Source organism: Oncorhynchus gorbuscha, linkage group LG14 (genome assembly GCF_021184085.1).
Source record: "Oncorhynchus gorbuscha isolate QuinsamMale2020 ecotype Even-year linkage group LG14, OgorEven_v1.0, whole genome shotgun sequence".
NCBI lineage: Eukaryota > Metazoa > Chordata > Actinopteri > Salmoniformes > Salmonidae > Oncorhynchus > Oncorhynchus gorbuscha.
Genome location: NC_060186.1, coordinates 20463316 through 20607494, shown reverse-complemented (window position 1 = coordinate 20607494; position 144179 = coordinate 20463316). Strand labels below are relative to the sequence as shown.

Sequence of the window (144179 nt, the reverse complement as noted above, 5' to 3'; positions counted from 1 at the left end):
AATCCCACCTCTCCTATCGACTCGATTGGTTTTTATCAGCCTACTAACCCATGTGGGTGTCACGCCCTGGTCGAAGTATGTATGTTTTCTTCATTTATTTGGTCAGGCCAGGGGGTGACATGGGTTATTGTGGTGCGTTTTTGTCACTGGGTTTTTGTGGGGTGTCTAGCATAGTCTATGGCTGCCTGAGGCGGTTCTCAATCAGAGTCAGGTGATTATCGTCTCTGATTGGGAACCATATTTAGGCAGCCATATTCTTTGAGTTGTCGTGGGTGATTGTTCCTGTCTTTGTGTTAGTGTTCACCAGATAGGCTGTATAGGTTTTCACATTCCGTTTGTTGTCTTTGTATTGTTCGTTTTTTCCTTCATTAAAGATGTATCGAACTAACCACGCTGCATTTTGGTCCGCTTCTCCTTCGACGGAAGAAAGCCGTTACAGTGAGTGATTGAAAGATGAACAAGATCCACACTCCAGTCCAGTTGGTGGCGGTAATGCAACTAAAGTTGGTTTCCAACCGTCATATATAATCCACAGAAGGAGAAGGAGAAAACTAATTTAAAACTAACTAGGTTTCCCCTTTTATGTGTCTTAATTGTCGGAGTAGAGAACACACGATTTTGTATGACTCAAAATGGTTAAAAATTCTACAAAGATCCAGCATAAAAAGGACCATATGCATTTCAGGTACAATAACAACCCAATGTTATCTCCCAGGACAAATTATCTTTCAAAAACTATAGGTGGTATTCTGCCTTCTCCCTAAAGTTTTCAGCAGTTCGCTTCGCCCACGACTGCCTCATGTGAACTACAATCCCGTCTCTGTGTTTTAACATTTAGAAATGTCGATAACCATTGCTTGCAATACGGCTTTCTAAACATAAATGGATTGCCCCTATCTGTCTGTTTTCCGTAAACAAGCTCTGTAACATGGAGATATGGCTGTATGGGAACACTAACCCTTTAAAGATGTGAATCAATTTAACCTTTTGTTTTTAGACAATTATTTCTTGCTGATATGAAAGATAAGATCCAACAGGTCCCAAACCTGCTCAATGGAATTGAGATCCGGGCTCTTCACTGGTCATGGCAGGACACTGACATTCCTGTCTTGCAGGAAATCACGCACAGATGAGCAGTATGGCTGGTGGCATTGTCATGCTGGAGGGTCATGTCAGGATGAGCCTGCAGGAAGGGTACCACATGAGGGAGGAGGATGTCTTCCCTGTAATGCACAGCATTGAGATTGCCTGCAATGACAAAAAGCTCAGTCCGATGATTCTGTGACACACCGCCCCAGACCATGAAGGATCCTCCAAATCCAAAACGATCCCGCTCCAGAGTACAGGCCTTGGTGTAACGCTCATTCCTTCGGCGATAAACGCAAATCCGACCATCACCCCCAGTGAGACAAAACCGTGACTCATCAGAGAAGAGCTCTTTTTGCCAGTCCTGTCTGATCCAGAGGCAGTGGGTTTGTGCCCATAGGCGATGTTGTTGCCGGTGATGTCTGGTGAGGACCTGCCTTACAATAGGCCTACAAGCCCGCAGTCCAGCCTCTCTCAGCCTATTGCGGACAATCTGAGCACTGATGGAGGGATTGTGTGTTCCTGGTGTAACTTGGGCAGTTGTTGTTGCCATCCTATACCTGTCCCGCAGGTGTGATATTCGGATGTACCGATCCTGTGCAGGTGTTGTTACATGTGGTCTGCCACTGCGAGGACGCTCAGCTGTCCGTCCTGTCTCCCTGTAGCACTGTCTTAGGCATCTCGCAGTACGGACATTGCCATTTATTGCCCTTGCCACATCTGCAGTCCTCATGCCTCCTTGCCTAAGGCATGTTCACGCAGATGAGCAGGAACCCTGGGCATCTTTCTTTTGGTGTTTTTCAGAGTCCGTAGAAAGGCCTCTTTAGTGTCCTAAGTTTTCATAACTGTGACCTTAATTGCCTATCGTCTGTAAGCTGTTAGTGTCATAACGACCGTTCCACGGGTGCATGTTCATTAATTGTTCATGGTTCTTTGAACAATCATGGGAAACCGTGTTTACACCCTTTAAAAATAAAAATAAACTGTGAATGAAGATCTGTGAAGTTATTTGTATTTTGCGCATTATCTTTGAAAGACAGGGTCGTGAAAAAGGGACATTTCTTTGTTAGCTGAGTTTATATATATATATGTGTGTATATATATATGACTGTGATTGACTAAATTGCTTCCAATCTAATCTATCATACACACTAATAACAAATGGTTCTATATAGTGCAAAATAGAGTTCGTCCTTTAGCGTCTCTTTTCATGGTGCTATGAAGAACCCTTTCCAAAGTTGCTTTAAAGAACCATTTAAAAAAAAGGTTAGCGCATCAAACAGGGTTCTGCTATCGTTGCAACCTTTTTTGGTGCCACAGAGAACCATTTTTTCATCTTTATAGATCCTTAATGGAGAATGGTTCTATTAAGAACCTTTCTCAACATAAAAGGTTCTTCAAATAACCGTTTGAAGAACCATGGACTCTTACAGGGGCTCTTATTCTGGTTCGCCAAACAGTAAAAAACAGAAGTTACTGGCAGCCCTTTATAAATAAAAAAAGTTCAGTATGTTTCGATACATTTCAAAGAAACTTTGGTTTAACAGTAGATTACTGTAAAGAAGTGCTGTCTCCCCGGAACAATTGTTTATTTATTTTTTAAATGTCCAAGAGAATCCAACATCCTCCCCAGACCTAGTGCTTTTGCTCTAGGTCTGGGATTTCCGAGACTACAAACTATCACTAGTAACAGGGAAGAAGTACAACCTACAACACATAAATGTCTCCTAGCCTCCCATGCATAGGCAACTTTCTGCCCCTACACTGTAGAATGTACAATAACTTACTGGTAGCAATTAGCCAGTAAATAACAGTAATGTATTTTACAGTACAGCTACTGTAATCCATTTTATGGTAATCCATTTTATTGCACACATATTTTTACTGTAATCAAATGTATGGTATATTATTGGAATTACTGAATGTAGTGACATATTACCCAGTGTTCTTTGCTAGTTTTCATTTTTGGTCATTTAGTGAGCACTCTTGTCCTTAGCAATTTAAAGGCAGGGCGTTCAACCAAGGTTAATTCAAGAATATATCCCAGTCATAGCAAGAAAAATATTTCTGTAACTGTTGTTCTAGTTAAGGATACATTGGTCAACAAAATAATTGTATTTACAACAAGATATCTTATTATATCTCTTAATATCTCTGGATAGTGCCAATACAATCAACAAAGTTTTTTTTAAATCAACGTCTTTCGGCTGCATGGCCTTCATCAGGGAGTACAACCCTGACGAAGGCCATGCAGCAGAGAGACGTTGGTTTCTAAAAAAACATTGTTTCTATTGAACATGCCATACTAATAAAGGCATTTTAATTAATTATATGGAGATTGCCTTGGTCCTCCTTTCTTTTTGATGACCAATTTACAGATTTGACCAAAGAGCACCTTCTATCTACCAAAATGTACTATTGTGTATATTAGTAGCGCTTCCCTTCCTCCTCTTTCTACTAGTGCCAATACAATACTGAGATATTCATGGTAACTTGATACCAGAGCAATGAAACACAGTACAATACAGTAAAAGTGTAAACATTTAAAAAAAACAAATATATATATATATATACAGGATTTTACTGCAATTACAACTGATTAAAGCAAACAGGTTGGTATTTGCATTTTACAAAATATTAATAATTACTATGTGTTTTCTATCACTTGCACTTCTCGAGGCCTAAATAAAGGCTTCCAAACTGGCCATGATTACAGGGCAAAACATATTGAATGGATATGGGTAAATATCCAACCATTAAAAGGTGTAAGACCCTCTACCAATCTGATCTTTGCCCTATATATACACTGTACTGAACAAAAATATAAACACAACATCTAAAGTGTTGGTCCCAGAGCTGAAATAAAAGATTGCAGAAATGTTCCATATGCACAAAAATGTTATTTCTCTCGATTTATGTGTAGAATTTTCTTTACATTCCAGTTGGTGAGAATTTCTCCTTTGCCAAGATAATTCATCAACCTGACAGGTGTGGCATATCAAGAAGCTTATTAAACAGCATGATCATTACACAGGTTCACCTGGAGACAATAAAAGGGCACTCTAAAATGTGCAGATTTATCACACAACAAAAATAGCACAGATGTCTCAAGTTTTGAAGGAGTGTGCAATTGGCATGCTGACTGCAGGAGTATTGCCAATACAATACTGTCCAACAGTATTCTATTTTTCATATACAAGACCCACTGGTTGATGCTTATTCATAAAACACTCTTAGGCCTCACTTCTCCCTATCTACTGCAGCCTTTAATCCTCCACATACAACACCCCGTTCTGCCAATCACATTTTGTTAAAGGTCCCCAAAGCATACACATCCCTGGGTTGCTCATCTTTTCAGTTTGCAGCAGCTAGCGAGTGGAACGAGCTGCAACAAACACTCAAACTGGACAGTTTTATCTCAATCTCTTCATTCGAAGACCCAATCAAATCAAATGCTATTTGTCACATGCGCCGAATACCACAGGTGTAGACCTTACAGTGAAATGCTTACTTACAAGCCCTTAAGCAAAAATGCAGTTGAATAAAATACCAACAAAAAAAGTAAGAGATAAGAAAAATAAACGATTAAAGAGCAGCAGTAAATAACAATAGCGGGGCTGTATACAGGGGGTACCACTACAGAGTCAATGTGTGGGGGCACCTGTGTCGAGGTAATTGAGGTAATTATGTACATGCAGGTAGGGTTATTAAAGTGGCCATGCATCGACGATAACAGGGAGTAGCAGCAGCGTGTGTGTGTGTGCGGGGGGGAGTCTTATGGCTTGGGGGTAGAAGCTGTGTAGAAGCCTCTTGGACCTAGACTTGGCGCTCCGGTACCGCTTGCCGTGCGATAGCAGAGAGAACAGTCTTTGAAGGAGTGTGCAATTGGCATGCTGACTGCAGGAGTATTGCCAATACAATACTGTCCAACAGAGCTGTTGCCAGGGAATTTAATGTTTCTGCCTATCATATGCCGCCTCCAACGTCATTTTAGAGAATTTTTGGTAGTACGTCCAACCGGCCTCACAACTGCAGACCACGTGTAACCATGCCATCCCGGGACCTATACACCCAGTTTCTTCACCTGCGGGATAGTCTGAGGAAGGGGGGGTGTTCTGAGGAGTATTTATATATGGAATAAGCCATTTTGTGGGGAGAAACTCATTCTGATTGGCTGGACCTGGCTCCCCAGTTGGTGGGCCACTGCCCACCCATGGCTGCACCCCTGCACAGTCATGTGAAATCCATAGATTAGGGCCTACTGAATTTATTACTGGCAGCAATTTGCTGTAGAGTTACAGGGCAAGATTTGTAGAATTCCTAAAATACAGTATATTACCGTATTCTGTGGGGGAACATCATTCTCACTCACGGGTGCAACAAATATAGCCTCTTGTCACGAACCGGCTCAAAGCCCATAACAAAAAGGGAGACAACATGGAGATAAGGAATAACAAACAAAAAATATATTAACTGAGGTAACCTATATACAAATAAACAAGGGTGTGTGTAATCAGTAGTGTAAGTGAGTGGTTGCATGTAGATATGTGATAATGAGGAGTGTTGAAAGATGCCAAAGCAAACAAACAAACAAACCGTCCACAAAAAATGCTACATCCAAAATCAAACAATGTGTCTGCATGGAGAGAGTCTCAATGAATGGGGAAAAGGTATATTTATCCCGGGACACACCCGGGCCCAGGTGTGTCCCATTTTGCTGACAACTCTCCCAGCTCGGTCCACCGACATCCTAATAAGGAAAATAACAGCAAAGAGAGAGAATTTGGCAGACAGAGTGTGAGGGTCGTCACACTCTTACAAGGCACACCTTACAATATTTGAATACTAATATTTGAGTATTGTTGATTAATACTGTAAAACACATTTACAGTATTTTACTGTGCATTCTACAGTGTTTTACTGCTAAAATGACAGAAAGGTCTTACAGTGTGCTGTAAAACAAATATATGGTATTTTACTTTGCATTCTACGGTAATATACTGTATTCAGTTTTAACAGTATCATACTGTTGATTAATACAGTAAGTTACTGATAAAATAAAAAAAATGGCTAACAGAGTAACTAACATTAAAACTGAAACTAAATAATACAAAAACAAAATAGGAATATTTTTATCAAACTAAAACTGAATGAAAAAAGAGTAAATCAAGTCAGAAAACGAACTGAAACTAAAATGAAATTCAATGAAAAATCTAAAAACAAATAGAAATAAAAACTTGATATAAAATAACAACTATAATAATCTTGGATAATTGTACTTTAATATTCAAAATATTGGATAAAGAAATGACCATTATGCAAGGGACCCTATTCAATCTGAAGCTGTGAAGGAACACAGCCTTTAAATTCCAATCACGCTGTAATGCTGACCTTCTGAGATATATTTTGAATAGAGCCCTAGCTTATCCGCACATCTACCCTAAAAGATAACGAATAATACAATCTGAGATATGTGTACCTCTGAATGTGCATTATGTATGTGTATTTCAATCTTTTTGTACCCCCGGGAGCAATACTGTATGCTAACCACACCCTTTTTTCTGAGAGTGTATGTTATGTGTCTTATATGTACCAAACAGTCACCACATATGAAGTTAACTCTTAGGAAATAAAAGTGATTTATATTGAATCACATAGTGCTCACCACCTCCTAATAATTTATCAGCATATGACTACTTATTGAGATTCATTTCATCATAGGAGTTTAACCATAGGAGTTGGCAAGACAGCACAAACAGATCTGGGACCACTAGCCCATGCTACAGTAGGCAGGCCTATAGGCATTACACTCAAATACTTGTGATTTATTATTTTGAACCAGAGCTGTTTACAGAACTCTCAAGGAGCACATAGATGTGGTAAAGAGGTCAATGGAACTCGACCCAAACAATGGAAAGGGCCATGGAAACTCGTGGGGGAAAGATGCCATGGGGGAAAGATCCTGAATATCCCCATTACCCACCAGCAAAACTAGACTACATTTAGGCTATTGTTTATTTGTGTATTTCATACTATGTTGAGGTATATTATAAAAAAGGATCAACTGCATTACAGTTAAAAATGACTTTGACTAACACCACCGATTTCTCTAAGCTAGCTAAGCTACGTATTTAATCGAATGGGAGTTAGCATTTAGGAGTCACTTCTAAACATGAAAAGGGACTATGTCTAAATGTAATGCATCGAAAACAGCCAAATATATCAAAATGGGACTGTAGTAACCACATTGGGCCTGTTACAATACATCAATCATGACAGGTTTGACAAATATTCTTTGTTAGATCAGATTTGATTCCCTGACTCTTCTACATGTTGGCCTATCTTTACGACGCCAGATTCAGAGGGGTAAAGCATGATATGCAGAACAGTATTCGTAGCTTTTCAAAGTGCACTGCTGTGCTTTAAGTAGGGATCCCTAGAGAGGGATTTGAGCAGAGATTAAACCAGCCAGGCCTCCTTCTTCTACAATACACTGGAGGAATGACTTTCTCTCAGCCAGCCGCCATACAGAAGAAAGCTAATTCCCCACCCTCCTCTGCTCCTCTCTATGCTTTCACTCAACCTTGAGTCATTGTCTCCTACTGACAACACTACTATTTGTGGGGTATTTACTGTAACTGATTGCTGAAATCCAACAGGGATTTTTGATTTATTCTGTAGTGTAATTTGTCTCCCAGAGATATAGCTTATTCTTCATCCCTTGCAGACAAAACCAAAATATTAGACAGGTACAGGTTTTGGCACATACTGACTGAATACAAACTCTATGTTATGTGAACCACCCCGATCAAGCTGCGCATTGTCATTTTGTGGCCAAATACTCCCCATTCACCAGACTTGTGTCCAATAGATAAATCAAGTGCACCTCAAGTATTTGAAATTAATTGTATTTGACCATGTTCTATTTTTCATATACAAGACCCACTGGTTGATGCTTATTCATAAAACACTCTTAGGCCTCACTTCTCCCTATCTACTGCAGCCTTTAATCCTCCACATACAACACCCCGTTCTGCCAATCACATTTTGTTAAAGGTCCCCAAAGCATACACATCCCTGGGTTGCTCATCTTTTCAGTTTGCAGCAGCTAGCGAGTGGAACGAGCTGCAACAAACACTCAAACTGGACAGTTTTATCTCAATCTCTTCATTCGAAGACCCAATCAAATCAAATGCTATTTGTCACATGCGCCGAATACCACAGGTGTAGACCTTACAGTGAAATGCTTACTTACAAGCCCTTAAGCAAAAATGCAGTTGAATAAAATACCAACAAAAAAAGTAAGAGATAAGAAAAATAAACGATTAAAGAGCAGCAGTAAATAACAATAGCGGGGCTGTATACAGGGGGTACCACTACAGAGTCAATGTGTGGGGGCACCTGTGTCGAGGTAATTGAGGTAATTATGTACATGCAGGTAGGGTTATTAAAGTGGCCATGCATCGACGATAACAGGGAGTAGCAGCAGCGTGTGTGTGTGTGGGGGGGGGGGGGGGAGTCTTATGGCTTGGGGGTAGAAGCTGTGTAGAAGCCTCTTGGACCTAGACTTGGCGCTCCGGTACCGCTTGCCGTGCGATAGCAGAGAGAACAGTCTATGACTAGGGTAGCTGGAGTCTTTAAGAATTCTTAGGGCCTTCCTCTGACACCCCCTAGTATAGAGGTCCTGGATGGCAGAAAGCTTGGTCCGGTTATGTACTTGGCTGTATGCACTACCCTCTGTGGTGCCTTGCGGTCGGAGGACGAGCAGTTGCCATACCAGGCAGTGATGCAACCCGTCAGGATGCTCTTGATGATGCAGCTGTATAACTTTTTGAGGATCTGAGGACCCATGCCAAATCATTTCAGTCTCCTGGGGGGGGATAGGTTTTGTCGTGCCCTCTTCACAACTTTATTGGTGTGCTTGGACCGTGTTAGTTTGTTGGTGATATGGATGCCAAGTAGCTTAACTGCCCCACTACAGCCATGTTGATGAGAATGGGGGGGTGCTCGGTGCTCCTTTTCCTGTAGTCCACAATCATCCCCTTTGTCTTGATCAGAATGAGGGAGAGGTTGTTGTCCTTGCACCACACGGTCAAGTCTCTGACCTTCTCCCTATAGGCTGTCTCATCATTGTCAGAGTTGGGCCTGGCCATGCAGTCATGAGTAAACAGGAAGGGACTGAACACGCACCCCTGAGGATGTGTTGAGGATCAGCATAGCGTATGTGTTGTTACCTACCCTTACCACCTTGGGGCGGCCCGTCAGGAAGTTTAGAATCCAGTTGCAGGAAGTGTTTAGTCCCAGTGTCCTTATCTTAGTTTTGAGCTTTGAGGGCACTATGGTGTTGAATGCTGAGCTGTTGTCTATGAACAGCATTCTCACATAGGTGTTCCTTTTGTCCAGTTGGGAAAGGGCAGTGTGGAGTGCAATAGAGATTGCATCATCTGTGGATCTATTGGTGAGGTATGCAAATTGGAGTGGGTCTAGGGTTTCTGGAATGATGGTGATGATGTGAGCCATGACCAGCATTTCAAAGCATTTCATGGCTACAGAGGTGATTGCTACAGGTATGTAGTAATTTAGGTAGGTTACCTTAATGTTCTTGGGCACAGGTTCTATGGTGGTCTGCTTGAAACATGTTGGTAATACAGACTCAGACAGGGAGAGGTTGAAAATGTCAGTGAAGACACTTGCCAGTTGGTCTTTGCATGTTCGCAGTACAGGTCCTGATAATCCGTCTGGCCCAGCGGCGTTGTGAATGTTGACCAGTTTAAAGGTCTTACTCACATTGGCTGCGGAGAGTGTGATCACACAGTCATTTACATTTACATTTAAGTCATTTAGCAGACGCTCTTATCCAGAGCGACTTACAAATTGGTGCATTCACCTTATGACATCCAGTGGAACAGTCACTTTACAATAGTGCATCTAAATCTTAAAGGGGGGGGGTGAGAGGGATTACTTATCCTATCCTAGGTATTCCTTAAAGAGGTGGGGTTTCAGGTGTCTCCGGAAGGTGGTGATTGACTCCGCTGTCCTGGCGTCGTGAGGGAGTTTGTTCCACCATTGGGGGGCTAGAGCAGCGAACAGTTTTGACTGGGCTGAGCGGGAACTGTACTTCCTCAGTGGTAGGGAGGCGAGCAGGCCAGAGGTGGATGAACGCAGTGCCCTTGTTTGGGTGTAGGGCCTGATCAGAGCCTGGAGGTACTGAGGTGCCGTTCCATTCACAGCTCCGTAGCAAGCACCATGGTCTTGTAGCGGATGCGAGCTTCAACTGGAAGCCAGTGGAGAGAGCGGAGGAGCGGGGTGACGTGAGAGAACTTGGGAAGGTTGAACACCAGACGGGCTGTGGCGTTCTGGATGAGTTGTATGGGGTTTAATGGCACAGGCAGGGAGCCCAGCCAACAGCGAGTTGCAGTAATCCAGACGGGAGATGACAAGTGCCTGGATTAGGACCTGCGCCGCTTCCTGTGTGAGGCAGGGTCGTACTCTGCGGATGTTGTAGAGCATGAACCTACAGGAACGGGCAACCGCCTTGATGTTAGTTGAGAACGACAGGGTGTTGTCCAGGATCACGCCAAGGTTCTTAGCACTCTGGTAGGAGGACACAATGGAGTTGTCAACCGTGATGGCGAGATCATGGAACGGGCAGTCCTTCCCCGGGAGGAAGAGCAGCTCCGTCTTGCCGAGGTTCAGCTTGAGGTGGTGATCCGTCATCCACACTGATATGTCTGCCAGACATGCAGAGATGCGATTCGCCACCTGGTCATCAGAAGGGGGAAAGGAGAAGATTAATTGTGTGTCGTCTGCATAGCAATGATAGGAGAGACCATGTGAGGTTATGACAGAGCCAAGTGACTTGGTGTATAGCGAGAATAGGAGAGGGCCTAGAACAGAGCCCTGGGGGACACCAGTGGTGAGAGCGCGTGGTGAGGAGACAGATTCTCGCCACGCCACCTGGTAGGAGCGACCTGTCAGGTAGGACGCAATCCAAGCGTGGGCCGCGCCGGAGATGCCCAACTCGGAGAGGGTGGAGAGGAGGATCAGTCATCCGGAACAGCTGATGCGCTCATGCATGTTTCAGTGTTACGTGCCTCGAAGCGAGCATAGAAGTTCTTTAGCTCGTCTGGTAGGCTCGTGTCACTGCGCAGCTCTCTGCTGTGCTTCTCTTTGACAACCATCAGAGCTGCCTGTTTGCCTGTTTGATGGTTCATCGGTGGGTATAGCAGGATTTCTTGTAAGCTTCCGGGTTAGAGTCCCGCTCCTTGATAGCGGCAGCTCTACCCTTTAGCTCAGTGCAAATGTTGCCTGTAATCCATGGCTTTTGGTTGGTGTATGGACGTACAATCACTGTGAGGACGATGTTCTTGATGCTCTTATTTATAAACCCAGTGACTGATGTGGTGTACTCCTCAATGCCATCCGAAGAATCCTGGAACATATTCCAGTCTGTGCTAGCAAACAGTCCTGTAGTTTAGCATCTGCTTCATCTGACCAATTTTTTTATAGACCGAGTCACTGGTGCTACCTGCTTTAATGTTTGCTTGTAAGCACAAATCAGGAGGATCCTGATCCTGATCCTTATGGTCAGATTTGCCGAATGGAGGGTGAGGGAGAGCTTTGTATGCGTCTCTGTGTGTGGAGTAAAGGTGGTCTAGAATTTTTTTCCCTCTGGTTGCACATTTAACATGCTGATATAAATTTGGTATAACTCATTTAAGTTTGCCTGCATTAATGTCAACGGCCACTAGGAGTGCCACCTTTTGGATGAGCGTTTTTCTGTTTGCTTATGGCGGAATACAGCTCATTGAGTGTGGTTTAGTGCCAACCTCACTCTGCGGGGGTATGTATGTATACAGCTACAAAAAATACAGATAAAAACTCTCTAGGTACTGTAGATAGTGTGGTCTACAGCTTATCATGAGATACTCTACCTCAGGCAAGCAACATTTTGAGACTTCCTTAGATTTCGTGCACCAGCGGTTGTTTACATAAATGCATAGGCCCCACCCCGTGTCTTACCAGAGGCTTCTGTTCTGTCTTGCCGATAGAGTGTATAACCCGCTGTATGTTCTTAATGTCGTCGTTCAGCCACGACTCAGTGAAACATAAGATATTACAGTTTTTAATGTCCCGTTGGTAGGATGTACTTGCTTTCAGTTCGTCCCATTTATTTTCCAGCAATTGAACATTAGTTGTATTGTTGTCTCTACCTTCTTGCCTTTTGTTCTGTTGTCTGTGCCCAATAATGTTTGTGCCATGTTTTGTGCTTCTACCATGTTGTGCTGCTGCCATTTTGTGTTGCTACCATGTTGTTGTCATGTGTTGCTGCCTTGCTATGTTATTGTCTTAGGTCTCTCTTTATGTAGTTTGTGTTGTGTCTCTTGTCGTGAGGTGTGTTTGTCCTACATAATTTTTTAGATTTTAGCCGAATACCTATTTGACCCAGGTCTGCTCTGTATCTGGGTCAGCCAACACTTACAGTACAGTACTCAGTAAAATTAGGATTACAGCTTCTGAGTGATGTCATAGATAACAGAATGACCAAAGAACAGATCAGTGATGCCCGTCCTATCACATGTAGTGTGTCACCATGACCACTGGCTCTCTATGTTCTGTATGTTTGAAAGGATGACACTAATATTGACATAAACATACTGTACATGGTTAGAATAGAGTGCACCCTCCTACCCCTGTCTTCAAAAAGACATATTTTTATCCTCTTGTAGTTGGAGATTTGTTGGGGGGTGAAGGGGAGGAGTGGCAAAGAGGGGAGTCCATTTATGTGTTTAATGCTGTTTTTATGTGAGAGCTCTGGTGAGTCATTTTTACATGTCCAATGTATCTATGGCATAAACTCAGCAAAAAAAGAAACATCCCTTTTTCAGGACAATGTCTTTCATAGATAATTCGTAAAAATCCAAATAACTTCACAGATCTTCATTGTAAAGGGTTTAAACACTGTTTCCCATGTTTGTTCAATGAACCACAAACAGTTCATGAACATGCACCTGTGGAACGGTCATTAAGACACTAACAGGTTACAGATGATAAGCAATTAAGGTCACAGTTATGAATACTTAGAAAATTAAAGAGGTCTTTCTATGGACTCCAAAAGAAAAACACCAAAAGAAAGATGCCCATGGTGTCACGCCTTGGTCATTGTATCTTGTGTTTTTGTTATATGTTTGGGTAGGCCAGGGTGTGACATGGGTTTATATGTTGTTATTTCGTATTGGGTTTGTATTAATTGGGAGTGTGTATTATTAGGGGTGTGTCTAGTTAGGCTTGGCTGCCTGAGGCGATTCCTAATTGGAGTCAGCTGATTCTAGTTGTCTCGGATTGGGAACCGTATTTAGGTAGCTTGTGTGCGCGTTGTATTTCGTGGGTGATTGTACCTGTCTTTGTGTTAGTCACCAGATAGGCTGTAATTTGTTTCACTTGTTTGTTGTTTTTGTATTTTCAATTATTTCATGTACCGCTTTATCTTTATTAAAGGTCATGAGTAACCTACACGCTGCATTTCGGTCTGCCTCTCTTCTAACAGCAGAGGAAGATCATTACACATGGTCCTTGCTCATCTGCGTGAATGTGCCTTAGGCATGGTGTGATGCAGCATGAGGACTGCAGACGTGGCCAGGACAATAACTTGCAATGTCCGTACTGTGAGACACCTAAGACAGCGCTACAGGGAGACAGGACGGAGAGCTGATCGTCCTCACAGTGGCAGACCACTTGTAACAACACCTGCACAGGATCGGTACATTCAAACATCACACCTGCGGGACACCTGAGCACATCTGGGACCTGTTGGATCGGAGGGTGAGGGCTAGGGCCATTCCCCCTAGAAATGTCTGGGAACTTGCAGGTGCCTTGGTGGAAGAGTGGGGTAACATCTCACAGCAAGAACTGGCAAATCTGGTGCAGTCCATGCACTGCAGTACTTAATGCAGCTGGTGGCCACACCAGATGCTGACTGTTACTTTAGATTTTGTACCCCCCTTTGTTCAGGGACACATTATTCCATTTCTGTTAGCCACATGTCTGTGGAACTTGTTCAGTTTATGTCTCAGTTGTTGAATTTTATGTTCATACAAATATTTACATGTTAAGTTTTCTGAAAATGAACGCAGTTGACAGTTAGTTTATTCTTTTGCTGAGTTAATATGGGAAATCAAGTTGAACCTTGAACCGGGGTAAGAATTTTTTATTTGTTATTTAACTAGGTAAGTCAGTTAAGAACAAATTCTTATTTCAATGACGGCCTACCCCGGCCAAACCCGGGGACGATTGTGCACCAGCCTATGGGACTCCCATTTCCAGCCTGATGTGATGCTGGATTTGAACCAGGTACTGCAGTGACACTTCTTGCACTGAAATTATGAGAATGATGAGCAGGAGCAGTGAGTTTCATGGATTACAGGATTGGAGTAATTGGTTAAATGGTTTTAGGTTGGTATGTTTTTGCGTGCGTGCTTGCATGCTCAGGGAGATCGTTCAAGATTGACGTCGAAATTGGACGGCTATCCATGTTCTGAGGACGTTGGGAAATGCCTTCAAAACCACCCAACTAGGCGCACCACTGGCACCCCTGACTGGCAATGCACAAACATTACTTAAGAAAATAGAAACAATATAATTATAGAGAGAATACCAACATGTGAGAAATACTGTACTTTATTAATGTTTCAATGGAACCCACCAAAATCATACAATTATTTAATACAAAATACATTTCACCAAAATCAAGGATTCATAATTATTGGCACTCCTCAATTAGTACTTAGTGCAATGACCTCTGGCAAGAATAACACCATGGAGTCTTTTCATGTAATGTTTGACAAGGTTAAGGAACACATTTGGAGGGATTTTGGACCATTCCTCTATGCAGATCCCCTTCACGTTCTTGAGTTTGCGCTTATCAACTGGCCTCTTCAACTCAGCCCACAGGTTTTTGATTGGATTGAGGTCCAGGGACTGAGATGGCCATAGCAGAACACTGCTTTTGTTGTCACAGAACCATTTCTGTGTGGATCTTCAGGTATGTTTTGGGTCATTGTCTTGTTGGAAAATCCACATACGGCCAAGTCCCAGCCTTCTGGCAGAGGCAACCAGATTGTCAGCCAAAATTGCCTGATACTTGGTGGAATTCATTATACCATCAATCATAACCAGTTCCCCTGGACCTCTGGAATTAAAACAGACCCAAACATCATTGACCCACCACCATATTTCACAGTGGTTATGAGGTGCCTCTTCTTATATGCATCGCTGTTTCGACGCAAAACATGTTTATGCTGTATATTATTATTATTATTTATCTGACCAACATGTTCAATTTTGGTCTCTGCTGACCAGAGCACTTTCTTCAAGTCATGATTTAAATTATGTTTGGAAAACTCCAAGCGCTTGCGTCTGTGTCTTGGGGTCAGAAAGGGCTTTCTTTTGGCAACCCTTCCAAAGAGCCTGTGGTTGTGGAGGTGGTGTCTGATGGTGCTTTTTGAAACCTGGTGACCCCAAGACGCCACCAAGGCCTGCAATTCTTTCACAGTGATTCTTGGGGATTTTGTTGCTTCTCTCACCATCCTCCTCCCTATCCTGGGGGGTAAAATGCATTTGCGTCCTCTACCCGTGAAGTTTTCATCTGTTCCATATCATTTTTTTATTTTTATAATTGCCCTGACAGTGCTCAGTCGTTCAATCGTTTGTGGATCTTCTTGTAGCCTTTACCAGATTTATGAAGGTCTACAATCATCTGTCTCTTTTGAACTGCCAGTTCTTTTGTTTTCTTCATGGTGTTGGATGACAAAGGGATATTGCATGTGTGTTACCTCACTTCTAGTGAAACAGCAAGTGATGTAATGGCTCAATATAGTTCCTTAGATAAACTTAAATAAGTAGAATTTAATTCCTAGTTTAATGTTGGTAGATGTTATTTCCAATAATCTTTAAGGGTGCCATTAATTGTGAAACCTTGATTTGGAGGCCATTGATTTTTATTTAAATCAATAAATTATTTTGGTGGGTTCCACTGAAACATTAATAAAGTACAGTATTTCTCACATGTTGGTATTTTGAGTTTATCTCTATAATTATTTTGTTAATATTTTTATTTTTATTTATTTAATTTTTAATTTGTACCCCTTTTTCTCCCCAATTGTTAGTAGCTACTATCTTGTCTTATCGCTACAACTCCCGTACGGGCTCGGGAGAGACGAAAGTCATACGTCCTCCGATACACAATTCAACCAAGCCGCACTGCTTCTTTACACAGTGCGCATCCAACCCGGAAGCCAGCCGCACCAATGTTTCGGAGGAAACACCTGGCAACCTTGGTTAGCGTGCACAGCCCCCGGCCCGCCACAGGAGTCGCTGGTGCGCGATGAGACAAGGATGTCCCTACCGGTCAAACCCTCCCTAACCCGGATGACGCTAGGCCAAATGTGCGTCGCCGTTACGACTGAGCCTGGGCGCACAGCTGGCGCCAGCTGGTGGCACAGCTGGCGCTGCAGTACAGGGCCCTCAACCACTGCGCCACACGGGAGGCCCCTGTTCATCTTTTTTAAAGTATTGTTTGTGCATTGCCAGTGGCAGTAATTTTGGAGCCCACTGTATGTGATCTTGTGACTGATGCTCCCCTCTCTCGGTCTCTCTACATCTCTCGCCGTCTCCAGGCCCATTCCCATGGTCATTAACAGTATTTTTGTTAGATCTCGAGAGGGGAACAGATTAGAGCAGAGGATGAAGGGAGGAACACAAGTTATCCGAGAGCTTGTGAGAGTGGGGGAAGAGATAAGGGAACGAGAGCAGAGGGCTTGAGAGTGAGAGGGAAAGGGGGGAGGGAGAGTGAGAAAGAGAAAGACAGAGAGAATACGAGAGGGCAGGGAGAGTAGACCAGAGAGAGAGAGAGAGAGAGAGAAGAGAGGTAGAGCGAGAGTGGTAGACAGAGTCATATGATGTCTCACTGCAGACTAAATTTGATTGTCAGACACAGCTTTCATTATTCCTCGTTCTTCAAGGATAATTAAATTATAATTAAAGAAGCTAATCTTAGGTCAGTTTTGCTCCCCCCCTAATGGTTAGGGTTAGGATTTGGGGATTGTAAACAGATCCTAGATCTGTGCCAGCTGCCAAAGGGCTTTAACTATCCTCAGGGAAGTCCTCCAGTGGGTGTCAGGAAGAGCAGCACAGCCAGTAACATGTCTTGGTAATTACCTTTTAGTTACCAAAGTAATTACAGAGCAATTACAGTACAGGTCATAAGTTTGGACACATCTACTCATTCCAGGGTTTTTCTTTATTTTGACTATTTTCTACATTGTTGAATAATAGTGAAGACATCAAACTATGAAATAACACATATGGAATCATGTAGTAACAAAAAAAGTGTTAAACAAATCAAAATATATAAGTAGACACCCTTTGTCTTGAGCTTTGCACGCTCTTGGCATTCTCTAAACCAGTTTCATGAGGTAGTCACCTGGAATGCATTCCAATTAACAGGTGTGCCTTGTTAAAAGTTAATTTGTGGAATTTCTTTCCTTCTGAATGCCTTTGAGCCAATCAGTTGTGTTGTGACAAGGTAGGGTTGGTATACAGAAGATAGCCCTGTTTGGTAAAAGACCAAGTTCATATTATGGCAAGGATAGCTCAAAAAAGCAAAGAGAAATGACAGTCCATCATTACTTTAAGACATGAAGGTCAGTCAATCCTGAAAATGTCAAGAACTTTAAAAGTTTCTTCAAGTGCAGTCGCAAAAATCATCATGCGCTATGATGAAACTGGCTCTCATGAGGACCGCCACAGGAAAGGAAGACCCAGAGTCATTAGAGTTAGCAGCCTCAGAAATTGCAGCCCAAATAAATGCTTTACAGAGTTCAAGTAACAGACACATCTCAACATCAGCTGTTTAGAGGAGACTGCGTGAATCAGGCCTTCATGGTCGAATTGCTGCAAAGAAACCACTACTAAAGGACAAATAAATGAAGAAGACTTGCTTGGGCCAAGAAACACAAGCAATGGACATTAGACTGGTGGAAATCTGTCCTTTGGTCTGATGAGTCCAAATGTGAGATTTTTGGTTCCAAAAGTCGTGTGTTTGTGAGACGCAGAGTAGGTGAACGGATGATCTCCGCATGTGTGGTTCCCACCGTCATGCAAGGAAGAGGAGGTGTGATGGTGTGGGGGTGCTTTCTGGTGACACTGTCAGTGATTTACTTAGAATTCAAGGCATACTTAAGCAGCATGGCTACCACAGCATTCTGCAGCGATACACCATCCCATCTGGTTTGCGCTTAGTGGGACTATCATTTGTTTTTCAACAAGACAATGACCCAACACATCTCCAGGCTGTGTAAGGGCTATTTGACCAAGCAGAAGAGTGATGGAGTGCTGCATCAGATAATCTGGCCCCCACAATCACCCGACCTCAACTCAGTTGAAATGGTTTGGGATGAGTTTGACTGCAGAGTGAAGTAAAAGCTGCCAACAAGTGCTCAACATATGTGGGAACTCCTTCAAGACTGTTGGTAAAGCATTCCAGGTGAAGCTGGTTGAGAGAATGCCAAGAGTGTACAAAGCTGTCATCAAGGTAAAGGGTGGCTACTTTGAAACATCTAAAATATATTTGGACTTTTTTGGTTACTAAATGATTCCATATGTGCTATGTCATAGTTTTGATGTCTTCACTATTATTCTACAATGTAGAAAATAGTAAAAATAAAGAAAAACCCTGGAATGAGTAGGTATGTCCAAACTTTTGACTGGTACTGTACATATGAGGGTAACTTGGTGTTAAGTGCTGCCTCAATCCCTTTGTATCGAAACAACACAACAGCCTTAAGAACTGCCAGATCAATATTATTTTAGATTAGTGAATGAGGAAGTGAAGGGGTTACAGGTCAGGGTTCAACCCATGGCTGGCTGATCTCTATGGTGGAAGTGAGACTTGTAGATGTTAATTACCTGCACCTCCACATAGCTCAGGTCTCAGGACCAAAAGACAGAGGCCAGTGTGTTCGGCTGACCTGGGTTCAAATGATGTCTGTTCTCTTTCAAATACATTAGCTGAGTTTGATTTTGAGCTTGCGTGACGCAATAGAGCCAATGAAATAGTCTCAAAAGTGCAAACCCACCCACGTGGCATCTCGCACTCCAGGCACACTCAATCTAACGCTCAAAAACAGTACTTGACAGAAAAACAATACTGTTGGAACCTAGGTAGGTCTGGTGGATGGTGGCTAATCTGGTATAGAAACAGTGTTAAATCCCAGCTGTCAGAGTATAAAGCTATGCTTTAAAACAAATCCTCAACTAATGAGTTATAATCTCGTAACATAGCCATATTTTTTCTCTCTTTTAATCCCCCCATACTGACACGTCACTACTGTTAACATCTCAGTAACATCAGGGTTGGAAAAGAGTGGGATCTTTCTAGTATGCTATGATGTTACCTAGTCGACTGTGACTGTTGGCTTATCGGGGAGGCATAAATTGAATAAAATATTGAACGTATCAGTAACCTTGAGGACGTACCTGAGAAGTTGAAATGCATTTACATACCTCATGTTGACGTAGTTATATGAAATTGAAAATGAGGATGAGGAAAATAAATGCAAGTCGAGGCAAAGAGAACAAACATACGATTACCACAGCATTTAACTCATGTTATTCAGTATTCACATTACAACATCCACATTGTTCAGCTAGTGACAATTTTCTAACAATCTCAATATACTGTATATTTACTTTTTAATACATTATACCAAGAGGCACTTTCAGTAATTCTGGCCAAAAAGGAGCTACAGTATTGTGTCTAAATTACAAAAACAGTAAAAAATAAATAAAGTTTATCTAAAAGACTTTTGTTGTCGTTTTAATTTGTTATATCTGTACAGCATATATTTTGTACAAAATGGAACAATAAACTAGTAATAAAATGAAATACTTCACAAATACTGGTGAATCACACGTCTGTTTTCCCCATCCTATAGGTATTGCTACATGTGTTAAGTGCAAGATACAAGAGAGAAGAAAGAGTAATAATTATTCAGTTTGTGAAGTTCCGGCTATAGATAAATACATAAAACAAGTCTCATATGTCTCGTTTAAGAACGTGTAAAGCTTGTTTGGTTCTCGTTGTGGCTAACGTGATCAAACATATGCCCACAAACAGAGAGACATATTGTTCATTCCCAATGGCACCCAATTCGCTATACTGTATAGTGCACTACTTTTGACCAGAGCCATTTGGGACCTGGTCAATAGGAAGTCATTTAGGACGCAGACAGAATGAATGGCACAGAACTGGCAATAGCCTAAAAAAACATCACACAGGACAGAGTTAAAACATGAAGCAAAGTCTGAGGAAGGATGTTGGGCTTCAAACTGTGCCTGTTGTTGTTTAAACCACGGGAGCGCAATGCTTTCAATGCCCTATTGTCCATGTTTGGTTCCTATTGTAGAGTTGCTGCTGCCCACTGATTGGGTGGAATTATGGCAATAGTAGTACTCTGAAAGAAATGTGTCAACAAGAGCATGTGACCACTATCACGTCCTTGTCAAATACTAAATGCCAAGATGTTATTCTTAATCTAAGGTTCTGTTCTGAATAGGATGTATTATGACACACTTTGGAATTGCGTGCAAGTGAGCTTCCACTAGACAATTGCACATGACTTTGTAATTGCACGAGGCAGTCTACAGTTGATGTGTGTGTGTGTGTGTATGTGTGTATGCGCGTATGAGCTTCCCCCAGCTCAGGCAGATGGAATAGGAGCAAACAGAGCTAACCTCTCATCTGATTGGTAGTCACATGAATAACTGTGTTCTCACATGCATATAGCCGCGACACATACTGTATAATCTCCCTCACATACCAGTTACATAGCTGACCTTTGCATGTTATGAATGAACATCCCCACATAACTAACCTTTACGGAAATGTGATCTAAACAACTGGATGAAAACATACGTTTAAAATATAAATCCTGGGTGTGTTTTGAACAAGATGAATGTAGAAATGGAGGGATGACAAAAAGAGAGATGAAGAAGGATGAGATGTTCTGGAGGACAAACATTTGAAGGGTTTTTCTCTTTAGGCGCTCAGAGGACTGTCAGACCACACACACACACACACACACACACACACACACACACACACACACACACACACACACACACACACACACACACACACACACACACACACACACACACACACACACACACACACACACACACACACACACACACACACACACACACACAGGGTGCCATTTGAGACACAGCGAGTGTCACTTAAAGACAAACCAATTATCCGGTATGACACACAACATCCCTCTTTCTTCTGCTGCTGTTCCTCCCTCCCCTCTCCCGCTGCCTCCCTACACTGTATCCATGTGTCAGGGACGCACAGTGCTGTTGCCAAGGGTCATATTAATCCTGTATTTACCGATACAGAGAGAAGCTAGCATTGGAACACCTATGTGAGAATGCTATTCATTGACTACAGCTCAGCGTTCAACACCATAGTGCCCTCAAAGCTCATCACTAAGCTAAGGACCCAGGGACTAAACACCTCCCTCTGCAACTAGATCCTGGACTTCCTGACGGGCCGCCCCCAGGTGGTAACAACACATCCGCCACGCTGATCCTCAACACAGGGGCCCCTCAGTCCCCTCCTGTACTCCCTGTTCACTCATGACTGCAGGGCCAGGCAAGACTCCAACACCATCATTAAGTTTGCTGACGATACAACAGTGGTAGGCCTGATCACCGGCAAGGATGAGACAGCCTATAGGGAAGAGGAGGTCAGAGACCTGACCGTGTGGTGCAAGGACAACAACCTCTCCCTCAGCCTGATCAAGACGAAGGAGATAATTGTGGACGACAGGAGAAGGAGAAACGGATGTTTGTAGAAATCCACGTTGAACTATAACACTCCAAAAGCTATCTGAAGTCCCCGTAGGTGACGGAACTCATTGGTTAGGTGTCAGACGTGAACAGATACAGTGGGAAGTGTAGTCACATCCAGGAATTAGAGATGGACGACTCAATACATATTAGGAAAGGCAAATAGAGTGCTGTCCTACCGTAGTAGCTTATTAATGTTGGCCACCAAATCACATTCACAATACCCCTTGAACAAATGCTACCGCAGAACACATACGCAACCACGCATGCACACAGGTCATCAAAGGCTGTGAATATTGCTTTTGCATTCCCTCCATTGGGTCTGTTACTGTGCAGTTCACCCTAGGCCACACTGACATTGTGAAAGGCCTTATTCAGATGAGGCAGTGACTCAGCAGATGTATAGGTTCAGGGGTTGACTAGCAATGTCTGCTTCCTCTCCTCTGTATCGTTTAATATGGGCCAATAACTATTATAACGGTTCACGCAACCACCTGGCCCCTAGCCTATCACAAGATGTTATGTCAGCTGCAACACTAAATGCCACTGTTAGATAATGACCCATAACAGATCACACAACGAGAGAGAGAGAGGGGCAGGTAAGGGAGTGTAGGGGAGTGAAATAGGGTCAGTTAGTGCAGATAGAGAGAGAGGCACATGATTTGGATAAAATTCAAGAATTTGGTACATAAACTCCCTTGACTTTGCAGGTCACGAAGTGCAACTCAAACGCTCCAGATACAGAATAAGTGTCAGTATTGCTTTAAAAACATTGTCATCCTACAAATACATTTTCCTGATAATGTTAACGTTTCACAACAAGCTGTCAAGGGTAAAATCTTCAAGCAGAACCGGACAGGCAGATGGACGGACGGACAGACATTTTAATTGGCTCCTCATTCAAAGTGACGTTTTCACAGAGACCATCAGTGAACAAAAAGGAGACTGACCAACCTCAGAAAACCCCCACACGCTTCTCTTCCTCCCTTCTCTTCCATCTCCCTTCCTCTGTCATCCCATTCCTTCTCCTATATCATTCTTTCTGATCCGCTTCTATCTCTCATATCCTCTTCCCTCTCCCGTTTCCTCTACCTTTCCCTCTCATCCTTCTGTCACCACCAATTGGTCTCTCTCTCTGGACATCAAATGGACCTATGGGGCTATGGACAGCCACGGGGAGCCCAGCACTGGTCCATGTGTTGACTGCAGCATGCTGCCTGGCTCAGGCTGGCTGGCTAGTCCACCTGGGCTGTGTCCCAAATAGCACCCCCCCCCGCACTACTTTTGACCAGGGTCCATAGGGCTATGGTCAAAAGTAGTGCACTATTTAGGGAGTAGGGTGCCATTTGGGATGTACACATGCTTTGGCCTGATCTGCCTGCTCATGTCATGGGAGCTGCCCTGGGCTAGGAGCTGAATGGATAGGGAGAGATGGGATAGCTGCAGGTAGATGTATCATGTGGTAGCTACAATGGGGTAGCTACAGTTCAACGAGTTGGACCTATGGCTGAAATGCTGAAACTATCAGGAAGTTAATAAATACATCACTTCTTTGAGGGAGTCAGCAAACACACACTAAGAAGACATGTCTTTCTTGGCATGGATATTTTTTACTGCATCATCTTTCGTCATACTTTTGTTTTGCATTCAGCCCCATTGCGTGATTCACCATGTTCTATAGAGCAGCACAGTCTGAGTGTATGTGGAGTATAACTGTCACCTTGTTCTCTTGGTTGAACCTCTGGGCTCCTCCACATCTCCTTCAAGGCTTTCCAAGGCTCACTCGGAAACTTTATTTGATCACTTGACTCGCTGAAAGCTATTGGAGCCCAAGGTCTGTTATCTGTTATCATTTCAGCCTATTGGAGAAATAGATGATTTCCCAGAGTTAAATAGAAAATGCCTGGTTACGACTAACTTTGGTTCTCTGAGGGAACTGAGTGCGGCACTATGGGGAATAATGGGGAATCATGCTCGCTCAAGAGACTGAAAGAGAATCTATGTACTTTTGACATTGGCTCTCTTGGCTGAACTTCCTGTCAGGGTATTGGGTGGTAGATCCCACTGTGAGAGAGGACTGAAACACAGGCTAGAGGTCAGTGTACCGTCAAAAGAGTTATACGAGAGAGTTTATCAATGAAGATGGCTGTCGAGAATCTTTCAAAAAGGTGAATCGCTTTTTCAGTGTCATGGTCAGATTGACATCCACAGACGAATCCTAATGTGAATGCTTCTTCTCTACCGAGGTGGTACATGCATACATCTACTGGGTCAAAAGCTACGAAGAGAGACATATTGCACTTAGAAAAAGCATCTTACATTGGAATAGTTAACTAGGCGTCTGACTAAAAGGAAGCTCTAACTCTATAAGAAACCGTGCGATTCCGATTCAAAGTGATTCCCTTTGTAGTGAGCAGATCATCAGGAGACAGGGTACGTAAAATAAGAAAGGCCCACACCATATTTACCAAACACAAACGCCACAGAGAGAAAATATTACAGCTGATGTTGGGAAAAAAAAATAAGAAAGTATAACCACAAACCAATAACACAAAGGAAAGAACAATCACTTGTGTTGGTTGACATAACAATGACAAAGGGTACAAGGTTGAGGGGTCTGTGTTGTGTCCCATTGGGCAGATGTCAATTCAATGCCAATTTCACTGTGGTTCAACGTAATTTCATTGAAACGAAGTGGAAACAACATTGATTCAACCAGTGTGTGCCCAGTGGGGTGTGTCTGTGTTCCTGAGTCCTGTGGAACCGTGTAGGAGTGAGAGGGGGGAAAAAGAGCCTGAATGACCGACACAAAAGTGGAGTGAGTGAAAGAAAGAAAGAAAGAAAGAAAGAGAGAAAACATGGTATATTTGGAACAATTAGAGAGATGAAGAATGTGAAGAAACACTGCTCTGGATTTTCTTCCTCGAGTGAATACAAAAGCTTTTTCAGAGCTACATGGTTCTATGTTAGACTTCCCATTCCCTCTTCCTGGGGTAGCTAGCAAATCTTCTGATGGGTTTGTGTGTGTGTGAGCACACTCTGTATCAACACTGACCCTCCTCTCCCCAGTCCTCAGTCCTCTCCTCGCTCCCTGAGCACCAACACAGAGCGGACACAGCTTTTACCCGCTTTCTCATCTCACTGTCCTCAGGAGCTAGCGTTTGTACTGTCTATTTAGCACAGTCCACTTTGTACACCTTGGCTCTGTGGGAGAGGACAGGTGGATGCAGACCACTAGTATGGCCGGCTATGTCTTGAGGCTGGCAGTGGGGTCAGTGTTCTGTGGGTCCGTATTGCGGTGTGGGAACCTCGTCAGGGAGAGGGCTTCTGCAATGGAAACCTGATCCAATATAATATGTGTGTAAAACAAATCCCACCCCTCCCTCATCCTCCTCCTCAGCGTGCCCTCCCTCACTCCACCCTGTTTTCTTTAGGCACATGTTACTCCAAACTTCTACAGTGTTGTGTCTAAGTGATTTGCTGGCAACCAAATATCAGGGGCTGCGTCTCAAACAACACCCCAATCCCTGTATAGCGCACTATATTTGGCCAGCTAGTGCACTACATGGGGAATAGGGTATCATTTCTGACATGAGTCAGAAAGTCTAGTTGGGAGAGGGTATGAGTTTGGATAAATGTTCCGTTTCCTGATCTTCAAGCGTCAAAGATAATCCTCTCACTCCAGCTCCTCCTCCTTTTTCTCCGCAGTCTCTGATTGCTCGACCACTTCCTCTGCAAGCCCCGTCTCTTCCCCTTCCGTCTCCTCTCCCTGGCCATCTATTGGCTCCTCCTTGCTGGCTGGCTCCTCCTCCTCCTCGTGGATGGCTGTGATTGGCTCGGCGGGGTTGCTGAGGCAGTTAGGCGCCTCTCTGTCCGGCGTGTCCTGGGTTTCGGAGGCAATGACTCTCTTCCACATTTCGTGGTTGTCCAGAAGGTGCTGAGTGATGGGACAGAACACTCTCCTCCTGCTCTCCGTAAGTTTCACCACGTGCTTCTCTATAGGGAAGAAGAAAACACTTCCTCAGAACAAAACCTACTACATCTCTATCCCCTTATACTGTACACGCAAACCCTTATCATACAACCTCTGGACAGGGGTTACAAAGCAGGGTCTGATCACCTGGGAAGACCAAATACCCTTAAGGCAGACCAGGTAGCCTTGTGTATATGAGGCTTCTGTATCTACTACTAATTATAAACCGGGTAGTTTGGTTCCTGGATGCTTGTTGGCTGACTTGGTTTACTGTTCTACTCATGTTGGTGTCCAGTTTATAATAGCATTAAGGCACCACAGGGGTTTGTGGTATATGGCCAATATACCATGGCTAAAGGCTGTATCCAGGCATTCCGCTCTGCGTCATGCCAATATACCACACCACCTTGGACCTTATTGCTTAAATCCACTACATGTATTATCAATCGGCACTATGTCAACAACTCAATACCTGGGCCATTTCAAGCTGAGCTTTGATTTCAATAGGTTTCTGTTAACGGACTTCTTTCAACTCAAATAAGTTCAACATGAACGTCTACATGTTCTTACGGGAACTCTCAGAGCTAGTCGACTCATCCTCCTCTGCTGTATCCTCCTCTTCCTCCTCTGTTTCTCGTTCCCCCACCTCCTCTTCCTCCTCGACCTCCTTCCTCCGTGCGTCGGCGGGGTCAACCCAGTTCCCCGGCATGAGGGCGGCGGAGTCGTAGGAGGAACAGAGCGGACCCACGATGTGCGTGATGAAGGACTCCTGCAGTTTGGCGAGCTGTGGCGCAGAGCGGTCCATGAAGGGGCTGATGGGAAGGCCCAGACTCGACTCCTCATCGCCCTGAGGAGTGGTGCAGTATGGGTAAACAATGTTAGATATAAGCATCTAAAAACCCACCTCTTCACAAAGTAATTTGATTAATCCCACAGCATCCCCCAAAAACTTGCCTTTATTAAACACATGTCCTTGTCTTTTCATACTAGCACTGACTTTGCTGATAGCTACTTTACTGAGAAGAAATGTCCTTGCGATGACTGTGATATACAGTTGAAGTCGGGAAGTTTACATATACTTAGGTTGGAGTCATTAAAACTCGTTTTTCAACCACTCCACAAATTTCTTGTTAACAAACTATGGTTTAGGCAAGTCGGTTAGGACATCTACTTTGTGCGTGAAACAAGTCATTTTTCCGACAATTGTTTACAGACAGATTATTTCACTGTATCACAATTCCAGTGGGTCAGAAGTTTACATACGCTAAGTTGACTGTGACTTTAAACAGCTTGGAAAATTCCAGAAAATGATGTAATGGCTTTATAAGCTTCTGATAGGCTAATTGACATCATTTGAGTCAATTGGAGGTGTACCTGTGGATGTATTTCAAGGCCTGCCTTCAAACTCAGAGCCGTCATACCGCTCAGGAAGGAGACGCGTTCTGTCTCATAGAGATGAATGTACTTTGGTGCGAAAAGTGCAAATCAATCCAAGAACAACAGCAAAGGACCTTGTGAAGATGCTGGAGGAAACAGGTACAAAAGTATCTATATCCACAGTAAAACAAGTCTTATATCAACCTAACCTGAAAGGCCGCTCAGCAAGGAAGAAGCCACTGCTCCAAAACCGCCATAAAAAAGCCAGACTACGGTTTGCAACTGCACATGGGGACAAAGATCGTACTTGGAGAAATGTCCTCTGGTCTGATGAAAGAAAATTAGAACTGTTTGGCCATAATGACCAAGCCGAAGAACACCATCCCAACCGTGAATCACGGGGGTGGCAGCATCATGTTGTGGGGGTGCTTTTCTGCAGGAGGGACTGGTGCACTTCACAAAATAGATGGCATCATGAGGATGGAAAATTATTTATATATATTGAAGCAACATCTCAAGACATCAGTCAGGAAGTTAAAACTTGGTCGCAAATGGGTCTTCCAAATGGACAATGACCCCAAGCATACTTCCAAAGTTGTGGCAAATGGCTTAAGGACAACAAAGTCAAAGGTATTGGAGTGGCCATCACAAAATCCTGACTTCAATCCTGTAGAACATTTGTGGGCTGAACTGAAAAAGCGTGTGCGAGCAAGGAGGCCTACAAACCTGACTCAGTTACACCAGCTCTGTCAGGGGGAATGGGACAAAATTCCCTCAACTTATTGTGGGAAGGTTGTGGAATGCTATCCGAAACTTTTGACCCAAGTTAAACAATTTAAAGACAATGCTACCAAATACTAATTGAGTGTATGTAAACTTCTGACCCACTGAGAATGTGATGAAAGACATAAAAGCTGAAATAAATCATTCTCTCTACTATTATTCTAAAATTTCACATTCTTAAAAGAAAGTGGTGATCCTAACTGACCTAAGACGGGGGATTTTTACTAGGATGAAATGTCCGGAATTGTGAAAAACTGAGTTTAAATGTATTTGGCTAAGGGGTATGTACATTCCCGACTTCAACTGTATGGTTGTCTCACCTAGCTATCTTAAAATATATGCAGTGCACTAACTAAGTCGCTTTGGGTAGGCACTTCTGCTGAATGACTAATGCAAATATAATATGAATTACCATTTGACACTATCTGAGGAAAGTCAATCAATCAATCAGCCAATTTTTTATTTTACCTTTATTTAACTAGGCAAGTCAGTTAAGAACAAATTCTTATTTTCAATGACGGCCTAGGAACAGTGGGTTAACTGCCTGTTCAGGAGCAGAATGACAGATTTGTACCTTGTCAGCTCGGGGGTTTGAACTTGCAACCTTCCAGTTACTAGTCCAATGCTCTAACCACTTTACCCTGCCGCCCCAATGATATGAGGGAAATTGGAATCAAATGCACTGAGGGAGTCACAGCTAAGGTACTAATACACAGAGAGAGAAAAATGACCATCAGAAATGATGTAAAAACACATTCAACCGCATTCCAACTGATGGTAGGAAACACATCAACATTGGTATCTCTCTCATTTTGTTCACCAGCCAGTCTCAGTCTCTAAGTGGTAAACCAACAGCAACCGCCAGCGCGCAGAGCCTGTGGGATTAGCTACTGAATAATCAAAGCTTCAAACTGGGTCAAGAACATAAACAGCAAAAGGCACACGTCTATCTAGCTCGGGGAAGCCTACATCTATAGGTCCAGTATTGGCTGACTGACAAGATCATGTATATGCATGTATAGTAAAGTGATTTATAGCAGGATACATATATATGTGTCTGTTGACGTCAGGGGCTTATACACTCAAAGTGGACCGCAGCAGGCAAGGGCTCGTGTTGCCATAGTAACCAGCAGAGCTTTTGCCAGTCAGTGCAGTGGACTGAAATGAGTGTCTGAAGTGAAGAGGGAGAGAAAGAGAGGTGCCACTCTAGAGTAGAGGGGCGTATTGAACCATTAAAAGATGGTAAAGTTACAACTTAACCACTGATACTGGGTCAGATCTTTAAGATGTTTTTACTGCGTCAATGGTCAGCGTTAGAATTGTGGGTATACTACTACTGACCCTGGTATGTTTGTTCTTCGTGTGCATGTCTTAAGGCATAGCACAGTTCACTCTGTGATCTGATGTGTTGCAGCTGTATCTTTGTCTGTGTGAATGAGGACTGTCACTGATGACACAAGTAGGTCAGCGAAACTGCAGCACAACAACACTTCCTCTCTTTCCCCTCCCTCTCTCTCTCTCTCTCTCTCTCTCTCTCTCTCTCTCTCTCTCTCTCTCTCTCTCTCTCTCTCTCTCTCTCTCTCTCTCTCTCTCTCTCTCTCTCTCTCTCCTCTCTCCTCCCTCTATTTTTCTCTCTCTCTCTCTCTCTCTCTCTCTCTCTCTCTCTCTCTCTCTCTCTCTCTCTCTCTCTCTCTCTCTCTCTCTCTCTCTCTCTCTCTCTCTCTCTCTCTCTCCTCCCTCTATTTTCTCTCTCTCTCTCTCTCTCTCTCTCTCTCTCTCTCTCTCTCTCTCTCTCTCTCTCTCTCTCTCTCTCTCTTCTCTCTCTCTCTCTCTCTCTCTCTCTCTCTCTCTCTCCTCCCTCTATTTTCCTCTCTCTCTCTCTCTCTCTCTCTCTCTCTCTCCTCCCTCTATTTTTCTCTCTCTCTCTCTCTCTCTCTCTCTCTCTCTCTCTCTCTCTCTCTCTCTCTCTCTCTCTCTCTCTCTCTCTCTCTCTCTCTCTCTCTCTCTCTCTCTCTCTCTCTCTCTCTCCCCCTCTCTCTCTCTCCTCCCTCTATTTTCCTCTCTCTCTCTCTCTCTCTCTCTCTCTCTCTCTCTCTCTCTCTCTCTCTCTCTCTCCTCCCTCTATTTTCCTCTTTCCTCTCTCTCTCTCTCTCTCTCTCTCTCTCTCTCTCTCTCTCTCTCTCTCTCTCTCTCTCTCTCTCTCTCTCTCTCTCTCTCTCTCTCTCTCTCTCTCTCTCTCTCTCTCTCTCTCTCTCTCTCTCTCTCCCCCTTTCCCCCTCTTTCTCCTCCCTGTCTTTCTCTCCCTCTCTCCTCCCTGTCTTTCCCACTCCCTCTTTTCCTTCCTTGTCTTTCTATCTCTCCCTCCCTCCCCTTTATCTCTCTCTCTTCCTCCCTCTCCCTCCAAGGACGCAAGCAAGATTTGACATTTGAGCGACGGTTTGGGTTTCATCATTGAGTGAGATCAGGCTTTGAAGAGACAGACAGACAAAAACAAGATGACTGCGCTGTCGATCACAGTGGCACCGATTATAACCTACACACTTGGTGCTCCTACCACTGTAGAGTGGCACATTGTGTCAATACATCAACACTCTCCATTCCAAGTGGCAATCTAATCGTCTCTCCATCAATGCCAGGGTCCCATTTTGAATAGATGGTACATTATGCAGTACATTGCCTGCATACAAGGACGGCTTCTTCAATGCATGTGTGTTGATGGGTGTCACATCGACATTACTGAGAAAGAAACAGAGGAACAAAAGTAGTTCTACATGTCATATTATTTCTCAGTCTATCAATGGTCAATGAATAGAATGGTGTTCCTCTCATTCAGTTCCCCCAACCAATCCACATACTATATGGTCAACTAATCATCAAGCACCTCATTAGTTTGAAGTGTCGGTTCTGAAATACATCAAATAAATGGTCTGACTTTGGGGCACCCGAGGATAGGTTTTTGGAAACACTGGCATGGAATATTCTAGAAGTGGTAGACCCAGAACGGCCACGATTCCACACTTCACATCAGAGAACTTTGATTTGAATGGGAGTATCCATTGGTTCTACCTATTCTGATGATGGGAATCGTATTAACGGCCATTGTTAACGTTGCCCATGCGGTGCATTCTGGGGATTTCTGGGACAAGAAGAGCACTACTTCAAGGAGCGAATGGGAGTCAATTGGGCGCTAGTTCAAAAGCCCAACATAAGCATGAGTTACGTGAACAATAAGTACAACATTACAAATATTTCAGAGATGTGAGATAATTAACTTTGTCTCTGCAATATCATATACAGGTAGCTTTGGAATCGTGACATTACATACTTTTGAGAAAAATAGGCATGTTTCTCGACTCATACCCTGACATTTAAGAAGGGATTGCATGACGATTAGCTTAGCAACCACGTGACACAGCATGACAACATGAACGAGATTGGTTGACAGTCTGCTGGGTGGGGCATTATACGTTCCTCTTTTCATTGCTCAACGGGATTCCTATCTGTAATATATCTGCCTACACGCTGATCGTTCGTTCTCTGACCACTTAAGAGTCTTTCTTCCTGATCAGCGGTGTGGTTGCCAGGCACCCGTTAGTCTCTGACCAATGAGCAGCATTGTTACTGGAGAGTGGGCTGTTTCCAGGCACCTGTACCACTTCACATTGACCAGTACCGTGACGGACTCATGAAGTGGCCTGCCTTTTATTTTAGTACCAAGTGGAACACACGTCAATGTCATCTGATCGAGAAATGCCATTGCACCTCTTCATCCTCTCAAGTCTATCATAGCTATTTATGCAGAAGGTAGTGTAATGGCCATTTCGTGATCAGGCAGTTTCATGGGGGTGGGGGCATGGGTGCACAAGACGACAACAACAAGGCAACTGCATACATGTCGCCCCCCACAAATGATGCAGCTCCCCCCTTGAACCAATCATTGTCATTCTGTCACCGTCGGATCTCTATGGCAAGATGCATCATTCACCTAATTTCCTCACTGAGGCTCAACGACGTTTATTTCATTCATTTCAGGTCACCCTAGCAGTGGTTACTGATAGCCAGCATGAGGATGAAAAGGGCAGTTTTCTAGGAAAACTGGCAGTATTTCAGTCTTCTCGACGGAGCAGTGTGGATAGAGGTCAAATTTGGAGAATAGTGTCATATTCCATTCCTGCAATGAGGTATGTTTTCTGAAGGATATCCGGTGTCCTAACATTCTGACCCCAGTGCAGCTCAGTGTAAACAAGCGTAACGGTTAGGGTCAGTATCTTCTGGCAAAACCTAGACCCAATAGATGTGCCTGTTTGTAGAATTATTTGACGATGCCCTCGGTCCACTGTAGATGCGTGTCCTTGTGTTTCAAATCTAAATAAGTGGCGAGGGTGTAGAGGGTGTAGGGGCTAGTGATCGATTTGGATCTCACCTGTTCATAGAACTCATTGACGATGCCCTCGGTCCACTGTAGATGCAGGTCCTTGTGTTTCAGTGGGCCGTTGATGTCCGCCAGTTTGATGCACATCTGACACACCAGCAACCGGTCGTTCTCATTGGACCAGTCGATGCCCGAGCAGCCATCATCACCCACCTGGAGAGAAGCGAGGGTTAAATGAATCTCAAATGTCTTTCCTCGCGTCCTCACATCCTCTATCCCTACCTCCTTTCAACCTATCAGAGAGAAGCGAGGAGAGCATAAGAGGACCCTCTCCTATTCTCGCTATACACCAAGTCACTTGGCTCTGTCATAACCTCACATGGTCTCTCTTATCATTGCTATGCAGACGACACACAATTAATCTTCTCCTTTCCCCCTTCTGATGACCAGGTGGCGAATCGCATCTCTGCATGTCTGGCAGACATATCAGTGTGGATGACGGATCACCACCTCAAGCTGAACCTCGGCAAGACGGAGCTGCTCTTCCTCCCGGGGAAGGACTGCCCGTTCCATGATCTCGCCATCACGGTTGACAACTCCATTGTGTCCTCCTCCCAGAGCGCCAAGAACCTTGGCGTGATCCTGGACAACACCCTGTCGTTCTCAACTAACATCAAGGCGGTGGCCCGTTCCTGTAGGTTCATGCTCTACAACATCCGCAGAGTACGACCCTGCCTCACACAGGAAGCGGCGCAGGTCCTAATCCAGGCACTTGTCATCTCCCGTCTGGATTACTGCAACTCGCTGTTGGCTGGGCTCCCTGCCTGTGCCATTAAACCCCTTCAACTCATCCAGAACGCCGCAGCCCGTCTGGTGTTCAACCTTCCCAAGTTCTCTCACGTCACCCCGCTCCTCCGTTCTCTCCACTGGCTTCCAGTTGAAGCTCGCATCCGCTACAAGACCATGGTGCTTGCCTACGGAGCTGTGAGGGGAACGGCACCTCAGTACCTCCAGGCTCTGATCAGGCCCTACACCCAAACAAGGGCACTGCGTTCATCCACCTCTGGCCTGCTCGCCTCCCTACCACTGAGGAAGTACAGCTCCCGCTCAGCCCAGTCAAAACTGTTCGCTGCCCTGGCCCCCCCAATGGTGGAACAAACTCCCTCACGACGCCAGGACAGCGGAGTCAATCACCACCTTCCGGAGACACCTGAAACCCCACCTCTTTAAGGAATACCTAGGATAGGTTAAGTAATCCCTCTCACCCCACCCCCCCCCTAAGTTTTAGATGCACTATTGTTAAGTGACTGTCCCACTGGATGTCATAAGGTGAATGCACCAATTTGTAAGTCGCTCTGGATAAGAGCGTCTGCTAAATGACTTAAATGTAATGTAAATGTAGGACAAGTTCTGAGTAAAAGAACCTCAGATCTTCTCCTACAGGCTTGTTACTGACATACTGTAAGTTGTCAACCATCAGAGACAATGACACAGAGCTTCAGTCCATTCAGCTGTAGATGCGCTGTACATCAAAGAGAAATGTATGGATTAGAAGCTCATGACCATCAGTTCTGTTTACCTTGGCGTTGAACTCTGCCAGGAAGTCAAAGTGTTTCTTGAGGTCGGTGGCGAGGATGGCCTCGATGACCAGGAAGCGGAAGCGTTTGAACTCCACATGCTCCAGGTTGCCCAGGAAGTTGTACTCTGGCCGGGACATGAACAGGTTCCAGGCCGACGCAGCGTGGTGGTTCTCTAACACCGAGCGATCGTTATATAGCACGGCCTACAGGGGGAGACAGAGAGCAACGCGTCACTCATTAGTTATCATTGGTGCATCTCAGTGGTCCCTTTGTCTTCCTCCATTTATTCTCTTCAGTGATCTGAGAAGAACACAAGATATGAAAGTATCATTGGTGGACTTTGCTTGCACCTTTCACCTTTCCAGTTCCTTTCGTTAGATTCATTCATCCAACCATCCATCAGTCCATCCATCCTCTCCCTCTTCTTCCTCCCTCCTTCCCCCTCCCCCTTCCTACCTGAGGAGCGCTAGTCGCCACGAGGAAGGCGTTGGTCCGTCCAGGGTGGTCGTAGTCATGCATGGCTGCAGCCACATACAGAGCCATGAGCTCCAGGGATGGGATGAGGCCAGACAGACATCCATAACCCTCCTCCATCACCGCAGACATCTTAGAGACCAGGAACCCTGTATGGCCTATATGGCTGGGATGGCTGGGGTTGAGGAGCCCACTGTCCGAGTCTGGGGACACACACACAGGGATAAAAGGGTCAGGGAGATAGATACACAGGTAAATGAGGTGAGGGGTGCTGGGCATTGTCGTAACAAATCGGAAACTTTAGTACAAAACACTTGGGTCAAAGGGCGTGCGTGTGTGTCTGTGTGCTAATGTGTGTATGGGATGACATGAGCATCAGAAAACAACATGACGGACAGACCGCCAGCCACCCTGCCCTAGACAGACATCAGACCCAGGCATCAGAGTAGGCCAGCCCAGTCAGACAGGTTGTGTAAAGAACAAACAGGTCACGATCAGCGTGTTGACATTGGTGTCTGTTGTGTTCCCATGACTGGAGGAGATAGGCTTCTCTGGAAGCTATGAAGCTCCACATAGAGAACGAGAGGTAAAATAACTGGCGATGACTATGAACTGACGGTCAACACGGTTCAGGGAACTTCCACAGCCTCCAGTCTGCAAACTGTAAGGCTGATGTTCTACAATATTATGCCATTTGACATAAGCTACTGATGTGGTTGGTGTGTATGGTTGAATATACAGTAGCTAAATGAGCTTTAGAAGGACTGGGTTTGCCTGGCTGCCATCAGCAACAGGTATACAACAGTAGGCTTATAGACATAGGACACAGTATTAGCCTCAGTCAGAACACAAAGGAATGGAGAGCAGAGGAAAGGAGGAAGCGTGTGTGTGTGTGTGTGTGTGTGTGTGTGTGTGTGCGTGTGTGTGTGTGTGTGTGTGTGTGTGTGTGTGTGTGTGTGTGTGTGTGTGTGTGTGTGTGTGTGTGTGTGCGTGTGCGTGTGCGTGTGCGTGTGTGTGTTTGTGTCCGTGCGTGTGTGTATGCGTGTATTTGCATATGCATGTGTGTGTGTCCTCACCAGAGTCTGAGCTGTGGTCTGTGAGGAGGTTGGGCAGGCCTGGCACGGCCTGGGTGGTGAGGTACCACACGGCGTGGAGCACGTCAGTGGCATGGATCCTGTTGTGGTCTGCATGGGGAGGGAGAGGAGATGCCAACTGTAATACTAACTTAGTCCACCGGATGATAATGAGACAGGTAGAGGGAACAGAACTAGTGCTGTGATTGCATTGAGAAAGCCAACACCTCCCTCTTGTGGATAGAATAGGCAGTGCTACCACCACCGCTGCGCAGACTTTGGATTAACGATAGTTTCATTCAAATGTTTCTGATATTCTCGAGTGACGGATCTGTGTGTATTACAAGGCATATTCACAAAGAGGATTGATTGTAATGTTTGCTCACATGGGATGTCCCTGTATCCGTTCTCCAGAGCATGGAAATAGTTCATGAACTCCCTGACAGGGATCTTGAACGTCTCAAACAGTCCCGTGTCCTCGAACAGGCGGTAGGAAACCTGGAACACACATAGAGCAGCCTTATCCCATCCACCTAGTTAGCCTCTTCACACCTAAAGCTGTGATGCTGCTGCTTGGGTCTTTCCACAAAATGGGTCCCTTTTTGATATTTTTTACCTTTGATTAACTATGGAAGTCAGTTAAGAAAAACTACCGGGGATACACTGGGCCAATCACGGCCGGATGTGATGCATCCTGGGATCAAACCAGGGACTGCAGTGATGCCTCTTGCACTGAGATGCTGTGCCTTAGACCGCTGTGCCACTCAGGAGCCATTTTAAGTAGAAACTGTGCACCAATATTGAATTAAATGCCTGTTATATTAAACCAAGTGCTCTTTAATATAGACCAAATGGGAAATTCAATAAATCTGATTGTTTTATATGATTGAAGATTTTCTGCAAACTTCAGCACTTTGAAATGTCCCTCTGTGTATAGCCGCGTGATCATTTGGGGTCGACAAGGAAGTGGTGGGTGGAGAAAGTTATTTTTCCCACGCTACAGACGGCTATATAGGTCCACTAATACAGGACTAGTAAAGACATAGTGCACACCCCCAGCACCCTACTTCCTGTGGCTATGCCTCTGTGCATCATATGTGACTTCGAGCAAGATTTCAGTATCATCGTAAAGCCATAGTTATTGTGTTGCTTCGATAAAGTCATCTCCAAAGCTTGTTATTTATTTCATGCGATTATTTTAAGAAGAAAACATTTTTAAGGTCAGCCCTGTTACTTGAATTGAATTCTCATTTTAACATGGTGAAACTATTTGTTTCAAAAGACAAATGTAACATCTAATAATCAAATCAAAGTGTAAAAGCAGGTGAGCTGGTTCTACTCTTTCTGGTCATTTTCTGAGTGTAAACCAAGACCCTACTGCTGTCTTGGTTTACGGTAGACCGCAATTTCAATAAATTGTATCTCCTGTTTCAACCAATAGATGGCAGTGTAATCCCACCCATATCTCACAGTGCTTTATTCACAAGCATCACACCATGCACACATCGGGGGAGCGGATTTCTCTATCTACCAAAGCCCCTCAGTTATGGAATAGCTGTTCCTGTCAGGTAAGAGGGACAGACACCATTGAGGCTTTCACATCACGTTTAAAACCCCACCTTTCTAGCTTGGCCTTTAACCAGTAACTGTTTTAACATGAACTTTGTCTTATATTATTTTTATTCATACTTTTTACTGCTTCCTGTTTGCTTTAACTATTTTTCATTGCATTGTCGTAATGTATTTTCTCAATTGTGTTGCGATTTAAAATGCATTTTAAATTAAGTTTGATTTGAAGTCTGCGGCATTCTCACTTGGTTCACAATGGACTGTTTTCACCGCAGCATTCTTACCTGTATAACTATCCTTACCTGAATAGGTCTGGAATGTTCTCACTCGGCTCTACAGTAGCTAACCTTACCTGGCTGAGGATGCAACCTAATCTTCTCCGGGTTGAAGACTATCCTCACCTGGCTAAGTCTCACCTGTTCTCACCTAAGGCTTTATCTATCCTTACCTGGCTGAGGATGCAACCTAATCTTCTCCGGGTTGAAGACTATCCTCACCTGGCTAAGTCTCACCTAAGGCTTTATCTATCCTTACCTGGCTGAGGATGCAGCCAGACTGTCAGTGTGTCTTCTCCTCCAGGTTGAAGATGTGCTGTTCTCACCTGTACTCACTGGTTCTTACCTAGCTAAGACTCACCTGGCTGAGGCCTGATCTCACCTGGCTGAGGCCTGTTCTCACCTGGCTCAGGCCTGTTCTCACCTGGCTGAGGCCTGTTCTCACCTGGCTGAGGCCTGTTCTCACCTGGCTAAGGCCTGTTCTCACCTGGCTGAGGCCTGTTCTCACCTGGCTGAGGCCTGTTCTCACCTGGCTGTGAGGCCTGTTCTCACCTGTACTCACTGGTTCTTACCTAGCTAAGTCTCACCTGGCTGAGGCCTGTTCTCACCTGGCTGAGGCCTGTTCTCACCTGGCTGAGGCCTGTTCTCACCTGGCTGAGGCCTGTTCTCACCTGGCTGTGAGGCCTGTTCTCACCTGGCTGTGAGGCCTGTTCTCACCTGGCTGAGGCCTGTTCACACCTGGCTGTGAGGCCTGTTCTCACCTGGCTGAGGCCTGTTCTCACCTGCCTGTGAGGCCTGTTCTCACCTGCCTGTGAGGCCTGTTCTCACCTGGCTGAGGCCTGTTCTCACCTGGCTGAGGCCTGTTCTCACCTGGCTATGAGGCCTGTTCTCACCTGGCTATGAGGCCTGTTCTCACCTGGCTGAGGCCTGTTCTCACCTGGCTGTGAGGCCTGTTCTCGCCTGGCTGAGGCCTGTTCTCAACTGCCTGAGGCCTGTTCTCACCTGGCTGAGGCCTGTTCTCACCTGGCTACGGCCTGTTCTCACCTGGCTGAGGTCTGTTCTCACCTGGCTACGGCCTGTTCTCACCTGGCTGAGGTCTGTTCTCACCTGGCTGTGAGGCCTGTTCTCACCTGCCTGAGGCCTGTTCTCACCTGGCTGAGGCCTGTTCTCACCTGGCTGTGAGGCCTGTTCTCACCTGGCTGAGGCCTGTTCTCAACTGCCTGAGGCCTGTCCTCACCTGGCTGAGGCCTGTTCTCAACTGCCTGAGGCCTGTTCTCAACTGCCTGAGGCCTGTTCTCACCTGGCTACGGCCTGTTCTCACCTGGCTGAGGCCTGTTCTCAACTGCCTGAGGCCTGTTCTCAACTGCCTGAGGCCTGTTCTCAACTGCCTGAGGCCTGTTCTCTCACCTGGCTGAGGCCTGTTCTCAACTGCCTGAGGCCTGTTCTCACCTGGCTGAGGCCTGTTCTCACCTGGCTACGGCCTGTTCTCACCTGGCTGAGGTCTGTTCTCACCTGGCTGTGAGGCCTGTTCTCACCTGCCTAAGGCCTGTTCTCACCTGGCTGAGGCCTGTCCTCACCTGGCTGAGGCCTGTTCTCACCTGGCTGAGGATGCATCCTGAGCGGCCGTGTGTTTTCTCCACCAGGTTGAAAATGGGGAAGTTCCAGTTGTTGAGTTGAGTCATCAGAGGATCCAGCTCTGGCATTACCAGAGGCTCTGGGGCCAGGATGGGCTGTGTGTCCTAGAGGTCAGGGGTCAGGATCAAGGGTAATTTCAAGTGGCTATGGGTAATAAATAGTATGTTACAAGTAAGGTAGTGTATAGGGAAATAGCATGTTATAGCATGTTATTTGGTATTTGTTCTTCGAATCAAATGCATCATTTTATAATGTGTTGATAGATTGATATTGCAGCCATGAAATGTTTAGCATATTTGTAGACCCATTTTCATTCCACTCAATGCATTTCTATAGTGGAACCTACCTCCGGAGGTGGCAGTAGGGGGTGCAGGACGATGCCCTCAGGCTGGTACGACCTACACCCGTCCTGGGTGTCCGAGGGCTTCTTGGCCCCCTCCCCGTCGTCCTCGTTCTGTGCAAAGTCACTGCTGTCACTGTGGTTGGTCTCGTAGGTGCTCTCATAGTCTGACGATGCCACTGCCGGGTCATCTTATAGGACAGGACAGATCAGGGTTCAGGGGTTAAGTCAGGTGGTTGACACGCTCGGAACGTGGCAGATATAAATGTAACACTAAGAAACTAGACATATATGGAGAAGTAGATAAGTGTCCTTTTACTACTTACCAGGGTGGGGTATTCTGTCCCCTTTGTCCATAGACCCCTCCCCATGGCTCAGCCTGCTGTACGGTCTGCCACAGCTGAGAGAGGGACAGAGGACAGCTAAACAAAGGATATTCAAAACATGTAAATAACTACAATATGACAAAAGGCTCGACATTTATATCTCATGGGAGAGGAGAAAAGTGAACAAGAGGATAAGTGAAGAGTTAGCCGCATCAGTAGCGTGAGAGGAACCGAGGTCAGCTGTTCTAGCTGAACCAGGATCAACGACATTATTCCTCTCATCACAGCCAGATCCAGGGGTGGATATTTTGTATTTGTATTTATTAAAGATCCGCATTACTTCCTGCGGTCCAGCAACACGAAAGGCAGTTATCTACCAAAACAAATGTTACATGACATTACATATCATAGCACTTTTCACAACATATTAATACGTGTGTGCCCTCAGGCCAGTACTCTACAACCACATATCTACAATACAACATCCATGTTTATATGTGTGTGTAGAGTGCGCTTGTTATCATGTGCATCTGTATGTGTGTGTCTGTGCCTGTGTTTGTGTCTCTTCACAGTCCCCGCTGTTCCATAAGGTGTATATTTATATCTGATTCTACTGCTTGCATCAGTTACCTGATGTGGAATTGAGTTCCATGTAGTCATGGCTCTATGTAGTACTGTGTGCCTCCCATAGTCTGTTGTGGATTTAGGGACTGTGAAGAGACCTCTGGTGGCATGTCTTGTGGGGTATGCATGGGTGTCTGAGCTGTGTGCCAGTAGTTTAAACAGGCAGGCAGCTCGGTTCATTCAACATGTCAATACTTCTTACAAAAACAAGTAATGATGAAGTCAACATCTCCTCTACTTGAAGCCATGAGAGATTGACATGAATATTTTTTAAATCAAATCACATTTTATTGGTCACATACACATGGTTAGCAGATGTTATGTCGCGCTCCCTCTGCTGTTTCCCGAAGTCCACGATCATCTCTTTTGTCTTGCTGACATTGAGTGAGAGGTTATTCTCCTGACACCACACTCTGAGGGCCCTCACCTCCCTGTAGGCTGCCTCGTTGTTGTTGGTAATGAAGTCTACCACTGTAGTGTCGTCTGCAATCTTGATGATTGAGTTGGAGGCGTGCATGGCCACACAGTCGTGGGTGAACAGGGAGTACAGGAGAGGGCTGAGAATGCCGCCTTGTGGAGCCCCAGTGTTGAGAGTCAATGGAGTGGAGTTGTCGTTTCCGACCTTCACCACCTGGGGGCGGCCCGTTAGGAAGTCCAGGATCCAGTTGCACAGAGCGGGGTCAAGACCCAGGGTCTCAAGCTTAATGAAGAATTTGGAGGGTATTATGGTGTTGAATGCTGAGCTGTAGTCAATGAACAGCATTCTTACATAGGTATTCCTCTCGTCCAGATGGGATAGGGCAGTGTGCAGTGTGATGGCGATTTTATCGTCTGAGGATCTATTGGGGCGGTAAGCAAATTGCAGTTGATCTAGTGTGACAGGTAGGGTGGAGGTGACACGATCTTTGACTAGTCTCTCAAAGCACTTCATGATGACATAAGTCAGTGCTACGGGGAGATAGTCATTTAGTTCAGTTACCTTAGCTTTCTTGGGACAGGAACAATGGTGGCCATCTTGAAGCATGTGGGGACAGCAGACTGGGATAGGGAGAGATTGAATATGTCCGTAAACACACCAGCCAGCTGGTCTGCGCATGGTCTGTTTTACTCACGTTGGCCACGGAGAAGGGGAGCCCACAGTCTTTGTTAGCGGGCCGCGTCGGTGGGACTGTATTGTCCTCAAAGCGCACAAAGAAGTTGTTCAATTTGTCTGGAAGCAAGAAGTCGATGTCTGTGACGGGGCTGGTTTTCTTTTTGTAATCCGTGATTGTCTGTAGACGCTGCCACATGTTTGAGCCATTGAATTGCAACTCCACTTAGTCTCTATACTGACGCTTTGCTTGTTTTGATTGCCTTACAGAAGGAATAACTACACTGTTTGTATTTGGTCATGTTTCCAGTCGCCTTGCCATGATTAAATGCGGTGGTACGTGCTTTCAGTTTTGCACAAATGCTGCCATCAATCCACGGTTTCTGGTTAGGGAAGGTTTTAATAGTCACAGTGTTATGCAGGTGAATGAGGACCCAAAAGCGACTTGGCGAAAACAGAGTCTTTAATCCAGTAAAGTAAAAATACAATCATAAAGCACAATTTCCACTCGTAATGACGAGAACAGACTGGAGACTCGATCTTGAACTGCAGGTTGCCTCGGGAAGGCACTTGAACGTAGCAGACTCAGACACCTGCTCACCACGCAGCATCTGAGGGAAACACGACACGACAGGGCGATACACAGACACAGCACGGTGAACAATAGACAAGGATCCGACAGGGCAGAAACGGAAAACAAGGGGAGAAATAGGGACTCTAATCAGGGGGAAGGATAGGGAACAGGTGTGGGAAGACTAAATGATTGATTAGGGGAATAGGAACAGCTGGGAGCAGGAACGGAGCGATAGAGAGAAGAGAGAGAGGGAGGAAGAGAGAAAGAGGGGAACGAACCTAAAAAGACCAGCAGGGGGAAAACGAACAGAGGGAAAAGCAAAATGACAAGACAAAATAAGACAAAACATGACAGTACCCCCCCACTCACCGAGCGCCTCCTGGCGCTCTCGAGGAGGAACACTGGCGGCAACGGAGGAAATCATAGATCACAAACGGTCCAGCACGTCCCGAGAAAGAACCCAACTCCTCTCCTCAGGACCGTAACAAAAACGATAAAAAGGGAAACTAGGGTACTACTCTAAAAAAAAAAAAATGAGACACGGGTAGAGAACTGAAAGCTTTAGAGCAAACAGGACCAAACAGGCCAGGAGAGTAACAACTAGGGACAGACTGAGACACAGCAAGGGCAGGAACAAGAACAGGAGAGATGCGATGGCAGGGAACAGACTGAGACCCAGCAAGACCAGGAGCAGAAGCAGAAAAAAATTACCAGACTTCTTCTGCGCGCAGTCTGAACACGCAGCCACGAAACGGCGCGTGTCACGCTCCTGAGTAGGCCACCAAAACCGCTGGCGAATAGAAGCAAGCGTACCCCGAACGCCGGGATGGCCAGCTAACTTGGCAGAGTGAGCCCACTGAAGAACAGCCAGACGAGTAGAAACAGGAACGAAAAGAAGGTTACTAGGACAAGCGCGCGGCGACGCAGTGTGCGTGAGTGCTTGCTTAACCTGTCTCTCAATTCCCCAGACAGTCAACCCGACAACACGCCCAACAGGAAGGATCCCCTCGGGATCGGTAGAAGCCACAGAAGAACTAAAGAGACGGGATAAAGCATGAGGCTTGGTGTTCTTAGTACCCGGGCAATAAGAAATAACGAACTCGAAACGAGCGAAAAACAACGCCCAACGAGCATGACGCGCATTCAGTCGTTGCATAACGGATGTACTCAAGGTTCTTTTGGTCAGTCCAAATGACAAAAGGAACGGTCGCCCCCTCCAACCACTGTCGCCATTTGCCTAGGGCTAAACGGATGGCGAGCAGTTCGCGGTTAGCCACATCATAGTTACGTTCCGACGGTGACAGGCGATGAGAAAAATACGCACAAGGGTGGACCCCATCGTCAGTATCGGAGCGCTGGGACAGAATGGCTCCCACGCCCACCCCCGACGCGTCAACCTCAACAATAAACTGTTTAGTGACGTCAGGTGCAACAAGGATAGGAGCGGATGCAAAACGCTTCTTGAAGAGATCAGAACAACAATCATACGACCGGTGAGGAGGAAGGGAGTTGGTTCTGGACCGACTGAAGACCGTGCGCAGACCATGATATTCCTCCGGCACTCCTGTCAAATCACCAGGTTCCTCCTGAGAAGAGGGGACAGAACAAACAGGAGAAATAGCAGACATTAAACACCTCACATGACAAAAACGTTCCAGGAAAGGATAGAATTACTAGACCAATCAAAAGAAGGATTATGACACACTAGCCAGGGATGACCCAAAACAACAGGTGTAAAAGGTGAACAAAAAATCAAAAAAGAAATGGTCTCACTATGGTTACCAGATACAGTGAGGGTTAAAGGTAGTGTTTCATATAATATACTGGGGAGAGGACTACCATCCAAGGCAAACATGACCGTGGGCTCCCTAACTGTCTGAGAGGAATGTCATGTTCCCGCGCCCAGGCTTCGTCCATAAAACAGCCCTCTGCCCCAGAGTCTATTAATGCACTGCAGGAAGCTGCCGATCCGGTCCAGCGTAGATGGACCGGTAAGGTAGTACATGTACTTGACGGAGAGGACCGTCTAGTAGCGCTTATCAGTCGCCCTCCGCTTACTGATGAGCTCTGGCCTTTAACTGGACATGAAATGACAAAATGACCAGCGGAACCGCAATAGAGACAGAGGCGGTTGGTGATTCTCCGTTCCCTCTCTCCTTAGTCGAGATGCGAATACCCCCAGCTGCATGGGCTCAACACCTGAGTCAGTGGGGAAAGACGGTAGTGTCGGAGAGAGGGGAGACACAGTTAACGCGAGCTCTCTTCTATGAGCTCGGTGACGAAGATCTACCCGTCGTTCAATGCGAATAGCGAGTTCAATCAAAGAATCCACGCTGGATGGAACCTCCCGAGAGAGAATCTCATCCTTAACCTTAGCGTGGAGTCCCTCCAGAAAACGAGCGAGCAACGCCTGCTCGTTCCAGTTACTGGAGGCAGCAAGAGTGCGAAACTCTATAGAGTAATCCGTTATGGATCGATTACCTTGACATAGGGAAGACAGGGACCAGGAAGCTTCTTTCCCAAAAACTGAGCGATCAAAACCCTTATCATCTCCTCTTTAAAGTTCAGATAATTGTTAGTACACTCAGCGCTTGCCTCCCAGATAGCTGTGCCCCACTGCCGAGCCCGACCAGTAAGGAGTGATATGACGTAGGCAATCCGAGCTCTCTCTCTTGAGTATGTGTTGGGTTGGAGAGAGAACACTATATCACACTGGGTGAGAAAGGAGCGGCACTCAGTGGGCTGCCCAGAATAACATGGTGGGTTATTAACCCTAGGTTCCGGAGGCTCGGAAGAACCGGAAGTAGCTGGTGACACGAGACGAAGACTCTGATACTGTCCTGAGAGGTCGGAGACCTGAGCGGCCAGGGTCTCAATGGCATGTCGAGCAGCAGACAATTCCTGCTCGTGTCTGCCGAGCATCGCTCCCTGGAACTCGAGAGTAGAGTAGAGAGAATCCATAGTCGCTGGGTCCATTCTTGGTCGGATCCTTCTGTTATGCAGGTGAATGAGGACCCAAAAGCGACTTGGCGAAAACAGAGTCTTTAATCCAGTAAAGTAAAAATACAATCATAAAGCACAATTTCCACTCGTAATGACGAGAACAGACTGGAGACTCGATCTTGAACTGCAGGTTGCCTCGGGAAGGCACTTGAACGTAGCAGACTCAGACACCTGCTCACCACGCAGCATCTGAGGGAAACACGACACGACAGGGCGATACACAGACACAGCACGGTGAACAATAGACAAGGATCCGACAGGGCAGAAACGGAAAACAAGGGGAGAAATAGGGACTCTAATCAGGGGGAAGGATAGGGAACAGGTGTGGGAAGACTAAATGATTGATTAGGGGAATAGGAACAGCTGGGAGCAGGAACGGAGCGATAGAGAGAAGAGAGAGAGGGAGGAAGAGAGAAAGAGGGGAACGAACCTAAAAAGACCAGCAGGGGGAAAACGAACAGAGGGAAAAGCAAAATGACAAGACAAAATAAGACAAAACATGACACACAGTGGGTACAACATCTCCTATACACTTCCTTATAAACTCGCTCACCGAGTCAGCGTATACATCAATGAGTCGTTAATCATGAAACATACACCCCCACCCTACCTTACCGGAGAGATATTTATTCCTGTCGGCATGATGCACTGAAAATCCTATTGGCTGTACGGACTCCAACAGCATATCCCCAGCTAGCCATGTTTCCGTGAAACAGAGTATGTTACAATCCCGGATATCTCTATGGAAAGCAACTCTTGCCCTCATTTTGGAGACTTTATTAACTAGGGACCGGACATTAGTGAGTAATATACTCGGAAGCGGTGCGGTGTGTGCGCGCATCCGAAGCCTCACTAGAAGACCGCTCCGGCACTCTCTCCTCTGACTGAGTTGTTTTGGGTCGGCCTCTGGAATCAGTTAAAATGCCCTGGGAGGTGCAGACAAAGGATCCGCTTTGCGAAAGTCTTATTTCTGGTCGTAGTGCTGGTTGTGCTGTTAAGTTGACATCTCTCTGATATCCAATAGTTCTTCCTGGCGGTATGTAATAACACTTAAGGTTTTCTGGGCAAATCATGTATGAAATAATATATTAAAAAACAAAATACTGCACAGGACTAGAAGCGAAACTGCCATCTCTATCGGCGTTGTCTCACTTTTTAATCTAGGCACTCTGTGTACATTGAAGGGACAGCCATGCTGCCCTGTTCTGAGCCAATTGCAATTTCCTAAGTCCTTCTTTGTGGCACCTGACCACACGACTGGACAGTAGTCCGGGTGTGACAAAAATAGGGCCTGTAGGACCTGCTTCTTGATAGTGTGTTAAGAAGGCAGAGCAGCGCTTCATTATGGACAGACTTCTCGACCTCTTAGCTACTGTTACATCAACATGTTTTGACCATTACAGTTTACAATCCAGGGTTCTTCCAAGCAGTTTAGTCACCTCAATATGCTCAAATTTCAGATTCTTTGTCACAAGATTTAGTTGAAGTTTAGGGTTTAGTGAATGATTTAACCCAAACACAAGGCTTTTAGTTTTTTAAATATTTAAGACTAATTTATTTCTTGCCACCCATTCTGAAACTGACTGCAACTCTTTGTTAAGTGTTGCAGTAATTTCACTCCTTGTAGTAGCGTACGTGTATAGTGTTAAGTCATCTGCATATATAGATTGTTAATCAAACCAGTGGCATGACATTAGTAAAGATTGAAAAAGTAAGGGTCCTAGACAGCTGCCCTGGGGAATTCCTGATTCTACCTTGATTATGTTGGAAAGGCTTTCATTAAAGAACACCCTCTGTCTTCTGTTAGACATCGATAACGTCAAAAGCCGCACTGAGGTCATCAAGTTCTCTCAGACAATCATATCCACTAGTGCAAACCGTAACAAAACGTTTCACAATGGAAACGAGAGTTTCTATTGGACAAGTTCAGGTACAGTATATCCCTCCCCATTTGTTTCCGTTTGGTTCCAAGTGAATAGACCCCAGTACTCCCTTCCCATGTCAACAACACAGCCCTGGCCTCCATCACTTACTTTATAGTTTCCTTTATGGCCGCCATTTCAACACTTATAACCCTCCCACATCCAGCCCTTCATTATTGTCTTCATGTATTTATTCTGTGTTGGACTTCTCTTCCTTAGATCACTCATCTTAATAACTGAACATCTTGTCGCCGCTATTAAGACAACCTGTACTTCTTATCCATGTCCTCTTGTCTTAGAACATTGCAGCGGGACCTTCTCTGTGACTCACTGGCGTGAGTCCATATGCCTCAGAGGAAGTCTCTATCTATTTCTCTCTCTCTCTTTGACTATCTCACTGCTCTCTCTCTCTCTCTCTCTCTCTCTCTCTCGCTCTCTCTATGGCATGAGTCCATGTGCCTCAGAGGAAGTCTCTTCGTCTCTCTCTCGCTCTAAGTCTCTCTCGCTCTCTCTTTGTCTCTCTCTTTGTCTCTCTCTCTCTCTGTCTGTCTCTCTGTCTGTCTCTCTCTCTCTTTCTCTTTCTCTCTCTTTCTCTCTGTACAGGCTCATGACGTGACTGGTTACTCATCTATCTCATCTATTACTCATCTATCTCCCATTGTAAGACACATGCACGCAAACAGGAAAGTGAACCAGCATGATGCCGTTAAACAACGTCTCCGAGCTACATGCACGACTTCCTCAGTCTCTGCTTCAGTGTCTTCTAGACAACGCTGCCAATTGTCAGTGAAGTAACGGGCAAGAATGCGACGATCAAGCTTTTCTGTGTATATTCTGTTTGTGGTACCTCTTTCTGACAGCAACAGGGACAGTATCTGTTTTGTGTATATCTGTAAGTCTGTGTTTGTTACCTGCTGCAGAAAGATGGTGGCCCCCAGTGCGGTGTGGTGGAGCTAGGTGCACTGATGCTGTGTGTTAAGGCTCTGTGTGGGGTCTGGGGGCCCACAGGCCTCTCTCCCTGGCTGTCCACAGGCTCTGGTAGGTCCACAGGGCAGGACTTGGTGGTGGGGCTGGAGACAGGGGTCCCCTGAACTGGAGGGGAGTGGCAGGGAGAGGCCAGAGGTGATATGTTGGAAGAGGGGTAACCTGAAGAGAAAACAGGGTTATTAGGAGGGAAGACTGTTTCAATGAAATGTAACAAATCAGATCACGATTTAAACAAAGACAAAATAGAAATTGCACATACTGCCCACACACAAGTGCACATATGCACCGACACAGGCACACACACAAACTGAATGGACAAAGAATGGGTTAACCCGTCTCTTGCATATCCTACATTGCCCCGTAAAATTTTAATCATTCTAAATGACCTGTTCTGTTCTGATGGGACACAAATGTCACTTAAAGTGTCTACACACACTCACACGAACACACACCTGGTCTGGTCATGCGTCTGCTGTAGAGGTGGTTGGAGGTGGCTGAAGCAGAGTAGGAGGCAGACATGGAGCGACTCTTCGAGATGGTGAGCATTACAGAGCTGTTCCACGACTCACTGTTCCCCATGCTGGAAAACACACGGGATATCAACACCTCAGTAAGTCACAATACTCTTAACACACAGGATATCACAACCACAGACGGTCTGCACTGTAAAAGGAAGCAGCCTGTGGGGCCCCGAAAGGGTCCAATCTGGAACCAGAAAGGGTTCTACCTGGAACCAAAAAGTGTTCTCCGATGGGGACAACCAAATAACTTTTCTATGAGTGTACTGGGTGGTGACCCCAGCAGTATTTTAAGCCTGCTCTGACATACAGGATAAAAATCTCCCTGGGACATTTATTATAGAATGTTTTGTCTCCAGGAAGCCGCCAAAGAGCCAGACTGAAGTCTGCAGATACCGATCTGACTTCAGGATTAATTGTTCATCTCTGACCTTCAACCAATATCTCAAACAGAGGAACAATTTAGATGATAAATAATAGCACCAAGAGGCACGTTATTTTGGCCAGAACAACCACAGACTGGTCCCCGGGGAGAACAGCCAGTTCTGAGCCTGACACAAAGTGGAAATGGAATGAATCCCAACAGTGGTGTGCATTATCATCTGTATGTCTCAAACAATGTTATCATCTCAGGTTAAGTGGTTTATTCTGCGTATTTCTTACACATATTCTTACACATGCACCAAATCTTTAGGATCTACAAAGTGGAAGGAGGTAGGGGTAAGAGAGTATATGGTGGGAAGTAGAGGACTAGGGTCAGTTTAGGATTGGGCAACAGACTGCTGGATGCTAAAACGCAGTCTCTGTACAGATGTAGGCCAGCTGCCTTGGAGGAGCACTCCACAGGACTGGAGCCACAAACAGACCAGTCTCCTTCAAAGACAGACATACACATAGAACACCCTACGTTCTCCAGTTCAAACTCCCACATGACCCATCCATCATTCACCACTAAGAAAATATATCAGTGTTGCACGTGCATTACAGGTCTAATATTTCACGACGGGCCATAAAAGGAGGAGGGTTTGCAGCTGGGGAGGACCTTATGAGGACCGCTGGCCTTAGGGTGACCCCTACGAGAAGCTTCTCGAGCAGCAGGAAGCAAGTCTTATATCTGGATGTAAAGAGAGAGAGGGAAAGGAGTGAGAGAGTGAGAATGGGAGAGAGAGAGAGGGGCGAGAGAGAAAGAAGAGAGAGGGATAGAAGAGGGGAATGTGAGAGAGAGAGAGAGAGAGAGGGGGGTGAGAGAGAGGGGGAGAGAGAGAGAGAGAGAGAGAGAGAGAGAGAGAGAGAGAGAGAGAGAGAGAGAGAGAGAGAGAGAGAGAGAGAGAGAGAGAGAGAGAGAGAGAGAGAGAGAGATAGAAGAGGGGAATGTGTGTGTGAGAGAGAGAAAGAGAGAGAGAGAGAGAGAGAGAGAGTGATGGGGAGAAAATGGTAGTAGGGGATAGTGTAGGCTACCTGCATGGTGGACTGTCGTGGAGGGGTTTGATGCTGGCAGAGCGGTCTCTGCGTACAGGTCCTGGTTCTATGGTGGGAAGACCTGTAGCTGAGGTGGTGGTGGTCCATGTAGAGGAGATCCTTCTCAGCAGGCCTGGAGGCAGGCTCCGTCTCAGACGCTACAACACACACAGATGCACATAAAGTCCTGGGTCAGGTCCAGCTCTCTGAACAGCCAATCAAATCAAATGTTATTTGGCACATACACATATTTAGCAGTTGTTATTGTGGGTGTAGCAAAATGCATCTACTGGTCAACATTTGATCCTCTACTGTGCACCAACAGCAACCCGGACGGAAGACCAGAGGTCCACCTCTACAGACAAACATTGTGAAAGGAGAAGAACATTTGAGGTGGGCAGATGATGGTTTTCCGTTTGATAAGGGAACGTGACAGATGGCAGACCTGGAGGAAGGCCCCCAGAATCATGTGGCAAAAACAATGTGGCCAGAAAATCGGTGCCAGGTCAAATCTTCCAATGACTGCATGATTCATTATTGTCCGTTCAAATAACATAAGATTACTTTGAATGAAAAAAAAAGGGTTGTGATGATACAAAGCATACTGTATAGTCTGGTACTAACTCCATCTTAATGAAACTCATTTTATCTACGATTTGGATAGATATGTTTTAAAGTAGAGGATAAAAGCACCATTGTTCATTGACTAAAGAGAGAGAGAACAGAACCAGAGAAAAGCCTTGCTGACAGGAACATTAATATTTCACTCTTTCCTGGGCTTGTGTGTGTGTATGCATATGTGCGTGTGTGGGTGTGTGTGTGTGTGTGTGCTTCCTGGCATATTAATCCATCTGAAACACACACACCCTGTGCATACCAGGTCAGTCTTGTCACCCTACTCTTTCTAAAGCCTCTCTCTCAGGACCATGGATTAGTATTTCCATTGGTTATAATATGAGTACAGTCATTGCCGTCTTTATGACATTCAATACGACCTGATGGTGAGATAGACACAGGGCGATTGGCTCACAGACTCAGCGTCTCGAAGCAGGATTCAAAGGGTTACAGAGGTCCAGATGTCTGATGCTATCGAGGTGAGCCATGTCTCTTTCAGTTACTCACAAAGACCCTCTGTGTCACGGCCAAGGGGGAGGGGTCAACTTCCTCATATCACCCCTGGTTTGTGTCTAATGGGCTCTAAACATTGCCTCACTCAATCTATTCTGAAATCTATCTGGGTCTAATAGCATGTCAATACTACTTTGCGATGCATGATGTACTAGTGAATAAAAATATATTGAACAAGAATATATCAGCGAAATGCAACAGTTAACAATTTTACTGAGTTACAGTTCTTAGAAGGAAATCAGTCAAATGAAATCAATTCATTAGGCGATAATCTATGAATGTCACATGACTGAGCAGGGGCGCAGCCATGGTTGGGCATGGGAGGGCATAGACCCACCCACTAGGGAGTCAGGCCCAGCCAATCAGAATTACTTTTTCTCCACAAAAAAGGGCATTATTACAGACAGAACTAATCCTGAGTTTCATCAGCTGTCCGGGTGGCTGGTCTCAGATGATCCTGCAGGTGAATCTGGATGTGGAGGGCTTGGGCTGGCATGGTTACACATGGTCTGTGGTTGTGAGGGTGGTTAGACGTACTGCCAAGTTCTCTAAAATGACGTTGGAGGTGGCTTATGGTAGAGAAATTAACATTACATACTCTGGCAGCAGCTCTGGTGGACATTCCTGCAGTCAGCATGCCAATTGCATGCTTCCTCAAAATTTGAGACATCAGTGGCGTTGTGTGGTGTGACAAAACTGCACCTTTTATTGTCCCCAACACAAGGTGCACCAGTGTAATGACCATGCTGTTTAATCAGCTTCTTGACATGCCACACCTGTCAGGTGGATGGATTATCTTGGCAAAGGAGAAATGCTTACTAACAGGGATGTAAACACATTTGGGCACTAAATTTGGGAGAAATAAGCTTTTTGTGCGTATGGAACATTTTGAGGATCTTTCATTTTAACTCATAAAACATGGGACCAACACTTTACATGTTGCGTTTATATTTTTGTTCAGTATATTTAATACAATGAATACATTTTCTGGTGAGAGTGCCTTGGTTTAAGAACAAGCTACTTTTTCCATTACTATACAATTGTTATATACGCCTGGGACGCTGAACTTGAAGCGACGATGTGTTTGTTTTTCACCACAGTCTAATACAAAACATTGGTTTGGCTGCATTTGTCCAATGAAAAAGGTTTTGGGGAGCATTCAAGCATAAATAACTTCTCTAATCTAAACCCATTATCGTCAGAGGTACACAGTGCAAGCAAAACAGCTTTTAATCTGGACTGCATTTAGCTAGTCTCTCTCTGTCCTAGGCCCTTAGGCCCTCAGACTGAGTTACCACCGACACACACACACACACACACACACACACACACACACACACACACACACACACACACACACACACACACACACACACACACACACACACACACACACACACACACACACACACACACACACACACACACACACACACACACACACACACACACAGTCTCCAGGGGGGGAAAACTCCAATACTCCGGAGTAGCACATCTCTTCTCTGAAATTTCAGAAAGTGTTTTGTCTAGCAGACCGAGCTTCACGACGTTGCAACGGCTCTTATACAAGAAACGGAGACAGAACTGCACAACCAGACAGCATTCTGATCCGAGGGAAGGAGGAAGGAAGTAAAGGGGCAGTGAGGACTGGGTAGCAGATGTAAGGGCCTCACCTCCTCACTACGACCTTCTCTAAATTGTGTTTTGATTACTTTTAACCATCAGAGAGAGTAAGAGGGGGGGGGGGTGAACTCTCGTTCCTTATGTTGGACGGACACGGTTTTATTCAGATGGACTCTGTGTTGACACAGGTGTGGAGAACCCCAGATAAAACAGCAGCAGCTCAGGAACCAGAGACTCTCAGTGGTGTTTGTCTGCACTCAGAAATGCCAGAATATCACCTTTTATTTCACAGGCTGAGAGTCTGGAGTGAGTGGAGACCAGAAATGTGGTCAACAGCCGAGCTAGGAGAGTAGAGCGCTACAGTATCAGATACAGTAGATGGTGAGATAGCACAGAGGAAGAGACAGATTGGTAGTGGGGTCCAGACTGCTGATGTAAAGCTAAGCACACGTGTTCGTAGTAGTTATAGGGAGTAGGGTAAGGGTTTGAGGACTGATACAGGAGCTATATGTCTGCAAAGAACTTCCTGTTATGATATATTAACCCCAGAGATGTAATTAAATTCAAGTTTTTTTTAAATATATAGCATTTGACCGAATACGCAGCATACACTCGGCATTATGGCTATGTTCATAGTTGATTAGCCACAGTCACTAGTGCAATGCTTTGGTGTCCATGAGCCATACCACGAACCCAACGTTTTTCCCTGACTTGAAAACGTCACCCGACAAGGAAAAACCGGGCCCTAGTTACAGCCTACATAACCCGACAGTAACTACATCAGTAGAATCAATAAAGAGTTCAATGAGGCTGCTTAAAGCTTCTCGGGGTATCCTGCATAGCATCACACACGCTTTATTTAGTCTCACCGCCGCACTAAGTACCTGCATGCATTTTGAAGTATTGGCCTTGTTAAACATTAAAGGCCTTCAGTGGGAATGTGCGTCACTGTTCACTACATTATAGGGTCTTTCCAGCATGGGGAGGTGAAACGGGGATGTGTGGACGAGGTTGAGAGGAGGCATGGTGTGTGTGTGTGTGTGTGTGTGTGTGTGTGTGTGTGTGTGTGTGTGTGTGTGTGTGTGTGTGTGTGTGTGTGTGTGTGTGTGTGTGTGTGTGTGTGTGTGTGTGTGTGTGTGTGTGTGTGTGTGTGTGTGTGTGTGTGTGTGTGTGTGTGTGTGTGTGTGAGAGTGAGAGAGACAGAAGTGCTAACTAACAGAAAAAAATAACATTCAAAGCTCAAAGCGTTCTCATTGAAAAGTTAGTTCATTAAATCGGCAGAATAAAACATTTCAGATTTTTCATGCGCGCTCAAAACCTGTGTGGGTGTATGTGTGTGTTTATGCACACATACTATACATACTTACATGTGTCTATAAAAGTACAGTAGCCTTTACCTTTGGGATGGCCAGTTTCTCTCTCTCTGGCCAGTCTTCGGAGTCGGAGCAGGTGTGTGTGTCGCTGAGTGCCTGCAGAGGGCTGATTCGAGGCCGGTGCAGCGGCTGCAAACTGATCTGGGTACTGAGCAGGTTACTGACAGCCCGCAGGGAACTGCAGGTGTTGGGGGGCAGAGAGGGGTCTGCCAGCAGGTCTGAGATCAATCCATGGGCTTCCCCCATCACCGCTATGTCCACCAACACACTGGTGCCCGATGACTTAAGGAAAAGAAAAGGAGGGAGACAGGGGGTGGAGAGAGAGAAAGAGAGAAAGAGAGAGAGAGAGAGAGAGAGAGAGAGAGAGAGAGAGAGAGAGGGAGAGGGAGAGAGAGAGAGAGAGGGAGTGAGAGAGAGAGAGAGAGAGAGAGAGAGAGAGAGAGAGAGAGAGAGAGAGAGAGAGAGAGAGAGAGAGAGAGAGAGAAAGAGAGAGAGGGAAAGAGAGAGAGGGAAGGGAAGGAGAAAGGACAATAAGCAAGGGAGTGTAAGGGGAGAGAAAGATGGTCAGTTAGCGCAGGAAAGCTGACGCGGTGCAAAGGTGACGCTATTACTTTGCTAGGCAGACGTCACGGCACGCTGACGCACACCGTTTCTGCCTCTGCCCGGATACGTACCTGTGTGTGTGGGGGATTGCAGAGGAGGAGAGACAAAGAGCGCCAACAATGAGGTTAAGAGAGGGGGGGGGGTATTAAAGGGAGTAATGGGGGAAGGAGGGGACATTATATCCTCCTTTAACTAATTTCATATCTGTAAGAGTGACAGAGAAAACACAACCAGAGAGTAAGGAGGAAGGAATCTAAGCATTTCATCCTGCCATTCCTTGGAATCTACATTCATCCCATACATATCCCAGGACAGTGTGTGTGCGCTTCTGTGTCACTCCAGCGCCCATTAACAACTGTGTATTGGCAAGGCCGTGATAGAATAGACAGACCAGTGGTTGCTGTGGCAACAGACTAGCTTCTGTGGGTCACACACACATACTAAACACACTGTTTGTGACAGGGGCTTCTATGTTTTGGCAGCCAGATGCATGCACTCTGAAATCTGACATTAAAGCAGTCAGGAAGCCATGTCAGGGAGACAGTTTCACAGCAGGACACTGTTATCCATTTTGGAGCCCATTGAGGTGTGCTCTTGCCAGTGTAAAGCTGGAACTAACAAAGACAGCTATGGCTCAAGACAAAACTTGCTCAACACACAGAGAGACATATAAAGAAAATGCATAAAACATTCAGACCCAACGCCAGGCTACCACACTACTGCTAGCACTAGTCAAAATAATACTTAGATACCATAGATCTCTTATTAAGAAGATGGAAGAGCAGCTGACATTGTTTACTCTCTAAGCATGGAAGCAACTAATCTTATCCAAGACAACTCCTAACTCCATACGAATCCACACAGCTGTGTGTACTGAGGCAATAAAGGTTAAGCTTCCGCTAGATGGTCACATACACACGGGCACACGCACACACACGCAAACACACGTCGTTTTTTGAATTGCTTTGGTCTGTGGTACATTTTTACAACTCTTCCTACAAAACTCAAAACAGATCATCAAAAAGGCATTTTTTTCTAAAAGTACAACACAACAAATCATACAGTCAACTTTTCACAAAATGCTCACATTACTTTTATGATTCTATTCTCTTTTGTTAAAATACATTTTACTATTACTTAAGAGGCTTTCACACCAAATTGTTTTTTTCCTAATTTTTTTTTTTTTTACCTCTTAGTTCGGTAAGTTTGGACTGGTGTGAAAACTATCCACACTCGGGTGCGCACTAAACGCTCTGTGGTTCGCTCCAATTCAATTGGTGCGGTTCGCTGCAGGTGAGAACGCAGTCTGGACCAAAGACAGGAAAATAACCCAAATTGCGCATTGCCATTGGTTGTTTGACTGCGAGCATGAAATACACACATGATCATAATTTGAGCTCTCTGAAACGTTCTGTTAATATCAGGGCAGTTATGAGCGCATCCGATGCAGGTTATAGGAGCCCGGGTCTATACCGGGGAAATAGGGTACTGAATAAAGACTATTCATGTCGCAGTTAGAGTGGTTTGCGCTGTTTCATCTAATGCATGTTGTTGGAAGACCAAAGCGAAAGTAATAGGAAGATTGGGACGCACAAGTGATGCTTTATGATAATCCTAAATGGATTTAGCTCGAGCATTTTTGTCCAATAAACAAATGACGTGCATAGACAAGTGGTTGTTTAGGAATTTCTGCACATTTGACCATTTTGGCAATGTGAAACCAACCGGACCAAATGACAAAAATACAATGTAATACATAGTCAAACTCTGATGCGAACTATAGCTCAAAACGATGTGTGAAACGCCCTTAATCCGACTACTCTTAATTGATGATCACTTCAACGTCTGGTAAATGTATTGTATTTTACATGTAAACTGGTATAATTCACTACATATTTTGAGACCTACATAATGAAAATGGTAGTGTTGGGTTCCATTTCTCAGAGTAAAAAACTCCATGGACACTATGAACGTTTATTAACCCAGTTTAATTCTTCCCACAGGGCCAATACAGCGACATTAGGCAAAACACATTGTTCACATAAGCACTGATATTTAACCCCTCCGCTGTGCTGAGTCTCCTCCGACACATCTGAACAAACGTATCTTTATTGCTTAAGCAGGAAACCAAGTAATATGGGCCATAGACTTTTATTTCTCCCTTAACGTGACCTGACCTGATCTCGACCCCCCTTCATCACTAATCCTTGGCTCTCACCCTTTATCAATTCCCGCCACATGTGATCACTTTCCCCGCACTCAGTACATTCCATGGTTAATTGCCCCTCCATATACTTTCCTCCTACAGATAACCATGAACCTCTGGTGTAGCCCCTCGGCTATGGCATTTCTCTATGACAACTAATGATTTATAAGGATTTAAAGTTCATCAATCTAAATCTATCAGTATGTAAAGTAGAAACAAGTATGATATGTACTCGAATGTACTACTATGATGATGACTACTATGATTTTACTTCACGGCAAATTAAATTTAAAAAAAGTTTTATCTGGGAGACAAGATCAGAGATGTGCTGTATATATCAAATCACAGTTTATTGGTCACATACACAGATGAGCAGATTACAGTAGGTGCAGCGAAATGCTTGTGTTTCTAACACCTACAGTCCAGTAATACAATATCAACACAATACCAATAAGCAAGAAAAAAGTCAAAAACAAGAAAGTTACAGTACAGTAAACATGTATCCAAAGTCTAGTATGCTTGAATAAAATTGGCCAATACAGTACTGTAATGCAATAAATGTAGCTGACAGTTTGACCCAAAGTGACAACAGTCCAGACATTTTGGTATATGACCCCAGTGGGAATTGAACCGACAACTCTGGTGTTGCTAGTGCCATGCTCTTATGAACTGAGCTACGTACAGGACCACTAGCTGCCATCCCCAGGAGTCACTGGAGACTAGACTAAACTAATCTAACGCGCCATAATAGAGCACCGTTAGAGTACTGACCATTGCTGTCTGGAACATCTCCGGCTTTGTGACCATATCTCTGTTGCTGTGTGTGTGTGTGTGTGTGTGTGTGTGTGTGTGTGTGTGTGTGTGTGTGTGTGTGTGTGTGTGTGTGTGTGTGTGTGTGTGTGTGTGTGTGTGTGTGTGTGTGTGTGTGTGTGTGTGTGTGTGTGTGTGTGTGTGTGTGTGTGTGACCGTTCACGTGTGTGTGACCGCTCTACTCCTACAGAGGTGATAATTGTATAAATAACCTAGGGAGGGATGGGAGAGGATGAGAGCAGCCTGGGTGGCAGTGACTAACTCAATCACACAGGGACAGTAGAGGGAGTCACCGTAACAATAACATAACAACTCCACAGCTACCTGGCTAGGTCTGGTGAGTGTTCAGTGGAAGAGTGGAAGAGCTGGTGTCAAGACCCCCTTGTATTTGTCACTTGTGAAATCTGAGGGACCAGGCAGCAACATCCCCTGCTAGGACCGAGAGTTGTGAAACCCTGTTCTATTTACCACAAATAAGACAAGAGGGACAGATGGTGTTTCATCTTGTTTTCGGAGATGGAGATGGACCTCATTCCTTGAAGTCCAGACGTTAGACAAAACTTTACAATAAATCCATGTTGAGTTTCCTGAGACCACCCAACAGCAGTCGCCAGGGCAGATCAGTGTTTTGACCTTTTAACTAATACAGCACATGCTTCCTGTCAAAAGGTCATCCCTGCCGTGTCAGAGTAGACCCATAATGGGCACCTCTTGTCATAGCAGAGTTGGGCAATAATGTACGCCTGGACGCCAGTTGCCTGTCAATGTCAACATGCCGCTCTCGCTGCAACAAGATCTCATAGTTTCCCCTCCTCTGTTTTTCAAGCATTAATTCCGCGTGGTTATAGGGTTAAAACAGAAACAACTAAAATGGTAACAGTTTAGGCCGAGGGTATTCAAATACTTACCCTATGAAGTTCAGAGTCTGCTGGTTTTCGGTTCTACCTGATAATCAATTGCACCCACCCGGTGTCCCAGGTCAAAATCAGTCCCTGATTAGGGGGGAGCAATGAAAACAATTAATTTGGGGGTTTGGGCATTCATTCCGATTGGTTAAGGTTAGGGCTTTGGTTTGGGAAAGGCTTAAAACAAAAATAATTAAAAACAACGCAATATTAGCATCAATTATTATCACGGCTTGCTTGAGCATTGTGATCTGCGGTGGTGCAGTGTTCTAAGTAGCAAGCTCCAGCTCCGAGCATCATGAGTTCTCGGCAATCGCTTATTACATTTTTTTGTGTGTGGAGGAAGGCATATATCGACGTTCTCATGACCTTTTCAAACGTCTGAAATTGAAGTTTATTTCTAGTGATCAGGCTCCTTTTACTTCTCTTTCCTTTCAGTTCCTCTCCTCTCCTCTCTACTCTCTGTTTCCGGTCTATACCAGTTCAGCAGTCAAAAAGGTTTAGTTTCGTAAAAGGCATGTCCACAGCAGTAGGCTGAGCTCTTGGTTGGGTTGGGTTAAATGTGGAAGACACCCTTTTCTTTACGGTACAGAGCATAGCTGGATTTACTGTAAGCAACATCATTAGAATCAGATCCAAGTGCCAAGAATCACTCTCCACAGCCCTGGGAAATAACAGACACACACACACACACACTCCCCTAACACACTCCCCTAACAGCCATGGCCAATTACACAGTGCTCAGGGAAAGCGTCACAACATTCAATCTGGTATTTCCTGTCCTGAATTACTGCAAAAACATAAACTGTAGTTTCTTTCTGACCATTATTTTCCTCTGGAACTTTTTTCACACCTTTGCAACTGAGAGGAGAGGTTTTTTACCATTCATACTTCATAGTGAAGCCATTTCAACCAGGGAATCTGTGAAAGTAAATAGCCACTATAAACTGTGAATCTCAATTGTCCAAAGTGGTATCCTTCCCATATGTACGTTCCTTCCTACAGATGTTGGATTTTAATTTGACCTATATTGTCACAGCAAAATAAATCCTGCAGCAACAGTGTAGTCCATAATGTTGCTTGATTGGTGGATAGGCTACGCCAAAAGTATGCTACGTGAAAAGTGAAATACTGTTAATATAACCGTGTCTTAGTGTGGGTTTTCATAGAATTTCCGTAAATCACAAAGTGTGTATGTGTAAAATTCTGAGCAACAAAAGAGTGATCAAATGAAGATCCTACATCTAAATGCACTGATGTGAAAGTACTGGATTTGTGAACCTAGTAGATATCCACCATATCCCTCTAGCAGGTTCGTTTTTTTCCATCATTAATCTTGCTCTGGAGGCAGCTATGCAGAGTGGTCACTAGCTGGCATTGCCACAAAGTCATAAAATCTGATTTTCGAAATTAAGACCAAAGAGCACATTTTAGTTTTCCTACATTTTTACAATATAGCCCATTTTGACTTTGCAACTGACCTATCTAAACAGTTCGGCTTCCAGGACAAGACTCCTGACAATAAACGTCAACCTGCATCACTCTAACCCATTCTGTGCATTTAGGTCAGAGCAAATGAAGGAGAGGAGACAAGGAGAGGAAGCCACTATATACTATTGAGACACAACACTAGTTAGTTTTATGACTTTGTCGATGTGTGTCTGTGTGTTTCATCACAAGCTTCAGGGTTAGATGTGGCAAAAAGGAAGAGAGCGCACAGTAACTCTATATTGAGTGATTTATTTTGAGCGTGAGCGAGAGGAGAGAGGGTAAGTGGACGGGAGACCTTGCAAATCCTTTGTGTGGGAGGCTTCCGCATACTCCATCTCTCTCTCCTCTCTCTATCTCTCATGTCTCTGTCGGCCTCCAATAATACTCCCTCTCAGTGTTCGGTAAACAGAGCAGCATCATAAACAACCGACCGCAGCAGAGCACAGGACGGACATTTCCCACATTCTCAGGTCAAACGGCTGTGTGATCAGATGCGATACCAGATAAATACATCTCTCTCTCTCTCTCACACACAAACACAGATTCAAAAACAGCACTTCGGAGATGTTTTATAGCAGTTACAGAGAGTTGAAACAGGGATAGACACCGGTGTCCCATTGCTGTACAGAAACTCTTATGTAAGCAGTACAACTGATTCATCCTGATCATCTTGCTTACTTAAACACCTCGTATTAACTCCTCAAACACCGTGACCCTGATGACTGACTCACCAAACAGATCGAACAGCAATGCGGAAAGAGAGAGCTAATAGATTCCTCAAAGTGGCCTGACGCTCTGATACCCTAGCTATGGGCCCTGGTCAAAAGTAGTGCACTACATAGGGAATAGGGTACCATTAGAGATGCGGCCTATCTCTATTGCTGTGCGAAATCAGCTCAACCTGAACAAAACCCATTAGAGCTCTCTTCACTCAGGTCTTTAACGACATCCTGTGGTTGCGACATTCAACCATTACCTGGCAGTAATGGACTCTGTGTGGCTGGCTCATGTCCCTGGGAGAGAGAAAGCGAGGGATGGAGGGAGGGCGGGTGCGAGCGAGAGAGAGAGAATGCTACTGTTGATAACAAGATAGAGAGTGTGTGCCTGTGTGCATCGCCTTTACGTGAGTATGTGTGTATTTAGGCCATATAAGTGATAGTGGGAGCAGTTATAGCAGAGACAGAGATCAGGGAGTAGAGAAGTATTGATCTTGATGGGTTTAAACACAGGTCACATACAGACCAAGAACAGAGAGAGAAGTCACTGAGTGCACGCATAGGCACACGCGCACACACACACACACACACACACACACACACACACACACACACACACACACACACACACACACACACACACACACACACACACACACACACACACACACACACACACACACACACACACACACACACACACACACACACACACACACACATACACACACACGCACACACACACGCACATGTGCACACGCACATGCGCACACGCACACACACACACGAGAGACCCAAGGGAACAGCTTGTCAATATCTGTCATTGATTGAACAGCTGTAGGGTTGTACAAGAAGCATGTACTGTAAACCTAGGCCCTTATTTCAAAGTAACTACATTACCTATGTGATTCTGCATACAGATTTAAAACTGCATATAGAGGAAGAAAGCTATGCAAACTAGAGGAATCCATTTTCCAGTACACTAGAGAGCAGCGTTTGTTCTTTCCATCGGAATGGGACGTGTTCTCTTCCTCTCTTTCTTTTTTTCTCATCATTTCTCCTCAGAGACACTGAAAGGCACATGAGACCAGTTCAGGCGTAAGCACGGCTGTGTGTGTGTGTGTGTGTGTGTGTGTGTGTGTGTGTGTGTGTGTGTGTGTGTGTGTGTGTGTGTGTGTGTGTGTGTGTGTGTGTGTGTGTGTGTGTGTGTGTGTGTGTGTGTGTGTGTGTGTGTGTGTGTGTGTGTGTGTGTGTGTGTGTGTGTGTGTGTGTGTGTGTGTGTGTGTGTGCGTGCCTGTATGTGTGTGTGTGTACAGATGGTGAGCTGGGTCCACAGGCAGAACTGAGTTAGCCAGGTGGAAAATGAACAGCCAGACAGTTACAGACTGGCTGACATCCAAACTGCAGCACTCCACTATTACTACAGTTAGCAATACACTAATACGGTATTACTATAGTACTCTACACTATTACCACAGTCAACAATACTCTAATATGGTATTACTGCAGTACTCTACACTATTACTACAGTCAACAATACTCTAATACGGCATTACTACAGTACTCTACACTGTTACCACAGTCAACAATACTCTAATATGGTATTACTGCAGTACTCTACACTGTTACCACAGTCAACAATACTCTAATACGGTATTACTATAGTACTCTACACTATTACCACAGTCAACAATGCTCTAATACAGTATTACTACAGTACTCTACACTATTACCACAGTCAACAATACTCTAATACGGTATTACTATAGTACTCTACACTATTTCCACAGTCAACAATACTCTAGTACGGTATTACTACAGTACTCTACACTATTACTACAGTCAACAATACTCTAATATGGCATTACTACAGTACTCTACACTGTTACCACAGTCAACAATACTCTAATATGGTATTACTGCAGTACTCTACACTGTTACCACAATCAACAATACTCTAATGTGGTATTACTACAGTACTCTACACTATTACCACAGTCAACAATACTCTAGTACGGTATTACTACAGTACTCTACACTAGTACTACAGTCCACAATACTCTAGTGCGATATTACCCCGGTACTCGACACTATTGCTACAATCGACAATACTCTAATACGGTATTACTACAGTACTCTACACTATTACCACAGTCAACAATACTCTAATGTGACATTACTAGAGTACTCTACACTATTACCACAATCAACAATACTCTAATACAGTAAAGTCGCTTTGGATAAAAGCGTCTGCTAAATGGCATATATTATTATTATTATTACTACAGTCAACAATACTCTAATACAGTTTTACTACAGTACTCTGGTCTACACTATTACTATAGTCAACTATTACTATAGTCAACGGTACTCTAATACAGTATTACGGCAGTACTCTAGTCTATACTATAACTACAGTAAATATGACTCTAATACAGTATTATCACAGTACTCTACACCAGGGTTCTCCAACCCTGTTCCTGGAGAGCTACCCTCCTGCTACCCACCGACCCCAGTTGTAATTAACCTGATTCAGCTAATTATTGGAATCAGCTGTACTAGATTGGGGTTGGAGTGAAAACCTACAGGATGGTAGCTCTCCAGGAACAGGGTTGGAGAGCCCTGCTCTACACTATAACTACAGTCAATAACATTCACTGACACAGTACAATACTCACACATTCCGATAGCTACAGAACAATCAGAAGAAATTAGTCAAATAAAAGTACAATAATACAACTTTGTAGTAAAGTTATCCTCCGACGAAGGGTGGTTTATCCTACTTTCAGAAGGATATACCAGAATGGGGCGGCAGGTAGCCTAGTGGTTATAGCATTGGACTAGTAACCAAAAGGTTGCCAGAGTGAATCCCTGAGCTGACAAGGTAAAAATCTGTCATTCTGCCCCTGAACAAGGCAGTTAACCCACTGTTGCTAGGCCGTCATTGAAGATAAGTATTTGTTCTTAACTGACTTGCCTAGTTAAAAAAAGGATGGCTGCTGTTTTATGGGCTCCAAACCTATTGTGCTATTTTGTGCGTTTTTTCGCATTGTTTGTAACTTATTTTGTACATAATTGTAACGGCTCTCGTTTGTAGAATGAAGAGTGGACCAAGGCGCAGCGTGGTAGGCGTACACCGTCTTTTTATTGACGACACCAAAACAAAATAACAAAGGCAAAAAATGCATCATTCTGGCAGGCAACAGTAACTAAACATAAAACTAGATCCCACAAAACCCACAAGGAAAATGCCAACTTACATATGATCCCCAATCATTGACAACGATAGACAGCTGCCTCTGATTGGGAACCACACTCGGCCAAAAACAAAGAAATAGTAAACATAGACTTTCCCACCTGAGTCACACCCGGACCTAACCGAACATAGATAATAATAAGGATCTCTAAGATCAGGGCGTGACAATAATGTTGATGCTACCGAAAAGAGCTTCTGGAAATCAGAACAGCGATTACTCACCTCTTTAATGAATCTGACGAGAAGGACATAATGTTGCTCCCAGACAAAGCCCAAATCCCTGTTATTCACATGAAGAAAATAAGGAAATACAAGGGGCGGAAATCAAGAGGCCTTGTGAGAATTTGTCGACGAGTGGGTAACCCACCTCCACCATCCGTTCTATTGGCCAACGTGCAATCACTGGAGAATAAACTGGATGAGCTTCGTTCGAGACTATCCTACCAATGGGAAATTTAAAAAAAACTGTAATATCTTATGTTTCACCGAGTCGTAGCTGAAGGACGACACAGAGCCGTATAAGTCATAAGCAAACAAGAAAATGCTCATCCAGAAATGGCATTCCTAGTAACCGGGGCCTTTAATGCAGGCAAACTTGAATCCGTTTTACCTCATTTCTACCAGCACGTCACATGTGCAACCAGAGGAAAAAAACACCTTTACTCCACACACAGAGACGTGTACAAAGTTCTCCCTCGCCCTCCATTTGGCAAATCTGAACATAATTCTATCCTCCTGATTCCTGGTTACACGCAAAAACTAAACAGGAAGTCCCAGTGACTCACTCAATATGGAACTGATCAGATGACGCAGATGCTACGCTACAGGACTGTTTTGCTTGCACAGACTCGAATATGAGTTTGAAGGTAGGCTTTGAAATACATCCACATCCACTCAAATGATGTCATTTAGCCTATCAGAAGCTTCTAAAGCCATGACATCATTTTCTGGAATTTTCCAAGCTGTTTAAAGGCACAGTCAACTTAGTGTTTGTAAACTTCTGACCCACTGGAATTATGACACAGTGAAATGAATGAAATAATCTGTCTGTAATCAATTGTTGGAAAAATGACTTGTGTCATGCACAAAGTAGATGTCCTAACCGACTTGCCAAAACTATAGTTTGTTTACAAGAAATTTGTGGAGTGGTTGAAAAACGAGTTTTATTGACTCCAACCTAAGTATATGTAAACTTCCGAATTCAACTGTATGTGAGAATGCTGTTCATTGACTACTGCTCAGCGTTCAACACCATAGTGCCCACAAAGCTCATCACTAAGCTAAGGAAGCTGGAATTAAACACCTCCCTTTGCAACTGGATCCTGGACTTCCCGACGGGCCGCACCCAGATGGTAAGGGTAGGCAACAACACATCTGCCATGCTGATCCTCAAAATGGGGGCCCCTCAGGGGTGAGTTGCCAAGACTGTGTGGCCAAACACGACACGATCATTAAGTTTGCTGACGACACAACGATCATGGGCCTGATCACCGACAGCGATGAGACAGCCTATAGGGAGGAGGTTAGAGACCTGGCATTGTGGTGCCAGGACAACAACCTCTCCCACAACGTGAGAAAGACAAAGGAGATGATCACGGACTACAGGAAGAGGAGGGCTGAACATGCCCCCGTTCAAATCGACAGGGCTGTAGTGGAGCAGGTTGAGAGTTTCAAGTTCCTTGGCGTCCACATCACCAACAAACTATCATGGTCCAAATACAACAAGAATGTTGTGAAGAAAATATTTGGCATGGGTCCCCAGATCCTCTACAGCTGCACCATCGAGAGCATCCTGAGCGGTTGCATTATCACCTGGTATGGCAACTGCTTGGCATCCGACCATAACGCACTTCAGAGGGTAGTGCGTACAGCCCAGTACAACACTGGGGCCAAGCTTCCTGCCATCCAGGACCTATATACTAGGCAGTGTGTTAGAGAAAGGCCCAAAAAAATGTCAGAGACTCCAGTCACCCAAGTTATAGACTGTTCTCTCTGCTTCAGCATTGCAAGCGCTACTGGAGCCCAAAGTCTAGGTCCAAAAGGCTCCTTAAAAGCTTCTATCCCCAAGCCATAAGACTGCTGAACAATTAATCAAATGGTCACCCAGACTATTTGCATTGAAACCCACCGCCCTTTGCTTTTACACTGCTGCTACTCGCTGCTTATTATCTATGCATACTTTATCCCTACCTACACTTTACCCCTACCTACATGTACAAATGACCTCAATTTCTTTTTTCTTACTTTAGTTTATTTAGTAAATATTTTCTTAACTCGATTTTCCTAAAACTGCACAGTGTTCCTGCCGCTCTGCCCTGTTGTGAACTTTGGAGTAGCTTCCCCAAACCCTTCCTCACTGTTTCTGGATTACTGTTAGGCTAGTGTCAGGCTACCTGTGTTCTACTGACTTCAACAGGTGATGTGAACCAGTGTGCCATCATTTACATTTCAATGTATAGTTTGCCATTAGGCAGGCACAGATCTCTTCAAATCCTCTAGGGGTGGAAGCCCAAACTGACCTGCTTCGCTGTCAGACACACTATCTTTGAAGCAGGTACAGATATGCGTACCACATAACATATACGATTCTATGTTTCTTTACATGGGATTTGAACTCACGACCTCCTGGTTCACGGCATTCTTAACTTCCTGACACACCAGCAGGTCTGTGTCAGCTATCTGATTATTCTCTCATCATTGATTTGATTGACTTATTCTAGGGTTTTCTGTTTTAATGTTGATCCTTAATCACTATGATAAATCAAATCGTTTTTCTGGAGTTGACTATTACCAGAGCTGCATTTCACTTTGAAGTGTAAAGTATAGGAATACAGGTGAAACCAGTCATTGACACTGACGTGACGTAGCAGAAAGCTTGGAATTCTATGAACCAAGAGGTTGTGAGTTCCAATCCCAGGTGAGGACATGTTGAATAATATTTTCCATATAAATGCACAATGTAATCAAGTATGTTGAAAACATTCTGTGTTAAAAGCGCAATTTGAATGTGTGGGCTTACGTCTTGTCACGTTAAAAGCTATGTTTGGGCTAACCAAAAATGTTATGTTCAGGTATCACTTTAACCAAAAAGTTCAGTAAACTATAAAAGTCTGTGGAACCAGTTACTAAATAATAATGTGTTGAATCAACAACCACAACAAAAAGTACAGTGTACACAGATGAAAACATACACACCGGTAAAGAGTCCACCTGTTTGGGAGGATGGGTGGTCTCCTGATAGCATCTCATGGTACCCGACGGGTATGCCTTGTTCATCATAGCACCAATGCACACAACCAGGGACCAATGCCTAACACTAAACACCCGATGCCTGACTCCTGAATCTCTTCCTCTCGGCCGCAGTAGCTGCCCTACTATGGTGCCTGTCCTCCCTCCTCCTCAGAAAGTAAACTGTCACTCCTCTCTTCTCTCCCTCTCTCTTTCCCTTCCTCTCTCACACCCTTCTCTCCTCTGCCCCAACTGTACCACATATGCAGTCAGTCCCGACAACCCTCTGGCCCTCGCCTGCTCCTGCCTCAGCCAATCCTGTGAGAGAATGCTCCTAGGTGCTCCTCCACTCGTCGCTCCGCCGAGGTGGGCAGACAGACAGGAAGCATTTATATAGAAAATAGCCTGTTGCTAGGAGACGCAGGGATAAAGAGCAAAGTGAGTCCTACACAATAAAAATAGTTATTTGGGTTAAATTGGACGCAACAACGCGTCATCCCGTCCTACGAGTTTCCCCTTGATTATTAATAGTGTGGAAAGACGTGAAATAATACAAGTGGGTGATTTGCATTAGTACGGTGCTACCCACACATCACAGACATGTCTCAGTAGTCTAAAGTGGCTTCATCCTCTCCTCGTGTCCTCTCTCTTTCATCTTCTGTGACACTGAAGACACAGCTGAGAGCAAAAGGATGAGGCTTTGCACCAGATATTTGCTTTCACTAGTACAACGCTTTCTCGCGAGTAAACAATGGATAAGGAGCGATGAAGGGGAGGATATGAGCAGAAGAGATGGGGAGAGGAAGCCACGTTAGACTATTGAGAGCGTGGCAGTGCATTCATCAATCAAATGTATTTTATACAGCCCTTTTTAAGAGCGGCAGCTGTCACAAAGGGCTATACAGATAACACGATCTCACAGTTTGACACGGTTTGACTTCGGTATTGTAATACAGACGTTGGGAGACGAGAAGCAAGTACGGGTGTGGATTTAATAATAAATAAACATGGAACTAAACACGAACCGCATCTGGACATAAGAACAGGAAAATAACAACGAGGCTGACTGGGGAATGAACCTGAGGGAGTGACAGGTAGAGGGATGGAAATCATGGAAATGATGCAGTCCAGGTGAGTCTCATGAGGGGCAGGTGCATGTAACGATGGTGACAGGTGTGTGTATTAATCACCACACTGGCGACAACGAGTGCCGGAGAGGGGGAGTGGGAGTAAACGTGACAGTGTTTTCCAGGTTTAGGAATTCATTTAAAAAAATGTTTTAAAGAGTGCCTAGTGCTGGGATTGAGCAGGCGACCCTCAGAGCTGGAGCTCGCTGGTTTCTCCTATCCAAGCCTACCTAATGGTAATAGTCCTTACTGTTGCCCCTAGTGGCCAGTTTTAAAGGCATCTCCCGACGCCCTGGGTACCTGGACGAATGTCAAATATCACCTTGGATCTCGAGTGACCTGGCTGGACACCCAACCTAAAACACCAAAGAGCAAGCAATGCAGAGGTAGAAGCACAGAGGCTAAGAAAAAAATCCATGGAAAGGCAGGAACCTATGAGGAACCGGGTTCCGAGGGCCCAGTTCGCTTCTGGCTGTGCCGGGTTAGTGATTATAAGATTACATGGTCATGTAGGCAAGATCCTTGTTTAAGATGTTGAAATGTTCATAGATGACCAGCAGGGTCAACAGTTCAACACCTCAGGAGTAAATGTCAGTTGGCTTTGCATAGCCGAGCATTCATATCAGGGACTGAAGAGACACTGTGGGATGAGCGATACATTCTCTTTCTAGACCTGGTCTTTCAGAACTAAAATACACACTTATAGACACTCCCATTCCCAGATGGGACAAGACTAGAATAATGTCAATATCCCAATGCTTATGCACACTCAGACACATTGTTCAGTCAGTTCTAGTGTCATTTATTTCTCTACATGTTTCCATTATTATATATATTTTTGGAACGTATACCTATAAAATCAATGAGAGTTACAGAACCAAGATGTTTCATGCACATGCTTATGCACACTCAGACACATTGTTCAGCTAGTTCGAGTGTCATTGTTCCTGCTATCAGTACCAAGCCTCCAGATTCTACAAGGGCTCAGTACATTCTCCTCCTGCCAACCCAATCTCTCACAGACACGACACAATGTGGAAGGTTGTGATTGACTGGTCGATCAGTGTCTGTCTGTCTGTCTGTCTGTGTGTGTGTGTGTGTGTACGTGACTGAGTGTGTAAGCCACTGTCATAGAGATCTTTCCAGGAATAAGATACTTGATCTACAGTATCTTACCCACTATTTCTTTTTTTACCTTTATTTAACCAGGCAAGTCAGTTAAGAACATATTCTTATTTTCAATGACGGCCTGGGAACAGTGGGTTAACTGCCTGTTCAGGGGCCGAACGACAGATTTGTACCTTGTCAGCTCGGGGGGTTTGAACTCGCAACCTTCCGGTTTACTAGTCCAACACTCTAACCACTAGGCTACGCTGCCGCCCCAATTCTTATCTGTCCTTTTCACAACCTCTGAGCCAATTATCAAAATCTCCAGTTATTCCCCATTTACTGCAGTCTACAGAGTTGCATATCCTACTGTATGCCTATAGCATCACCATCATCTCTAATAATAACTAGGGGAAGGGGGATACCTAGTCAGTTGCACAACAGAATGCATTCAACCGAAATGTGTCTTCCACATTTAACCCAACCCCTCTGAATCAGAGAGGTGCTGGGGGGGCTGCCTTAATAGATATTATCGGTGCCCAGGGAGCAGTTGTTGTTGGGGGTTAACTGCCTTGTTCAAGGGCAGAATGGCAGATTTTTCCAATTGGCCAGCTCGGGATTTTAACTATTGACTTTTCAGTTACTGAGATTGACACGGATCTAGGATTAGTTTATCCTCCCCTACTCCTAACCTTAACCACTAGGGGAGAATACCACAAACTGACTTTAGATCAATGTCGAGGCATGCAATTTTATGTTGCTCCGTAATTACCTGACTCTTAAAACAAAACCAGCCACAGACTGAGACAGCAGTTGCCCCATCTGACCAGGGGGGAGGGAGAGAGGGGGAGAGGCGGAAAGAAGGAGAGGAGGGGATATGCACGCAAGCACTGGTCAGTCAGGTGGAGAAGTGAGAAGTAGCGTTATCGATTTCTCGCTCCGTCAGTGTTCATTCAATACGGTTAGAGACAGAAGTAGTCTCCATCCTTTCTCCCCCTCTCCTCCCCCTCTCCTCCCTCCCCATCACTGTACTGACCTGAAGTGTTCATTCAAAAAAGTGTTAGAAAAAGAAGCATGTTCCCCCTTCCTCCCCTTCTCTGTCCTACCTGGGATCCCCGGGCACTCCTCTTGTGGTCCCATTCAGTCTGTGAGATCATCTGGGGCCGAGAGAGAGACACCAGTTTAGAGTGCATTCACCATTACCCTCCAGTCTACTCCAGTCTACTACTGTATTACAGTATCTTCTTCTCTATCATCCTCCACTATCTCTCCAAGCCCCCCCTTCCCCTCTCCACTGAGGGCTAAAAATAAATGTGAGGCGGTGCTGATGAAGAAAAGAGCGCATTACCTACGCTTGCAGGCTTCATCTTCATCTACGTCCCCCTCTCATTCCTCCCTTCTATTCCTCTATTCAACACTTTCTATTTTGTTCAACAAGGCTTTAATATCATTTCACAGTGAGGCTGGGGCGTACCGAGCCTTTCAGCACAGCATAATGGCCTCTGCCAGGCTAAAACTTTAATCACTCTAATTAGCAAATAGACAACACACATACACACACACACTAACCTCCCTCCTGAAGGCACACACACTAACCTCCCTCCTGCAGGCTCGTTTACACTCGCATCGCCAGACAGGAAGCATCGCAGAATCAACATCGCAGCATCATTGCCATTTTGCTGACAGATACAGAGACTAGTTTAACTTGGCATAATCTTCATGGTAAGGCAGGGGCAGGAGAATTATTCTATCTTTTTTTATTTATTGAACCTTTATTTATTTAACAAGTCAATTGAGAACAAATTCTTACTTACAATGATGGCCTATCAGGGAACAGTGGGTAAACTGCCTTGTTCAGGGGCAGAACGACATATTTTTACCTTGTCAGCTCGGGGATTCTTTCCAGCAGCCTTTGCAGTTATAGGCCCAATGGTCTAACCACTAGGCTACCTGCCGCGAAGAGGGAATCCATAAACTGACTGAAATATACAGTAGCTTGAATATTCCCACTGTTTGAACCGATGTGCAACAAGGTGAACGAGTCCCTCTAAAATCCGTTACATTGTCTCTGATTTGAGTATCTGCTTGCAGGGAGCAAAAAAAAGAAATGAGGTGTCCTCGTATTATAAGTGTCCAGTCTTTTGCAGTCTGATGGGGCGACTTAACTCAGCTGTTGAGAATGAGTCCTGCATTGACTAGCTGACTGTGTCTGTGGACGGCCAGCTGTACGTTACCTACAGTAACATTACGTAACACTTCTTATTGGTTGGGTCCTCACCCAGATTCCCATTGAGCCACAAACTCAACCTCGATTATTTTAACACAACCTTTTCAAAAAGAGAGAGAGAGAGTCAGTGGAAACAACATTTATTTATAAAAGGATGATTCCGATACTTTTTCTCTGGGTGTTGTTTTTTTTGCCTCTTCCACTCTTCCGCGAAGAGGAGAGGCTGGTACTGTAGTCGTCTCCCTCCCTCAGTAACACTGACCCCAGTCTTTGTCCTGAGTCCCCTTACCCTAACCCCTACTAATGACAACTCAACGCCAGTCAAGCCCCTAACCACCACTCAACATCCTGGTTAACTAGACAGGTGTTGTCTCTACTTAATACAGCTGGGGGAAAAATATATATATTCTGCTTCTAGTCCACATATGTGTTCTCTCCCTCTGACCACACTGTAGTTAGCTGCGTATGTCGTTACGATATATATACACACATAGGTTTTAAGACCAGGAAACATACAGAGAGGCTAATGATCAGAGAGAGAACCTCCTGATCTTCTCCGTGGTTGGATGGTGAGTCTCAGCCAAATGCCCATTAAGTGAGCCAAGTCTACAATGTAGGCTATGTCCGACAGCTTTGAGCTTCTCTCATCTGTCAAAGACTTCTCTCAAGCGTCAAGATTGTTTATGACTGTTTTCCTAGACTTCCAATAAAAACCTGCAGGTCTATATGTTATATTATGGTCTGTCTGGGCTGTTTTCCTAGAAGTCCAGCAGAGTAACTTTAAGTAAAAATAGAGGGCCGGGGCTGTACCTTTCATTTGATTGAGTTCTCTGGTAAAATCATTAGAGAAGTAGCATTTGAAACAGAGCAGTGTTCCTTTCCATGGTTTAGGATTTTAAACTGTTTCCAGTTTTATCCAGGGCCCGCTTTAATGTATCGTATAAATAATAGAGTCATTTAGGAGACACTTTTATCCAAAGTGACTTACAGTTGACACATGATACAGTAGCCCACTAAGGAATCAAACCCACTACTTCAGTGATAGAGACTGTGTACTAGTCACGACACGCTAATCAACTGAGCAATCAGAACCAACCAGTTCTAAACAAGTTACCAGTAACAGAGTAACTGGGTCCCGTGTGGCTCAGTCTGAGACCCATAATGGTAGAGCACGGGCGCTTGCAAAGCCAGGGTTGCGGGTTCAATTCCCACGGCGGACCTGTATAAAAATGCATGCACTGACTACTGTAAGTCACTCTGGATAAGAGTGTCTGCTAAATGACTCAAATGTTAAAAAGAAGTCCCTGGTCAGAAGAACAGGAGACATTGGACCACCGCTGAACCAGAGGGGATTGAGTAAGCAGTGAGTGTACAGCTCATGAAAATCTAATGAGCAAACAGAGAGCCTGATATGTCCTCCTACTAACTCTAAGTGTTTTGTTCATTTAGACAGAAAGAGAAAAGTTGAGCATTAAAGAACTCTCAGGGAGGATGACAAAGGATGAAGGGAGCATAATAGAGAGTGAGGGAGGATGACAGAGGATGGAGAGGCAGATGAGAGATGTTTGTCTGTGTGTTATTAAATGACAGATGAGGCAATCTACCTAATAAGAGGATGATGATGCAGTGTGTTTAATTTACCAGGAACAAAACACCAACACTGGTAATGACTCTCTCTTTCTCTCCAGTCTCTCTCTCAAGTGTCTTTTTCCCTCTCTACAGCCTCGATCTCCATCTCTCTCGCTTCAGTATCTTTCTTTCTTCAGTATCTCTCTCTCTCTCTCTTCAGTATCTCTCTCTCTTCACTATCTCACTCTCTCTCTTCACTATCTCTCTCGTTCTCTCTCTTCAGTGTTTCTCTCTCTCCCTCTCTTCAGTATCTCTCTCTCTTTCTTCAGAATCTCTCTCTCTCCAGAATATCTCTCTCTCTTCAGTATCTCTCTCTCTCTTCAGTATATATCCCTCTCAATTCAGTTCAATTCAAGGGGCTTTATTGGCATGGGAAACATATGTTAACATTGCCAAAGCAAGTGAAGTAGATAATATACAAAAGTGAAATAAGCAATAAAACTTAACAGCAAACATTACACTCACAGAAGTTCCAAAAGAATAAAGACATTACAAATGTCATATTATGTACACTACCGTTCAAAAGTTTAGGGACACTTAGAAATGTCCTTGTTTTTCGAAAGAAAAGCACATTTTTTGTCCATTCAAATAACATCAAATCGATCAGAAATACAGTGTAGACATTGTTAATGTTGTAAATGACTGTTGTAGCTGGAAACAGCAGATTGTTAATGGAATATCTACATAGGCGTACAGAGGCCCATTATCAGCAACCATCACTCCTGTGTTCCAATGGCACGTTGTGTTAGCTAATCCAAGTTTATCATTTTAAAAGACTAATTTAGCATTAGAAAACATTTTTGCAATTATGTTAGCACAGCTGAAAACTGTTGTTCCGATTGAAGAAGCCTTATTTGGACTAGTTGAGTATCTGGAGCATCAGCATTTGTGGGATCGATTACAGGCTCAAAATGGCAGGAAACAAATAACTTTCTTCTGAAACTGAGAAATGAAGGCTATTCCATGCGAGAAATTGCCAAGAAACTGAAGATCTCGTACAACTCTGTGTACTAAAAAACATGAAAACATCACCGAATACAAACTGTGTAGCTATTCCCTCCGCAAGGCAATCAAACAAGCTAAGCGTCAGTATAGAGAAAAAGTAGAGTCGCAATCCAAAGTCGGAAGATTACATACTGTCACGACTTCCGGTGAAGTTGGCTCCCCTGCCTGTTCGGGTGGTGCTCGGCGGTCGTCGTCACCGTCCTACTAGCCGCTACCGATCCCTTTTTCGTTTGTCTGTTGGTTTTGTCTTATTAGTTTCACCTGTGTGTATTTTAGTTTAATTAGCGTCCCTATATATAGTAGGTTGTCCCGCCCTTGTTTTGTGCGGGATTGTTTTTGTTCCTCTGTTGAATGGTGGTTTTCATATGTGTATTCTCCGGACTGTTTGGTCCTGTGTTTGGGCTGGTCTATTCTATTCGCCCTGTATGTTGGCGTGACCGTTTGTTTGCCGGAGAATACATTTACGATATACTGAACCCTGCTCTCTGCGCCTGATTCCAACCCACCACTCCTAGTATCCAGTGACACATACACCTTAGCCAAGTACATTTAAACTCAGTTCTTCACAATTCCTGACATTTAATCCTAGCACAAAAGCAGTTAGGATCACCACTTTATTTTAAGAATGTGAAATGTCGTAATAGCAGAGAGAAGGACTTATTTCAGATTTTATTTCTTTCATCACATTCCCAGTGGGTCAGAAGTTCATATACACTCAATTAGTATTTGGTAGCATTGCCTTTAAATTGTGTAACTTGGGTCAAACGTTTCGGGTAGCCTTCCACAAGCTTCCACAATAAGTTGGGTGAATTTTGGCCCATTCCTCCTGACAGAGCTCAGTCAGGTTTATAGGCCTCCTTGCTCGCACACGCTTTTTCAGTTCTGCACACACAATTTCTATAAGATTGAGGTCAGGGCTTTGTGATGGCCTCTCCAATACCTTGACTTGCTGGTCCTTAAGCCATTTTGACACAACTTTGGAATAATGCTTGGGGTCATTGTCTATTTGGAAGACCTATTTGCGACCAAGCTTTAACTTCCTGACTGATGTCTTAAGATGTTGCTTCAATATATCCACGTAATTTTCCGCCCTCATGATGCCATCTATTTTGTGAAGTGCACCAGTCCCTCCTGCAGCAAAGCACCCCCACAACATGATGCTGCCACCCCCGTGCTTCATGGTTGGGATGGTGTTCTTCGGCTTGCAAGCCTCCCTCTTTTTACTCCAAACATAACGATGGTCATTATGGCCAAACAGTTCTATTTTTGTTTCATCAGACCAGAGGACATTTCTCCAAAACGTACGATCTTTGTCCCCATGTGCAGTTGCAAACCGTAGTCTGGCTTTTCTATTGCGGTTTTGGAGCAGTGGCTTCTTCCTTGCTGAGCGGCCTTTCAGGTTATGTCGATATACGACTTGATTTACTGTGGATATAGATACATTTGTACCTGTTTCCTCCAGCATCTTCACAAGGTCCTTTGCTGTTGTTCTGGGATTGATATTAACTTTTCGCACCAAAGTATATTCATCTCTAGGAGACAGAATGCGTCTCGTTCCTGAGCGGTATGACAGATGCGTGGTCCCATGATGTTTATACTTGCGTACCTTCAGGCGTTTGGAAACTGCTCCCAATGATGAACCAGACTTGACCAAATTATTATTATTAGGTCTTGGCTGATATCTTTTGATTTTCCCATGTTGTCAAGCAAAGAGGCACTGAGTTTTAAGGTAGGCCTTGAAATACATCCACAGGTACACCTCCAATTGACTCAAATTATGTAAATCAGAAGCTTCTAAAGCCATGACATCATTTTCTGGAGATTTCCAAGCTGTTTAAAGTCACAGTTAAGTTAGTGTATGTCAACTTCTGACCCACTGGAATTGTGATACAGTGAATTATAAGTGAAATAATCTGTCTGTAATCAATTGTTGGAAAAATGACTTGTGTCATGCACAAAGTAGATTTGCCAAAACTATAGTTTGTTAACAAGAAATTTGTGGAGTGTTAATGACTCTAACCTAAGTGTATGTAAACTACCGACTTCAACTGTATATGGCAGGGTCTACAGTCAATCACATATTACAAAGAGAAAACCAGCCCCGTCGCGGACGGGGTCTTTGAACATCCAACGGAGCACCATTAAATCCATTATTGAAACATGGAAAGAATATGGCACCACAACAAACCTGCCAAGAGAGGGCAGCCCACCAAAACTTACGGACCCGCCAAGGAGGGAATTAATCAGAGATAACCCTGGAGGAGCTGCAAAGCTCAACGGCTGAGATTGATGTATCTGTTCATAGGACCACTTTACGCCGTACACTCCACAGAGCTGGGCTTCATGGAAGAGTGTACATAAAAATTTAAAAATAAATAAAAATAAGCAAACACTTTGGTGTTTGCCAAAAGGCACGTGGGAGACTCCCCAAACATATGAAAGAAGGTACTCTGGTCAGATGATACTAAAATTGAGCTTTTTGGCCATTAAGGAAAACGCTATGTCTTGCACAAATCCAACATCTCACATCACCCCGAGAACACCATCCCCACAGTGAAGCATAGTGGTGGCAGCATCATGCTGTGGGGATGTCTTTCATCATCAGGGACTGTGAAACTGGTCAGAATTGAAGGATGGCACGAAATACAGGGAAATTCTTGAAGGGAAACCTATTTCAGTCTTCCAGATATTTGAGACTGGGACGGAGGTTCACCATCCAGCAGGACAATGACCCTAAGCATTCTGCTAAGGAAACATTCAAGTGGTTTAAGGGGAACATTTAAATGTCTTGGAATGGCCTAGTTAAAGTCCAGACCTCCATCCAATTGAGAATCTGTGGTATGACTTAAAGATTGCTGTACACAAGTGGAACCCATCCAACTTGAAGGAGCAGAAGCAGTTTTGCCTTGAAGAATGGGCAAAACTCCCAGTGGCTAGATGTACCAAGCTTATAGAGACATACCCCAAGAGACTTCCAGCTGTAATTGCTGCAAAAGGTGGCTCTACAAAGTATTGACTTTGGGTGGGTGAATAGTTATGCATGCTCAAGTTCAGTTTTTTTGTTGTCTTATTTTGCATCTTCAAAGTTGTAGAAATGTTGTGTAAATCAAATCTTACAAACCCCCAAAAAATCTATTGTAAGGCCTCCCGGGTGACGCAGTAGTTAAGGGCGCTGTACTGCAGCGCCAGCTGTGCCACCAGAGACCCTGGATTCACGCCCAGGCTCTGTCATAACCGGCCACGACTAAGAGGTCCGTGGGGTGACTCAAAATTGGCCTAGCATCGTCCGGGTTAGGGAGGGTCTGGCCGGTAGGGAAATCCTTGTCTCATCGCGCACCAGCGACTCCTGTGGCGGGCCGGGCGCAGGTCACGCTAACCAAGGTTGCCAGGTGCACGGTGTTTCCTCAGACACATTGGTGTGGCTGGCTTCCTGGTTGGATGGCGCTGTGTTAAGAAGCAGTGCAGCTTGTTTGGGTTGTGTTTGGTAGGACGCATGACTTTCAACCTTCGTCTCTCCCGAGCCCGTACGGGAGTAGTAGCGATGAGACAAGATAGTAGCTACTAAACAATTGGATACCATGAAATTGGGGAGAAAAAGGGGTACAATTAAAAAAAAACTAAAAAAACAATTTGAATTCCTAATTTTACTCTGCACGCATTATTTGCTGTTTTATGTTGTACACAGAGGATATTTTTGCAGAATTCTGCATGCATAGTCTCAATTTGGTGTTTGTCCCATTTTGTGAATCTTTGTTGGTGAGCAGACCCCAGACCTCACAACCATAAAGGGCAATGGATTCTTTAACAGATTCAAGTATTTTTAACCAGATCCTAATTGGTATGTCAAATTTTATGTTCCTTTTGGTGGCATAGAAGGCCCTTCTTGCCTTGTCTGTCAGATCGTTCACAGCTTTGTGGAAGTTACCTGTGGCGTGGATGTTTAGGCCAATGTATGTATAGTTTTTTTGTGTGCTCTAGGGCAATGGTGTCTAGATGGAATTTGTATTTGTGGTCCTGGATACTGGACCTTTTTTGGAACACCATTATTTAGGTTACTGTCAGGGCCCAGGTCTGGCAGAATCTGTGCAGAAGATCTAGGTGCTGTAGGCCCTCCTTGGTTGGTGACAGAAGCACCAGATCATCATCAGCAAACAGTAGACATTTGACTTCAGATTCTAGGAGGGTGAGGCTGGGTACTGCAGACTATTCTAGTGCCCTCGCCAATTCGTTGATATATATGTTGAACAGGGTGGGGCTTAAGCTGCATCCCTGTCTCACCCCATGGCCCTGTGGGAAGAAATGTGTGTGTTTTTGCCAATTTTAACCACACACTTGTTGTTTGTGTACATGGATTGTATTATGTTGTATGTTTCCCCCAACACCACTTTCCATCAATTTGTATAGCAGACCCTTATGCCAAATTGAGTCGAACGCTTTTTTGAAATCAACAAAGCATGAGAAGACTGCATTTTTTGTTGTTGGTTTGTTTGTTTGTCAATTAGTGTGTGCAGGGTGAATACGTGGTCTGTCATACGATCATTTTGTAAAAAGCCAATTTGACATTTGCTCAGTACATTGTTTTCACTGAGGAAATGTACGAGTCTGCTGTTAATGATAATGCAGCGGATTTCCCCAAGGTTGCTGTTGACGCATATCCAACAGTAGTAATTGGGGTCAAATTTGTATCCACTTTTGTGGATTGGGTTGATCAGATGCCAGAGATAAGGATGATGTTAAAGTGTTTTAGTATAGCCAATTGGAATTTGTTGTCTGTATATGGTATAATGTAATTGAGGATACCATCAACACCACAGGCCTTTTGGGGTTGGAGGGTTTTTATTTTGTCCTGCAGTTCTCTCTCGTCAGTCAGTCAGCCTCTCTTTCGTATCTCTCTCTCTCTCTCTCTCTCTCTCTCTCTCTCTCTCTCTCTCTCTCTCTCTCTCTCTCTCTCTCTCGTATAACTCTCTTGTATAACTTTCTCTCTCTGTCTCTCTCGTCTCTCTTTCTTGTATCAATCTCTCTCGTATCACTCTCTCTCTCTTCAGTATATCACTCTCTCTTCAGTATCTCACTCTCTCTCTTCCGTGTCTCATTCTCTTGCTCTTCAGTATCAGTATATTTTGTCCTGTAGTCATTTCTCTCATCAGTCAGTCTCTCTCTCGTATCACTCTCTCGTCAGTCAGTCAGGCAGTCAGTGTCTCTCTCATATCACTCTCTCTCTAATATTTCTCTCTCTCTCTCTCTCGTATCGTTCTCTCTCAATTTCAATTCAATTCAATTCAAGGGCTTTATTGGCATGGGAAACATGTGTTAACATTGCCAAAGCAAGTGAGGTAGACAACATACATCTCTCTCTCTCTCTCTCTCTCTCTCTCTCTCTCTCTCTCTCTCTCTCTCTCGTATAGATCTCTCTCTTTCTTTCTCACAATGGTCTCTCCTTCTTATCTCTCATATCGCTCTATTTCTCTCTCTTGTATCGTTCTCTCTCTCTCTGGTGTCGTTCTCTCACTCTCTCTCTCTTCAGTATCTCGCTGGGTCTCTCTCTTCAGTATGTCGCTGGGTCTCTCTCTTCAGTATGTCGCTGGGTCTCTCTCTTCAGTATCTCGCTGGGTCTCTCTCTTCAGTATGTCGCTGGGTCTCTCTCTTCAGTATGTCGCTGGGTCTCTCTCTTCAGTATCTCGCTCACTCTCTTCAGTATCTCGCTGGGTCTCTCTCTTCAGTGTCTCGCTGGGTCTCTCTCTTCAGTATCTCGCTGGGTCTCGCTCTTTCAGTATCTCGCTGGGTCTCTCTCTTCAGTATCTCGCTCTCTCTCTTCAGTATCTCGCTGGGTCTCTCTCTTCAGTATCTCACTCGATCTCTCTTCAGTGTCTTGCATGCTCTCTCTCTCTTCAGTATCTCGCTGGGTCTCTCTCTTCAGTATCTAACTCGCTCTCTCTTCAGTGTCTTGCAGGCTCTGTCTCTCTTCTGTATCTCGCTGGGTCTCTCTTCAGTATCTCGCTGGGTCTCTCTCTCTTCAGTATCTCGCTGGGTCTTTCTCTTCAGTATCTCACTGGGTCTCTCTCTTCAGTATCTCGCTGGGTCTCTCTCTTCAGTATCTCGCTGGGTCTCTCTCTTCAGTATCTCGCTGGGTCTCTCTCTTCAGTATCTCGCTGGGTCTTTCTCTTCAGTATCTCGCTGGGTCACTCTCTTTAGTATCTCGCTGGGTCTCTCTCTTCAGTATCTCGCTCTCTCTCTTTCAGTATCTCGCTGGGTCTCTCTCTTCAGTATCTCGCTGGGTCTCTCTCTTCAGTATCTCGCTAGGTCTTTCTCTTCAGTATCTCACTGGGTCTCTCTCTTAAGTTTCTCGCTCTCTCCCTTCAGTATCTCGCTGGGTCTCTCTCTTCAGTATCTCGCTGGGTCTCTCTCTTCAGTATCTCGCTCTCTCTCTTCAGTATCTCGCTAGGTCTTTCTCTTCAGTATCTCGCTGGGTCTCTCTCTTCAGTATCTCGCTGGGTCTCTCTCTTGAGTATCTCGCTGGGTCTCTCTCTTCAGTAACTCACTGGGTTTCTCTCTTCAGTATCTCACTGGGTCTCTCTCTTCAGTATCTCGCTTGGTCTTTCTCTTCAGTATCTCACTGGGTCTCTCTCTTCAGTATCTCGCTGGGTCTCTTCAGTATCTCGCTGGGTCTCTTCAGTATCTCGCTGGGTCTCTCTCTTCAGTATCTCGCTGGGTCTCTATCTTCAGTATCTCGCTGGGTCTCTCTCTTCAGTATCTCACTCTCTCTTGTCAGTATCTCGCTGTGTCTCTCTCTTCAGTATCTCGCTGTGTCTCTCTCTTCAGTATCTCGCTAGGTCTTTCCCTTCAGTATCTCATTGGATCTTTCTCTTCAGTATCTCGTTGGGTCTCTCTCTTCAGTATCTCGCTGGGTCTCTCTCTTCAGTATCTCGCTGGGTCTTTCTCTTCAGTATCTCGCTGGGTCTTTCTCTTCAGTATCTCGCTAGGTCTTTCCCTTCAGTATCTCACTGGGTCTTTCTCTTCAGTATCTCGCTCTCTCTCTTCAGTATCTCGCTGGGTCTCTCTCTTCAGTATCTCACTCGCTCTCTCTTCAGTGTCTCGCATGCTCTCTCTCTCTTCAGTATCTCGCTGGGTCTCTCTCTCTTCAGTATCTAGCTGGGTCTTTCTCTTCAGTATCTCACTGGGTCTCTCTCTTAAGTATCTCGCTCTCTCTCTTCAGTATCTCTCTCTCTCTCTTCAGTATCTCAATCTCTCTTGTCAGTATCTCGCTGGGTCTCTCTTTTCAGTATTTCGCTTGGTCTTTCTCTTCAGGATCTCGCATGCTCTCTCTCTCTTCAGTATCTCGCTGGGTCTCTCTCTTCAGTATCTTGCGTGCTCTCTCTTCAGTATCTCACATGCTCTCTCTTCAGTATCTCGGGGTGCTCTCTCTCTTCAGTATCTTGTGCGCTCTTTCTCTTCAGTATCTCACTCGCTCTCTCTCTCTCAATTAAGTATATCGCTCGCTCTCTCGCTCTCAATTCAGCATCTCGCTCGCTCTCAATTCAGTATCTCGCTTGCTCTCGCTCTTCAGCCTCTATCTTCATCTCTCTCATCTTTCCCTCTTCTCTGTGTGTCTTCCTTATCTCTCCCTCTGTCTCGATGCCCTGCTCATTGTAGTCACATACAACAGTGATGCGTGTTTGACTCAGAACCCGCAATCACCGTGGTTACATCCGCAGGGTGGGCGGGTTTAGGGTCATGAAATATTGTGTGGATGAAGGAGTGGAGAAATATGATTTACTTTTTTCAGCGTCTTGAGTGAATAAAGGTCTATGAAGGTGATCTCTTTATCACCTTCATAAAATCGGATAGTATTTCAACTACATAAAATATGCATCTACGTCGAAATCATATCAGAAATGTGTTGGGTAGTTTTGACAGCTTTTCATTTCTCTAAAACAGGTGAAACAGATGTCATTTGGAAATTTTGCATAAAAAATATTTCGTTTTTTGGGGGTTATTGCATTTTATCCCCGGTCCCTAAACGTCTTTGCAGGGCGAGAGAAGCTGAGAAGAAAGGGAAAACCTTTAATCATTCATTCTATCGATTTATAACATTATCCTGGTGAGCAAGGACTTATTTAGTATTCTAGGGCAACAAGCAATGACAGAAGAGAAGCTGCATGTATCTAAGTATAATTGATGAACAAATAGCTTACCAAAATGTCAGAAATTACAAGAACAAACATAGGCCTATCTGAAAAGGTACGTCAAAACATTGCTTCGTCATCTCTGACTGTACAGCGTATTTTCTATATTTGGGCCTCAGATTTTCACTCGATCACATATAGTTGGCCGTTTGCGGATGGGTGAACAAACAGCTGACCCACGCATCACTAACACACACACACACCTCCACCTGGTCAAACCTGTACGTGGGCCCTCCACTCAGCCCCACTGCTCTCTCAGATGGCCTTCATTAGGGCTCTAATGCACTTGTGATAATGTAAAGACTATGGGAGGGTAGGAAACCACTGGTGCCTAATGCAGTGTTGTGCCAGATTACCATTCACAGCTCTATGATTCATTCATAACCAGCATAATACTTGTTTTATGATGCCCGGGGCCACGGTAATATCATTCTCTAACGATAGCTTCATATCAATTTAGCCTCCTTGGCTGTCCAAACGCATGGCGCATAAAATGTTCACTTCCAACCTAGTGCCAGCAGGGATAACTTCCCCTTCTCTCTCCCTCTATGTTGTCTCTCTCCTCTCTGGTAATTTAAGCCCTGGTTTTCAATCAGTTACATTCCAGGACTTGGGATGACTGTCTCTCTATCTACTTGATTTGTTTCTCCTCGTTAGGGGAGATTGCAAACAATGTGGGGTGCTGCTTTACACCTGCAGGTGGAGCCTCTTTCCAGAAACATTCTCAGGGCATTAGACACTGTAAACTACCCCTGTATTTCAGCCAAACTCTACCCCAGATAGTCCATCCCTCCTCTCCTCTCTCTCTCTCTCTGGACTCTGGAAAAGACCAGTCATGCACCTGAGTCTTGGGCTACATTTCATTCCAGATAGTTACTCCCTCCCCTTTCACCAATCCAATCATCTCAAATCTACAAAGGGAAGTGAACGAAAGCAAACGCTAACAAAACATTTAGGAATGAAACGCAGCACAGAGCTCACAGACTCCTTCCAACTGGACATGGAATTGGACGCTGCCAGCCAATCCCCTGGACCCTCATCAGGCCTCCTTGCACCAGTGAGAATTTGGCCTGAAGCCTGAAGCCTGAAACCCTGACACTTTATAGGAGGGAGGAAGAGAGGGGGGGTTGCTGCTGCTAGACTCCTGGCATAGATGCATCAACTCTGGTCAGGGGGGGGGGGGGTATCAGACAGCCAGGAGAGAAAAGGCAGGGCTGCTGGAGGTTTACTATTAACACTTTTGGATGCTGTATGATCTGACTCCCATGCAGACACACACAGATGTGCGCACACACACACACACACACACACACACACACACACACACACACACACACACACACACACACACACACACACACACACACACACACACACACACACACACACACACACACACACACACACACACACACACACACACACACAGGTGCACCTGCGTTTGCATGGACACGCGCACCAACACACAGAAACACACACACACTGGATCTGGGGGTGGTTTTAACAGTGTTGGCTACTAAACAGTATCTAGATGCCTTGCTAGTTATCCTCCTGAGGGTTTCAAGGCCTTCCAAGCCCATTAACAAATAATGGAACATTCATGCTGCCCATAGAAACTACTTAGCGTGAGGGTCATTTCAACTATGGGGTTGGTGTTTCTGTGGTTCACACAGCTGCCTAGTCGAACACTTCCCTGTGTGAAAACACAACACGTTCAACTGGTGAAGATGACAAGGTTGTGGGTTCAATTCCTGCAGGGGTCACACGTACTGAATATGTAATGTTAATACGAGTTCTTTTGAATAAAACAGTCTGGTAAATGCCTCATAAATGACAGGTGAAGTTGATCCCAATTTTTCTGCCATGGATTTTTTAGCAGCTCTCATACACATTATGAATATTGACACATTTCACTGTGTTTACTATAGTCTGCTTCCATGCGCACACACACACAGGCACACACGCACACACGCACACACGCACACACACGCACACGCACATGTACACACACACACACACACACACACACACACACACACACACACACACACACACACACACACACACACACACACACACACACACACACACACACACACACACACACACACACACACACACACACACACACACACACACACACACACACACCAGGCATGTGTGTTACATTCCCAGTGTAAATCGTTTACAGCGCCAGTAGGTCTGACTGACTGCTAGTAAATCCTGTATCGACCAAGACCTTTAAAACCAACCAGTGGTTCCGTACAGTAAATGTCCATGCAAAAACACTCGATTAAACGCAACTCTGAAAAGGACTCCATGTGTTTTTCTCAATTTTACCATTCAACAAAATCAGTGGCACCACGGCAGCATTCACACACCACATGTTTACATGTTGGAGCGATAGGTGAGTAATGGAAATCCTGAGGAGGGACCACATACACGGACAGAGCTGTGAAACACTAAGAGACATGCATGCTGCAACATCACAACCCTGCCCCTGTTATTTTATTATTATTTATTTAACAAGGCAAGTCAGTTAAGAACAAACTTGTATTTACAATGACGGCCTACTGGGGAACAGTGGGTTAGCTGCCTTTTTCAGGTGCAGAATGACAGATTTGTACCTTGTCAGCTTGGCGTTCAATCCCGCAACCTTTTGGTTGCAGGCCCAACACTCTAACCACTAGGCTTCCGGCCACCCCCAGCCACCGGACAGGAAAACCCATAGACGACTATAGAGAATGGATGAACTACACTACTCGGACCGTGGACACACCTATAAAAACCTGGTTGCTAGAAACCCAGAGTTGGGACTGGGGCTTTGAAGCTGGAGAAATAAACTGGGGGATATGTGACTGGAGATGGAGCTGGTGTATAGGGGATGGGACTAAACAAGGGAACAGGTGTTGAAGTCACCCAAATAAACAAGTCCTTGTAAGGAATAAAGGGTATGTGTTGTGAATGGCCTGCCCCTGTATGAGTGTCTTTAGACTGTTCTGAAAGGACCCCTGGCTGAATAACATGACGGACAGGCCTGCATCACAACGCACCCGCACGTCACGACTACACCACTACACTATTGATGAATGAGAGAGAGAGAGAGAGAGAGAGAGAGAGAGAGAGAGAGAGAGAGAGAGAGAGAGAGAGAGAGAGAGAGAGAGAGAGAGAGAGAGAGAGAGAGAGAGAGAGAGAGAGAGAGAGAGAGAGATAGCCCTTGGCTGAGTGACAGACAGATAGCCCTCTCTCCCTCCCCTCTGCCGTCCCTGCGGGTCACGACTGGACCACTCTAGGCCTGAAGAGGGCCCAGGGCTCATCTACATAACGAGGTGAGACAAAGCCGTTCTGGCCAGCAGCTGCTACGAGTGGCCTCAGCTGTAAACAACAGACACAGGGCCAGGGAACCTTTGCATCATCATGTACATCAGACAGCTAGCTACATCTCACGAGTGCAGTTATTAACCAGTTAAGGTCTCAAACTATTTGTCTCAACTTCAAATTAACTTTTGTCTGTATTGTCTTTTTCGTTGTGTCGGCACCCAGTAAGACTAGCTTTCGCCATTGGCGTAGGCTAATGGGGATCCTAATAAATCTAAACCCGATTAAATCTTCCTTCTGTAGCTCAGTTGGTAGAGCATGGCGCTTGTAACGCCAGGGTAGTGGGTTCGATCCCCGGGACCACCCATACGTAGAATGTATGCACACATGACTGTAAGTCGCTTTGGATAAAAGCGTCTGCTAAATGGCATATATTATTATTATTATTATTATAAATCTAAAACTTTGATTCACTGCCACATTGACTATGTACCTTAAGAGCATTATACGCCACAGGCCTCCTCCTTTATTTTACCATCTGTCTAGGGCTCTTCCATCCTCGGTCTCCTTGCTCCATTCTTCAGTGCAGTGCGTTCTTATCTAATCATGAGTGTGTCCCCGTTGGTTAAGTTTCAGGGCCACGAGTTTGCTTGACAGAGACGGAGGGGTCCCAAGAAAACATGTGCCACTGGGAGCTTCCTTCCTAGAAGCTGGTATCGCCATTGACCTATTCATCTGAAGCTTATATCTCAGCCACCAGAGCGGGGAAAAGAGGAAGAGGGGGAGGGGGAAAAGAGGGAGAGGGGGGAGAGAGAAGAAGGGAGAGAGAGAGTCTGCAGAGAGACAGCACTCTGTGTCCCAGGTGGGATTATACAGCATTCTTCTCCCTGGAGGAAATACCTGATTCTGCGCATCTGATCTGGGTTCAGTCATGCTGGAACACATACTCACTACATCACAACTCCTCTCCTTCCTCACTCTCTCATCTATATTCCTCCTCCCATCTTCGCTACTTCTCATACTCCCCCTGTCCCTCACACTCTCACTCCATCTGTACCCCCCTACCTCAATCTCACATCATTTATGTCCCTCTCTCTCTCCTCCTCCCTCACTCTATGTCTACTCCTTCTCACCATCACTCTCTCACTCACAGTGGCAGTCATGCTGGTGGGTTTTGTTGAAGGGACCCTTGGGACGGGCTGATGACTCACGGAGAGAGACCACTCATCTACGTCACCATGGGCCATCAGCTGTGCTTACTGATGCTAATTGTGTCTGGCCGTCTGTCCCTCTGTCTGTCGGTCCTGTCGATCAGTTAGGAGCCTGTTCTGGGATTGCTTATTGATCACATTATCTTCCTGCGTCACTCAGTACCTCACGGACCTGCTGTGTACTGGGGGAAGGAGGGGAGAGGTGAGTGTGACGGTGACTAACGGAAGGCGGAGAGGAGACGAAAGAGTGGGAAAAGGTGTGAGAGAAAGAAGGGGTGAGGTCAGGGAGAGGGAAAGGGGATGTGAAGGGTGAGGTATAGGGGAGAGGTTGGTATGATGAAGGGAGAAGGAGGAGGAGAGGCTGTGGGAGGGAGGAGTGGGTAGACCACACGTTAGGAGCATGTGGATCTAGGTAAAGCATCTGTTGGGTCAGAGGAGACATTCAACTCAGAGTCTGAACATCAGATCGTAATCATCTGTCTGGGGGTATTTACAGTTTGAAAACTTACCAACCTACAGGCCCATTAAACTTGAATGATTCTCAATCAATGCTCTGAATTAGTATAGAGTCAATACCGTACAACAGGCTGCCAGAGGTGGAACATTGACAGGCTATTTTACTACAGTATCAATCTAATTTACACCTCAGAATTAAACGAGACGTTTGCGTGGAAAGTGATTTTCCTGACCTTTGCCTGCCAGTTAAAATTACCTGTACAAATGTATTTCATTTCTTTGTTACATTTTCTCTGAGAACTGCAACGTACGTAGTAGACAGAAATTAGAGGGCAGCTTCCAATTGGCTCATTCATCCCCCCTCCTCTCCTCTGTAAATATTCCCCAGGCCGTTGCTGTAAATGTAAAATAAGGGGGGGAAAAATCTAAATTAATTTCAAAACATATCCAGGAAAAACACACCATAAAATAAAATAAACCATTACAATTCCTTCAAAATGTGAAATATGGGCTCGTGCCCACATTAACGTTGTAAAGTTGGAGGCCACCCTGAACCAGGCATATTTGGGCAAGTGGGCACCTTTTTCCATCTGGGAATGTTTTTATGACAGGGGTTATTGCTCCGCAGATTAATTGAACAGAACCAGACAAATCACTGGCTCTTAGTGCTCCGTGAGAACCGCGATGAACCACAGACAGAGGTCAGATCAATGGACACAGACTGACAGACAGACAGACAGACAGACAGACAGACAGACAGACAGACAGACAGACAGACAGACAGACAGACAGACAGACAGACAGACAGACAGACAGACAGACAGACAGACAGACAGACAGACAGACAGACAGACAGACAGACAGACAGACAGACAGACAGACAGACAGACAGACAGACAGACAGACAGACAGACAGACAGACAGACAGACAGACAGACAGACACAGAGGCAGGTTAAAAGTCTGCTGTTTGGCACTACTCCCATGGATGTGTGATTTGGAGCTACCGTGTTGACACTCTACAGACAGAAAACAAAGTCCTACACAGAGAATAGGACAAACCCCTTTTAAGCAAGGAACACTCGTCTAGACAAGACACACAGGAACATTTGAAGTATACTGTACACTAAAACAGACGTGTCAAAGTATGAAAGCTGGGTGAGATAGTACTACAAATGTTGACGGAAATACACTGCAGGTGTATCACTCTCTGACACTGACCTGCCTCTCTATCCCCCTCTAGACAATGACTCATGTTGTTGCTTCCTGTGAGTGCGTGTGAGTGACATCAGTCGTGTGTGTGTGTGTGTGTGTGTGTGTGTGTGTGTGTGTGTGTGTGTGTGTGTGTGTGTGTGTGTGTGTGTGTGTGTGTGTGTGTGTGTGTGTGTGTGTGTGTGTGTGTGTGTGTGTGTGTGTGTGTGTGTGTGTGTGTGTGTGTGTGTGTGTGTGTGTGTGTGTGTGTGTGTGTGTGTGTGTGTGTGTGTGTGTGTGTGTGTGTGTGTGTGCGTGCGTGCGTGCGTGCGTGTGTGTGTGTGTGTGTGTGTCTGGAAGCCCTCTGTCCCTGTCCAGTCCCCAGTCCCCTGGGGCAGGTACAGTCCCTGTGGCAGGGCTACTGAGAGGGGCAGAGAGGGGCTGATGAGGGGCTGTGATTGGCTTAGAGCAGGTCTAATGGTCTGGCTATTGAGGAGCTACATTAACCATCTCACCCCTTGCCTGGACACACCACTGATTACATTGGGAGCGGTAATAGGGACGTGTCTGGTGTCCTAAATCACTTCCATCAGGATGAGCAGACACCCAAGCAGCAGGAATCAGTGGTCTACAGGGACGAGCACACTGACAAACAGTCATTATCTCAGCTCCAGATACGGATACATCAGTCTAAACTTAGTCTTAGGATAGACTTTGTGCCCTCTGGTTCAAAAAGTGGTTTCTGTTTTCATCAGATTTGATTTGGGATTCATTTCCATGACAATGCTGAAAAACACCTAAAGTAGACAGACTCCCTCTGGTCCTATATATATATATATCAACTACATATCCTATGGTTCCGCACTCTCCCTAGCAGCCTGCGTCATCAACACCAGTCCCACTGTGCATCAGATGCAAATAATTACCCTCCTGAACTCAGAAACGCAAAGAATGAGGTTGGACTGCGTAGTCGGCCCAATCTGCTGCGGTGCACCACATACATACGTCAATGGATCGTTTCTCACTTTCTCACAGAACAGTCTGAATCACTGTAAAAACATCCTTACACAGACCAAATGAAAAACACGGATACATCTAAACGTAATGGAAGGGGAGAGGAAGGGGGAGCAATGGACTCTACAATAACCACCGGTTAAACATTTTAGAACACCTTCTCATTCGAGAGTTTTTCTTTGTTTTTGCTATTTTCTACATTGTAGAATAATAGTGAAGACATCAACACTATGAAATAGCACACATGGAATCATGTATGTTGAGAGAATGCCAAGAGTGTGCAAAGCTGTTATCAAGGCAAAGGGTGGCTTATTTGAAGAATCTCAAATATAAAATATATTTTGTTTAACACTTTTTTTGGTTACTACATGATTCCATATGTGTTAGTTCAAAGTTTTGATGTCTTCACTGTTATTCTACAATGTAGAAAGTAGTACAAATAAAGAAAAACCCTGGAATGAGTAGCTGTGTTCAAACTTTTGACTGGTTCTGTGTTTATTTATACTCCGGACTCTGACATTGCTCGTTCTGATAAGTATTTATTTAATTTGTTTTACATTTGGATTAAGTGAATGTTGTTATTGTATCGCCAGACATTGCTGCACTGTTGGAGTTGAAAACATAAGAATTTCACTGCACCTGCAATAACATATGCAGAACTGTGTGTGTGACCAATACATCTTGATTTGATTTTGTGCACAATTACATTACAAGTCATCACAGTGCTGTGGTGGTGGCCCGGGGGTGAGTAGGACCTATGCGTTCTATGTGAGTGTTACGTGTCTTTGTGCATGCGTTGGCGTGTGCGTGTATAGATGTATGTACATTTTGCATCAAAGCTGGATGCCTCAGTTCAACTGTCTATATTTCATACCCTTGCGTGACTCACTGCATGCATTCAATTGTATCTAGCATGTAATATGTATGTACAGTGGGGCAAAAAAGTATTTGGTCAGCCACCAATTGTGCAAGTTCTCCCACTTAAAAAGATGAAAGAGGCCTGTAATGTTCATCATAGGTACACTTCAACTATGACAGACCACCATAATTGGCAAATTAATTAATTAAAAATCCTACAATGTGATTTTCTGGATTTTTTTTCTCATTTTGTCTGTCATAGTTGAAGTGTATCTATGATGCAAATTACAGACCTCTCTCATCATTTTAAGTGGGAGAACTTGCACAATTGGTGGCTGACTAAATACTTTTTTGCCCCACTGTATGTGTTAGAGTTTTGCCATTTGGAAAAGGCCCTGTTCTTCCATCTAAGAGAAGTTCAAGGTCTGATATACATTGGCCCTGAATCGGGGTTATTTTCATAGGAAACGCCAGACTGGAAATGATAGAATCATGATGCGTGGTTTCCGCAACGTGCACCCCTTCACTTCGTTTGCCAAGCCGCATTAAGAGGCAATCCAATGGCTTCATGCATCCAATGGCTTTATGCACACACACACACACACACACACACACACACACACACACACACACACACACACACACACACACACACACACACACACACACACACACACACACACACACACACACACACACACACACACACACACACACACACACACACACACACACACACACAGTTCCTTCCACTGGTTCCCTCTAAGTGGAGCGTTTCCCGTGCTAATGGCAAGCCAGTCTTACGTGACTGGTGTCGTGTACCTCTTTACTGCCATTACTGTCAGAGAGCATCACATCACGTGCGTCACGGCTCGCGAAAGCGGCATCCTCCGTGACGTGTGATCCCCTTCCACCGCCCAATGATTGATGTGGTGTGTGGCGTGAACGTCAGTTGAGTCATTAACTTCTCATGCGAAGTGAAGATTGAGACACAGGAACTCCATTTACTTTAATATCCCTACTGTAGGCCTATGTGGTTGCATGCTTCCATCTCTGAGAAGAATGGATGAAAATCTATTCCATAATGTAGGCCCTCATTTCCTTTTGCTGCAAAATATTATAGAATCATATAATACTATGAATTATCAAAATCAGAATATTCATCAGCAGATTAATAAAATATCTCCAAACTCCATAGTACAATATTATCCAGCATACTTACTATTGAAATTATAACAGTAGAAGCACCCATAAGGGTTGTATGGGTGATTCTGACTATACTTTTTGTAGTGTGCTCGTGTTTTATGAAGAACACAGCACCAGTGAAGTTGACATCTGTTTTTGCCGACGTGGAGGGGAGGAAATATCCTTGATTATCTAAATAAACACAGAGCACCCTAATGTTCAGAGGAAGAATGGCTCTTGGACAATTTGTGCAGGATTGGAAGTGTCAACATTTTAACTGGGGGCGTGTGGGTCTCGGTGGAACAGCCAGAGTTTAGCCAGGCATTATACAAACACTCTGCCTCTGTTTTCTTAGATCGCTGGAGGAGAGGGGGAGAGGGATGGAGGGAGGGAGAAACAGAAGGGGAATTGAGAGAGAGAGAGAGAGAGAGAGAGAGAGAGAGAGAGAGAGAGAGAGAGAGAGAGAGAGAGCTGGGGGGAGAGTGCAAGAGGTAGAGAGAGAGGGAGAGAGGAGAAGGGAGATGGAGAGAAAGAGAGAGAGATAATTCACCCAACCCTGGGTGAACTCATTCAGCTTTCTAACAGTCCTGAGAGAAGCTTAATAAGACACAGCTGGAAGCTAAACACACACAAACACAAAAATAATCAAAACAGAATTTCTGCACAATCACTGTGCAGTGTTCATGGTTGTATCTAAATGGTACTGTACACACATCTCATGCTATGGAAAACTGTATTCATAAGGCAATGACCAATCCATGTTTCATATGGCAGGTTGATATGCACAAAATCAATCCGTGTCTATAATCTAGTGGTTAGAGTGTTGGGCCAATAACCGAAAGGTCGCTAGTTTGAATCCCCGAGCTGACAAGGTGAACAATCTGTCCATGTGCCCTTAAGCAAGGCCCTTAACCCTAATTGCACCAGCGTCGCCGTTGATAATGGCTAACACTGGCCATGACCCCACTCTCCAATGGTGTCTCAGGGAGAGTTGGGATATGAAAACAACACATTTCCAATTCCCATGTGAAATAGGACAAATATAAGCACCCACCAAACTCATTCTTATTATAGCAGCATACTGGTCTGAGAGATGGAGAATAAAATGATACACTAGATTAAATGATTAGATCATTGTTACATGGATGAAACAACAGGCATATAATCATCTCTGCCAATATGCTTTCACTCAGACAGTGGGTGAGCACCCAGAAGGTCAAGCAGCCCAAGCCATTCATGGAAAGTGTTCAGGCTTCCTGGAAACTGTGTGTACATTAGAGGTCTTCTCGGATCCAAAAAGTTGGACCCATTACGAAATGGACCCAGCACTTTCCTCTCCGGATCCTACCTGAATAAACACTTTAACAAATATATGGAAACCCGATCTGAACGAATCAGACGACTACCAGACCTGGTCCTGTAAAGACCAGGTCGGGTCCTATAAGAGTGAGGGAAGCAGCAGAAAAGTTTTTTTGGAGCTACCTTTTTAACTGAAGCTGTTAATGCAAAAGCAGAGGGAGACGGAAACACAGGAGCTCTAGCAGAATGCAGGGGAGGGGCCGTGTGGTGTGTGTGAGTGGCACAAGATGCAGGCATCGGGGAGGAGGGAGAGCAACAAGCTTTCACAGTCTCACCGCAGAATCAGATGTCCAAACCCTTATGCATAAAAGATAAAAGTCAAATTTCCAAGGTTAAATTTAGGCATGAATTCTGAATGGTCATGTTAACCTCTTCAACCTATGGGGGCGCTATGTCATTATTGGATTTAAAAAACGTGCCCGTTTTAAGCGCAATATTTTGTCATGAAAAGATGCTCGACTATGCATATAATTGCCAGCTTTGGAAAGAAAACACTCTGACGTTTTCAAAACTGCGAAGATATTATCTGTGAGTGCCCCAGAACTGATCTTACAGGCGAAACCAAGATGAAACTTCAAACAGGAAATGAGCAGGATTTTTGACGCTCTGTTTTACTATCGTCTCCTTATAAGGCTGTGAATATGCTGTGAACGAGTTTATGCGCTCTGCAGTTCGTCCAAGATGTCTGCAGCATTGTGACGTGTTTGTAGGCATATCATTGGAAGATTGACCATAAGAGACTACATTTACCTGGTGTCCCGCCCGGTGTCCTGTGTCGAAATTATTGCGTCATCTGTAGGTCCATGCGTGTTCCATTTCTTCAGAAGAGAAAGTCAACTGCCACGAAGGATTTATCGTCGATAGATATGTGAAAAACACCTTGAGGATTGATTCTAAACATCGGTTTGCCATGTTTCTGTCGATATTATGGAGTTAATTTGGAAAAAAGTTTGCGTTTTAATGACTTAATTATTATTATTTTTTTCTTACCAAAACGTGATGAACAAAATGGAGCGATTAGTCGACACAAATAATATTTTTTGTAAAAACGGAACATTTGCTATCTAACTGAGAGTCTCCTCATTGAAAACATCTGAAGTTCTTCAAAGGTAAATTATTTTATTTGAATCCTTTTCTGGTTTTTGTGAAAATGTTGCATGCTGAAAGACAGGCATAATCCTATGCTAGGCTATCAATACTGTTACACAAATGCTTGTTTAGCTATGGTTCAAAAGCATATTTTGAAAATCTGAGATGACAGTGTTGTTAACAAAAGGCTAAGCTTGAGAGCAAATAGATTCATTTCATTTCATTTGCGATTTTCATGAATAGTTAACGTTGTGTTATGCTAATGAGCTTGCGGATAGATTTACACAATCCTGGATACAGGTTTTTTTCGTAGCTAAACGTGACGCAGAAAACGGAGATATTTGTCCTAAACAAATCATCTTTCAGGAAAAACTGAACATTTGCTATCTGAGAGTCTCCTCATTGAAAACATCCGAAAGTTCTTCAAAGGTAAATGATTTTATTTGAATGCTTTTCTGGTTTTTGTGAAAATGTTGCCTACTGAATGCTACGCTAAATGCTATGCTAGCTATCAATACTGTTACACAAATGCTTGTTTTGCAATGGTTGAGAAGCATATTTTGAAAATCTGAGATGACAGTGTTGTTAACAAAAGGCTAAGCTTGAGAGCAAATAGATTCATTTCATTTCATTTGCGATTTTCATGAATAGTTAACGTTGTGTTATGGTAATGAGCTTGAGGCTGTAGTCACGATACCGGATCCGGGATGGCTCGACGCAAGAAGTTAAGGGTTAAAGTTTGGGATAGGGTTAAAAACATATATAAAAACTGGAATTGGACATGCAACCATCGGAGCTCACAGCTTACGCCCATCCACCATTCCCGTCCACAACACCTTAGCAAAGCTCAAGCATGCTTGATGGTAATAGTGCTCACTGTTGCCCCTAGTGGCTGGTTTTGATGGCATCTCCTGATCTCCTGCTAGGTTAGTTATCATCCAATCTGATAACATAGTACCAATAGAGGCGTTAGGTAGCCTAGTGGTTAGAGCGTTGGGCAAGAAACTAAAAGGTTGCTTTATTCAATCCTGGAGCTGACAAGGTAAAAATCTGTTGTTCTGCCCCTGAACAAGGCAGTTAACCTACTGTTCCCTGGTAGGCTGTCATTGTAATTATGATTTTTTTTCTTAACTGACTTGCCTAGTTAAATAATGGTTCAATACTGACTGTAACAAACTGAAAAGAGAAGCTAGTCAAGTTACTGTAGCTGGGTTGGATAATTGAGGCTACATATGCTGCACTTTCCCCTGTCCTACACAATTACAACAACTCTATAGAGCAGTGGTTCTTAACCTGGGTTCGATCGAACGCCAGGGGTTCGGTGAGTCAGTCTCAGGGGTTCGGCGGAGGTCAAGACACACATCCGATTCATGTGATTCGTGATGACACGCTCCGCTTGGCCATCATTGGCTGCAGGTGATCACGCTACATCGCTTGGCCTATCTGTGCTGCAGGGAATTTGGTGCGCTCAGTAGTCGACTTGTGACTGTCGTGATGTAACGTCTTGTGATTTCTTTCTTAATGTTCTCGGCTTTGTACCCATCAACAAACCGATCCTCACAGCATCGTACGAAGTTGCTTACCTGATCGCAAAGCAGGGCAAACCATACACCATTGGTGAAACACTCATAAAAACAGCTGTGTTGGTGATGGCGAATATCATGCTGGGAAAAGAGGCTGAAGTTAAGTTATCCCAAATTCCTCTTTCAAATGACACCATCAGCGACAGAATAGAGGACATGAGCAAAGACATCTTGGCTCAAGTAATTGCAGATCTGATTTCAAGCCCGGCAAAATTCAGCCTTCAACTCGACGAGACCACAGACGTTTCCAATCTAAGCCAGCTTGCTGTATTCGTGCGCTATGTGAAAGACGACGTAATAAAGGAAGATTTTTTATTTTGTAAGCCTCTTACAACAACAACTAAGGCAGCCGATGTGAAGAAACGTGTGGATGACTTCTTCAAAGACAGCAATCTTTCGTGGGATATGGTTTCTGCAGTTTTTTCGGACGGAGCTCCAGTCATGCTGGGAAGAAAGACTGGTTTTGGTGCGCTACTGAAAGCCGATGCACCACACATCATTGTTACGCATTGTATTCTGCACTGGCATGCGTTGGCAACAATAACCTTGCCTCCAAAACTGGCAGAAGTATTAAAAATTGTAGTGGAATGCGTGAACTATGTGCGAACTAGTGCTCTGCGGCATCGCATCTTCAGTGAGCTGTGTAAAGAAATGGCCTCTGAATTCGAGGTACTTCTATACCATTCTAACGTTCAGTGGTTATCCCGGGGACAGGTGCTGAATCGTGTTTTTGCCGTGCGTGTGGAATTAGCCCTGTTTTTGTAAGAGCACCAACATTGTCATGCAGATTGCTTTACAAATTCTGAGTTCAGTCTCATTTTAGCGTACATTCCCTGACCACCATTACGGCTCTCCTGGACCTCTCCATGTAATAGTACTTTCTCTCTCTCTAGATGCCATTACGGGTCTACCCCTGCTCTCTCTCCCTGCTGTGACCATGGATCAACCAGTGCCCAGCCAACCCAAGGAGGCTTTCTCCACATGTCAACACAGCAGGAAACTCCATCATGTGTGTGTGTGTGTGTGTGTGTGTGTGTGTGTGTGTGTGTGTGTGTGTGTGTGTGTGTGTGTGTGTGTGTGTGTGTGTGTGTGTGTGTGTGTGTGTGTGTGTGTGTGTGTGTGTGTGTGTGTGTGTGTGTGTGTGTGTGTGTGTGTGTGTGTGTGTGTGTGTGTGTGTGACCCCTGCAGGATTGGCTCTAATGGCACTAATGGAGGTTCTGTGTTGTGGTGCTTAGACCATAGACGCAGCCTGTCTTTTTCCCCCCAGGGGCCTGTTTGTTGAGTGTTACATCTCAGAGCTTAGACTTCAGAGTCAGAGTGTTGTCCTCAGGGGGCACAAGAACAGCACAACACAACCACAAGAGACATGTCGGTGAAAAGATTTGAGCAGACCTGTATATACAGTACACATAAAACTGGGTAAAAGTGTAATTCACATCATGAGCTCAAGTGGGGAAGAAGATTATTTTTCCTGTATATTTTACATACAGTATATTAATGAATGAACATCCAGTTGTCTATTGTTTTCATTCAAATGATGGTTCACAAAAAGACAAGCAATATCTAGTAAACTCAACAAAAATATTATATGACAATCTGAAGCTTGAAATAGGATTATTCTGAGAACCTAAACTGAGCCATACTAAAAATAAGGTTTTTGGAATATGTAGCAAATCTATTACAAATAAAGAAGTATTGGCAGTGATTACAGCCTCAAGTCTTTTTGGGTATGACACTACAAGCTTGGCACAACTGTATTTGGGGAGTTTATCATATTATTATCTGCAGATCCTCTTAAGCTCTGTCAGGTTGGATGCGGAGTGTTGCTGCACAGAGATGTTCAATCGGGTTCAAGTCCGGGCTCTGGCTGGGCCACCCAAGGACATTTTGAGACTTGTACCGAAGCCACTCCTGCGTTGTCTTGGCTGTGTGTTTAGGGTTGTTGTCGTCCTGCTGGAAGGGTGAACCTTCGGCCCCATTCTGAGCTACTGAGAGCTCTGTAGCAGGTTTTCATCAAGGATCTTTCTGTATTTTGCGCCGTTTATCTTTCCCTCAACCCTGACCATGGCACCAGAGGAGATGGCTGCCATTTTAAGGTCTCCTAACCAATTGTGCTATTGTGTGTGTTTTTTTGCGTTATTTGTAACTTATTTTGTACATAATGTTTCTAGATTTCAGGACACCAATTACTCACCTCGTACTGGACAAAGATGTCTCTATTAATAATGAGTCGGGCGCAAAGGATTTACTTCAGACACCCGACAAGGCCCAAATCCCTGTGATTCGCATGAGAAAGAGAAGGCGATATCGGGGATGTAGGTTGGGGTGCCTTGTAAGGATCCGACAGCGAGTGGGTAATCTGCCTCTACCATCAGTCCAATTAGCCAACGTACAATCATTGGATAACAAAATAGACAAACTATGATCACAAATATCTTACCAACTTGACGTAAAAAACGGTTATATCTTGTGTTTCACCGAGTCGTGGTTGAACGACGACATGAATAACATACAGCTGGAGAGGTTTACGCTGCATCTGCAAGATAGAACAGCCAACTCCGGTAAAACAAGGGGTGGTGGTCTGTGTATATTTGTAAACAACAGCTGGTGCACAAATTCTAATAGTAAGTCTCGCCTGAAGTAGAGTATCACATGATAAGCTGTAGACCACACTATTTACCAAGATAGTTTTCTTCAATATTCTTTAACAAACCGATATTGGCACTAAAACTGCACTCAATGATCTGTATACGGACATAAGCAAACAGAAAAACGCTCATCCAGCGGCGGCGCTCCTCGTGACTGGGGACTTTAATGCAGGGAAACTTAAATCCGTTTTGCCTCATTTCTGCCAGCATGTTAAATGTGCAACCAGAGGAAAAGAACTCTAGACCACTTTTACTCCACACACAGAGACGCATACAAAGCTCTCCCTCACACTCCATTTTGCAAATCTGACCATAATTCTACCCTCCTGATTCCTGCTTACAAGCAAAAACTAAAGCAGGAAGGACCAGTGATTCGGTCATTAAAGAAGTTGTCAGATGACAAAGATGGTAAGCTACAGGACTGTTTTGCAAGCACAGACTGGATTATGTTCTGGGATTCCTCCGATGGCATTGAGGAGTACACCACATCAGTCACTGGCTTCATCAAAAAGTGCATCGATGATGTTGAGCCCACAGTGACTGTACGTACATACCCCATCCAAAAGCCATGGATTACAGGCAACATCTGCACTGAGCTAAAGGGTAGAGCTGCCGCTTTGAAGGAGCGAGACTCTAACCCAAAAGCTTATAAGAAATCCCACTATGCCCTCTGACTAACAATCAAACAGGGAAGCGTCATTACAGGACTAAAGTAGAATCGTACTACACTGGCTCCGACGCTTGTCTGATGTGGCAGGACTTGCAAACTATTACAGCCTACAAAGGGAAGCACAGCCGCGAACTACCCAGTGACACGAGCTTACCAGACGAGCTAAATTACTTCTATGCTCTTTTTGAGGCAAGCAACACTGAAGCATGCATTAGAGCATTACCTGTTCAGGATGACAGTGTGATCACGCTCTCTGTAGCCGATGTGAATAACACCTTTAAACAGTTCAATATTCACAAGGCCACAGGGCCAGATGGATAACCAGGACGTGCACTCCAAGCATGCGCTGACCAACTAGGAAGTGTCTTTACTGACATTTTCAACATGTCCCTGACTGAGTCTGCAATACCAACATGTTTCAAGCAGACCACCATAGTCCCTATGCCCAGGAACACTAAGGTAATCTTCCTAAATGACTACCGACCTGTAGAACTCATGTCCGTAGCCATGAAGTGCTTTGAAAGGCTGGTCATGGCTCGCATCAACCCTAGACCCACTCCAATTTGCATACCACCCAAACAGATCCACAGATGATGCAATCTCTATTGCACTCCACACTGCCCTTGACCACCTGGACAAAAGGAACACCTATGTGAGAATGCTATCGATTGACTACAGCTCAGAGCTCAGCATCATAGTGCCCTTAAAACTCATCACTAAGCTATTGACCCTGGAACTGAACACCTCCCTCTGCAACTGGATCCCAGACTTCCTGACGGGCTGCCCCCAGGTGATAAAGGTGGGTGCCAACCCATTTGCCACACTGATCCTCAACTTGGGGGCCCAGTGGTGCGTGCTCAGTCCCCTCCTGTACTCTCTGTTTACCTATGAATGTATGGCCAGGCACGACTCCAACACCATCATTAAGTTTGCCGATGACACAACAGTGGTAGGCCTGATCACCGACAACAATGAGACATCCTATAGGGAGGAGGTCAGAGACCTGGCCGTGTAGTGCCAGGATAACAACCTCTCCCTCAACGTGATCAAGGCAAAGGAGATGATTGTGGACTAGATGAAAAGGAGAACCGAGCACACCCCCATTCTCATCAACAGGGCTGTAGTGGAGCAGGTTGAGAGCTTCAAGTTCCCTCGTGTCCACATCACCAATAACCTATCATGGTCCAAAAACACCAAGAACATTGTGAAGAGGGCACGACAAAGCCTATTCCCCCTCAGGAGACTGAAAATATGTGGCATGGGTCCTCAGATCCTTAAAAAGTTATACAGCTGCACCATCAAGAACATCCTGACTGGTATGGCAACTGGTATGGCAACTGCTCAGCCTCCGACCGCAAGGCACTACAGAGGGTAGTGCGTACGGCCCAGTACATCACTGGGGCCAAGGTTCCTGCCATCCAAGACCTCTATCCCAGGCGGTGTCAGAGGAAGGCCCTAAACATTGTCTAAGACTCCAGCCACCCTAGTCATAGACTGTTCTCTCTGCTACCGCACAGCAAGTGGTAGTGGAGCGCCAAGAAGTCCAAGAGGCTTCTGAACAGCTTCTAACCCCAAGCCATAAGACTCCTGAACAGCTAATCAAATGGCTACCCAGACTATTTGCATTGCCCCCCCCCTCTTTTACACTGCTGCTACTCAATTACCTCGACTAACCTATGCCCCCGCACATTTACTCTGTACTCTGTACCGATACCCCCTGTATATAGCCTCGCTACTATTATTTTACTACTGCTCTTTAATATAATTTTTTTTTAAATTACATTTATTTAACACTTGTTTTTTCTTAAAACTGCATTGTTGGTTAAGGGCTTGTAAGTAAGCATTTCACCTGTTGTATTCGGCACGTGACAAATAAAATGTTATTTTGATTTGAGTAGTCTCCAAGTCCCTGCAGCTGAAAAACATCCCCAATGCATGACGCTGCCACCACCATGCTTCACTGTAGGGATGGTGCCAGGTTTCCTCCAGGTGTGACGCTTGGCATGCAGGCCAAAGTGTTTAATCTTGGTTTCATCAGACCAGAGTATCTTGTTTTCTCGGGGTCTGAGAGTCTTTAGGTGCCTTTGGGCAAACTCCAAGCGGTCTGTCATGTGCCTTTTCCTTCGACCTCATGGCTTGGTTTTTGCTCTGACATGCACTGTCAACTGTGGGACCTCATATAGACAGGTGTGTACCTTTCCAAAGCATGTCCAATCAATTTAATTCACCACAGGTGGACTCCAATCAAGTTGTAGAAACATCTCAAGGATGATCAATGGAAACAAGATGCACCTGAGCTCAATTTCGAGTCTCATAGCAAAGGGTCTGAATACTTATGTAAAGAAGTTATTTCTGTTTAATAACTTAGAAAAATAAAAAATAAACTGTTTTTCGCTTTGTTATTATGTGGTATTATGTATCAATTGATGAGGGGAAAAAACTATTTCATACATTTTAGAATAAGGCTGTAACACAACAAAATGTGGAAAAGGTCAAGTGGTCTTTCCGAATGCACTGTAGATCACTATTCTGGCTCTGATTCTGTTCCTTGAAAAACAACCTTCTTTTCGGGTTTTAAATTCTGTCCCCTGAACCGGTTCCAAACCCTGATAAAAACAGCTTTTCTAAGAAAACTGAACTCCCTTAATCCTTTGCTTCCGAGTAATACCACCACCAGACGCCCCAACACCCATCACACCACAACAACATAATCCAATACAAGAAGGGCTTCTGCCCTGAATGAGACTGGAGAGAGGGGGGGGGGCAGAGAGAGGGGTGGATAGACAAAGAGAGTGGGATCGAGGGAGAGAGAGAATGAGAGAGAAGGGAGAAATAGAGAGGAAGAGAAAGAGAGGAATTGGGAGGGAATGGATGGCTGCAGGGAAGAGTGAATGGACGGTGAATGGACGGGAGAGACATCATGCCTGGAGGACCACACTGACATAAACACAGACAGTAACAGGCCCCACGGTGCCAAACAGCACAGCTAACCACATGATCCTGACGAGTGTGTGTGTGTGTGTGTGTGTGTGTGTGTGTGTGTGTGTGTGTGTGTGTGTGTGTGTGTGTGTGTGTGTGTGTGTGTGTGTGTGTGTGTGTGTGTGTGTGTGTGTGTGTGTGTGTGTGTGTGTGTGTGTGTGTGTGTGTGTGTGTGTGTGTGTGTGAGAGAGAGAGAGAGAGAGAGAGAGAGAGAGAGAGAGAGAGAGAGAGAGAGAGAGAGAGAGAGAGAGAGAGAGAGGAAGCGCATGGTGTGTGTGTTCTGTGTGCGTTCCCCTCCTAATGGCCCGTACAGACGTCAGAGCCGTAGTCTGTCCCCTGGTCTGTTCCACAGATGAGCACTAACGATGACGCTCCTTGCCTCTCACAATGTCTTCCCACAGACACAAAAAAAACAGCAGTGCAAAAAAAGAGAAGACGAGATGGAGAGACAAACGAGAAGACAAAGACGGAGAGAGAGACAGAGAGATGGTGAGATGGAGAGACAAACGAGAAGACAAAGACGGAGAGAGAGATGGAGAGATGGTGAGATGGAGAGAAGAGAGAGGAGTTCGGAGAGAGGTAACTAAAGACATTAGAACGTGTAAGAGGATGTCTCCTTTTAAGGGTGTGAAAGTGCGACGTGTGTTGCCTGTTGGATTGGGTGATGGTTTGACGCTTGTCAGTGTTCAGTGTTCAACATGAGCAGAACGTAAACTCCAACCACACAGACAACCATATCAACCACGAGTCAACCACAGTGGAATGCCAACCCTGTGGGCCCAAGTGATCACCTAAATATTCTCAAACATCTGTGCACACGTCAAGCTAGGATTTGCTCCAGTATGATAGCCCACCACAGAGAGCTGCGTTTTGAACCACCTTGTTTTGCTTCCCTTAGTGATGCACACACTATGCTTGACATACAGGGTTAAAGATCATGGCTAACTCTAGCTGGTTATCCAACCTGTCACAACCTCTGTGACCACTGTTCAACCCATGGAGGCAGGACACAGCTCCTGGGTGCACATGTTGATCATGACTTAAGCCACGTGAACACACACACACACACACACACACACACACACACACACACACACACACACACACACACACACACACACACACACACACACACACACACACACACACACACACACACACACACACACACACACACACACACACACACACACACACACACACAGGTCTGGTAGGGATTACAAGCGTCACTGCTCCTGTGTTTATTTGACCAGGCCAGCCCTCCCGTTGCCCCGCCCCCCGCCTGCCTTGTACGCTCTTCTGCACGTCTGTTTGAAATGTCAGATGGGCAGAAAACGAGGGAGGGACGAGAGGGGTGTGTGTGTGTGTGTGTGTGTGTGTGTGTGTGTGTGTGTGTGTGTGTGTGTGTGTGTGTGTGTGTGTGTGTGTGTGTGTGTGTGTGTGTGTGTGTGTGTGTGTGTGTGTGTGTGTGTGTGTGTGTGTGTTGTGTGTGTGTGTGTGTGTGTTCTGCCTCGGAGCTGGACATGAAACATAAACCAACAGCTGCAAAGAGCAAATGTCCCCCCTTTTACTTGTCACAAATGTTCAAAGGATGAAAAGAGATTTCTCTTTGTTTTCCAGAGAACGATGCTCTTTATGGCCCCTTCATTATTTAGAGAGTTTGGTGACAAAGTTTTTACTGAGCAATGGAGTCTAACAGCAGACCAGACCAGTGAACTTCCTCATCTAATGGACAAAGCTTACATCAGACAGACACAATAAGTTTTAGAAAATGATTTCATCCAAACCAATTTGAGAGGCATTGAATGTTGTGGCTGAACATCCTCCCTGCAGATGGGACAACGGGATCAAAGCCAACTCTCCAGCCCTACGATGAGCCCTCCCAGGCCCGGGGACCTACTGACTGATTGGATTAGCCCAATGTTCTGACTAACTAGATTTATTGACAGTATATATTTGCATCATCAGATCATCCTTTCTGATAAGATCAGAGCAGTAGTTGTAAATAAATAGACTACAGGATAAACCTTGTAGATAGGATTTATGGGTAAATGCTAAAGCACGTCAGGCGGATGGAACTGGCGACTTTGTGGGTCTCCTGTGGGGGTGGCAGGAAGGGACCGTGAACAAAGTTACGGGCCTAGGACAAGGGCTTTCAGTACTTGGAGAAGCATGAGTATAAACAGTGTGTATGTAATCACAACCAACCATCTTTCCGTTACCATCCTCCACCACAGCCCCACATGATGGCCCGTTCTATCACAGACACATTGGGCACACGCGCGCGCGCACACACACACACACACACACACACACACACACACACACACACACACACACACACACACACACACACACACACACACACACACACACACACACACACACACACACACACACACACACACACACACACACACACACACGAGAGATCTGCCTTACATAACAGTGTGTGATGGCAGCTGAGGACGCCATGCCGCCGCTGGCATCTGTCCTCTGAAAGATGGACTGAGAGAGAGATAAAGGACAGAGAAAGAGGGAGAAAAGGAAAGAGACTGGAGGGCGAGGGAGACTAAGATGGAATGAGTTAGAGAGAGAGATTACCACCCAAATACCAGGGAATAACTACTTCCCCAACGACCCTTTGAATTGAGAGAGAGAGAGAGAGAGAGAGAGAGAGAGAGAGAGAGAGAGAGAGAGAGAGAGAGAGAGAGAGAGAGAGAGAGAAAGAGAGACACGCATTTACATCTAAGCATGCAGAGTGAGATGTAGAGGGACAGGACAGTGGACATTGGGTCTTATGTAATGACCAGTACAGTTCATGTGGGTTGGTACAGGGCCTTTCCTACTCTGGTTGAAGGCAAGGGGGAGAGATGTTTGCACTTCATTTCATATCAGTCCCCATCTCCCTGTGCCACTACAGTTAACACGTTACCCTATGTCATAATGCGTCACTTTCAGAGACCTCTTGCTGCTCAGACATCAGGTACTGTACCTTAGGGTCATGGAAGTGTCATCGGCACATTAGAGAAAGGAGGAGGAGAAAGAGGAGTTGGATGGGGTTCTGTGGATCTCTCCAGCTCAGGGACTTGGGAACAGCGACACCTCCCTTCACAAAATGTCACATTCCCACTTCCCTTTTCACACGCCTAGCCGTACTCGCAAGCTCCCTCTGTCACACGTAATACACTTGTAAAGTGTTTACTGTTCAACTACACACACACACGCTTTCTGTGATACACACAAATACACATGCTGTGTTGTTCCAAGTTTGTGTTATTTTGCATTTATAAGCAAATTCTGCACAGGGTCATCAGCCAAGCAGCTGTGAGGTAACGAGCCACCAGTCAACCATCTCTCTCACACACACACACACAATTGTTATTACAGAGCATTCATCTGGCCTGGGTTTTCAAGCGACTCTCCCTGCTCTGGAACCCATTAGGACTTCTGGAAGTAATTCAAGGGGGGTGGAGGTGTGTGTGTGTGTGTGTGTGTGTGTGTGTGTGTGTGTGTGTGTGTGTGTGTGTGTGTGTGTGTGTGTGTGTGTGTGTGTGTGTGTGTGTGTGTGTGTGTGCGTGCGTGCGTGCGTGCGTGCGTGCGTGCGTGCGTGAGTGCGTGCGTGTGTGTGTGTGTGTGTGTGTGTGTGTGGCAGCTGGGACACACCTGAGGATACAACGCACCCTCCGTCCTCCACCACAAAACAACCGTCAAGAAAACTACTCTGGTTGTGAACCTGAAATGTTTTTTTGTTTAAAAAACAAAATCCTGTTTATCCCTATGGCCTCATAAAAACATATCCAGCACATGAAAAAAAACTGAGAAAATGCAGTGTGTCTGCAAAGAAAAGCAAACAAATAAAAAAGGCCTAATGATGTCATCTTCAAGCGCCTTCAGTCACTATATTCAGTCCCTGCATACGTCTGTGCTCAGAATGCCTTGCCTTGTGTACACAAAATGACCACTCAAATACAAGGGAATAACTACTTCTCCAACAACACATAGAACAGAGCAGGTCTGGCAGACTGGCTGAGGGAAAGGGCAGAGAGAACACCCACTGTCTTAGTGCTTTCTCTAATTCACTCTGTGCATTTCAGGACTTACATGCAAAACACATAGAAAGTATTCCCTTAACTTTTTCCACATTTTGTTGTGGAAAAGCCTGCATTTAAAATGTCATTAAATTGAGATGTTGTGTCACTGGCATACCCCAAAATGTCCAAATGGAATTACAGTATGCTTTTAGACATTGTCATAAATGAATAAAAAAATATAAAGCTGAAATGTCTTGAGTATTCAACCCATTTGTTATGGCAAGCCTAAATAAGTTCAGGAGTAAACATCTGCTTAATAAGTCACATAATAAAATGCAAGGACTCACTCTGTGTACAATAATATGACAATGACTACCTCATCTCCCCACACAGTACCACACACACACAATTATCTGTAAGGTCCCTCAGTTGAGTATTGAATTTAAAATACAGATTCAACCACAAAGACCAGGGAGGGTTTCCAATGCCTCACAAAGAAGGCCTCCTATTGGTTGATGGGTAAAAATAATAAAAGCAGACATTGTATATCCCTTTGAGCATGCTGAAGTTATTAATTACACTTTGGATGGTGTATCAATACACCCAGTCACTACAGGAATACAGGTGTCCTTCCTAACTCAGTTGCCGGAGAGGAAGGAATCCGCTCAGTGATTTCACCATGGGGCCATGGTGACATTAAAACAGTTACAGAATTGAATGGCTGTGATAGGAGAATGGGTCAAAAACATTGTAGTTACTCCACAATACTAACCTAAATGACAGAGTGAAAAGAAAGAAGCCTGTATAGATAAAAAATATTCCAAAACATGCATCCTGTTTGGAATAAGGCACTAAAGTAAAACGGCAAAGAATGTGGCAAAGAAATTCACTTTATGTCCTGAATCCAAAGCATGGTGGTGGCTGCATCTTGTTATGGGTATATTTGTCATTGGAAAAGACTAGGGAGTTTTTGGAATAAAAAGAAACAGAATAGAGCTAAGCAGAAGCAAAATCCTGGAGGAAAACCTGGTTCAGTCTGCTTTCCACCAGACACTGGGAGATGAATTCCCCTTTCAGCAGGACAGTAACCTAAAACACAAGGGTAAATATACACTGGAGTCGCTTACCAAGATGACATTGAATGTTACTGGGTGGCCTTAGTTACAGTTTTGACTTAAATTGGCTTGAAAATCTATGGAAAGACTTGAAAATGGCTGTCTAGCAATGATCAATAACCAACTTCACAGAGCTTTTAATAGAATAATGTGCAAATATTGTACAATCCAGGTGTGCAAAGCTCTTAGAGACTTACCCAGAAAGACTCACAGCTGTAATCACTGCCAAAAGTGATCAAATTAAATATTTCAATACAAGAATAAGTCAAGGGGTATGAATATTATCTGAAGTAGAGGTCGACCTCTTGTGATTTTTCAACGCCGATACAGATACCGATTATTGGAGGACCAACAAAAGCCGATACCAATTAATCGTCCAATTTGTATTTATATATTTGTAATAATGACAATTACAACAATACTGAATCAATTTAGTCTCCAATAAATAATGAAACATGTTCAATTTGGTTTAAATAATGCAGAAACAAAGTGTTGGAGAAGAAAGTAAAAGTACAATATGTGCCATGTAAAAAAGCTAACGTTTAAGTTCCTTGCTCAGAACATGAGAACATATGAAAGCTGGTGGTTCCTTTTAACATGAGTCTTCAATATTCCCAGATAATAAGTTTTAGGTTGTAGTTATTATAGGACTATTTCTCTCTACACCATTTGTATTTCATATACCTTTGCCTATTGGATGTTCTTATAGGCACTATAGTATTGCAGCATAATCCCGGGAGTTGATGGGGTTGAAGTCATAAACAGCGCTGTGCTTCAAGCATTGCAAAGAGCTGCTGGCAAACGCAGGAAAGTGCTGTTGGAATGAATGCTTACGAGCCTGCTGCTGACTGAGCGGTGGTAGGCAGACTGCTCTATCAAATATCAAATCATAGACTTAATTATAATATAATAAACACACAGAAATACGAGCATTAGGTCATTAATATGGTCAAATCCGGAAACTATCATTTCAAAAAGAAAATGTTAATTCTTTCAGTGAAATATGGAACCGAAGTCTCAATATTGCTGTTACATTGCACAACCTTCAATGTTATGTCATAATTCTGGCAAATTCTGGCAAATTAATTACGGTCTTCAATAGGAAGAAATGATCTTCACACAGTTCACAACGACCCAGGCGGCCTAAACTGCTGCATATACCCTGACTCTGCTTGCAGTGAACGCAAGAGAAGTGACACAATTTCCCTACTGTCACAATCGTTGAAATGAGTACACCAAGGCGTAGCGTGCGAAGAGTTCCACATGATTTTACCGAAACCAAAACTCACTGAACAAAACAACAAACAACCAACAAAACGAAACGTGAAGCTACTGTTGTGCACTCAGGCAACTAAACGTAGACCCCACAAATAACCATGGGGAAATGGCTACCTAAATATGATCCCCAATCAGAGACAATGATAAACAGCTGCCTCTGATTGGGAACCATATCAGGCCACCATAGACATACAAGTTCACCTCGATGACCCACCCAAGTCACTATCGCGCCCCAACTAACACAGAGAATAAACAGCTTACTATGGTCAGGGCGTGAGACCTACTTAATATTGCCTGCTAACATGAAATGATTTAAACTAAAAATGCAGGTTTAAAAAAATATATTTGTGTATTGATTTTAAGAAAGGCATTGATATTTATGGTTAGGTACATTGGTGTAACAATAGTGCTTTTTATACGAATGCGCTTTTATAAAATCATCACCCGTTTGGTGAAATAGGCTGTGATTTGATGATAATTTAATTGATTTGATTATATGCAACGTAGGACAAGCTAGTTAAACTAGTAATATCATCAACCATGTGTAGTTAACTAGTGATTATGTGAAGATTCATTGTTTTTTATATGATAAGTTTAATTCTAGCCAGCAACTTACCTTGGCTCCTTGCTGCACTGGCGTAACAGGTGGTCAGCCTGCCACGCAGTCTCCTTGTGGTTTGCAATGTAATCGGCCATAATCGGTTTCCAAAAATGCAGATTACCAATTTTTATGAAAACTTTAAATCAGCCCTAAATTATCGGCCATGCTGATTAATCGGACCTGTATTCTGAAGGCACTGTACAGTGCATTCGGAAAGTATTCAGACCCCTTCCCCTTTTCAACATTTTATTATATTACAGCCTTATTTTAAAATGGACTAAAAAATATATATATTTAATGATCATCCTTGAGATGTTTCTACACCTGAGTCCACCTGTGGCAAATTCTATTGATTGGACATGATTTGGAAAGGCACACACCTGTTTATATAAGGTCCCACAGTTGACAGAGCATGTCAGAGCAAAAACCAAGCCATAAGGTCGAAAGAAATGTCCGTTTAGCTCAGAGATAGGATTGTGTCTAGGCACAGATCTGGGGAAGGGTACCAAAAATGTTCTGCAGCATTGAAATGGAAGAAGTTTGAAACCACTAAGACTTTTCCTAGAGCTGGCCACCTGGCCAAACTGAGTAATCGGAGAAGGGCCTTGGTCAGGGAGGTGACAAGGAACCCGATGGTCACTCTGACAGAGCTCCAGAGTTCCTCTGTGGAGATAAGAGAATCTTCCAGAAGGACAACCATCTCTGTAGCACTCCACCAATCAGGCCTTTATGGTAGAGTGGCCAGACAGAAGCCACTCCTCAGTAAAAGGCACATGACAGCCCACTTGGAATTTGCTAAAAGGCACCTAAAAACTCTCAGACATGCGAAACAAGATTCTCTGGTCTGATGAAACCAAGATTGAACACTTTGGCCTGAATGCCAAGCATCACATCTGGAGGAAATCTGGCACCATCCCTATGGTGAAGCATGGTGGTGGCCGCATCACGCTGTGGGGATGTTTTTCAGTGCCAACAACTGGGAGACTAGTCAGGATTGAGAGAAAGATGAACGGAGCAAAGTACAAAGAGATCCTTGATGAAAACCTGCTCCAGGGCAGAGCAGAAACCCAGACTTGGATGAAGGTTCACCTTCCAACAGAACAACGAACATAAGCACACAGCCGAGACAACGCAGGAGTGGCTTTGGGACAAGTCTCTGAATGTCCTTTAAGTGCCCCAGCCAGAGCCCAGACTTGTACCCGATTTGGTCTGGAGAGACCTGAAAATAGCTGTGCAGTGACACTCTCCATCCCACCTTTCAAAGCTTGAGAGGATCTGCAGAGAAGAATGGGACAAACTCCCGACCAAAAAAGGTGTATCAAGCTTGTAGCGTCATACCCAAGAAGACTCGAGGCTGTAATCGCTGCCAAAGGTGCTTCAATAAAGTACTGAGTAAAGGGTCTGAACGCTTATGTAAATATGATATTTCAGCTTATATATTAGCAGCAATTTCTTCAAACCTGTTTTTGCTTTGTCATTATGGGGTATTTTGTATAGATTGATGAGGGAAAGGAACTAATCAATTTTAGAATAAGGCTGTAATGTAGCAAAATGTGGAAAAAGTCAAGGGGATCTGAATATGTTTTGAATGCACCGTATACCCTTTTGCTTCTACATAAGTAGTTAGAACCCATGACCTTAAAGATATCCAGGTCCAAAACAGCTTCCGGTCCATCACAAAGTTGACCTATTCAATGTTTTTAACATGTGCAATATCCCTTCATCCATATACTAAGCTGAGCTAACGTATGACTCATTAATAGTTCCAAGACATCTGCATCCAACACTAGTACATTGTTGCCTTGCCAAAACAAGACAACAACTTCTTGGCTTAAGCAGAAACAGGCAAGTAGCCTACTGTCCCTATCTAATCCCAGACCCATTTCTCAGGATAAAGATCTGGTCCTACCTAGTGTAACCCAGAAGCAGGCTCTCTTTGGCTCCAGGAACAGACGGCTTCGTGCAATTCACTGCATTGCGCACGTCTCCATTGTGTTGTGCGTAAAAGCAGCATTACACAAGCAAGGAGAGTAATAGAAGTGAAAAACACTACCAGCTGCATGTGATGCAATTATGCTGGCAATTATCTGATAGACAACCACAGCACCAGGCGCTGTGGAGCCTTGGAGGGGGCAGGGAGGGAGGCAGGGGGCAGGGAGGGCAAACACTGCAGCCCAGCAGACTGATGACAGCGCAGAAACATTGGGCTAGCCTGGAACCCTCTTGGTGCAACAACAATATGTAATGTTAATTTTTCAAACCTTTATATGGACAGGTAAGCCATTGCGAAATAATGAGAAATAATTATATTTTACAACAAGGACCTGGTTAAACAGTATGAACAGTATTTATAAACACTCATCCCTCAAACACACACACACACACACACACACACACACACACACACACACACCGAACACAGTAACGCTGCATGCTCAACTAGGCCATGGTAATCAACCACAGTGACATGACCTGTGGACAGGAGCTATGGTTTATGAGGACTCCTCCATGGTTTATGAGGACTCATACATGATTTATGAGGACTGTGGTCATCTGGGAGGCTCCTCAAGGACAGTTATCCGATGCTGCTGCTACAGGGGCTTGAGCCATCCATTTCTTACAACAGGACGCTATTGTAGACATTTAGAGAAATGTAGCATATTTTCTCATTCCACTTGATTAATCAAATTCACACAATTGATCACATTGGCTGTCTGTTCTCTCCAATGAACTGATAGAAACGCCCTTTACATAATTATTTTAATAAACTTCTCTTCTTTCAACAAAAATATCTGACCATGCAGCAGTACACCTCCTCGTATGCTGACTGAGACTCCTCCACGCCTCTCCTCCTGAACATGGCAGTGTACTGTGCTGTGTAGCACGGCAGCATTTAGCCCACTTCTCTCTCTAATTAAAATAGACTCCGAGAAAACAAACCCTGCACCAAAATCCTTCAACCTTTTTTTCTCTAGCCTCTCCCTCGCTCCCCCTGGCTCTCACTCGTTTTCAGACGGACAAACAGACAGATGTACAGACCTGGTTTCTGTTAAAGGCTGGCTTTCTTCCCCCCCCTCCCCATCTGCCTGGGCATATTTTCAAACTAAAACACACCATTGAGTGGGTAACAGTACGCTCCTTGTCTGGGGCCAGGGGCTCACATGGCTGGCCAGCAGGGTAGCCACTCTGTGTATGGGGAGAGTGGAGAGGAGAGCGCGTTGAGGGGAGAGAAGAGAGGCTAGCCGAGAGCAGGGTCAGGGGAGTAGGAAGTTGGAAGCAGGGAGTGAGTTGCAGGGGAGAGAGGGGGAGGGCAGGGAGCAGGGAGCGGGGGAGAAGGGAGCTGGGCAGGGGCCAGTCCAGGTTAAAATAACAAACTGCCTCTCAGCAGTGGGCTTAGCAGCCCTACAGCTACAGCTAGTCAGCTAGAGTTGGGGCTCAAGCTTTCTCAGAAACGCACACAGATGCACAAACACACACACAAACACATCCACATGCGGGCACACCTTGCATAGGCACACACATACCGGTATGTGGACAAACCAGTGGACACACACATAAACGTGCCTTCACAATCATGCATGAAAACATACATGGAGCACATGCTTGGCTGCCCAGGCAAGCATACAGACACATCCCATCTCTCTTGTTTCACATGTGAGTGATGTTGACGTGAGGCTGATAATGAACTCCTAATGAGGAGGATAAGTCAGACGGTGACAACCGGAGGCAGAATCTCTCTTTGGGATGACTCTGGTCTCTAACTCCAGACACAAAACTGGCTTTTCATAGGCTACTGTGAGACTATACAGGCATCTGCTATGTTTCACTAGTGAATGGAAAGAGAAAGCAACTCAAATCCTAATGTACCTTCAGGTACTGGATAGAAAAAAACAAGTACATGGAAAAGAACCATTGTCTATATAGGAGACACTGTCTTGGCAGCCGCGGCAGAAACTGTAGAAATGTTTTAGTGTTTGGAGTGAGTGTGTGTTAGTATTTGAACGTGGTGTCTGTTAGTGTTTTAGTGAGCAGAGCGGTGCTGTGGTGTGTTTATAATAACAGTGGTGAGGTTTCACAGGCCAGCTAGGCTGTTGTCCTGTTCCGACTGACATATTTGTTAGACTTGGCAGGAAACTGTTCTCCCTCCTTCATTTCTCTCCATCTCTCTCACGTCTTTCACCACTCTCCATCCCCATCCTTCTCTTCCTCACTTGCTCTCTGCCCTCCATTCCTCCCTCCCTCCTTCTCCACATACCTCTGGACTGAATGAGGCAGTCCATTCATTTTTTTTCTCTCTTCATAAGTGCTGCACACCTGGTGACATGAGGGCACGGCTCTCTTCGCTTGCTCTCCGTCTCTCTTTCTCTAACCTCCCCTACCCTTTACCCCTGCCTCTGTCTATCAATCTACATCTTCCTTTGTCGCTCCCTCTCTTCTGCCTCTGCATCCCCCCTCTCTCGTTGCTTCTCCCTCCCACTCTCTTCTTCCCCTGCATCTCTCTGTACCTCCCTACCTCAACCTCTCTGTCTCTCTTCCCCTTCAGGACCGTGTTCTGGTGGTGCTGTTCTCTGAGACTCGGGTCGCTGTGCAGCGCTGGGTTTATTAAATGAATGAGGTTTGGCAGCCGGTGGACCCCCATCATCCAGCTGAAGCTACACATTCCTCGGACGCCCTCTCACAGTCACAGCTAGGCCCCTCTCACTCTCAACCAAAACAAGGTTGGCCGTGCTGAGCTTGTGTGTGCGTGCGCATGTGTGTGTGTGTGTGTGTGTGTGTGTGTGTGTGTGTGTGTGTGTGTGTGTGTGTGTGTGTGTGTGTGTGTGTGTGTGTGTGTGTGTGTGTGTGTGTGTGTGTGTGTGTGTGTGTGTGTGTGTGTGTGTGTGTGTGTGTGTGTGTGTGTGTGTGTGTGTGTGTGTGTGTGTGTGCGTGCGTGCGTGCGTGCGTGCGTGCGTGCGCGTGTGAGTGAGTGAGTGTGCGTAAAAGATCCCTCTGTCCATTCACACACAGACAAGCTCAATTGAACAGAGAGGGCTAGGCAACTAATAAACTCAACATGCCTCGTCTGTCTCGTCGTCAGGTGGAAATGACACCCTCTCTGCTTCCGACAAGATGAAAACAGGTGAATGTACACTATGACAACATGTAGAGGAATATGCTCAACACACACACAAGCACACCCACAAGCTCAGCCAACCTCATTTTGGTTGTGAGTTTAGGGGCCTAGCTGCGACACACACACAACACGCCACCATGTTAAGTACAAACCGGTTCCAAGTTAATGTGTTTTTGTATAGATGTAGGATATTAATTTGACCCATCTTGCTACAGCATGAAAATAATCCTGCAGCAGCAGGAAATGTGAATTATTATGTGGATTATAATTAATCTACATTTTTGTAGGGGTTGATACATTTTTCTTAAGGGAAAATCAAGTCTGAAATTTCAAAGTGGGAATTGCAAACTTCAGAAGACTTTTTAAACCTCAAATACACTATAAGCTTTACATTGCAGTTCTCCTGCAACAGGGTGATCAAATTAAGATCCTACATCTGTACATGATCTAGGATCTTTTGGGGACTATAGTCTAAACCTATGAGGGCAGATAGAATAGTCCAGCCTACTAACCTTGTATCAGTGGCACAGAAATGCAGGAATCTATGGCACAGAGCGTAATGTGGCGGGTCTCTGTGGGAATGAATGTGCGTCATTGAGAGAATAGGGTTTCCCTCAAATAGATTCTTGCTGCACCCTTTTCTCCTTCAAATTTAACTGAATCACACCCTCCTTCTCTCTCTCTTTCTCTCTCTCTATCTCTCTCTCTCTCTCTCTCTCTCTCTCTCTCTCTCTCTCTCTCTCTCTCTCTCTCTCTCTCTCTCTCTCGCTGTGGCATAGAAATATGTAGACGTTTGATAATTAGGTAATATATAGTTCGAAAATTGAACAAAATCCAGAACTGTTTGGACTGTTGGATCCCCAACTCTTTTTCAAGCATTCAACTATTTTAGCAGAAGCATTGTTATAATGTATGGCATTGTATAATATACAGTCCTCTTGTGTGTGTGGATAGGGAACATGAGAAGAAGAACCAAGGCATAAACTAATCTCATATAAAATGCCTTTTTTTAAATGTCCAATTTACAACTTCTCTATTACTGAGCCAAAGTTTGGATTGAATCAGCCCCAAACTCACTAGAAAAGGCTATTTCCTCGAATCATATCCCTCTAGAAGCCTCTGCTGAAATACAAACCATTTTTGCAGCTTGCTAGTCCACTGCAGCACTACCGCAGAGCTACTCACACTGTCTAAAAAGAGATTTATATCATGATATGTTATTAGAAGTGCTCTAACGTTCTAAGAAATCCCCCAGAAATTCATTAAAAAGCTATTTATGAAGCGGTAATCTATCTGAAACGGTTTCATCTGACATTACAATGTTTTCCTCAAACTATACATGCTATATTATACAGATGGTAATGATTTACTAAGAACTGAATGTTCACAAAGCCTACCTTACACATCTATAAACGCATTGTAAACTTGACATTATGGCTACAGAGAGCAAAGCAATGGTGACAGGAAAGTTTGAAGTAGCAGTGGAGGAATTCTTGGGGCTGCTGGATGCTGCAATGTAAAGCAAGAACACATTCTGGCAGGCAGTCAGCAGAGGCTGGCTCATAAATACTGCAGGAGGGCAGGTTTATGAAAATCTATGCTTCTCTGAGTTGGGCGAGACCTGCACCCAGAGGAGAGCTAGACACAAACACACACACACACAAGCACGCACACACACAAACACACACACAAGCACGCATGCACACACAAAACGAGATGATTTTTTTTCTTTATCCTTAGGAAAAACAAAAGGCTGCTTCAAAAATTATACCCCATTCCATTTGTATTGCACTAAAAAGCCGTACACTATGGAGAATACAGAATAATGTCCTACCATCATAGGTGACATTAGATCATTTCCCATACTGTACAGCACATACTCTGCTGACCGGCGACCAGGCCTTGTTTAACAGACAGACCTGTTCTGATCCAGCCAGCGAGCCTCTCCTGGTGTAGCTAGCCTTCTCTCTCAAGAGGCTCACGCAACTCACGTCAAGGAAACGCCTGTGGAGGACAGGACATGCTGCCTGGCCTGCCGCTCCGCACAGCACTCACCCTGACCAATCGCAAGGCCTCTTGAGAATCAAAGCCCCCGTAACCAAGTGCGCTGAGAGAAGGGGGACAATTTGTCAGACCTCGTGTCGTCGTGTGTTGTTAGTGAGGTTGGTCAGCATCTTTGAACACGATTTGATCGGACGACCCATCACTAACACCATGTACAGTTCAAAAGGGATGTGGCCAAAGTCACTCGACAGTCAACACCAAAACACATGGCCTAAACACGTTGCAATAAACATCCGTATGAAGATATGGGCCAGCTGGGGCCTCTTACTTAAAAAGAAGTCATTATAGTCGAGACTTTAGACAGTGTGCTAGTCCAGAGTACAATCCTGGTGGATATCCATGTGGATTTTATATGTTCAATGTTGTTTCTCATGCTCCTTTGCTGCCAAACCAATTGCCCTCTGGGACAAATCAAGTTGAAACCCTTTGGATTGTCCAGTATTCCATGTTTAATAGTGTGACGTGCCGTCTGCCAACACAAAAACGTCTGCTTGGATATTATCTCAACTTGGACACCTTTTTAGTTTTCGCTTTTATTCTAATCTATCACTAGAGGGCGTAACTTCCCTGGGAGGCAACACAGTAGTGGCTGCTGAGAAGGGTATGGAGGAGGTAGAGCTGTTGTTTACCCTTGACGATCAGGGACAACAAATCCAACATTTATGAGCGAAGGGTGTTGCATGACAGAGATCAGTCGTTGTTGATTCACTTTGTTTGACGAAATCACAGTGGAGATGATGCATTAATGAACACTACCCACAGGTCTGGTTGACATACTAGAGTACCTCAGCTTCATATGGATGTGTTCATTCACATCCTTCACGCTGAGGAGGATACACAACTTGTACATCTGCATTTAAAACGTAGCAGCTGTACTAACTTTTGGATTGCAATTCAATGACGAGAAAAGACATCGGGAGATATTTTTAAAAGTCCAACCAAATCTGTCCTGAAAGACAGGAAACCCTTCTCAGGATACACAGTGTCCTTAGACATAAACTAAACAAAGCACGAGGCTGAATAAAACAATAGGCGAGGTCAGTAAATGCACTTGAATACAATAAAAAGCTACTCTAGAATGTGTACCTTCACATTTAAGATTAATTTCTTATCCATTTAAGCCCCATTCAAGCCGGTCTGGAGAATGCAAATCCCGGTAACTACTGTATAAAAGCACACAAATTACAGTAAACCATGCGGAAATGTGTTTGATATCAGTCTCTAACTACTGATAACCTTTTAAAATTGGTGTGAGCTGACGTGAAAGCCTTTCCTCCGACCCACAGTCACCTAGCCAGGTCAAACAAAAGGCTGGGTTTGAGGGCTGGTTATCTGGTTGAGGGCTGGTTATCAGCCCTGACTCTGTCTCAGGTTCCCCACCCTGGTAGGACAGTATACACACTATACTGACCACTGGACAGTGGCATACAGTTGTTTATCAGAAGCACAAACACATACTTGCCATTTGAACAGTGGCCAACTTTAAAATAGAACGGGAAAATGAAAAGGGGTTGTAACGTGTGCATGCTGAGAGTATTTCCCTTTAATAGCTTTAGATAAAGTGCTGATGATAGAATCAGCACAAGTTAACACACGTGTTCGATATTCAGAGTAGCCTATAGGAATATGCGTTGGAGAAGAAGCTGAGCTTTGAGGCATCCCGCAAAGTAATTCGAATGATCCGTCTAATGTAATAATAATAGGCCGTATAATAATAACAATAATCATAATCATAATAATAATAATACATTCGGGCACAATGCGTTAATTGTGGGCATATTTTTGTGCCATTCCCTTGCCCTAAAAAAAAGCCAAACATTCAAATGATAGCTCATCTTTTACCTGTTCCCGTGGAATGCATGGGAGCGAGGTCCTTCGGTGGGACTTGCTGTTGCTGTGACTGTGCGCCATCTCTGAAGAGACCACCGAACTGGACCTCCGTCGCCTTTTAAACACGGGAATGATATTATCTTCCTTCCCAGCTGTCACGTAGCAACAACCCGCCCCGAGTGGCCCTGAGCCTGTCAGGAGCCGGTCAGCATACCTCGCTAGCAGGACCCCCAGCACTCCTACCAGGTACGCCAGGTAGGGTCTCCAGCTGGCCCGGACCTTGTTGAGGGAGATGAGAGACACAGTCCTGATGATGCTGATGAAGACGATGACGGAAACCCCCTGTCCGAGCCTGACCACCATCAGCGCCCCGCTGGCTAGACAGGACAGAACCACCACGGTGGCGGTAAACGACAGCAACTGGTCCTCCGCACCGTGTAGGAGAGACTGCGCCGCGGCTTCGCCCAAGTGACACACTGCCAACAGAAACACGGCGGTCCGAATCAGCACCCCGCAACGGATCAGGTACAAGCCAACCCAAAAGAAGGCACATACGAGAGTGAAGACAGGGGACACCAGGTACCATATGTTCAACAACAGTTCCAGCACACAGCTCGCCACGAAATGAACTAGAGATCCCGACTCGCGGTTATTCTCGCTGTTACTGCCGCAACTCTGCTGCTCCACGTCCCAGTCAACCAGTCTGACCAGCAAAGCGAGAATAACCGATACAGAGCCCACACACACTGCGGACGACAGTCTCCGGGAACTCCATATTTCTGCGAGTCTCAGCCAAGACTGGCAGCCTGCGTCCTGATACAGAGGGGTGACACATGTTTTCACATAGCCGTTGCGCTCCACAGCCCGCGGGCATTTCTCATGAGCGCTCCTTGATATACCTCTGCCGCTGTCAGCTTCCACTTCCATCGCCATCACATTGGGGGGAGCGAAGGAAGCGGCGTGAACTATATATTTGCCGTGTGTAAATGTAAAAGGCTCAGTGCATTTTCATACCATGTTTGACAGAGACGCGCGGCAGTGTGTGGGACTGTGCGCTACTGCATGGGCGCTTCCAAATTATTGACCCATTTCTCCCCAAAACACACAATGTAGGCTTCGTAAAAATACAGAACACGAATGAACGAACAAACCTACTGGAAAAAAAGTAACGGTTCACTGTGTAGACTTCAACAAACCGCGTAAAACATCCCCATATTTTCTATAGTCCTCCCTGCGCGGGAGCAGCCTCCATCCAGTGAACCAGAAAGAGCAACTCTTGGCTATTCGCACATCTAGGCCACTGCCTGCATCTCCTCTCATCTCCCTCTATATCGCCCTCTCGCACAACACTCTCCTCTCTCCTTTGTGCCGCTCCGTCTGTTTCTCTCTCGGTGTTATTTCTCCCTCGCGTTTCTTCCGCTCTTCATAGGCTAGGCTACTACTCTCCTATTGAAGGAACAGCAGCGGAGTTTGCCGAAGCGTGGCATACTGCTGCGCGGACGTAAACCATGTTTACATAGAGATTTCCTGCCGTATTTTTGTTTTGTTTTTTGTTTTACGGAGATGAAATAGATCCCCGGCTTGGTCCGGTGGCTCGAAAGGCGTCACAGAACAATGCAATAATGATCGTGATGGTATTGATTATAATTATGATAACGATTGCAATAATCAGGCCTATTTCCACGAACATCAATTAAATTATAACATTTTCTGTATGCTCTGCTGGAAATAAATACCATGTCATGGTAGTAGAAAATGGCTCGTGAGATTCCCAGTGCAGTTGGAAACCGCTGGCAGAAGATCCCACGTTTTTTTTCTATGGAAGGTGTACCTTGAATAATGCATATTAAACTCACTTGCATCATGGGCTACGTCATCCAATCCATATCCTAAAAAGATGAGCTCAACGTACACCTCTTCTCTCATAGCGCATTTCATGAAAGGAATTAACTTCAAAAGGTAACCATTAGGCTATCTTTCACTTGTTATGATCTTATCAGCGTTAATTATTTTAGGGTAAGCCAAATCTATTGTCACGAAAGAGAAGACCAGGCAGGTGCAACTGAAGGGCAATTCACATGATGCTTCTACATCTGCATTGTTTGCTGTCTGGGGTTTTCGGCTGGGTTTCTGTACAGCACTTTGTGACATCGGGCTGATGTAAAAAGGGCTTTATAAATACATTTGATTGATGTAAGACTGGATCTCTGTTTGTGAAGTGGCATACATGGCACCCTATTCCCTATATAGTAAAAAAAATAGTGCTTTTAAATAGGGAATGAGTGCCATTTGGGACCCAAGTTTGATTTGGAATATAATCTCCTCACATATTTTGGTATAGAACAACCTTTGGGAGCCGTGTATTCAGAGAGGAAAGGTGTTTGAGATTGTGTTTACAGTGAGCCACAGGTAGAGAGGTCACACATACAATCTCCCTCCCTACCAGCTCTGTGCTATCACATTGTACCTTGTTATTGCATGACCTTACATGCACTTTTTATTCATTGATTGAACCCTTGTTTTAACAGGTCATTTGAATTCTCGTTTACAGCAACAACCTGGGGAATAGTTACAGGGGAGAGGAGGGGATATGAATGAACCAATTGGAAGCTGGGGATGATTAAGTGCCTATGATGATACAGTATGAGGGCCAGAATGGGAATTTAACCAGGGCACCAGGGTTAACACCCCTACTCTAATGATAGGTGCCATGGAATCTTTAGTGACCACCGGGAGTCAGGTCACCAGTTTAACGTCCCATCCAAAAGACGGCACCCTACGCAGGGCAATGTCCCCAATCTTTAGTGACCACCGAGAGTCAGGTCACCAGTTTAACGTCCCATCCAAAAGACGGCACCCTACGCAGGGCAATGTCCCCAATCTTTAGTGACCACCGGGAGTCAGGTCACCAGTTTAACGTCCCATCCAAAAGACGGCACCCTACGCAGGGCAATGTCCCCAATCCCTGCCCTGGGGCATTGGGATATTTTTCTAGACCAGAGGAAAGAGTGCCTCCTACTGGTCCCCCAACACCACTTCCAGCAGCATCTAGTCTCCCATACAGGGACCGACCAGGACCAACCCTGCTTAGTTTTAAAGGCAACATTGTACATTGGCACTCAGGTGTTATACAAAAACATTAAAAGACGTTTAAAAATGAACGGAAAATCCCTGCTCTCCAACTTAACCTTAACATGTTTATTGGACAAAAGAACGGAATAGGCCTAAGCTGATGGATCTCACATGGCAAGGACCCTTTCTCAAAGCAAACAGCTCCGAGCAGTCCAAGATGAAGAGAGTGTGATGTGTCAAACAGAGACCACCGCTAATGTACCCAAGCTAAAATAAACACGTGACTGACTCCAGATCAGAACATACAAGGAGGTGTGCACACACAGGCAAACCTCTGTACATGTTGTGATTACCCTGAGTGTTTTTGGTCGCCTAGTTTTATGAGTGTTACATCGGAGCCCTACCACGAAGGCTGAAATCATCTGTTTATGGTTCATAGACAGTCTTGTTATGCATACCTACACTGTAACATACACTGTACGTTAATAGGTGTTACAATGTTATTGTAAAGAAGGCTCCTCTCTGTCTAGCCATGCTTTGCTCAATGGTGCTGAGGGCAGACCCCTTTTTAAAGGGTGCAGCATTGCTGTTAATGAGACACAATAGCTAGCATTCAACACAATTAGGACCAATTCCATTTCACAGTAGGACAAATCCATTTCAAACCAACCAAAAGAGTTGCCTAGATGGTAATACCGAATAACATTATTACAACGTTATTACTATACAAGGAACATGTATTGCAAAGTAGGACCAGTCTCTGTAACCTTGGCAGGACGGCCCTGTCTGTCTCTGCTGGACCATGTAACCTTTCTCCTGAGCCTCCAGAGTATCACAGCACTCTAAGAAACTGCATCGCAGTGCTAGAGGCGCCACTACAGATCCGGGATTGATCCCGGGCTGTATCGCAGCCGGCCGCAACCGGGAGACCCATGAGGCGGCACACAATTGGTCCTGTGTCGTCCGGGTTAGGGGAAGGTTTGGCCGGCTGGGATGTCCTTGTCCCATCGCGCTCTAGTGACTCCTTGTGGAATCACTGGAGCATGCACGCTGACTTCGGTCACCGGCTGTACAGTGTTTCCTCCAACACATTGGTGCGGCTGGCTTCCGGGTTAAGCGAGCAGTGTGTCAAGAAGCAGTGTGGCTTGGTGGGGTCGTGTCTCGAACCTTCGCCTCTCCCGAGTCCGTACGGGAGTTGCAGCGATGGGACAAGACTGTCACGAGTGTGCAAAGCTGTCATCAAGGTAAAGGGTGGCTACTTTGAAGAATCTCAAATATAAAATATATTTTGATTTATTTAACACTTTTTTGGTTTCTACATGATTTCATATGTGTTATTTCATTGTTTTGATGTCTTCACTATTATTCTGCAATGTAGAAAATAGTAAAAATAAAGAAAACCCCTTTAATGAGTAGGAGTGTCCAAACTTTTGACTGGTACTGAATATATAATAATAGCTTTCTCCTGTTGCTCTGTAAGAAGCCTAGATACAGCGACAGAGTGTTTAACATTCAGACAAGATACTCCCGCCAATGCCCTGCTATGCACTGGGGCATTGAAAAAGAATCCTGCCCTTTCTGTGACTCTGTATCCCAGAGCCAAATCCGTGACTCTGAAACACCATTACAGGTGGGACATGCAGCGGCTGAGCACAGGGAGAATCCAACCTGGGACAGGATTACATTCTGACTGCTGGTACATCAGTGGTGCTGACATGAATCCTGTCTTGGCAGGGGACAGGCTGGGATAATAAACAATCCTTAACCTTCAGTCCTTCATGTTGTCCTCTCTAGACACACTCATGTGGTCAAATGGGAATCAAGGAATCTGAGGAGCTGGCTCACCCTGGAGACTACTGGGAGAGGAGAGGAGGGTGGAGGAGGCATTGATGGAGCTGTGTCAGGAAAACAAAAGGAGTGGAGAGAGGAGACGGTCAGAGAGGAAGAGAAGAAGAGAAAAGAAAGGAGAAGAGAAGAAGAAATTAGAAGAGAGTGGAGGAGAGCAACGAAAAGGAAAAGCCAGGGGAGGATAGATTAGAGGAGAGGACAAGAGAGGAGGGACTGTACAACTCTACTAATAAACCGTATGAGCTGTGTGTTATGATACACATAGTAGCCCACTTTTGAACCTAATTATCCCCTACTAATCAGCCAGAGCTCAAAGTTCAAACTCCTCTCCGACCAGCCCAACTGGATCAACAAATCAAACATCTCATTTCTGGGAACAATGTAGCATTTGGAGCAGATACAGGTTCCTCCATCCATGCAGCAAAAAGCTACTAAAAACATCCCATATTTTTCCAAACATAGCCGGTGAATTGTTTTGCCTTCCCAAACGACAGCGATTCGTAACCATAACAGGGTTTAAATTAATGGTCAATAATGAGTTCATATCACATCACGGTTGAGTTAAACCATGGTTCCTGATAACGAGGTTGACCTGTGTTTGTAAATAAGAATTTGTTCTTAACTGACGTGCCTAGTTAAATAAAGGTTGGACCCCGGGAGCAGAGGCCTGAGGCTACGTACCTAAATCTCCTATGTGGTCTATGCTGTGTAGTTAGTAGCCTGGATGCCACTTCTTTATCCACGTGTTGGCTTTAGTCATTGTTAGTTTAAGCAGAAACATTCAGGAAACCAGGCTAGTTGTGTAGAGACTGGCTCGTCGAACTGAAGGTCACACGGGGTCATATAACACATTATAAGGTGAGGAAGGCCTGGTACACTCGCTCTGGGTAGCCTACAGTCTATGAATGTGAACATTTTAAACAGGCAAACAGAGCAGAGCACGCTCCCCTCGATCAATAGGCCTGACTGATGACTCATCAACCAGACAAAAGATCCACTTTTAGAAAGCACTAATGTTTCACAATGGACTTCAGCACTCAATCAACCCCATGGGCAGATCATTATGTTGATGGCAGATATCCAGGTGGATGATTCCCAGGTACACATGACCAGGGTCCCTTTGATGTCCATGGGTCTTCTCTCCTCCCCCCTCTCCTCATTATAGTTGACACATACATTCACATTCACAGATTCTCATACACACCACACACACACACACACACACACACACACACACACACACACACACACACACACACACACACACACACACACACACACACACACACACACACACACACACACACACACACACACACACACACACACACACACACACACACACACACACACACACACACACTGCCTGCTCCAGAGTTACTTATGTCGTAAGCTTGCTGAATGAGCATCAGCAGCCCCTGTGTGTCTACAGAACTGAGACAGACACTGCCCCCAGCCTCAGCTTGCTACCGCAAAGAAAGGAGGGGACATTTTGAATCTCCATACTCCCAATGAATCAACACAGCTGTGTCAATTCCTAAGAAACTGTCGCAATTATTATTAAAAGCTTTTAATATCAACAATAATATTTTGGTTACACTTACTCAAAATGAATTCCACTTATACCCGTGTAAAAACATTGCAATTATACTAGTAAAAATATTGTATTAACATGCTTACATATTCTGGTGATCTATACATTTTTAGTGGACAAATGGAGATTTGTTTTTGTTTCAGGCTAAACCCACCAGAATGACTGGGAGAGGCTAGTCTGCTGTAGTGGAGTGGAGTGCCGCCTGTTTGCTTCGCGGTCACAAGTCACTTATTCTATAACAAGATTTCCACTTTCTGGAATACTTCTGCTTCTCAGGTCAATTCAGAATGCACTGCTATTGCCACAACCTTTTGAATAATAATACCACATAAAACTATTTGTCATGTTCTGACTCTCTGGCCAGTGCGACGTCATAGGACGGGTGTTTGCTCAATAGCTGCCAGGAAAAACAGCAAGCATCCCCCTCCTCTGTAGGAGAGAGGGCACACCACACTGGTTTTGTGTGTGTGTGTGTGTGTGTGTGTGTGTGTGTGTGTGTGTGTGTGTGTGTGTGTGTGTGTGTGTGTGTGTGTGTGTGTGTGTGTGTGTGTGTGTGTGTGTGTGTGTGTGTGTGTGTGTGTGTGTGTGTGTGTGTGTGTGTGTGTGTGTGTGTGTGTTAATGTGTGAGGAGGGGCCTCCAGTGGCCCAGAAAGAGATGACTTCACTCTCAGCTCAGTTCCTGCCGGGGCGATTAGATGTTTTCCTGAACTTGAGGAATGTTGTTAGAAGGTGCTGCTCTGATGCTCTCACTCAGTGGTCCAGGGGGCCACACTTAAAGGTGCTTAAGAAACCTCCAAGAACACCTTTAGGAAATCTCCTGTTTCACTGCTTTACTCTCTGAGCCATGTCACCCACAAACAGCCTCTGTGTACAGTTCTGTAATGTAGATGTTCCAAACTGATTCTAAATAGTAGATTTTCCTAACTGATTTCCTCAAATCAGCAGTTTTGAGCGATGCTGCTGCATTTTGTTGTGTTAAACGTTAGTCTGGTAAACGGAACATGTTTATTTTGTGAAATTTTCAGTAGGGTTACTCCTATTACTAAGGTGGATAGGGAGATTGTTCTTGAGCATTCATTATTAGGAGTATTTATGGAATACTTATATCGTGATCTACAGTTGAAGTCGGACATTTACATACAACCTAGACAATCACATTTCAACTCAGTTTTTCACATTTGCTGACATTTAATCCTAGTAAAAATTCCCTGTCTTAGGGCAGTTAGGATCACCACTTTATTTTAAGAATGTGAAATGTCAGAATAATAGTAGAGAGAAGGATTTAGTTCAGCTTTTATTTCTTTCATCACATTCCCAGTGGGTCAGAAGTTTACATACACTCTATTAGTATTTGGTAGCATTGCCTTCAAATTGTTTAACTTTTTATTTTATTTGTTGTTGTTGTTGTTGTTTTACCCCTTTTTCTCCCAAATTTTGTGGTATCCAATTGTTTTTAGTAGCTACCAACTTGTCTCATCGCTACAACTCCCGTACAGGCTTGGGAGAGACGAAGGTTGAAAGTCATGCGTCCTCCGATACACAACCCAACTAAGCCGCACTGCTTCGTACAACAGCGAGCATCCAACCCGGAAGCCAGCCGCACCAATGTGTCAGAGGAAACACTGTGCACCTGGCAACCTTGGTTAGCACGCACTGCGCCCGGCCCACCACAGGAGTCGCTGGTGCGCGATGAGACAAGGACATCCCTTCCCGGCCAAGCCCTCCCTAACCCGGACAACGCTAGGCCAATTGTGCGTCGCTCCACGGACCTCCCGGTCGCGGCCAGTTACGACAGAGCCTGGGCGCAAAACCAGAGTCTCTGATGGCACAGCTGGTGCTGCAGTACAGCGCCCTTAACCACTGCGCCACCCGGGAGGCCCCAAATGGTTTAACTTGGGTCAAACGTTTCAGGTAGCCTTCCGCAAGCTTCCCACAATAAGTTGGGCGAATTTTGGCCCATTCCTCCTGACAGAGCTGTTGTAACTGAGTCAGGTTTGTAGGCATCCTAGCTCGCACAAGCTTTTTCAGTTCTGCTCACACATTTTCTGTAGGATTGAGGTCAGGGCTTTGTGATGGCCACTCCAATAACTTGAATTTGTTGTCCTTAAGCCATTTGTTGTCCTTAAGCCACAACTTTGGAAGTATGCTTGGAGTCATTGTCCATTTGGAAGACCCATTTGAGACAAAGGTTTAACGTCCTGACTGATGTCTTGAGATGTTGTTACATAATTTCCCTACCTCATGATGCCATCTATTTTGTGAAGTGCACCACTCCCTCCTGTATCAAAGCACCCCCACAACATAATGCTGCCACTCCCGTGCTTTACATTTACATTTACATTTAAGTCATTTAGCAGACGCTCTTATCCAGAGGTTGGGATGGTGTTCTTTGGCTTGCAAGCCTCCCCCTTATTCCTCCAAACATAACGACGGTCATTACGGCCAAACAATTCTATTTTTGTTTCATCAGACCAGAGGACATTTCTCCAAAAAGTATGCTCTTTGTCCCCATGTGCAGTTGCAAACCGTAGTCTGGGTTTTCTATGTAAGCTTTGGAGCAGTGGCTTTTTCCTTGCTGAGCGGCCTTTCAGGTACTTTTATACTTGTTTCCCCACAGCATCTTCACAAGGTCCATTTCTGTTGTTCTGGGATTGATTTGCACTTTTCACACCAAAGTACGTTCCTCTCTAGAAGACAGAACGCGTCTCCTTCCTGAGCAGTATGATGGCTGCGTGGTCCCATGGTGTTTATACTTACCTTCAGGCGTTTGGAAATTGCTCCCAAGGGTGAATCAGGTCTACAATTGTTTTTCTAAGGTATTGGCTGATTTCATTTGATTTTCCTATGATGTCAAGCAAAGAGGCACTGAGTTGTAAGGTAGGCATTGAAATACATCCACAGGTACACCTGCAATTGACTCAAATTATGTCAATTAGCCTATCAGAAGCTTCTAAAGCCATGACATCATTTTCTGGAATTTCCCAAGCTGTTTAAAGTCACAGTCAACTTAGTGTATGTAAACTTCTGACCCACTGGAATTGCGATACAACGAATTAAAAGTGAAATAATCTGCCTGTAAACAATTGTTGGAACAATTACTTGTGTCATGCACAAAGTAGATGTCCTAACCAACTTGCCAAAACTATAGTTTGTTAACAAGAAATGTGTGGAGTGGTTGAAAAACTAGTTTTAATGACTCCAACTTAAGTGTATGTAAACTTCCGACTTCAACTGTACCTTTATGCTACAGTATCCCTACAATTAATCCCTGAAGTATTGTTAGAAAAGGAGAAGATAAACATGATGATGATGATAGCGGGTGATAACAGATTCCATCTGAGGGTTTCATATGCTGCAGTCTGTTGAGGAGAACATGATCCAGTAACAGCATGGTTACAGCATGGTTACTATATTACTGTAATCAATGACTCATACTAATGGACACAGCAATTATAGAGGGCAGCCATACCAGCTGGAGGCTCATCTGCTTCAATTCACAAACATTGTGTGTGTGTGTGTGTGTGTGTGTGTGTGTGTGTGTGTGTGTGTGTGTGTGTGTGTGTGTGTGTGTGTGTGTGTGTGTGTGTGTGTTTGTGCGTGCGTGCGTGCGTGCGTGCGTGCGTGCGTGCGTAGCCTCAACACCTTTAGCTGACCAATACTGTAACAGAGGGCTTCAACAAACACTTGACCATTTACATACCACCAACCTTTTGCTTGGCCGCTTGTGGTTTTATCACACATGCAAACATATCCCTAGAAAACTATAACTGTCACAAGGCACTGTCTATTCAGCCTAGGTCTGTGGATAGATGACACGACAGTGCATTTGCATATAGGTCACTCAAACTTCTGGAGGAAGTGGACCCTCTCTGTTTGTTTTCGAGTTGCTAAGAATTCAGTCTTTTTACTGCTAGAGGAAGCTGCCCCTAACCAGAGATCTAGGTACATTATGATTTCGTATTTTTTATATTCTTATGTATTTTTCATCACTTTGCTGACAGGCAGAGATTATTAAACCTCTAGTAAGTCCTTGGTTCCTCAGCCTGAAGATTAATGGAGGGTACTGATTTTAATATCAAAGCTTTTAAGACGCTTTTTCACTTTTTTTCAGAGAGACACTTTTGGTAACATGATTTGTGGTGCATAGTTTTTTACAACGGTTTAGAAATTGCATTCCAAGATAATAACCTCTGCAATGAACTTCTCACACTCCTGTTTAGGGTTTCAACAATATGTTCACTTTCCCAAAATTCCCCGGTTTTCCAGAAAACTCTGCTGGAAGATTCCCAGAATTAGGAGGGAATAAAGCAGAAGATCCTAAATCTTCCAACCAGGATTTCTGGAAAACCGGGATTAAAATCTATAATTGAACACGTACAAAGGGATCTGTTAGCAGAAAAAGTATTTTGTTAACAAAAGTTAAACAAATAACTGCTTTGCATAATTTTTTTGATGTTGCAGTTTTACAGCTAATTTCCTGTATTTTTGCACATTTCGCAATGACTTGTGTCTTATGCCTTGTTAATATGATATCTGAGTTAGAGTGACAAAAATCAATGGGGGCCAGATAATTTAATGTTCATTTCTCTACCATAAGCTGCCTCCAACATCGTTTTGCAGAAATTGGCAGGGCATCCAACTGGCCTCACAACCGTAGACCACGTGTAACCACGCCAGCCCAGGACCTCCACATCTGGCTTCACCTGTAAAGCTGATGAAACTGAATAGTATTTCTGTATGTATATATAAATAAAGCCCTTATGTCGGGGAAAGTTAATTCTGATTGGCTGGGCCAGCTCCCCAGTGTGGGCGAGCTCCCCATTCATTAGGCTCTAATCAATGGATTTCACATGACTGGGCAGGGGCTCAGTCATAAGTGGGCCTGCGAGGGCATAGGCCCACCCACTTGGATGCCAGGCCCACCTATGACTGCGCCCCTGCCCAGTCATGTGAAATCCATTGATTAGAGCCTAATTAATTGTTTTCAACTGACTGATTTCCTTCTATGACCTGTAACTCAGTAAAATCATTGAACTTGTTGCATGTTGCGTTTATATTTTTTGTTCAGTATAGTTGTGCCCCTGACAGCTTTGTCTTGTGCTTCAATCCAACAAATCCCCAAAAATAAGAATGACAAACTAGTCACTAAAAATGATGTAAACCTAGAACAGAGCAGTTTCAACATTGCTATAGATTTTAAATCTATACACTTTAAAGATTACCACCAGTAATTCCTGCTTCAAGGCTTACTCTTTTCCCCAGGAGAGAATAGAGATTTATAGTCAAACTGGATTTGTCTTTTATTATCTTTCTTACTGCTCTGCTCTTCTCCTCTGCTAATTGTTTCCTTACGATAGAGGGCTTGTTTATGCGTTGGTGGAGCAGAAAATTCTCAATTTCCTGTATTGCAGTGTAAATTACACAGACAGGCCTGTTCACACCAACAGTATGGTTAACATTTTAATGTACAAGACTGTCCTCCATGGATTTCTGAAATACCTGTATCTCTGTGTGCGTACTTGGGCCTTGTTAGAAAGGGAATGGAGTTATTTTAGACTACTTCAGACTATTGAGACATTACCCACGCTCATAAAGATTTTGACCTCTTACCTCTAAAGTGTTACTGCTGGGTAACAGGTCATTTCCTGCCCCACGTCCTCTATGTGCTGGCTTAGTTGCATTCTAGACTTCTGCTTCTTTCCTTAATGAGATGGATTAAGTTGTTTGCATGTTCTTCACAAAGAGGGCAACCGATGCTACTGAGCCAGATGTCTGTGTGTCAGGGGAGAAGCTCCAGGTGGTATCTGATTTTAAGTACCTTGGCATCATACTTGATTCCAACCTCTCTTTTAAAAAGCATGTGAAAAAGGTCATTCAAATAACCAAATTCAATCTCGCTAATTTAGATTCATACGAAATTGTTTGACTACAGAGGTAGAAAAACTGTACTTCAAATCTATGATACTCCCCCACTTAACATACTGCTTGACTAGTTGGGCCCAAGCTTGCTGTACAACATTAAAACCTATTCACTCTGTCTACAAACAGGCTCTCAAAGTGCTTGATAGTGCTTGATAGGAAGCCCAATAGCCATCATCACTGTTACATCCTCAGAAAGCATGAGCTCCTGAGTTGGGAAAATCTTGTGCAATACACCGATGTCTTGTATTCAAGATCCTAAATGGCCTGGCTCCCCCTCCACTCAGTATTTTTGTTAAACAGAAAACCCAAACATATGGCAGCAGATCTACAAGGTCTGCCATGAGAGGTGACTGTATAGTTCCCTTAAGGAAAAGCACCTTTATTAAATCCGTTTCTCTGTGAGAGCTTCCCATGTCTGGAATACACTGCCATCAGACACACATAACTGCACCACATATCACACTTTCACAATGAAAACATGGCTAAAGGTCAATCAGATTTGTGAACATAATCCCTTGTTGTGTATTGTCGCTTTCCATGTTGTCTGTTGCTTGTGAGGTGTGGAAACACTGTTGCTTTTATGAATTTTGTCCTGCTGCTTTTTGTTCTATGTTGCTCTCTCTGTATGCTACTGTCACGCCCTGACCTTAGAGATCCTTTTTATGTCGTCTCTATTTGGTTTGGTCAGGGTCTGATTTGGGGTGGGTATTCAATGTTCTATTATTTGTAGTACTATGTTTTGGCCGGGTAGGGTTGTCAATCAGGGACAGCTGTCTATCGTTGTATCTGGTTGAGAACCATACTTAGGTAGCCCTTTTTCCCACCTGTCAATGATTCTCTATAATGTAATTGTTTTTAATAACCTGCCCAGGGACTGCGGTTGAAAATGAGCCGGCTGGCTAAAACCGGCACATTTACTGAAACGTTGATTAATGTGCACTGTCCCTGTAAAAATAAAATAAACTCAAACACCCTAGTCCCTAGACACTGATCTTAGGTCAGTTAAGTAGCCCCTCCCCTATTGGGTAAGCCAATCTGAACCTAGATCTGTGTATATACAGTGGGGCAAAAAAGTATATAGTCAGCCACCAATTGTGCAAGATCTCCCACTTAAAAGGATGAGAGAGGCCTGTAATTTTCATCATAGGTACACTTCAACTATGACAGACAAAATGAGTAAAACCAATCAAGATAATCACATTGTAGGATTTTTAATGAATTTATTTGCAAATTATGGTGGAAAATAAGTATTTGGTCAATAACAAAAGTTTATCTGAATACTTTGTTATATACCCTTTGTTGGCAATGACAGAGGTCAAACGTTTTCTGTAAGTCTTCACAAGGTTTTCACACACTGTTGCTGGTATTTTGGCCCATTCCTCCATGCAGATCTCCTCTAGAGCAGTGATGTTTTGGGGCTGTTGCTGGGCAACACAGACTTTCAAATCCCTCCAAAGATTTTCTATGGGGTTGAGATCTGGAGACTGGCTAGGCTACTCTAGGACCTTGAAATGCTTCTTACGAAGCCACTCCTTCATTGCCCGGGCGGTGTGCTTGGGATCATTGTCATGCTGAAAGACCCAGCCACATTTAATCTTCAATACCCTTGCTGATGGAAGGAGGTTTTCACTCAAAATCTCACGAGACATGGCCCCATTCATTCTTTCTTTTACACGGATCAGTCGTCCTGGTCCTTTGGCAGAAAAACAGCCCCAAAGCATGTTTCCACCCCCATGCTTCACAGTAGGTATGGTGTTCTTTGGATGCAACTCAGCATTCTTTGTCCTCCAAACACGACGAGTTGAGTTTTTACCAAAAAGTTATATTTTGGTTTCATCTGACCATATGACATTCTCCCAATCTTCTTCTGGATCATCCAAATGCTCTCTAGCAAACTTCAGACAGGCCTTAGGTGGGAGAACTTGCACAATTGGTGGCTGACTAAATACTTTTTTGCTCCACTGTATATGAGCAACCCAGACTACCCAAAGAGAGATAGGAGGCTTCCAACCCACTCAGTCAGTGACGTCCATCTCCCCTCTCAGCCCAGGCGTTTCAATCACTCTGTGATCTAATCTACACAGCTGCAGGGAATCCAAGGAAAACCTATTATTCTCACTAGCTGGACTAAATAGAAAAAACAGCCTTTCCTCCAGGCAGCGTTGCGGTGCGGACCTATCTTGCGTCAACAGGAGATAAGCCAGGGCTGCTAACCATTTAGGAATCCAGGGATAAAAGGCTGGTTATCAGCAGCTGATTGGGGCTGCTCGCCCCACCCTCCCTCCCTGTCTGTGTCCCTGCTCAGAGACCACTAGGTACAGGTCAGGTGAGAGAGAGTCTGGAGTCTGGGAACATGACGGTGTGTGTGTGTATGTCTATATGTTTGCAGACACATACAAACATCCCTGTTGATGTTTCTTTGTGACACACACACGCATTAACAAATCAGAGAGGTGATAGGAAGCGAGAACAAGTTGGATCCTAGTGGACACCATCCAATCCCTCATCTTCCATCTCCTCCACATCAGTCTGCTGGTCATTCTCTTTATAGAGCAGATTTTCACCTGACCTTCATTACAACTATAGGGATCATTGATATAGCCATTGAGGGGTTCCTACCGCCTGCAAACACACAGAGGAAAGAAGCAGAATGCCATCCAGGATCTCTATACCAAGCGGTGTCAGAATAAGACCCTAAAATTGTTAAAAGTCACCCAAGTGTTCTCTCTGCTACCTCAGAGCGAGCTGTAACAATGCACCAAGTCTGGAACCAACAGGACCATGAACAGCTTCTACACCCAAGCCACAAGACTGCTAAATAGCTAATCAAATAGCTACCCGGACTATCTGCATTGACCCTTTTCGCACTAACTGTTTTGACTCATCACATACGTTGCTGCTACTGTTTACTATCTGTCACTTTGTTCCTAGTTATATGTACAGTATCAGTCAGTACCAGTATATATACAGTACCAGTCAAAAGGTTGAATACACCTACTCATTCCAGGGTTTTTCTTTATTTTTAGAATTAAATTGTCTGTCTTTAATGGTGTGCCCCAAGGCTCTGTACTTGGTTCTCTCTTATTCACTATTTAGAAAAATGATTTAGACAAAAATGTCCAAAATGCGCAACTTCCTTTTTATGCTGATGATACTGTTATTTACTGTTGTGCCTCGTCTCTTACAAAAGCTTTCCAGAACTTGTAAACTGCTTTTTATACTGTTCAACATACCTTCTGTCAATTGAAGCTTATCCTCAATACTGACAAAACTAAACTAATGGTGTTTTCTAAAGCAAGAAATAGACCTCTGAACCTTTCACCTATTACTACCTTACTACCTGTCAAGGCAAGGAGATTGAGGTTGTAACCTCATATAAATATCTTGGAATTTTAATTGATGATGGCCTCTCTTTTAAATTGCATATTCAACAACTTACAAAAAAATGTAAGCTGAAATTGGGATTTTATTTTAAGAATAAGGTCTGTTTTTCTTTTGAAGCCAGAAGGAGGCTCGTATCAGCTACATTTATGCCTTTACTAGACTATGGGGATATTTTATATATGAATTCTTCCGCTCAGTGTTTGAGATCAATTGACACCCTTTACCATGACACTTTGAGATTTATTTTAAACTGTAAAACCCTTACGCACCACAGCACTTTGTATACCAGGGTTGGCTGGCCTTCTCTAGTCACTCGTAGGCTCAGACACTGGTATACTTTTATTTACAAAGCCATTTTGGGTTTACTACCTTTTTATTTGGGCATTTTTATGCGGTGGGTACTCTCTTGGTTCGCTGCTAACTGTTCCAAATGTCCCAACTGAATTTGGTAAAAGGACTTTTATGTACTCTGCGCCATCATCTTGGAACGCCTTACAAAATACTTTTAAACTGGAAGAACCACTTGTCCCGATTGGTATTTTTAAATCGCTGATGAATGATCTTGAGACTGATTCCCTGACCTGTCAATGTTTTTAATTTGCTCCTTTTGATTTTGTTATACTCTTGTGAATTCCATGGTTTTTACTTGTAACGCTCGGCTTCTTCTTCTGACAAGGAGTCGCAAGGATCGGAGCAAAGCGCAGCGTGGTACGTGTTCATGACGATATTTATTCAACTCAGAACACTAAAACAAAAATAACAACGAGAATGATACGAAACAAAACAGTCCTGTCTGGTGACATATACAAAGACAGAAAATAAACACCCACGAAACAGGCTACCTAAGTATGATTCTCAATCAGGGACAACGATTGACAGCTGCCTCTGATTGAGAACCATACCAGGCCAAACACAGAAATAGAAAATCATAGACAAACTAACATAGACAACCCACCCAACTCACGCCCTGACCATACTAAAACAAAAGACAAAACAAAGGAACTAAGGTCAGAATGTGACATTATTAGATTACTTGTAGTTTTTCATGTTGTTTGTCTGTCATTTTTGTAATGACACTCTTGAAAAAGAGATTTTAAATCTCAATGAGCCCTTCCTGGTTAAATAAAGGTTAAATAAAAAGTATTTTCTTCATTGTATAATAATAGTGAAGACATCAAAACTATGAAATAACACATATGGAATCACATAGTAACAAAAAAAAGTGTTAAACAAATCAAAATATATTTTATATTGAGATTCTTCAAAGTTGCCACCCTTTGCCTTGATGACAGATTTGCACACTCTTGGCATTCTCTCAACCAGCTTCATGAGGAATGCTTTTCCAACAGTCTTGAAGGAGTTCCCACATATGCTGAGCACGTGTTGGCTGCTTGTCCTTTACTCTGCGGTCCAACTCATCCCAAAGCATCTCAATTGGGTTGAGGTTGGGTGATTGTGGAGGCCAGGTCATCTGATGCAGCACTCCACCACTCTCCTCCTTGGTCAAATACACAGCCTGGAGGTGTGTTTTGGGTCATTGTCCTGTTGAAAAACAAAATTATATTCCCACTAAGCGCAAACCAGATGGGATGGCGTATCAAATCAAATTTTATTGGTCACACACATGGTTAGCAGATGTTAATGCAAGTGTAGTGAAATGATTGTGCTTCTAGTTACAACCGTGCAGTAATATCTAACAAGTAATCTAACAATTTCACAACAACTACCGTATACACACAAGTGTAAAGGAATTAATAAGAATATGTACATATAAATATATGGATGAGCGATGGACATGCGGCATAAGGCAAGATGCAAGATGCATGTACAGTGTATACATATGACATGAGTAATGTAGGGTAAGTAAACATTATACAGTGGGCAAAAAAGTATTTAGTCAGCCACCTATTGTGCAAGTTCTCCCAATTAAAAAGAGGATAGAGGCCTGTAATTTTCATCATAGGTACACTTCAACTATGACAGACAAAATGAGGGAAAAAAATCCAGAAAATCACATTATAGGATTTTTAATGAATTTATTTGTAAATTATGGTGGAAAATAAGTATTCTGGCTCTCACAGACCTCACAGACCTGTAACTTCTCCTTTAAGAGGCGCCTCCACTCGTTACCTGTATTAATGGCACCTGTTTGAACTTATTATCAACATAAAAGACACCTGTCCACAACCTCAAACAGTCACACTCCAAACTCCACTATGGCCAAGACCAAAGAGATGTCAAAGGACACCAGAAACAAAATTGTAGACCTGCACCAGGCTGGGAAGACTGAATCTGCAATAGGTAAGCAGCTTGGTTTGAAGAAATCAACTGTGGGAGCAATTATAAGGAAATGGAAGACATACAAGACCACTGATAATATCCCTCGATCTGGGGCTCCACGCAAGATCTCACCCCGTGGGGTCAAAATGATCACAAGAAAAAGAAAAATCCCAGAACCACACGGGGGGGACCTAGTAAATGACCTGCAGAGAGCTGTGACCAAAGTTTTATTTTTTATTTATTTTTATTTCACCTTTATTTAACCAGGTAGTAGGCTAGTTGAGAACACGTTCTCATTTGCAACTGCGACCTGGCCAAAATAAAGCATAGCAGTGTGAACAGACAACACAGAGTTACACATGGAGTAAACAATTAACGAGTCAATAACACAGTAGAAAAAAAGGGGAGTCTATATACATTGTGTGCAAAAGGCATGAGGAGGTAGGCAAATAATTACAATTTTTCAGATTAACACTGGAGTGATAAATTATCAGATGGTCATTTACAGGTAGAGATATTGGTGTGCAACAGAGCAGAAAAGTAAATAAATAAAAACAGTATGGGGATGAGGTAGGTAAAAATAGGTGGGCTATTTACCGATAGACTATGTACAGCTGCAGCGATCGGTTATCTGCTCAGATAGCAGATGTTTGAAGTTGGTGAGGGAGATAAAAGTCTCCAACTTCAGTGATTTTTGCAATTTGTTCCAGTCACAGGCAGCAGAGAACTGGAACGAAAGGCGGCCAAATGAGGTGTTGCCTTTAGGGATGATCAGTGAGATACACCTGCTGGAGCGCGTGCTACGGATGGGTGTTGCCATCGTGACCAGTGAACTGAGATAAGGCGGAGCTTTATGCATTTGGTTTTACTAGCGTTTAAGAGCAGTTGGAGGTCACGGAAGGAGTTTTGTATGGCATTGAAGCTCGTTTGGAGGTTAGATAGCACAGTGTCCAAGGACGGGCCGGATGTATATAGAATGGTGTCGTCTGCGTAGAGGTGGATCAGGGAATCTCCCGCAGCAAGAGCAACATCATTGATATATACAGAGAAAAGAGTCGGCCTGAGGATTGAACCCTGTGGCACCCCCATAGAGACTGCCAGAGGACCGGACAGCATGCCCTCCGATTTGACACACTGAACTCTGTCTGCAAAGTAGTTGGTGAACCAGGCAAGGCAGTCATCCGAAAAACCGAGGCTACTGAGTCTGCCGATAATGATCACAATAATGATCACAAGAACGGGGAGCAAAAATCCCAGAACCACACGGGGGGACCTAGTGAATGACCTGCAGAGAGCTGGGACCAGAGTAACAAAGCCTACCATCAGTAACACACTACGCCGCCAGGGACTCAAATCCTCCAATGCCAGACGTGTCCCCCTGCTTAAGCCAGTACATGTCCAGACCCGTCTGAAGTTTGCTAGAGAGCATTTGGATGATCCAGAAGAAGATTGGGAGAATGTCATATGGTCAGATGAAACCAAAATATAACTTTTTGGTAAAAACTCAACTTGTCGTGTTTGGAGGACAAAGAATGCTGAGTTGCATCCAAAAACACCATACCTAATGCGAAGCATGGGGGTGGAAACATCATGCTTTGGGGCTGTTTTTCTGCAAAGGGACCAGGACAACTGATCCGTGTAATGGAAAGAATGAATGGGGCCATGTATCGTGAGATTTTGAGTGAAAACCTCCTTCCATCAGCAAGGGCATTGAAGATGAAACGTGGCTGGGTCTTTCAGCATGACAATGATCCCAAGCACACCGCCCGGGCAACGAAGGAGTGGCTTCGTAAGAAGCATTTCAAGGTCCTGGAGTGGCCTAGCCAGTCTCCAGATCTCAACCCCATAGAAAATCTTTGGAGGGAGTTGAAAGTCCGTGTTGCCCAGCAACAGCCCCAAAACATCACTGATCTAGAGGAGTTCTGCATGGAGGAATGGGCCAAAATACAGCAACAGTGTGTGAAAACCTTGTGAAGACTTACAGAAAACGTTTGACCTCTGTCATTGCCAACAAAGGGTATATAACAAAGTATTGAGATAAACTTTTGTTATTGACCAAATACTTATTTTCCACCATAATTTGAAAATAAATTAATTGAAAATCCTACAATGTGACTTTCTGGATTTTTTTCTTTCTCATTTTGTCTGTCATAGTTGAAGTGTACCTATGATGAAAATTACAGGCCTCTAACCTTTTTAAGTGGGAGATCTTGCACAATTGGTGGCTGACTAAATACTTTTTTGCCCCACTGTAAAAAGTGACATTCTATTAAGTGACTAGTGATACATTTTTTACATCCAAATTGTAATTATTAAAGTGGCTAGAGATTATAGTCAGTATGTTGGCAGCAGCCACTCAATGTTAGTGATGGCTGTTTAACAGTCTGATGGCCATGAGATAGAAGCTGTTTTTCAGTCTCTCGGTCCCAGCTTTGATGCACCTGTACTGATCTCGCCTTCTGGATGATAGCGGGATGAACAGGCAGTGGCTCGAGTAGTTGTTGTCCTTGATGATCTTTTTGGCCGTCCTGTGAGATCGGGTGGTGTAGGTGTCCTGGAGGGCAGGTAGTGTGCCCCCGGTGATGCGTTGTGCAGATCTCACTACCCTCTGGAGAGCCTTACGGTTGTGGGCGGAGGTTGAAGAGGGGTTGTTGAACATTTTTCACCACACCATCTGTGTGGGTGGACCATTTCAGTTTGTCCATAAATGTGTACGCTGAGGAACTTAAAACTTTCCACCTTCTCCACTACTGTCCCGTCGATGTGGATAGAGGGGTCTCCTTTGTTTTGTTGATGTTGAGTGTGAGATTATTTTCCTAACACCACACTCCGAAGGCCCACACTTCCTCCCTGTAGGCCGTCTCGTCGTTGTTGGCAATCAAGCCTATCATTGTAGAGTTGTCTGCAACTTGATGATTGAGTTAAAGGCGTGCATGGCCACGCAGTCATGGGTGAACAGGGAGTACAGGAGAAAGCTGAGAATGCACCCTTGTGGGGCCCCAGTGTTGAGGACCAGCAGGGTGGAGATGTTGTTTCCTACCCTCACCACCTGGGGGCAGCACGTCAGAATGTCCAGGACCCAGTTGCACAGGGTCTCAAACTTAATGATGAGTTTGGAGGGTACTATGGTTTTAAATGCTGAGCTGTAATCGATGAACAGCATTCTTACATAGGTATTCCTCTTGTCCAGATGGATTAGGCCAGTGTGCAGTGTGATTGCGTCGTCTGTGGACATATTGGGACGGTAAGCAAATTGGAGTTGCTCTAGGTTATCAGGTAGGGTTTGAGGTGATATGATCCTTGACTAGTCTCTCAAAGCACTTCATGATGACGGAGTGCTACGGGGCGATAGTCATTTAGCTCAGTTACCTTAGCTTTCTTGGGAACAGGAACAATGGAAGCCCTCTTGAAGCATGTGGGAACAGTAGACTGGGATAGGGATTGATTGAATATGTCCATAAGCACACCAGCCAGCTGGTCTGCGCATGCTCTGAGGATGAGGCTAGGGATGCCGTCTGGGCCAGCAGCCTTGCGAGGGTTAAGACGTTTAAATGTTTTACTCACGTTGGCTGCGGTGAAGGAGAGCCCCCAGGTTTTGGTATCGGGTCGTGTCAGTGGCACTGTATTGTCCTCAAAGCGAGCAAAGAAGTTGTTTAGTTTGTCTGGGAGCAAGACATTGGTGTCCGCGACGGGGCTGGTTTTCTTTTTGTAATCTGTGATTGACTGTAGACCCTGCCACATACTTCTCGTGTCTGAGCCGTTGAATTGTGACTCTACTTTGTCTCTATACTGACGCTTAGCTTGTTTGATTGCCTTGCGGAGGGAATAGCTACACTGCTTGTTTTCGGTCATGTTTCATGATTAATGCAGTGATTCACGCTTTCAGTTTTGCGCGAATGCTGCCATCAATCCAGTTTCTGGTTGGGGAAGGTTTTAATAGTCACCGTGGATACAACATCACCGATGCACTTGCTAATAAACTCACTCACCGAATCAGCATATACATCAATGTTGTTGTCTGAGGCTATCCGGAACATATCCCAGTCCACGTGATTGAAGCAATCTTGAAGTGTGGCATCAGATTGGTCAGACCAGCGTTAAAAAGACCTGAGCACTGGCATTTCCTGTTTTAGTTGCTGTTTATAGGCTGGGAGTCGTGGTCAGATTTGCCCAAAAGGATGACGACGGAGGACATTGTATGTGTCATGGAAGTTAGAGTAGCAATGATCCAGAATGCTGCCAGCCTGGGTCACGCTGTCACGACTAGTCAAGATGGGTGGAATCAGGCGCAGAGAGCAAATAGTGAATAGAGGTTTATTCTCCGGTGAACAAAAATAAACACGGACAACCCAAAATACAAACAGGGTGAAAAATATCCAAAACAGGAATAACAGACAAACCGGAGAAATAAAACACAAAAACACCGACAGCCGAAACGAAATGACAAAAACAAACAATCCCACACAAAACAAGGGCGGGACAACCTACATTATATACAGATACTAATTAACTAACACACAGGTGAAAACAATCAGACAAAACCAACAGATAACCGAAAAGGGATCGGTAGTGGCTAATAGGACGGTGCCGACGACCGCCGAGCACAGCCTGAACGGGCAGGAGAGCCAACCTCGGCGGAAGTCGTGACACACGCATTCTATATGTTGATAAAATTTCGTTAAAATCCCCAGCTACAATAAATGCAGCCTCAGGATATGTGGTTTCCAGTTTACATAGAGTCCAATGAAGTTCTTTCAGGGCCGTCGAGGTGTCTGCTTGGGAGTGGGGGGATATACACAGCTGTGATTATAATCAAAGAGAATTTGCTTGGTAGATAATGCAGTCGGCATTTTCTTGTAAGAAATTCTAGGTCAGGTGAACAAAAGGACTTGAGTTCCTGTATGTTGTTATGATCACACCACAACTCGTTAATCATAAGGCATACCCCCTGCCCTTCATCTTACCAGAGAGATGTTTGTTTCTGTTGGTGCGATGCGTGAAGAAACCAGGTGGCTGTACCGACTCTGATAACGTATGCCGAGAGTGAGCCATTTTTCAGTGAAACAGAGAATGTTACAATCTCTGATGTCTCTCTGGAAGGCAAACCTTGCTCAAATTTCATCTACCTTGTTGTCAAGAGACTGGACATTGGCGAGTAGTATACTCAGGAGCGGTGAGTGATGTGCCTGTCTATTGAGCCTGACCAGAAGACCGCTCCATCTGCAACTCCTGCAGCGCCGTTGTTTTGGTTCGCCTACTGGGATCCGATCCATTGTCCTGGGTGGTGGTCCAAACAGAGGATCCGCTTCAGGAAAGTCGTATTCCTGGTCATAATGTTGTTAAGTTGACGTTGCTCTTAAATCCAATCGTTCTTCCTGGCTGTATGTAATAAGACTTAAGATTTCCTGGGGTACCAGTGTAAGAAATAATACATTGAAAAAAACAAAATACTGCATGGTTTCCTAAGAACGCGAAGCGAGGCAACAATCTTTGTCGGCGCCATGACCAAAGACATATTGTCAGTGGAAGGGATAGCTATGCACAAGATGTCTGATATTTATTATGGTGGACATTGGACAATAATGGCAGAATCAGTTTTCCCATCAACCCATGAAATAAGTCCCTAATAAGGGCAGTAGCCATCCATGTAGCAAGCAGGCCGACTGATGAATAAAACACACACACGTACGTGCACATACATAACACACTCATGCACGCGAACAAACACACACAACCTCAATATCCATCCATGCCTTTCGTCAATATGTAAATCAACACATTTGCATAACTGACCAAAACAAAAACCCTTAAACATGGTTAGATTGGGGCCAACTGGTAGTATTAGTGTTGTGGATTAGGAGATAGGGGAGGTAGTAGGAAATGAGGGTAGAGCCTGGCTTAAAGACAGATCAGCAATTACACATACAGTATATGCTCATGTGCACACACACACTAAACCAGACTGTACTTGAGAAGGGGGAGGGTGATATCAAGACTCATCAGCATTGTGTGTTTGACTAAGAGCCCTTGTAGTCATCCTGGCATAGATCCACAGCATCATTCAACTCTCTGGTTGCTTTGAACATTATGCTAATTGAAATACCTGATTGATATTCAGGATTATATGTTGTTTATCACACAACAGCAAGACTAGATGATATGCTCTACAGTCAGAGGTATTGTTTGGCTAACCCTCTTACCTTGCCACAAAGAAAAGATGTGGCCGGCACTTTTACTCAATAGATTTACTAAATGTCTTCACCTATATTCTTCTTCTTAGACATTCCCCACTGGGCATGCACTGATTTAATCAATGTTGTTTCCACGTTATTATCAAAAATCATTCTAGAGACTAACATTATAGAAAAGGATGTAGCAATCACAGGAACATACTCTTGGGGTTTTATATATATATATATAAACATCTGTTTTTATGCCCAAAAGGCTAAATGCTAAGCTTACTGACACAGAATGAGATGGAATGTCGGCTGTTGGATTTGTTGCGTTTGAAAACCGTATCCCAGAATACTTTGGGACAGAGATAGCAGAGGTCAAAAGGACATGTAAGGATATGCACCTATTGTTATGTTCTTGATCTTTAGCTAAGAGGATTTAGGAAGATTATCACTCTCTCTAATGGCAGGTTAGGAACCACTGCATGTTGACTATCAACATCATAAGTTCAGAGGGCACTAGATAGATTTATATTACTTTTAAAGTTGCCACTTCTGTGGAGGGATTACATCAAGTTCAGATCCAAGTTACATAACAAAACAGCATATGACAAAAGGGCAACACAGCAAAATATCCTGACATCAGATATATGGGTCTTTCATGCATGCAATATCAAATAGAATATGATAAGGAATAACAATATTTGACTGAATGAAGAAGGGATTGTCGTTTCAACGCTCAGTATGCCATTTCTGTAAGGACCGACACTGGAGTAGAGAAACAAGTACGGGGAGTCAAACATTTAATCAGGAACAGACATGAAATAAGACAGGAAGAGCGTCAGCACGCGGGTGCAGACAGATATAGGGGAGGTAATGACAGAGGTGATCGAGTCCAGGTGAGTCCAATAATGGCTGATGCGTGTGACGGGGCAAGGCAGGTGTGCGTAATGATGGTGGCAGAAGTGCATAATGCAGGGCAGTCTGGCACCCTTGAGTGCCAGGGGGGAGGAGCGGGAGGTGGCGTGACAATTTCACCCTTTAGGAAAGTATAAACTTGTGTTGTTTTTTACTTTGTGAATATAAGAGTGAATACCTGAGCAAACGTCCTGATGTGGGAATCACAGCAAACAGCCAAGATAGACGTGCTGTATGTTGTCCAAATAAGTAGCAAATTGTAGTTATAAAGGAGTTTCAGTCCAGGACGATTGTCTCAATGTGTCTTGAGAAAGTTTGGAAGAAAACTGGTCCCATTTCCGCTGAACAGAGGACATGTTCAACGTTTCCGTTCCTTTCCCATCAACAGCCAGCCAGGGTGTTTTTTCCACAGTCAGTCCCAACCCCAGCCAGGATCAGTAAGAGAAGGTCCAGAAATGTCGGGGTTGTCTAGCTTTGGTGATGTCATTATCAGTTGACATGAAGATTGACGGTTTTGGACAGATAGAAACACTACAGACATTCCCTCAGGCCGTTAATGGTCTTGTCCACAGGGAGACGTCTGGGAATGGGACTGGGACAGAGATGTCAGCTGCAGACACAGATCTGGCTGCTAAAGGGCCTGATATACAAACAGACAAACACACTCACTTTACAATGTGGCTCAGTTGGTAAAGCATGGTGCTTGCAATGCCAGGATTGTTCGTTTGATTCCCATAGGGGATCAGTACGAAAATGTAGGCACTCACTACTGTAAGTTGCTCTGGATAAGAGTGTCTGCTAAATGACTAAAATGTAAAACCATTC

General features: G+C 44.5%; 1 protein-coding gene across 2 annotated transcripts; it reads right to left on the bottom strand.

The window, feature by feature from the left end:
- Nucleotides 1-23297: 23297 nt before the first annotated feature.
- On the bottom strand, nt 23298-119645 carry pde3a (phosphodiesterase 3A, cGMP-inhibited). 2 transcript variants are annotated; one of them, XM_046297445.1, is made up of 16 exons: nt 118176-119645; nt 70632-70682; nt 54101-54358; nt 49953-50110; nt 48429-48556; nt 47901-48135; nt 39777-39850; nt 39457-39641; nt 39074-39214; nt 36018-36129; nt 35635-35742; nt 34541-34761; nt 34084-34287; nt 32556-32717; nt 26543-26819; nt 23298-25995 (listed from the first exon to the last, which is right to left on the bottom strand). In XM_046297445.1, the coding sequence occupies exons 1-16, from the start codon at nt 119094-119096 to the stop codon at nt 25676-25678; spliced, it is 3555 nt and encodes a 1184-aa protein (XP_046153401.1). In that variant the 5' UTR covers nt 119097-119645; the 3' UTR covers nt 23298-25675. The 2 variants fall into 2 exon arrangements, with proteins under 2 accessions (XP_046153401.1, XP_046153402.1); XM_046297446.1 differs by lacking the exon at nt 70632-70682 and having other exon boundaries at nt 118176-119644.
- Nucleotides 119646-144179: the final 24534 nt, after the last annotated feature.

Coding starts and splice junctions, on each gene's coding strand:
- pde3a (XM_046297445.1), bottom strand. CDS start 119,096: ATGGCGATGGAAGTGGAAGCTGACAGCGGCAGAGGTATATCAAGGAGC. Junction 48,557..49,952: donor CACGACAGTCCACCATGCAG/GTAGCCTACACT, acceptor TGTGTTTTCCAG/CATGGGGAACAGTGAGTCGT. Junction 39,851..47,900: donor CCACCATCTTTCTGCAGCAG/GTAACAAACACA, acceptor TCCCTCTCTCAG/CTGTGGCAGACCGTACAGCA.